Raw genomic sequence first — 127612 nt, 5'->3', positions numbered from 1 at the left:
CTCTTGCCCTGAAGGAATTCAGCTCATCCCATGCAGTGCTTTAGCTCTGAAATCTGTTCAGTAAATTACTCTGGAGGCTGCCTGTTTGAGTTTGGGAGGGTTTATTATTTACCTCAAGAGGTAATTAATTCAAAATTTATCTTGCACCACTTTGCTTTGGTAAGTAACCACTGACTTGCACTGAAACTGAAGCAGACAATTATCAGATTCTTAAATGATGCCCCTTGTTTCGTTTCCCGCAATATTCCAGCATGTGCTGGATTCCTCTTACCCCTTTTTACCTGCAGTTTCATGATACAAGTTTTCCCAATCGTAGGTTTGCATGTAGAGCATAAATCTGTAGCTGTCCAAGTAAAAGTGCTCAGGTTAAACCAGTGCAACCAGAAGATCACATGTAACAATTGTCATCTTGAGCATGTTTTTGACCACTTGTGCAGAAAAACTTCTTACTCAGCATGGAAGGCAAGAGGAGGCCGTCTGGGTAAGTGTGTGTTGTACCTCCTCTTTGATGATGTATTACTTTCTACTTTTCTCCTATTTTCATTCCCTCCCCTCCCCCACAAAAAAAAAAGCATACAATGGAACAAAATGACAGAGCAAATGACAAACAGGATGATGAAAGGTAAGGAATCTTCCTCACCATGAAGAGATATTAAATAGATAAAACTCTCTTTTCTACTCTTCAGCCTTAGAGAGAATTACCCGAGGGAGAGTATGATGGGGGTATTTTAAATCCTGAATGTTAGAGAGACTGTGAGTAGAGAGCAGTGATTCACTGTTTCTTGTAGTATTTTAGAGAGGTTCCACACAATAAAATTTGCTGACTACCAGAAGGGAAGTAGTCAATACCCAACCATAAAACCTAAAATTAAACTTGCAAGACTCATTACTGAAGGATGACATGCATACCATACCAAAAAACAGAAGAGAAATTCATGGAGGAAAATTCAATTGCAGTCATCTGTTTTGTATCAACAGCTGGTTCAGCTGGACTAGGAAAAGCCAGTAGGATTCAGGAGAAGAATCAAGCTATTTATCTTCTCTTTCCTTTCCTTTCCCAACTCCACTCCAGGGCACTGCCAGAGTGCAGACCCAGAACCGACCCAGAAGAGCCACTCTAAGCCCTAACAATTGTACAAAGAGCCACCAGCCCCGGGCTTGGAATTGGTAATTTAAAGTACAAATACCGTAATGTGCCTTACTGATTTTGTTTCTCTTGGAGTAAAAGAGGAATGAAAGTTTTCATTTTTCAGCACGCTAGGCCTCTAGCAGCTGATTCACCTGCACCTGACATCTGCCTAAACCTCCTGCTGAGGACTTGTTTGGAATGGTAGCAGGATCCAATAGCCTTTTCCTGGTGCATATCCTGTGAAGGCATATGAGCTGGGCAGAATGAGGTAAAGCATCCGGAGTGAGGAACTGGGGGCCAAGGTAAAAGATACTGTTGATGATTTTATTTACCTTATAAACATGCTCCATTTATTCTCTGCTGTTCATACCAAAAGGTTAAAATAATATTTCTTAGGCTCTCAAGTGTCTCCTTCACTGATGTATTTTTTCTTATGTTTCTAATGGCACCAGAATGATCATGACAAGAAAGAAACATAAGTACCTAATTCTTTAAAAGTAATAGCTCATGGGAACGTGGCTGGGCTCTGTTTCCATTTCTTGGCAGGACACCTGGATTTCAGTGCAGCAAGCTGCACTGTGCCCCGCAGGGACTGGTCCCCAGTATTGTCAAGCCTGTGAAACCAAGGTAGGAGTATGATCTGGCTAATTGTTCAGAATAAAAAAAGCCTTTGTCTTTGGGGACAAAATAATGTTGCTATATCAGGAGGTTGGCTTATAGGTGCCATCCAATGCCCACATCTCATGACACAGCTGTGCCACAGACCATCTCATCTGTAGTGTGCTTTCCACAGTCTTCTGGAGATGGGATTCCTGGTCTCCTGTTGTCAGGATTTTGAAACACTCTCTCCCAGTAGGAGGAAAGGAAAGATTTGGACCCACCCTCAAAGAGCTGGAGAGACTTGTAATGGCTTTATGGATATCAGCACCTGCCCATGCATCAGACACTCAGCATCTTTCTTCTGTCCAGCATTTAGCAAAGGCACCACCTGATTCCTTAATATCCCAGGCAATCCTAATGCATCAGAGTGTGCAGTACAGCACAGGGACTCTGAGGGCTCCTTTGCACCTTTGCAAGGGGACTTCTTCCATCAGACTGTAATGGCAAACACAACATTGCCATGCTGCACAGGAGATGTGCTCATGTATCTCATGTCTTCCAGGACATCGGTAGCAAAAGGCTTAGCAGAGCATGTTCACTTCACCTGAACTCCTCCCAGATCCCAACTCAGGTGAACTTGAGTAACAAGGTCCAAAAAAAGGCCCTTTACAGACAGTATCGTGTTGGTCACCAAAGATTTTCTGAACACAAGTGTGACAGAGAAGTGCAGTTCTTACTGCTGATTGAGGGTGCTGGTTATGGGAAGAGCTTGGTTTGTCAGCAGTGATTGTCACCACAGCACGCTGTGCACTGAGTCCTAACCCAGCTGCAGGAAGCAACCCAGAGGGGTACATGCCTGAAGCTGTTTTGTTACTAAATTTTTATTAACCTGGCTGGCACCTTAAAAAAGATGAATATCAGAGGCAGAACCCACCTCTTGTTTGTGTGTAGCCAGGCTACATGTGAGCAGTTCAATACCTGCTTTCTCTAGCTGAGGGTTTTTTCTTGAACTAGTTGGGTATTTAAACACATTTTCTGAGAAGTTCACGTTCTGTTATCAGTGCAAATGTTTGTGTGCACACCTCCTGCAACAGTTGGGGCACTCATTTATTACTCTTTCCTCAGCTCTGGTCATTTCTCTACCCTGCAACCCTGCCCTCCGAACAGGGCCACCCATAAGAGCTTCTGTCCGAGCTATTGGTACACTGCTGCTTGGATTTTCCTTTCCAATTTGGCTCTCAAAATGAAGGTGCCAGGGAAATATTTCACCCCCAGGAAACTTCAGTTTCCTCAGAAACTGCGTTTGTCATCCATAACATCGCTCTGAATGGTAAATGTGAGGCCAGCAATTAAAAAAAAATCCATGCAGCATTTTGGCATTGCCTGTAGTTCACATCTGGGACTGTCAGCTGTGGCAATATGTATTTCCCCAGTCTTCTCAAGAAGTTCTGGGGAGTTCTATTCTCTAGCAAAATGTTTGTTTTCAAAGCATGATTGCAACATCTGTACATGAGCCCACAAACACACACAGACACACGATATGGTTTTGTTCATATCTAAATTTTGTATAGATTTTATAATATATTTTAAACATACATGTACAACACAGTATTTTATACAGTATTTTTTATAGTATGTAATAGATATTGATATATGTAAATTGTAGATATTTTATTAGTATGTCTATGGTTTTGTATTATATGATACAAAAAATTTTATGTATGTGTGATTCCTCAGATAAGATCACAAGGATGAAGTGTTACAAGGTGGAAAGCAGAATGCAGGGTATATGTGCCTGGAAGGAATCACAGCAGCCAGACCCACAGTCAAAACCTGAGAAAGCACCTCCCAGAGCCTTGGGGTCAGGGAGACTGATTTGTTACACTCTCCTGGAGTCCAAATTAAGCAAACAGGTGGCATTCTGGGCTGTCTCCCTGATGGGCACCAGCAGCTGCAGTCTATACCCCCAGCTTTTGAGAACCTCAGTCCTGGTCTGCTGCAGGACGCCAAGGAGGAGCACAACCATTCCTTCACAATACCTCATGTTTGGAGATCAGCAAGTAAATGTATTGAGAAAAACGGAAGTTAAACTACAGAAGTTTTCCAAAGCCCATGCTTCCTCTATTTACTTCATGTCAAATGCTGCTGCACCAGAATTTCTGCATCCCAAGAACCTACAGAGTAGGGCAGGAAACCTATAAGGTGTGGCAGCAGCTTCTCTTTGTGCCCCTGACCTGAGCTGTGAGCTCTGGGCTTCCCTTCTGCGACTGCTGTGAGCTGCTTTTGGTCCCTCATTGCAGAGTGGCCTGGAGGGGCTCCCAGAGAGGGGGAATGCAGCAGGCTCCCTCATGAGCATGTGTCTCCAGCAGCCTGTGGCAGGGGATGCTGCCAGCCCCTGGGCCACCTGAGACCTTCTCCCTGGTCCCCAGACATTCATTCTGAGGGAGTCTTTTTCATCTGGTGAAGGTATGAAGTTAAAAGCAAATCAGCTGCCCAGAGAAGGAGGGCACTTGGCTGCTGAACAAAGAACTGCTGTCAGACGCTGTCCAAGATTCCTCAAAGGGGCAACAAAAGTGCAGCTTTATTCCCACAGGATGTGAACCTCAGCTCCTTGGTGGCTCCTGGCAGGAGGGCTCACTTTGGTCCAGCTCAGACCAGCCCTGCCCACCCCTCTGGAGCAGTGTGGTTCTCATGAAGGGAGCTGTGCAGTTAGTGGTGGAGAGCTGAAGAAGAGGAGCTTCCTGCCTGGTGAGTCCCCAATTCTGGCTGGACACGGGGCTTGTTCTGCTGCTGCCACCCCGGCCGTGGGGAACCTGCTGCTTCTCACTGAGTGGTGGGTCAGGAAAGAGAGTGAAATCTGTGCTTTAAAGAAAAGCAGGCAGATCAAGAGGGTGCCCCTGCAGGTTAAAAGGCACCTGCTTGTGGTAAGATTTGCACAAAGCCTGAATAAATATTTAGAAAGATCTTAATTTAATGACCTGCGAACACACAGTTCTATAATTTATACTTCATTTCTTTGGGGTTCTTGCTTCATAACTTTTTGGTAAATGTAAGTTAATTCTCGTTTTTTCTTGGTACAATCTCCCATGTATCTGCACTTTCAAGGGCTACTTTTATCTTCCTTATATAGTTCTTGATTAACTGGTAACACTGTGTGAATCGTATCACTAAAAAAAAAAAAAAAAGCCAAAACCCCAAACAAATAAAAGAAAAACCCAGAAAAAATGCATACCTGCATTTTGCAATTTTTATAAAAATATTACAGTAGTAACTGACCAGGTATTTTCCAAATTCTAGTAAAGTCAGCCCTTATGGCACCAATGAATCACACTGCTAAAATGAGGAACATAAATAGCCTTCAGTATCAATACAATCATTAACAGCAGAGAATTATCAAATTGGGTGTGGTCTGGGTTTAGCTTTCTCTTTTCTTCTTTCTCCTACATCCTTTTTCCCTTTACTGTAGCTCCTTTCATTTCCTTTACTTCACTTGCTGGACAAAAAATGCTGAAAACATGCCACCTTCTGTTCTTTTCAGCTATTGCACAGCCCAAAGAAAATTTATAACCCCTGGAAACTTGTGTAAAATGTGTGCCCATCTGTGCACAGCTACAGGCAGGCACACACACACATTCATGTAAACCTACATGTGCACACATCTCTGAACCCCCTCTGAGCTATCCAAATCTCTTTTCTCACAGCCTTTTCTTTAGTTACAAGGTTTGCACTCCAGCTGTTAGAATACATGTGCTCACTAAAGGGTTTTCAAGGAAACCAGAAATTAGGCCAGTTCTGACCACTGCCACTGAAAAGTAAAGGGAGATGAGGAAAGTAAGACTTCACCCAGTCTCTTTAATGACTGCAATGAATGAAGATCTCTATCTGCTTTTTTAAATTCTTATTTTTATCTCCTTTACCTCCAGGTATACACCCACATGTGCATATTTCCCTTCAGAGCTGCTCAGGGAAAATCTCCCTCCTCTCATTTCACTGATGCAGGAATGCTGAACAGCTTTGGCTAGAGCACCCTGGGCATCCTCAATTGCACACCATAGCAAAAAAATGGTGATATGGGGGGGATGGAAACACAGCTCCAGCCCCACAGTTATTCTTTTGTTCTTCTTGACTTGCAACACTAATTTTTGTATGGCTGATCATTCCTTTTCCCAAAAAAAAAACTCAAAAAAAACCCCAACAAAAAACACAAGGGAATTTCTTAAGTCATAACTCTTCCACAAGTTCATCCCATCCACTTAGTCTTGTGTTATTTCAAATGCAGCTCAGTATTATGGGTATAAGCAGATTATTCCTTTGGATAGATTTTTCTACCCATGTTTCTTCTATTGCCATTTAAGGAGTCTCCATAACTAAAGATAAACTTGGGCTTTGGCAAGGCCAGGCTGACTCTCCAGATTCCAAGGTATGAGAAATGCTTTATTTTCTTTTCTCTAATCACTAAGGAGTATGCTTCTTCCTAAGCAGCTAGGGCTGTGTTCTGAGGTCCTAGATTGTTTTCACTCTGGACTCTGCAGTGGAAAAGCAGGAGATAATTCTGTGTTAGGTGACAGAGGGGAAGAGTAGCCTCTGTGGGTGAGGGCAGGGGGATGCACAGAGCCACATAAATGGTGTTTGTGGGCCACCTTTGCTGGCAGGTGGGGAGGTAGTCAGAGCACCTCTCTCAAGGCTGCAGAAAAGGGAGGAATGTCTATTGCTTTATTTAATTTGTATGAGGACTGTTTTCCTAAGTGCATAGCTGCATTCTTCTGTATCCACCTTATACCTATTATCTTGCTTTTATGGTGTTGCACTGCTCCATGTAATGGATTCTGCCTGTCTGACTCCTTAGAGAGGGCACTTTCAGATATCTCAGTTACAGACAGGGTTATTTATTCTTTAAGAGCATGGTAAATATAATTAGCGCAGTCTTTACTTCTGCTGTAACTCCCAGAAGGGCTATCTGCAGACTGTAAAGAGGAATAAGTAGTAAAATAAATATCCTCAGAAAGATTTTTTTTTTCCTGTTTTCTTAACCTCAGAGATATATGTTATGCCAGAGAAGCCAAAGACCCTCTCTGCCTATTCTTTTTTGCCAGAAAGTTATTAGCATTCCTAAAGAGCTGGTCTTTTATGACAATACCTTAAGGCACTTTAATTCCTATTAGAAGTGAAGGTGGTCCTCTGCCTGCTGTGAAATAGAGGCATCTTAAAGATGGTTTAAAGTAATCTTTTACCCTCCCTTCTAGTTATAAGTGGAATTTAGCTGGAGTAGGGAATAGGGGCCCCATGTTTTCAAGGCATCTGTTTTCCCAGATAAGCTCTTGACTCTCAGGGAGTGGGAAGAGTGTGCTGCAGTAAATCAGAAACTCCATAAGGTGTTCAGTGGGGTCAAACTTCTGAGTGCACCAATCACCCCAGAAAGGACACAAATGAGATAAGCCTTGTACTTGGCAGCAAACCGAGGTGGCCGGCACAAACCTTTTCATCTTGCCTTGCACGGTCTAACACCATGAGGCCGATGTGCCTGGGCAGAGCAAGGTGTTCATGACTGGCCCTGACCTGTGCTGCCAACTGAGAGCACTGACCTTGTAAAAACCCTGAAAATTTGATTTGAACAGCACTGCTTTTGCTGGTTCGTTTCTTTGCAAAATGATAGATCAAGCAAGCTGGATAAAAACCTGTATCTAGACAAGGTGGTTTCAGAGACAGGTGAGTAAAGGTTGTGAATCCAAGAGGTGGGCAACTCTCAGTATTCCAAAGTGAATCCCACCAGAGGTGTCTCAAAAGATACCATTTGATTCTGAAGTGCCAGTGGGTTCCCTGGGACTTGTTTGGGGAGTATTATTCTATTTTCTCTCTCTTTTTTTTTTTTTTTTTTAACATACAAATGTTTAAGCACTACTTGCAATGAACAAGGATGGAAATTCCCCTTTCAGTAACTCGAATTGCTTTTTAAAACCCACTGGGCTGTGTTGACCGTCACAGGGCTCAGATCCACAGCCCGTGTAGGAGCATCCTGCGCTGTGGAGAACCAGGAGGACATGGTAATCCGGAGCTGCCTCCCCGTTTCTCCACGTACCAGTCTGGGAGGGGGAAACCTGGGGTCTCAGAAAGCAGGGCTGGCAATTGCCCAGTCCTTCACGAAAGCTGCTCCGTGGTGCAGAGCGCAGCTGCCGCTGGATGGCACCAGGACTCCGTGCGTGTGTGCGCGCTCCCCTCCATCCTCCCTGAGCCGTGCCGTCCATCGCTGGGATAAGGGATGCTCTGCAAACAGGCACAGCAAGACTCTGGGAGCGAGGTGATGGGGGAAATTACAGATGGGAAAGCTGTGCTTGATGCTGTCACGGCTAATATTTTTAAAGGGGCAAATGATCTTTTATGGTGTGTAACCGAGATGGGAATGTTCTGCAGAGTACTTTATGTTCCTATCCAAACAAGCTGCTGTTTCCAACTGATCGCATGGAGAATAATCACAGGTGTGGATAAAGGGAAAAGCTTTTTTTTTTTTTTTTAAACTATGTTGCTACAAATCTTCCTTCTTGCTGCTTCAGGCTACAGTAACAGTGGTATATAAATGCTGCAGGCTGTGCAGATTGTGGCTGCAAGATTCCATGTCCTAAAGTACATTGACATCCCAAATGTGAGCCAGGTCAGAGGCATTAATGCTGCCACTGTGAGTCAACACTTTTTGATCCCTCAGAAATATCTGCCATAAGTTTGCATGCAGCAATGTAGAAGTTAATACTCTTCTCCACAGCCACTGGAGCTGGGCTTGCTGCCTAAATGTGCATCTGCAATGTACTTACTGAAGCCAAAAAGCTTTGCAGAAGTCATCAAAGAAAAGAGAGCTGTTTGGAAATTTAGGGAACCATTACATTGTGTTGTAATTCTTAATGATCTCTGATGACTGCATCTTTATTTATTTATCTATCCATGCTCAGGCAGAAGTGTAAAAGCCCTTGAAATAGGAGCCAGCTCCAGATATAAAGAAACTGCTGCTGGTGAGGCCATGCTGATTTTTGCCTTTTTCTTTTGTGTGTTCTCTGTAGTTTTTCCACGCATATATTTGTAGCTTATTATATTAGTGGCTGGTTTTCCCAGTAGTTTTCCATGCCCTTTCCCTAGGCAGAAAGACAAAACACATTCCAAGGGCACCCATCCTGTCTCGGTTCTCACAAGAACCAAGGCCAAAAAACAGCTCTTCGAGACACATTTTCATCAACAAAGTGCAGCTACTGCCAAGGGGGGGCTCCAGAAAAGAAGGGGGAATTGATGAAAAAGGCATCACTGGTGGCAGCAAGGAATGAGAAAAGCCTGCAAGGCAGAACACTGCAGCCCAAGGCTGAGCTGCTTCTAAGGGCCAGCCTTGGCAGCCCCAAGCTGGCTGTCACCTTGAGGAGGAACCTGCTTCCCCATTTAGGTGAGAGAGGCCAGTGGGCTCCAGGTGCAGGGCTAAATGGTGTCCAAGCCCAGGAACAGCAGAAACAGCCAGGGAATTGGATCACTGATCTCAGCTTCTACCTGAGTCTTAGAGTTCCACAGGCACTTCTCTTTCAAAGCTGCCCTTTTTTCCTTCACTGATCCAGAAACAGACCCCACAGTCCCACCCAGTGCAGGGAGAAGAAGGCAGCTACGAGGGATGCCCAGATGTGGATGGCACCAGCTGCCAGAGCTCTCTGTGCTCCCACCCTGAAGAAGGGCGAGCAGAGGTACAGCCCAGCCTTGCTTTCACAGCAGGGCTGAGGGCTGCACAGCCTCTGAATCCTGCTGGGACTGAAACAGAGAGGTGCAGATGTGTTTTTAGACCACATCCTGGTGTGACTGAAAATTCGTCTTCCTCATTCAGAGGCCAGGTAAAAATCAAGGATGAACAGTCTGGAAATGTATCCTGGGTCATAAATACATATCTGTGTGTTTTAACCCCGGGCAACAACCAAGCACCAGACAAATGCTCACTCATTGCCCTTGCATCAGGATGGGGAGAGAACTGTAAGAGTGAAAATGGGACAGTGGGAGCACAAAGACCATCATTCCAAATGTCCTTGGCTTCCTCCCTTCTTTTCTCAGCTGTCATGGTATGGTCTGGAATATCCCTCTGGTCAGTGGGGTCAGCTGTCCTGGCCATGTCCCTGGCCATGTCCCCTGGCAGCTCCTGGTGCACCCACAGCCTGCTGTAGGGGAGAACCAGAAAAGGCCTTGGCTCTGTGTCAGCAGTGCTCAGCAGTTACAAAACATCCACGTTATCACCGCTGCTTTCAGGTCAAGTCCAAAACACAGCCCCACAACAGCTACTCTGAAAAAATTTACTCTGCCCCAGCCAAAACCAGCACAAAGTAGCGAGACATGTAGTCACATATTAGCAAGAGCAGATCCATGTGCCTTCCAAGATGTGTTGACTAAATGCTTGAAAACATCCTTTTTGTTCACGTTTTTTATAGCTTCACCTTTTTTTTTTTCCTCTGGGTACGATGTAAAGTCAACTGTATAATCTGGGCAGGGTGTGTCTGACCCAAGTACCATCAGCAGGGCGTTGGGGACATCCAGTCAGTCCCCTTTGGAAGACATTAATATTCTCTTCTGCATCTGAGCCACTGAGAGGGCAGCAGAGCTGACATCCTTTGCATTATTTTGCTGGAGGTGGTTTTCTGCAAAACTGGGTTTGTGAGGGAAGATTCCTCCTGTGATTGCTGTGTCCAGGCTGGGGACAGTACCTGTGTCTCCCAGGACAAAGAGGCACATTGTTCATCCAAAGAGCTGCCTAAAAAGCTGAGTGTCACAAAGAGCCCGAGCTCTGTGGCTGAATTTCTGAGAAAGAAGAGATCAGCATACATTCCCTGAACAACTGTCCCACTCAGCTGCTACAAATGTCATCCAGACTTTTCCCCCCTCCATCAGGATAGCAGATGTTAGGCCTGCCACATAGGAAGGTGCTGCAGCTCCTGAGTAGCTTCTCCTTTACAATGAAAACAAAATTCTCCTGACCCTTATATCCTGTCCCCTTTCCTCCTTTCTCTTTGTGTTTCATCCTTGAACATTAAAACCAAGGGATCAAAAAAAGTAGGGCAGCTTCCCATCTGCCAGTGGAGCTGACCTAAACTTGCCTGAGTGCGATGGAGGTGGGAGCTGAGCCTTCTCCCAGCTTGGGGGAGGAGATGCTTTTCCCTTTCTGGTATCCCATGTTCCTCTGAGTTACTGGCTGAAATGGATGTTTTATATTTAATTTTCAGATCAGAACGGGGCAGGCTGCCAGTGGCAGGTGGGCATAAGGGTAGCTGTGGTTGTACATGGTTTGGGATTTATTTTCTCCTTTGCTGTGCCTGTAAAACAGTTTCTGCAATTGTTTGAAACCTTAGAGTGTCTCCATGCAGCAAGTCAGGAAATCCAAGGAATGAGGGTCAGTTAGTTCTCAAAAATTTTCCTGCAAGAGACTGCCTTTACTTGTTTTCACAATATGCCTCCAAATCTACAGGACTGGATATGCAACCTTTGTTTTCACTCTTCTCAGTTACTTAAAATTTTACCTTTTCCACTGATATGCTCAAGATACCTTTTGCTTCTTTAGACTTATTCTTACCTTTTGCTCCCTTGAAAAGGAGAAGAAAATGACTCCCTAGAGAGACAATTGTGCTCATTAAAGTCCAGAAGAATGCAGAAGTTGGGAAAGATCAAATTATTTGAAATACATTAATTTTTCTGTGTAATTTACAGTTGGTAACTGGAAGGAAGAATTTGGGTTTCTTTGGGGTTTATCATTAAATTGAATGGGAAAAAAAAAAAAGAAAACCACAAAGAACAAGGCTCTAGGCAGAGTATCAGGATGTTTGAGTACAAGAGCAGTACTCCAAATATTCTGTATTATTTAGGGCAAGTTATTTTATTCCTCATTTGCAGCAGCTCTGTGCTTTCTCCTGGGGTGAGTCACTTGCATGCTCAGGTATCTCCTCTCCTCCTGGCCAGTCCATTGGTTTCTTAAAGGTGCCAAAAGCACTGAGATCCTTGAAAACATGGTTTACCAAGACAACAGGATGCATTATTACAATGTGGTGAAATGTTATGTCAGTGATATTATGCATTTATTGCTTGAACTAAAATAATCCCCATAGATCACTTTTGCAAGATAAGAATTTTACAGAATCAGTGCTGATTTTGTGTGTTTTTTTCAAAAATCCTTATTTTTTTTTTTCAACACAACATTCAGAAAATCACAGAATTTAGAGAATGAGAGAGAAGGGAAGAAGAAACCCATGAGAAAGAACTAAGGCTTAATCCCTCTGAAATGCAGACTTGTCAGTGAGAGCAGAAAATGACAGGGAAATTCTGGTTTTCCTCCTCTAAATATATGATTTTTTTCAGTAGATACACTTAGAAGCACTAAATGCAGAACTTTTAAAGAATTTTTTAATGGCAAAAGCAGCTACAGCTTTTTCATTTCATTACCTTGATTATAGTAAGAAAAAAAAAGTATGGTTTTAATTTACAATTCCAATTTGTATTGACACTAAAGAGAAGCTATCCTGCTGTTAAGAGGAACTTTTCCAATTAGACCCACACTTCATGGTCTGCTGTTGAAAAAAGGATTTCAAAATCTAATTTTCTGAAATGTCAGAAGTGAAATATTGCCTTTTGTGTTTGTCACAAGTCCCTGTAGCTCGGCAGAGAGGATGTGACTGCAGGGCTCACTGGTGAAATGGGTTTTGTGCAGCTGCCCTTTGTACCCCTCTGCCAGGCAGAGGTGAAAGAGCCCTGGATGAAAGTGAAAGGAGAGTTTGGTCTCGTTAGTGTTTAGGCTGATTAAGGGGAAAAAGGCTTTGGGAAGCTCTTCGTGCCAGAGAACAAAAACTGCTGCTCTTGCTCAAAACCCTGTGAAATCCCACCAAGTTCAAACGAAGGTACTGAAAGGAGAGGCAGCACATACCCAAAACAAAGCAATTCTGTCTGCCCAGGTTTGGGGCTCATGCACACATCAATCCCAGGCTGTGCTTTCCACAGTCCACATGGACCAGCTGAAGGATCAATAGGTGAAAAGTGGCTGATGAGTAAACAGGAAAGGACTTTGCCTTTAGAAAAAGAAAAGACATTTAAGTTATTTTAGAGGGAATTTCCTGTGCTCTCTCTCTCATGTGTGTGCTGGAGACCTTCAACCAAGATTGTTTTATTTTATTTAGTTTCATTTTGTTACATTTTAGTGTGGCTTTGGAATGGAATTTTTTACATTATACCACTAATGACTATGTGAAGAATCTAGACACTAGAAAACCAATGATTATTTTATACAAACCCAGAGACAGACCAATTAAGCATAGGGAATTTTAATTCTCATTATACAGGTGGTTATGCATAAGCTGGCTCTTTTGTGTTTGCGAGATACAGTGAGAAAAAATTATTTAATTGAAGTAACTGGTTTATATTTTGATTAAAAAAGCTTTATTAAGAGTCAGAACACCTTAAATTCAAGTATAAAATAGTTTTGCTGCATATTGCTATGGACAGCTGTTGTGTATTCACATATATTTATTCATACTTCACTTAAGGAAGCAAAAGTGCACAAATCCAATTAAAGACAAGTGAAAGTAAAATAATAGCTTTTCTGAGGTTCCCTTTAGCAAGTGATCTGTGAAAATGTCTAGCTGTGAGTTCATACATGGCTGTTTGCATTGCTGTGCAAACAGACCTCAGTCCCTGACAAACAAGCCAGCCTGGACAATGGAAATCCCATCTCCTCCCCTCCGATAAAGATGGGCACAGAGCAAGATTTTGGTGTGACCTCACACTGCAGAGTGCCTTTCCTGTGACTTCAGGAGTAGGAAATCCCTGCTGGTTTTATTTCACTCTTCTGGAAATTGTTGGCTTTTCAGCTGGGAGAAATCCCTAATGTCTTTCTCAAGGAATGGGCACTGACCTTGCAGATGTTATTTCTTTTCTTATTCTGTATTTGTCTGGAGAAAAGCAAAGAGCCCGCTCACAGTTGTCTCCTGTCCCGTTTTAGTGACTGGGATTGCTCAGTGATTGCATCAGCTCCAACCCTGGGTGGCAGCAGTGCAAGATGGAGAGATGGAGCAGCAGAACAGTCTCTGAAGAGGGCAGGAGCCTTAGCACGCTCCACAGCCAGTACTGCTCTTAATTAACTCTCCCCATTATCTCTGCAAGAGGGAGAATCCTTATTTTACCAGCTGCAGGTTTAACAAGACTCCTCTGCTCCCCAGGGAGAGCCCAAGCCCAGCTCCCAAAAGGACTTTTTCTTCCACATGTCTTTACCTTGAACACAGACCAGCTTTATGGTGGAAATCTCTACTCTTCCTCGTCATCTCTCTTGGGTTTGGGAGGCCAGAAGCCCTGAGGAAAATTATTCTGGCATGGAAATAAATCAGTTTTGTGAGTGCATGACTGCAGAGGGAATTAGTGGGTGGGGAAGGAGGGCAGAGAGAAAATAACTTTGTTCTTAGTGGTTCCAAGCCTGAACTCTTATAAACATCTCCCAAAGAGCATGGATTTGACCCTGAGGATCCACATGTACTTTTCCTCAAGTTTTTTCTCCCTCCTGACAGCTGAAGTGAGACTGAAAACCAGAAGAGGTGAAGGAAGCTGTCTCTTGGGGAACAAAAAAAGCCAAAAAACTATGCCTAGAGTAGGCAAAATGTAGCTTTTCCTGCCATGAGCTTGAAGCCAGCTACTGCTGCCCGCCCTTTCTGTGACAGAGAGTGCTTTCTGTCTCATTTTGTCTCAGAGGGAGTTACCAACTTGTAACACACTAAGTGTAAAATAGTAAACCGGTTTGTAGTCAGCTTCATCTCTTTCCCTAACTCCTTGCCTTGAAAAGCAAGGCAGGAGATGTCACCTGGGCAAGTGCTGAGGTGAGGGAAGGTCCCCTGACTGTGGGCAGAGAGCCTTTGCTGTGAGCATGAATTCACCCTGCAAATAAGGGAGTGCTGGTTTATGGCATCCATTGCTAATGATTAAAGACACAGACTTAGCTGTGGTGTGCTAAAGGGCAGTTCATCACCAGAGCTGGGAGCAGCCATGTGATTTCTGGGAAATCAGATGGGCATGTTTCCATTTTCATGGGTCAACAAAATTGCATTTGGGAGACAACGATCCAGTAAAGGTTTGCAAAAATGAGACCTGATGATGGTTTCAGTTCTTTCCTTTACCTTTGATCAAAACTGATTCTTGTACAGACAGTTATTCTTCAGATGGGTTTTTTTTCCTCCTGCTTATCAGCATCCTACTTTTTAAGATGTGCTTCATGCAGTCTGGAATGCCTTCAGCTGATGATTAATCTTACATGCTTATGGTAAGATGAGACTAATGGCCCTCTGGGAAAGTCCAGTGTCTTGGGCATAAAGTAAAGTTGGGCTGAGTGGCTCAGAGAGAAGCATCAATTTCATTTCCAATGAAGTTAAAGCAGGTGAATGCCTCCAAGCACCACAGACTGAGACTGAGCTGTACAGGTGGATTTCCAGCACAGTTCCTTTGATGCTGTCTAAAGAGAAGGAACTTTCTCTCACCTTTGCTGGACCACAGAGATGCCTGGAGTTAAATAAAGGCTCAGAGTAGGAACCTGTCACCTGCATTTGTCCCCATTTAGAATTACTCTACAGCCACTCTTCAAGCCACAGTGTCTTGTTTGATTTTGGGATGCCTTTGCAGTGTTTGTGAAAACTTCTCTCTGCACTTGACTTTAAGTTACTATCATGTGAAAACATTGCAGCTGGGAAGAGGACGGATGAGCAATAAAATATAAAATTGTGACTTAGTCCAGAATGTTTCTCCCTAGGGTATCACTGGGTGCACCAGCAGCATGTCCATCACTATTGCTTGCACAGTTTTGCAAGTTATTAATAAATAACCAGGATAGACAACATCATTTGCTGCAGTGTGCTGTCAGCCCATTTCCTACAGCCAGCACCTGGATTGATGGTGGCTCTTTGGTCCTTCTGTTTTGCAGATGTTGTAGAGTTTTCCAATGGAAAGGCTGGTGTTGTTGGTGAGCTTTTGTTTGCTGCTGTCCAATACACAACAAGCACCATCGTAAGTATATTCTATTACAAATTCTTCAATCCTAACAAATCCCTTGAAAGTGAAGGTCGGAAATAGTCTCTCTCTTCCAATGAAGAATCAAAAAAGCCAGGTTCTTGGACCGCTGAAAATTTGTGTAACCTAAAATAGGTAAGAAGTAAAAAGCTTAAAACTACCCTTTTAAGGAAGAAATCTTCTCTCAGGAACCAATAATTAAAAATGTGCGACTAAAGCACATTGTTCGCTCTCTTATTGCTTTTTGTTCATTCATTGTTTGTGACATTTATTGGATTGAAAAATCTTGGCGGGGAAAACCCTCTGTAATTGATTTATACATTGCAGAAAACAGAGGTTTATCTTCTAGGAGACCTTCAGTATTCTATATTTATCCTCTATTTCAGTGGAGATTTACGTATAAGCCAGGCCTTGTATCACCTTTTACTAGAGCCAACAGATTCTGAGTGAATGAAATTAAATACCAGCTTTATTCCCTGATTTCTATACCACACCTTTCACTTTATGCATTTAAGAGAGAAGCGTTTTTTTTTTTTAAATAAAACAGTTAGTTCAGCCAACCCATTCTGATAATATAAAATCATTCACCTTTCATTTTAGAAATGTTCTGCAGAATGATCATTTTCCAAAAGCACCTGTCTTGAGCAAAGAACTGTTCTTTGTCCATGAGACATCATAGGTGAAGAGACAGGACTTGGCTCTTCACACAGTTCTCTGATTTTTGTAAAATTGTTTTGTGTGAAATAGACTTGAAAAAAATGAGAGCAAGGATAATGATCTACATTTTAAAGGTCATGAAATCAATTACTAAGAAGGAACAGAATAGGTCAAGAATGAAGGAAAATAGTAAAGAGGAAAAAAAAATCCCAACCGATTTAGCCTCGAAATCAGCCCTTCCCAGGGATGCGGTCTTACCTTCTGTGATCTCTCATTTCCAACATTTCACAGTAATATTACAAGGGAGATCAGCTACTTGTAACTCCATACATATGGTTATACAGGAAATCTATACCTCCTCACACATTAAAGCTTATACTGGCATAATGTGGGTGCTAGCACATGAAGATACATACCTTGGTGGCATTAATTGTGTATTTTTTAATATGTATTCATTGTCTTTCAGTGCATGGCCTCGTTCTGTTTCAGAAATTTGAGTTTATAGAGCTTTCTCTGAGTTGCACCAGGTTATAAATTGCATTGGTAGTCCCTGGGACATATTGCAGGCTTTTTCTCGTCTATGTATAGTGATTGATGTTTTACAGGACTTAAATGAGAAAGTTCAGAATTTGGAGATCAGTCAAAGAAAATTATTTTCTTTTAACCTCTACCCTGACTAACAAGGACAATGGATTAGGTGATCTCCACGAGTCCCCCGCTCAGCTATTTTGTGAGAGCCTGTTTTATCTTTAAAATTCATATTGTTTGGACATTCATTGAACATAGTGGACAATCTGTTTATCTGTTGTTTTAGATTTCTTATTACTGCCCCAAATGTGGTGCGTTTGGGCACATACGAGACAATAACAGTTCAAGTCCACGGGGCACAGAGCCCTGTGCAAGTTTCTGCATTCTTCAAAGATGAGACAAAAAATCAGCTCATATCAGAGAAGATCTACTTTAACCTTAATCAAAATAATGGCTACCAAGAGGTGAAAAAAATAATGGTGAGTCTGCCATCACAGTGATTTAATTTTTTTTATTTGGTGATAAAAAGCTCATAATCTCTACTTGGAATAGGCTGGAACCGAGACTGCACTGATCCCAAGAGACACTGACAAAACCAATTCCAGTGACAGCAGCACCCTGTTCATGCATTTAAGTTGGTTCACCCAACCAGCTAATAAAACAAGGCTAATGTAATTTCAGTGGAGATTGTGAATATTCTTTTGTGCCCGTATAACAAGCTCAAGTTTTTGTCATATGGTGATAAATGAAATTTAATTTAAACACATTTAATTGTTTTATCACTGTTGGGTTTTCTGCCTCACTTAAACTAAGCATTCAGGCCTTTGGGTTACTACTGGCCATTTTACAATACAGGAGAAACCTTTGAAAATGCGTGGTCTCTCAGACCAAAGTCTGTGTTCTTCCTGCAGATTTTTAAGTTGATTAATTCTTTAGGTGCTATGTTGCATCATTTGCTCCTGGCACTCTTTGAAGTCTGGCAGGATTTATTTCAGTAGCACTACTTTGGGCTACTTGGTTGGGAAAAAAAACTCGCAGCAATATTCGGTTTGGCTCTGGTTAGTTACTCCCAAAGCTAACAGCTGAGCTTTCAGATCAGGTTCCTGCCAAGGGTGATGTTTAGAACCAACACATTAAATTGCATGAAATAAAGCAGCAATCTCATAACCAAGATTTTAACATAAATAGCGATTACAGGAAATGTGGTAAATGGAAATCAATAGGCATGTAGGCTGAATTCTCCCACCTGGAGTTATTGACACTGGGCAGAAGAAAGTGTATTTCTGTGGTGGAAAATGGATGGTTAGAAAGTATTTCTACTTAAGAAGAAATATTCACCTAGTAAGAAAGATGTAGCACCCAGTAAGAAAGATAAAATTGTGAATCTTATGTTGAATGGTGCTAACAAGATTATTTAAGCACTTCAGCTATGTGGTCCCAAAGTTACCAGGCTCATCTCTGACTCTGTGGGGTTTTCCCTTTTATCCTCTTCAGGTCAAGCCAGGGAGTCTGCAGCAGAGCCTGTTCAAGAAGAGCAATCTGCCATATGTCCTGCTGGTCACTGAGAGCAAGGAGCTCCCTGTGGCTGCCAAGAGCGCTCGCATCCTCCTGTCCTCCAAGAAAGGCTACATTTTTATCCAGACAGATAAGCCCATATACACACCAAGCTCCCAAGGTTAAAATACAAACGCTTCTTTTCAGGTGTTGAATATGGATGTTGAATATGAAAGGGCAGGATTAGAAAAAGTAATAACGAGCCAGTTGTTCTGGCAGCCAGGGCTTCTGCAGGGTCTGCTCTACACATTGCAGCAACCCTGTGGAAATGCCTCCAGAGACAGTCACTTTTGAGGGAGACAGACAAAATCTGCTCCTTTTTGTTCAAAAAGGTTAATGATGATTTTCCTTTGGAAAAAAAATCCACGGGAAACTGCCAAAAACTGAACACCTACTGCTTCTGCTTGTAACACCGGCAATGTTACCTTTGCTCTTTATGACCCCTCCTGCTTTGTTCCTTACCAATTTAATTTACAAAAGAGGGAAGTAGAAACAGGGTTTGAGTTTGGTTTCAGGCCTTTTGTATTCCTTCCTGCAGAAGGAATACAAAAGCGAATGAAGTTCCCTGAGTAATTTTCAGAATTTTCTTCAAAAATTAATCCAGTCGTGTAACACACGAAGGCTACGGAAGAATGCAATTTTTTTTTTAATCTCTCAGATTTCTTTTCACTAAAAGAAAGTGTTTATCTTAAATTTGGTAAATCAGTCTACCAATTGCAATGATATGTATCTAGGAAGGCCAGAAAGAAATTTGTGAACATATTTATTCTTCTTGTTGAACAGTCAGATACAGGATCTTCATTCTGGACAATGCTATGAGGCCGACAGATGACACGGTTACTGTTGCTGTGCTAGTAAGTATGCAAAAACTCTGTTGATGAGTGCTTCTTCAGCACAGGAGCTATGGAAATCTCTTACAAAACATCCAAGAGCACAACAATAAGTGGGACTCCTCCCCAGAAATCTGTATTCGCACATAGTGAGATTTCTGTAGTTATTTTTGGCCCATATCAGAAGCATGGAGACAAGTGACATGTGAATAATACAGTAGGAAAGCAAGCACAGCATTTTCTCTTCCACAGCACTAGGATATGACCTTGAGCTTTTGGATGTAAATGTTTGACACCTGGTGCATAATTTCCTGTTTGCTTCTTCTGTCTCAACAGAATTCCAGGGGAATGGTGGTTAAAAAGTCAGACCAGAAAATCAACGCAGTGTTTGGTGAACACTTTGCTATACCTGACATTGCTGAGTATGTTGCTGCTCTGCCTTCTGCATCTAAACCTGGAGATTAAGATTTCTAACTGCTGAATTTCTTGAATTACCTTTCAAAATTGTCTTTCTTTCACCATGGGGCACATATGGAGCCTATGATCGGTATCTTTTCACCTTTAAGCACCTCATCTTGGAGAGATGAGTCCAGAATTTACTGCTAATATGCTGAAATTAGCAACATGTATCCTGGTAAAGAACCATTAAACTGCTCAAATATCTGCTCAGACATATGGCTGCATTCAAGGGAGCACTTCTAAGAGGGCTAGTCTGCAAAGTGTCATTTATTATATCTGATTTCAAACAGCCAAGCCTTTACTTAAGGTCTTCTGACATGCTGGGTTGATTTTGATATCTCAGTGAAGATAAGCTATAGGAAATATTTGATGAGTTCTCTGTTTCTGCAGACTTTTCAAAGGTAGTGGTTTGCAAATATGTTATCTATCTCACACTTCCTCATACTTGTTTTGAGTGTTTCCTAAGACATTTGGAAATAAGTTGCTGGTTCCTCCCAGTAAAAAGAAAACCATCAATTATTTAATTAATTAATTAGGGATGAGATCAAAGCAAGGCAATTCAGTGATCATTTATATGATGGCATCATAAAATATCTGAGGAATTGTAATTAACTATTTTCTGCTGACTCTGGACTTTAGGCCTGGAACTTGGAAAATCAAAGCCTGGTTTCATCAACATGAAATGTCTAATGTTTCCACTGAATTTGAAGTTAAAAGATACGGTGAGATATTATAAAATTTGCATTATAAATATAAGGAGTTATCACAATGTGTTAAAATACAGTGATTAAATCTGGCTGTAGTTAGATGCTAAGGACAACTTTCATGGTGTTTCAGTGCATCATTGCTATCTCTGATTCACAGAAGAAAAGCTCTGGGTTTGTGTGCCTTCCACTTATATTTAAAGAAAGAAACACCTCTTTTTTAATACAGATTACAGATTTAGTAACTTTTTAAGCACTTCTTAAACATTTTATCACAAAACATTGGATGGGCTCTCCTGCCACAGGAAAAAAAATGAGATGAGCTCCATTTTGAAGTCATTTCAATTCTTGCTTAGTTTTGCAGTGAGACTGGGATGGAAAAAAGAGCAAAAAAAACCCTGCCCATTTTGTCTCGGTCAAATTCAATCTGGGAGTTTATTAGGGTTATTCCTATCCTCAAAGAACCTTTTTTATGGAAAATAACGGCCCTTTGGATAAAGTAAAAATGTAACAATTTGGGATAAGAAGTGGTTTGATTTATTTACCCTGAAATTACACCTTCTTGTAAAATTAATGTGGGTTTGTTGTTTCATTGTTTTGGTTCTTTTTCTTCCAAAGACAAAAGAAAACCTTGAGATTGTCTGAAAATCTCATTTTAATAAAACCTATTTTGCCTTAACTAGTGGAGATAGCAGAATAGTGGAGACTACTGCCTCCTCTCCAAACAGCTGCAAGCAGGAGCAAATCACCCTGATACACCTGCAGGAGCAAATAGGTTGGCTTTGTAGGGGCAAATTCAGAGTGACACAACTGATGCTGAGGAGCTCATATCCACTCTCTACCCAATTCAGGGTGGGTTTAGTTCAGCCTGCTTCTAGTCCAGGGCACTTCCTGCCTAGGAGCAGACAGAGTTTATCTGATTTTTCTTTAAAATAAATAAATTTTGTGTGCTTGAAGACTGCTCCACTATGTGAAGCAGAGCAGAATAAGTGAAAATGACCAGTAGATTTGTTTCAGAAGAGCACTGCTAATTCCAAATAAAACATCCCCTCAGTGCAGCTGCATTGTCTCAGTGTGCATTGCCACGACAGGAGTTTAAGGTATGTTTGAAACTCACACATCATGACCTTTTTTCTTCTCTTTTTCATGCAGAACTTCCAAGTTTTGAAGTCAAACTCATCCCACTTCATCCATACTACCACATCTGGAATGAAAGCTTTGTGTTTGATATCGAGGCAAAGTAGGTGTGCTCAGAGCCGGGCTGGTTAAAAGACAGATAAGCAGATATGAGTTTTGTGACTTTTACCTTTTTCTTGTCGTAAAGAGCTAATTAGCTTCTGGCTTTCCTCAGATCTGATCAATCTTATATACTCTCTGTTTCCACCACTGACTTGGGACATCAGTGCCAAGTGCTGCCTGGGTCCAGGTCATGATGATCAGGCTGCAACAAGATTTTCTGAATATATCAGTTTTCTAGCATAGATGGCTATTTAGGATTCTCCTCTGTGTTCCTGTGCAAGGGTCCAGGCAAACTAATCACCTGGTTTTCTGTGTATTTTTATTTTAAATATTTAGAAATGTTCTAAAGCCTCCACTGTGCTATGTAACATAATTCAAGTAGAGCTGGATTCAAGTTTGAGTATGGAAATTTATCAAAGCACAGTGAAGTCTGAAAGTAATAAGCTAGTGCTTGTTTGAGAGTATTGATTTATGCAGGAAGGCTTCCAGGTAGATGAATACAAATAATTAGAGTTTCCATGACCATCACTACAGCATCACATGTCCATTGCTTAACAGCAGTGCACTGGCCTGGATGTTCCTTGGCTACAGAGCTCTCAGACTGGCCAGACCACGGGGCAGGGCTCAAAGGAAAATGAATTACACCTGGTCCCACACCAAATTAGAATGGCATCAAACACAGAGCAACTTAGGAAGGAGGACAATGAAAATTTAATCCATCAAAATATTTTTTGGCTGTTGAATTTTCAGGTTTCATAAGAGTAGAAATGCCAAGAAACCGCCTGTTAGGAGAATGACTAAATTAGAACTTGATACCTTTGGGGTTTTTTTCTTTTTCTGAAGAGGAATAAATGTTATGAAATGAGAACAGGTAGGTGGAAGCAGCTGGCCTTCTTTCATAGTTGGGAGAAATCTACTCCGTTTCAGAAGAGTGAGAACTGTTAGACTACTGCCTGCTGTCCTTGGCTGTGCTGGTCCTTCCGTTCCCCAGCACACCTTGAGAGAGCAGACAGAGCCTGTATCCACCTCCTTGTGCTTGCCTGAACAAACTCAGCTCTTCATACCTCCTTTAATTTTTTTTTGGTTCTATTGAATAATTACTCGCTTTAATCATGATCACTTGGTACTGTGATATGAAGTGATTTCAAATCACTGGCTTCAGTATTTTAATTCTTTCTAAATTTTTCTCTGTGCTATTGCAGCACTCTGTTTTGAGTTTATGAACTTCATATAAATTTGACTCCTCATTAAAATCATAATTATTTAAGAAGAAAAATTGATGTTCAGTAACTGGATACCATTCCTTTCCTTATTGAAAAAGTCCTGGTGGTGCCGCACAGGCCTGCATGACTTTCATCAAAATCAGCGTATGGAATTCCTGATAATTTAACTTATTCCTCTAAACTGGCCATGCATGTAAAGAAGTTACTTGGTGTAATCGACTATTGTTTCCCATTTATTAACTCTGGCATTTAATGCAGTTTTCATTAGAGCTGTCTCTCCGTTGGCTTTATTGGTATAGATCAGTGCAGCTGATCAGGTCAGTTTGAAAGAGGCTTGTTTAAATAAAAATAAGCCTGAGGTGAAGCAGGATTTCCACAAGCAAAAGACAGCACCATGGCCATGACAGGTCTCATGTGGCACATTGCACACTGTCCTGCTGGAAGAAGCCATGTGCCAGGGCTTCCTTGAGTACAGAGCCAGGTGCAACAACGGGCCCCATCTTCTCTCCCCATGACCTTTAGTAAATGTTCAGGGGTGTTCTGGCCAGATGCTGATCTGGGGAATATTTCACTCACAAGAGGACTTCTCTGCCATACTGCCTAACTCTGTAGGAGTGATGTGGGGCAGAGGATGTCCACTCTGCCCAGTACTGGTGTTAGAATATCAGCAGGGAGGGTCTTCCTGCTGTGTGTCTTTAGAGGCACCAAGTATTTCATATCAGTGCCTGAAATGGTTCTCTGATCCCTTATTTTCTATGCTCTGCTCATGAGGTGTCTTGTACAAAGGAATGAGCTGTTTATCCAAGCTGAATGGGATGGGGGTTGTAAGACCTCTCTGTGCAACTTAAGTTCTCATAAATTTGTTAAAAAAAAAAAAAAGAAAAATTGACTCTAGTGCAAGTTTTACCAGACGATGTCTCCTCATGTGATTATGCCAATGTGACTTATGCTATAAATATCTTTGCATTTGAAATCCCCAGTTGGCACAAAGATCAGTAAAAGATTCGTGTTTGAAATGAGAGAGTGGGACTAAATTTTGTTTTCAAGCTATTAGTTATAAATGGGGCGCCTTAAAATATACCAATATTTTTTCAGCATAAAATGATTAGTCTGCCTTAAGCTTACTTTTTATTAAAATAATGATTCCTCTCCTCACTTTTCTTTCTTCCAAAGACATTCTTATGGGAAAGAGATTCAAGGTGCTGCATATGTGCGATTTGGCATAATTGATGAAAATGAGAACAAAATATTTATTCCAGGCCTGGAGCAACAGCTATCAGTAAGTATTGAGTGGAACTATTGATTTATCCTACCTAAGCTGAATATTGTCAACAATTCTGGAAATTTACAAGTCCATAATACTGTAGCTGTGATATAAAGAACACTTTATCTCTAATGGCCACAAACCAGTAAGGCTTTCCTTTTTTGTTTCCTTTTTTTTTCCCCTCCCACTTCTGTTTTAGATCCAAAATGGAAAAGGAAGAGTTACTTTAAATACACCACTTTTGGAAGAGAAATTGAGAAAGAGTATTTCCACCCTGGAAGGGTTTCATTTATATGTTGCTGTTACCACTGTAGAAACTGCAAGTGAGTACAGTATGGCTTGGCTGATACAGCCTGGAAGATTCCCATTGATCTTTCTCTGGTGTAACCTGTAATGTGGGGAATCTGGTCTCACTGGGTCCATCTTTGTTGTAAAGCTTGCTCATGCTGTAGGGAATTAGCTAGAAGAATCTTGGATGGAAAGTGGCTGCTCAAGCTCCAAGTTGCAGATGACATTAGGTAACTTCAACTCTCTCCAGTAGCTGGAAATGAAAACAAAATCTTTCAGAAGATTAGATATCCAAGGTATGCAGGTCCATAGTTAGTAGACCCATAGTAACACATACTGTTTGATATTAACAGGTGGTGAGATGAGGGAAGAGGAACTCAGCAGTGTGAAGTTTGTGAGATCTCCTTATGCTCTAGATCTGTCTAACACCAAAAAGTATTTTGTGCCTGGAGCCCCCTTCTCTGTTATGGTATGTATTGTCCTGACTGTATCTGTCTGCCTCCACAGCAGTGCATTTATACCTGCCCTCTTTCCTTGTCGGATCCCCTGTGAGCTCTGTGGGACAGAGACCTTCAAGAACAGGTGCAACACAGAGCTACTGTTTGTGCGTCTGGTTTGTCCCATTTCTGTGTGCTCAGCACCTGAACACCCAGAAAATGCTGGTTTTCTGCTCTAGAAGTCGATGTGCACTGTTGCCCTACAAAGTTTTATAAAACATAGCAGTCTCTTCCTCTCTTCCATACCAAAAGATTGAAATAAGAATATTGTAATAAAATAATCCTACATCAAATTAAAATTCTGAGAAGTAAAATGGGGTATTGCCTTTTAAAATAAATGTATTTAAGTTTATGTGGCTTGCAACTTCACACCTTCAAGTTTTTTGAGAGTTTTCTACAAAGGTTGAAGTCAAAATATTACCTTATAATAGTTAATGACAGATATCTCTGGGACCTGCTAGACCAAATAGATGCTAAGTGAAAATCTGAGGCATATTGTAGTCTGTACTCATAGGTTTTTACCTAAACTAAAGTCCAGACTGAGTCAATTGCTATCCCCTTTTCTCGAAGCTCAAATTTTTGAATGCTGGTATGTACAGTTTAATTTTTTTTTCTCAGTTCATAAAAATTATAGTTATAAATTAAAATTTCTTCTTGTTTGTGTTCATTTTTTAAACATAGGATTTCCTTTAAATAACAGAACTTTTTTTTTTTTTCAATAGGTAACTGCCACTTTGGTTGATGGTACTCCTGCTGCCTTCCTATTTATCACTGCCACTCTTACCTTGCCTGGAAAACCCCCAGTGAAGAAGACTGCCTTCTGTAACAGAGAGGGTCTGGTCTCCATTACTTTCAACATCCCCAAAGATGCTCAAATGCTTGAAATAAAGGTAAAGAAAATGCAAACATCCACATTTAAAAGTATCCCGCTGAGAATTGCTCATAAGACAATTATAAACAACTGTGAAGATGATCACTTTTCATTGAATTAGCACAGAGGGTGATTTCTTATGTGACATGCAGATCCTTGTCCAGATTGTGTAAGATTTGTTAGAGCAGGGGCCTGAGGGATGTCTCAAGTGAAGGACCCTCCTGTAGTGTCATCAGAGCCTTGGGAGTACATACATTGGTTATAGTGATACCTTTTTGGGTTTTGGATGTGCATTTGCCTGGAATGAAGGACAGAAATGGGACTGTAAGGAATATCACCATACAAAGTGATGGAAAACTATGAGAAGAAAGTGAAAGAAAAGGTCCTGAGCAATGCAGAGAGTCAACTACATCTGCCCACTCAGAGGGTTCAATTGTGTGCACAATATAAAATGGGGAAAAAAACTTGTCTGAGTACAAAACCACTTTATGATTTTTGACCCATTGATTCTCATTTAGAAAGGTGGGGTGAAATACCAAATGCAAGTACAGCAAGAGGCAGAATGGGGTAGGAGAATAAAGTAGTTAAAATCCTGGGGTTTGATGCCACGTTCTGCTAATGAGGGCTCAGCAATTTTTCCTCTTACTTCACAGCATTTTCCAAATAACCTGGCACAATATGAATTATTGGTGACACCATACACTGTCTCCTGTGGGAAGCTTTACTCACTCTGTCCTTTCCTTCCCTGCCAGGTAAAGGCTGAAGAGGGTAAAGAAAGATTAGAAACACCTGAAGCCAGCATCAGAGCTGAAAGATACCAGTCTGCTTCCTCAAACTACCTCAGCATCAGCATCCCACACACTGTTGTGGCACCTGGAGATACCTTACCCATCACCTTGAACGATATTCATCAGCCTGGCAGTGGGAACATTGGCTATTTCTATTATATGGTAAACAGAAAAGTATGGTATCAGTAATTGCTTTCAGAAATTATGCAACCTGGAACATTTACCTAGTTATTGATAGAAGGGACAACCAAGAGGGTCCAGTTCTGGCACTCCTGACCCATCAAGACAGGCTGAGGGAACTGGGCTTGTTCAGCTGGGTGAAGAGCCTAAGAGAGAGTTAATAGCAACCTTAAACTACTTGAAGAGGAATTAGGGCAGAGTGGAGACAAGATGTCCTAGGTGGTGCCACACAATCTAACAAGGGACCAAGGTTAAGAATTATGGCCTGGAAGATTCATTATGGAAAAATCTATTCGCTAGTGATGAGTGCAATATTGGAAGGGGTTCCCCAGGGAGTTGAGAGATTTTCCAGCCTGAGAAAAATTCAACACTCAATAAAAGAAAACCCTCACCAGTCTCACCTAGTCTTACCCTGGTATGTAATATGTTAATATGTGTCATCTTAGAGCAAGCAGCTGGACTAGAGATCTCCATAGGTCCTTTTCAGCAATTATTTCTATGATTCTGCTGGGTTTTATACATTTGCAGTTATTTTTAGGGTATGTAACATGCAGAGTATCTATTTTGCTGAATGGGACAAATCTGTTTGTGGGTACATGCCAGGAGTGAATCTGTTGAATTGAAAATGTGTTTAATCCCCTTCTCACTCTCTTTGCCCTAATTTCCCCTGGCAGCCTAAATCTCACAGGACGATAAGTGCTAAGATATCAGTTCCCATTTATTTTTAAAAGGACTCTGATAAATTGGAATAATAGTATCCCTAGGAGTTAGGTTTAGGTTTGGGGTTTTGTTTTCAATGGATGATGTATCACAGGGCTGGAATTGGTGCTGCCAGTCTTTGGGAAGGTGTAGTGCTGGGCAGGCAGGAGGTGTGGGAGGGATGGTGTCAGACACCGCTGGAGCTCAGCAGTGAGGGTCTCTCCAAAGCTTTGGTCATCTTAACAAGGGTAGTGAGAATTTCAGGCCAGGCTGTAGCATGCCCTTGTTTCTTCCTGAGACCCTGTATGTTTAGGAAAGCTTCATGTATTTTGTTTGTGGAAGAGCACTCTTGCTCCTGCCACTGTGCCTGTTTTTTATTCCTCTGACCACCCATGAATATAGTTAACATAATGTAGGAAGGAAGGAGTTAAATAGTGAAGGATGGACTGAAATCAGTTCAAGATGACTCTGTGGGACTTTATCCTTAAACCTCCTGCTCCAACTCTTTCACACCATCTGAAAGATTCAGTACTGATTACAGATTCAATAATGCTGGTATCTTCCTAGGTGTGATGACCAGTCATTGTAGAAGACAAATTTTAGTGTACTGTCAGGATACCCCTCCTACAGTTGTAAGAGTGAGTGGAGGGTGACAGCTTTGTGTTCAAACCTGGGCCACAAGACCAGTGTAGAAGAGATCCACCACCACAGTGTGCAGGTCTCCTCCAGGCTACTGGTAATCAAAACTGGTAATCCCATTAGAAGAGAACATATTTTAAACAGAAATTGCCTCAGGAAAAGAAAAAACAAGCAGTAAAATTATGAAACATAATTCTCTTTCTGGAGCATGGTCACAGTATTTGATTTCTTTCTGTTTCTGCCTTGCAGGTTGTGGTGAAGGGACAAGCTGAGCTTCTGGGAAGGGTCCCATCCTCAAACAAAGTAATCAACCTTAAAATCACCGAGAAGATGGTGCCTGCCTTTCGGTTTTTAGCCTACTACTTCATTGAGAACAAGGGCCAGCAAGAGATCGTCGCTGATTCTGTGTGGGTGGACGTGGTGGATGTCTGCGAAGGAAAGGTGCTTTCAAAGCCCACAGCTTCTGCTGTTGCATTCCAACTTTTTTTTTAATGGGGTAGTGGCAGAGCAAGTGCAGACCTGGGATTATAAAGTGAGATGTCATTTTTATTGAAAAGGAGTCGTCAGGAGTCGTGCCAAAAGGTAGAGCTTGGAAAGGCTCTCAGGTTGTGCCTCAAAGAGATGAAAAATAGTTTCTTACAGGAAAAATCACCCCCTGTGAGTGTCTGTATTTTAGAAATCCACAAGAAAACACTGAGAGAGTTATTGAGGGGGATGAATCTCTTTGTAACTTTCTCTTTTTGTAGTGATGTGGGTTGCACAAAAGAAAGTGAAACCATTTATTGGGAAAAAGTTATAAATTTGAAGTAATTTTTCAAGCTTTTTTATTTCTGATAAAAGTAATTTTCTGAGTTTTGGTAGCACTTTAAAAGCTTTTAAAAAGAACAGTTTACATTAAAAAATGAAGTGTAGACAAAATGGGAGGCCCTCTAAGCCTTTCTTTCATCTTCCTTCTCGTCTTCCTCCTCCTCCTTTTGGGACCATCAAGTAAAATGAAAAATAGCAAGACACAGGAATTTCTCCCAATAACATGAAACTAAATTGATGAAAATTGTCAGCTGTCTAAAATTATTTTTTCCACTAAAAAGATTTGTTTTGGAAAAGGAATATGATAGTCCATTGGAGGGGGGGGGAAATTTTTATGAAAAAATCATCCATCTCCAAGAGACAAACCAATCCTTCTTTTATACAAGGACAAAATTCAGTAACATTCACAGGCATTCCCAGTAATAATTCCCTATTATTTCATAATCACCATTGCTACGTCCTCTTTAAACCACAGAAGTGTGTACGTCAGAACCAGATCTCTGTTTGCTCAGTTATGCTAAAAATTTCAAGTGTGTGATAGAAAGCAGGAAATATTATTACAGACTGGTTTAATTTGGTCAATTTTGTACATTATCATGTAATGACAAAGACATTGTGCTCATATCTTTCATGGTAATTTTTTTCCACTGGAAAATAACAAATTTATATTTAAGACCCCAGTTCCACAAACCCCTAACACAAACTTTTAATTTCCCTTGGTGCTTAAATGCCATTGAAAGCCAACATTCAAAATTCTGCAGGACACATCTTTCAGCTCCCCATGATTTCCTTCACTGCACCTACGTGTTCCAAAATGCAGGATCACAGGCATAAACTCCAAAAAACAGGAACATCTCCCAGCCTCTGAGTGCTGACAGTCACAGCTGACAGTATTTCTGGCCGAAAGAGTCCTTACTTTTTATTAATAAATATCATAATTTGTTTCAATCCTTTTTATTTAGATTAAAGTGAGAACAGAACAAGACACCTATGAACCAACAGACCAGGTCAATTTACAGATTGAAACAGACCACGCAGGAAAAGTTGCCTTAGCTGTGGTTGATAAGGCAGTTTTTATTCTGAATAAGAAAAATAAGCTTACAGCCAAAAAGGTAAGATATTTGTAAGAAAATACCACAGCAAGCAAAGTCAAGCAAATTTTTCCATTACTAATGAGAGGATCAAAGTATAATTAATGGCTATTAATTGCCTAGACAACACTTTGCTAAATTTGAAAATGCCATTTCTTTCGCAATTTAGGATCTATTTAAGATAAATTGCATGGTTAAGATGAATGGTATATTTAAGATGGGGCTTTCCACCCTGTGGCAGACAAGTTTGTAAATTTAAAAAAGCATGGCTTGAAAGCACTCCCTGACTAAAACATCCCTCAGCTTTCATCTGCTTCCAAATGCAGCTTGCACCACCAGTTCCTCTTGTTCCTGCGAATCAAAGGCTCCAAGAATTGTTCTGATATATGTACAAACCCTTTACAAGCAGGTACAGTCCATCTGTGCCAATTTATTTGGCAGGTATTTCATGCTATGAATTCCTATGATCTTGGCTGTTCTGTGGGCGGTGGCGCAAATAGCGTTCAAGTTTTTACTGATGTTGGTCTGGCTTTCATATCAGACACCATTCAATCCAGCATTCGGGAAGGTAAGCGCAACCTGCCCTCCAGAAATTTGTGTGAGACCACTAGAGATCTGGGGAGACTGATGGCTTAAAAATTCAGAAACATTTTTACTCTTATGCTGTAAAATCTCCTTTGCCTTTGGGTTTTTCTTCTTCTGTTCTTCCAGCAGTTGCTGGCAGCTCGAATTTCTCAGATGGTGGGTGCTTGTCCTTTGATGGCCACCTCAGCTGGGGCAGGCAGTAGTTGGCTAGGCTGGAAGATCTGTGGGACCCTCCCTCAGATTGTGGGTCTTCTGTCAATGAGATGGGTCCTAAGACAGGTCTTCATGAATGATGTGAATGATCAGGCTGTTCCTGTCATATCATCGTGACCAAACACTTCTGTTCTGCCTTCCCAGGATATAAATGCCTCCAGGGCACCAGAAGGCAGAAGAGATCTTTGGATTTTAAGAAAAGAATGTCAGGAATTGGTATGTCTGCTCCTCTGGGTGGCCTGAAAATCTTAGCAGGGGGAGGCAGAGGGATGTGTCTGGGATCTAGGGGGCAAGAAGTGATGGTATAGTGAAGGAGGCCAAGATACTCTCAGTTCCAGCTCTTGCATTACGTGACATAACTTGGCACAAATGTGTGTGCTATGCTGCATGATGGATCATTCCTCAGCACAGCCCAAAAAACAAAACCAAATAATGCCTATAAATGGAAACTAGTTCGCCTCTTTATAATCCCAAATGCAAAGCAGTTCAAGTAGATAATGTGTCATGTCATCAGTCACAACTTGAGGTTTTCAAAATCATTTGTATGGTCAGAAGATGTTTTATAAATCATGTTTTTTCTTAACATTCTGCTTTGAAGCTGTGACAACTTCGATACTTTGTGCTTCAATTAAGAGAAGAGTTAGTATACCATTTGGTATAAAATGTCAATTTGTGCAAATTTTTTTCATTTTCTTGCCAGAAGACATGAAGGGTTGAATTGGATTCTTCCTTTCTTTTGAAAGCAGACTCCATTCAAGAAAGAGAACACTGAAATTGCTATTTCTATTTAGAATTCCAGCCTGCAAAGAGGATTCAACTTTTAATTCAGTGAAGAGAGGGCTTTGAACAGAATGTCTAGGATGCCATAGAGGCTCTGCTTTCCTCCTTTGATTGTGGACTGTTTTTAGGATGGACTGTTTTCAGGGTCCCAGGCTGTTGCACTAGAAACTGATGTTAATGGCAAAGAATGACAGGAGTGAGCACAATGAACACCTTTACACTGATTTCTTCTTACACAGCACTAATTCTGGGCTTTAATTCTATTGCAGCCAGCAGATACCAAAACACTGCTCTACTAAAATGCTGCCAAGATGGAATGAAATTAAATCCCATGAGGTTTTCTTGTGCAAAAAGGCTGTCAAAGGTGTCTGGCTCCCGGGAGTGCAGGGACGCGTTCCAGGACTGCTGTGAGAAAGCCACAGCCCTCCGGAAGCTGGCGAGGCAGAGGAACAGAGTGGGCTTGGCACGACGTGAGGAGCAGGGGCACGCAGCTCTGCCGCTTTCACCCTGCTTGTGGTGGCTGGGGAGGGCCAAGGGGCATTTTAGTGCTGTGGGGCTGCGGAGGAAGGTTTCACATCGGCATTTCAGAGAGTCCCGGTACAGTGCAGCAGCCACGCAGCATTGCCTCTGCACACCTCTACACTGGGGAGGTGGGAGTGGGATGGGGAAACTTCTTGGGGTGAAAAAAGGCAGGAATCACCTCAGCCACTGCTGGCCTCTCCAGCCTTACAGAGGAACCGATGGCCCCTGCCCACCCCCAGAGATGCCACAGACAGCAGAGAGGGAACGGGGTGGTCGTCTGCATTTAGGGCTCTAAGTGGTCTCAGATTTATGACTCTTTAATTAGTGGTGCTACTATGACATTACCAAAAAAAAAAAATTACTTGGCATCTAAAATGATCCCATTCTGAGTGTAATTTCTGCTCCCATTTCTCACAGATTTCCCCTGTCTGTCACAAGAATGGGACACCGGGAACAATCTTTGCTAGCCTCACTGCAGGGGTCTGATCTCTCATTTGGTAGCATTTAGTTATTGAAGTTGGGAAGAGGAGCTCTCTCTTTGTTCAGTGACATGCTACAGTCATTGCTTCTCTTTTTTCAAGATTCTTGTTTAATTCACAAGATGAAACACAAATGAAACGTTTCCATTCAGAGCATTTATTGTGCTTTTACAATTTCCAAGGTAGTGTAAGGTCAGCAGCTGAAGACTTCCAAAAAGAAACCTCGCTCCTGTTTTACAGAATACAGTGAACACGAAGAACTGTTTGATGAAACCTCTATCAGCTTGCGCAGTTATTTTCCTGAGAGCTGGTGGTGGAGTTTTGAAGAAGTGGAAGGCCCTGGAAAGCACAGGTACTGTGTTGCCTGACTAGCTGAATATGTTTAAATTTGTGCTCTCAAATGTATACAACTATCAGCTTTATGTAGTATCTGATGCAGAGGACCTCAGAATATTTGCAAGTACTTTTTCTCCAGAACTGAGGGAATATGTTTTTCACTTTAAATACTCAAACTTCATCAAATGACAATGTTTACATTTTATACATGCATTCTAATACATTTTGTTTTGTGTTTCTAGTGTAAAAAACTTCGCTCCTGACTCTATAACTACCTGGGAAGTTCAGGCAATAAGTATATCTCCTGAAAAAGGTATAAGTGTTGAGTATTTTTTGTTTGTTTATTTCTTTATATGGATGAATAGAGAATGTGTAATTTTTAAAAGAGATTTAGAATGTTATGCTGACAGAATAAAACAGTCTGTACTGAAAAAACACAGTGTTTTGATCATAGTAGCTACTTCTCTCTTTTATGCCATGTTAAAGCCCAACTAGAAGTTAAGGTATAGATTTATATTTACAAAAATAACAGGAAGTAGGGGCTCAAGGATGATGAATCTTACAATCAAAATTGTCTTTATTCTTTCCACTCTTTAAACCACCTGATTTTTGCTTCCACGTGGCCAGGAAGCCACATGAGAGGTAGCAGTAGTAACATCACTTTTCTTTGAATAATTCTGGGGCCAGGTTCTGGCCTCTCAAAGCATGAACATCTGTGGTCTCTAGGGCAGAGAAGAACACCAGGAAACCAGCAAAGGATGAGCCAAGGGCTGGACACCAGAGAGCCCAGGTTCCCAGGTGCTACCCTCTGGGAGCTCCTAGGAGTTGATGAGGACTGCACAGGATGGACAAAGGGTCTATATTGTACTGCCTGCTCCGCTTTGAAAGGGGAGGAAGATGGCCACATTTCATTCACAAAACATACAAACATTCTGCCAAGTTTTAGTTAGGAAAAACCAGTGACTCCAGAGGGCAAACTAGAGATAGGCCTGTAGTGCAGATGAGTTTAAATGAATTCTGAGTATGCCTGTTTTCCTCAGCCTGCTCGTGACCTCAGGAGAGCCCAGGCACTGACTTTTGATTAGACATTTAGCTTTCTATCAGCTGATGTTAAGTGTGTAATTCTCAATTCGGTGTGTTTTCCTTACCCCAGGGTTCTGTGTGGCTGACCCCCACACCTTTGCAGTTTTCAAAGACTTTTTTGTGTCCCTGAGATTACCGTACTCAGTCAGACGACACGAGCAACTGGAAATAAAAGCTGTGGTTTACAACTACCTGCCCAACGATCTCCAGGTAGTGTTATCAACAACTGCTGCACCTTGCAAGCCAAGCTAGCTAGATCTGTAGTTTTGTAATAATTTAATGGGAATGTCCTGGCTGCCCTTCCGTGTCTCCCTACAGCCCATAATGCTCCTATCTTGAAAGCTTCCCCAAGGACAGAATCCAGTTCTACTTGCTGATCAAACTTCCTGTATAAAGCAGATTTTATTCACCATGTTACATAGCCATATCCTTTGTTTTTGGGTACTTCTTCCCCTTCCTTGGAGCAATCTGTTCCCTTTTTGCTGCCTGCTGATCTGGACAATACCCAGCTGCTGACGCTGACACTTGCTGACACTTCACAAGGTACACAAGATAGAGAGGTAAATGAGTATGAGTGCACCATCCAGTGTCAGGCACAAAACTCATTGAGCATACAACACAGAGCCACTTTTACTCTTCATGTGACTCCTGTGGAGTCCTGGCCACAGTTGTCACTAGGCTCGGGGCCTCCACTGTCCTAAGGCTGATACTCTTTTTATTCACTTCTTCCCATCTCCCAACCAGCTGTTCAACCAGCATCCTCTGAGCTGCATTGAATTGTGTAGAGCTGGGATGTATAAAAATGCAGTATCCTTCTTACTTCCCTGTGGCTCAGGGATAGGGCAAAACTCCGTTTCAGGTTGAGTGTAAGGAAGAAATGTTAGCTGATTTACCTACAGAGCCCTGATCAGTATAGCTGAATATTAGCAGACCACGGGGTCACAGAACAATTCACAGTGGAGGGGGCATCCAGAGGTGTTTTCCCTGTGCACCAGGACTGCTCTTGGGCATTGCCTTGTCCCCACAGGTGACAGTGAAGATGGAGGCAGTGAAGGGGCTGTGCACCGCGGAGACAACAGCGAAGGCAGTGCAGCTGCCACTGCTGGCCAAGGGGAACTCAGCAACACCTGCCTTCTTCTCAGTGGTCCCTCTGACTGTGGGGGAAATCCCAATCACCATCATTGCCTTCGACCGGGGTTCTGGGCACAGTGATAGCATCAGGAAGAACCTCAGAGTGGTGGTATGTGTGTTGTGGTATGTGTGTTGTGGTATGTGTGCCCTGACTGAGGGCAGGCACTTCACAAATTGCCCTCAAATGCGACATTCACTGTGTGTGGAGCTGTCGTGGAGGGGGTGAGGTGGTACAAACACCAGGCTGGAAGCAATTCAGGAAATCCGTTTTTCAGCAAGGACTGAGGGACAAAAATTAAGCCTCTTTGTCTATTGTATATGGAAAGGTTTGTTCCCTACGGCAAAAAAATCCTTTATCTGTAACACAGCAACAAATTCTTAAGCAGGTGCCTGTCTTAGGATCTTTAACTTCTCCCTGCTTCATCAACCTGTATGAAAATTCTTTTCTCCTTGTGAAGCCAAGATTGAAGATGTCCATCTACCAAACTTTTAAGAAGGAAATGCTCTCTGATAGTAATAAAGTTAAACACTATTTTATTCCATCTGGTCAATGGATGAATCTTTACTCTTAACAATTGCATAGGTAAAAACATATGCAAAACATACTAACAGAGATGCTGTTCAAAATTATAAAAAGGTGGAACCTTTTAGAAAAAATTAATTTTCAAGTGCCAACACAGACTCATTACAATACCTAATTCATCCATGGAGGGCTTTTTTCCATCCACACAGAAGGTGCAAAATATGAATCCTTGCCCCACTGGTGTCAGGTATTACCATGTAGGTAAGGATAAGGCACAGGATGCTGGAAACCTGCTGTTAAAGGCTATAACTTTCATAGATACAGACACAGTCTCAGAGTGCACTGTTACACCAAAACACTAGAAGTAACTATAAAAATTACTTTATTAAAACTGAAACTGTAGGAAGAGGGATGTGAGGAATCAGAAGGAAAGCATGTTTAAGTCTTACACCCAAGATGTACTCAGAATTTCATGGATTTCATGCATGAGAGGTTTACTTAAATGAGTCTCTCTGTGAACTTGATGGGTCACAAAGCTGAGAAAAAACTTTGAAGTTTAATTTTTGGGATTTGGATTTGGTTTAAGGAATTTCATCCAGGGAATTTTTTCAATAGTAACACAAAAAATTCAGCAAAGTTTATTTGTATTTCAGGTGGGAAACTGAAATTCTGATTTAAAGGTTGAGTTTTACCTAGAGAGAAATCTCCCTTCAAAATCACTTATTTGTGCCACCTGCAGGCCTAGTGCTTGGGTGGAGCTCACAAGTTTCTTGCAGCTTAATTTCAGGTGTGAGTGCTTGCAAATCTTTTGACTTTTCTCTCTCTAACTGTGCAGGCTGAAGGTGTTTTACAGAGAGAAGAAGAGACCATTTGCATTAACAGTGACTGTAAGTTACCCAAAATAATTACATACAGAGGAGGTTTGGAGTAAGACTGAACAGTGAATTTATGAAATACTCCTTAATGCACAGGTGTTCCTTTGGTTAACCAGAAATCTCTCCATCCAAAAGACTTGTGAAAGAAAAAAACCCAAAGAATTCTAAATTTTTATAATTTATTTCTTTGTCTTTTGTTTTTAAAGGTACCATTCTTTATATATTAACAAGGTATCCATTAATTCACTAATGTGTCTTAAAAGGTATTAAAAAAAAGGGTTTTTTGGAAGTGCAAAATATTGCTAAAGATTGAAAATTAAATCACTAAAAGAAAAATAAGTATGTTTTTTCTAAAATTACAGTATGTTTATTTTTTAAAAGTCTGGATGTAGATGTCTATTTATTATTTATTTACAGTGAAGTCTCATACAGTGGACCTGAACAGACCATCTAATATGGTACCGGGTTCTGAGAGCCACGTGCTAGTTAGCCTGAAAGGTAAATGTAATTTTTTTGTCAACAACTTCTCCGTAGGTGACAAGGGACAGGCCCCTCTGTGCTGCCCATTCCTGTATGGCAAATCTCCATTCTCTCCTGGTTTTTCTGTTGTGACTCAAATGGTCTGTGCTACATGACCAGGTCATAAAACAAAACATCCCCAGGGTTTAGCCAGTACCTCTTCCTCTTTCTAATTGCTCCTTCTTATTTTTAGTGAGTATAATAACTTTATGAGCTCCATCCTTCCTCACTGAGCCTGGACTAACATTATGGGAAAGCCAGACATGAGGGGGAAGAGCTCGTCTTCTCTAAAAATTTCATGCAGGGCTGTAAGAAATCTGCTTTGGATTCCAGAAGTAAGGATGCCAGACTCTCATGTATAGGTTCTGGAGAGTTCTGTATTTCCAAAGAGGAGATATGTTCATATATTAATTTAATCTAATTATATAGTTATTAATTATCTGATTATATTATTTAATTATCTAATTATATAGTTATATTAATTTAAACTAATTATATAGTTGTGTGCATATATATATATTCATGCATACATATTTTAAAACATCTATAAGCAATTCTTTTTGTAGTGATAAATACTTCAGCCCCCCCCCCCCAAAAAAATGTTAAGTAATATATTTGTGACACAAAGGATATTGGCTTCCATTTCAAATCCCTGTTCTAAAGTAAATGGATCATTGAATTCTTAAAGTTAAAAAATTGCAGAGAGGGGAAAAAAAACCCACATAAAATGTTTGTCATGAATAATGCACAATCTTTTTATCCCTCTGTGGGAGGATCAGGGCTGGTTTGACAAGACTTTTCCAGCCCAAACCTGATAGACAAGTCTTTCCCCCTTCTGCTTCTTCCCTGCCTCCAGTAGCCTGAGGACTCTTTCTTCTTCATGTTCCTTCCCTGTGCCAGCCTTCTTTCTCCAGCATTCCTGGGGCCTGGCCCCTCATCCTTGCCCTGCTCCAAAGAGCTTTATGAAGTCTCAGATAGCTAAGAACAGCGTTGAGCAGTGAGGAGCATTGGGCCATGCTGGAATATCAGCCTGTAGTTAGGATCCCCTTTCTTCATACTGCAGCAATCCGTTTTAAATAAAATACATACTACAGCTTGTATTTTTTACAACAGGGAACATTATGGACCAGGCTGTTGAAAACTGTCTGAGTCTCAGCGGAGTTGAGAGGCTGATTCGGGTGCCCACAGGCTGTGCAGAGCAAACAATGGTGACAATGGCCCCTGCAGTCTATGCCATTGAGTACCTGGATGCCAGCGAGCAGTGGGTGAGCTTGAACCCCCAACGGAAGCAGGAAGCCATCAGTATGATTGAAAAAGGTAGGCAGGGAAAAACAAAAGGCAAACCAACCAGAGGCCAAAGGATGGGATCCTTGTTATCTGTTTGCACTGCACACTGGCTGCAGCTGCCTCCTGAAGGAGTGCCCACTGTCTTAGCACTACCAGCATCTGGCACTGGATGGTATTGACATTGACAGTCCATTCTCTCTCTTGCCTAATTTAGAAGTAGAAAGTAAAATCTGAACTGATCAATGAAAATTCTCTTCAGACTAAATGGATAGCAAAAGCCAGTTGTTCATTGCCTCCAAATGTTCAAAATCAACCAAGATAAATCACATCCTAAAAAGGCTTATTCTCCCCGTGGTTCACAGACACTGCTTAGGATAGCCAGCTGGGATGTAGACATCTCTGTCTGTGGCTGTCAAGAGGAGTATAAAGGAAATTCCCAGTGCTAATCATGATATTGACACCTTCCCTTGCCCACGCCTGTGTTCATCATTACATAAGCTAGAAGGACTTCAGCAGCCTTGGGCCAAAGCAGGGGTGGAGTTTCCTTAGGGAGAGGACACCTGCAAGTCTGCTTCTGGAAGACTCCACTCAAAGATGTGATCCAAAGCTGGTATTAAATGTACAGCAAAGTCAGGACCACAGTATGTGGAAATGTTCCAGCTCACAGGAATTAACACAGGGAATTGTTGGTATTGGATCAGGTACAGCTGATCTTTCTAAATATAGCGGTGTGCTTATGGCATAAAGCAATATGATGTACTTGTCACTGTGATCTTCAGATATGACAAGCACATTTCATCAATGATAAACAAGTGTATAAAAAGAGATTAAAAACATGCTGGCAATTTCTGCATGGAGATCTTTGCCTATTTATCAAGCCTGCCAAAAGTCACATGGGATCCTGCTAATAAGTATTTAGTATTATCAGCAACATTATGCTTTTATTTATTCTTACTGAAGTTCATCAATGTAAAAAAGTTCATCAGTTGTGTGGCTATGATACAAACTTGGTCAAAATTATAACAGTCAAGATCTGAAGCCACAAGTCATGATTTTTCTGTGTCTGACCCAATAAAAGATGTTTTGTATACTTTTTGATTCAGTGCACCATAAAATCAACAGCTTGAAAAGTTGTCAATAATGGAAAATAATTTCCCAGTATTCACTACACATACAGTGTTTTGTAACCATAGGTATCTGCAGTTTTCAGATTATTTGCTTGGCTCAATTAAGTCAAACAAGACAGAGGACCTTCTAAGCCTAGTGATTTTTCTGTGTCAAATTCTGCTGACCCAGTCATTTCCTCCTTAATGCCCCAGTGAACACCTCTATGAACTCATCCACCAGTCAATACAAAACATGTCCATTATAATACCAGTGATGTAGGAAAATGCCCAATAAAGATGGGTGTTTCTGAACAGTTACGTGCTCTCCTGTTCATGCAGGTTACACGAGACTGCTTGAGTTTCAGAAGGAGGATGGGTCCTATGGAGCATTTAAAACCACCCCCAGCAGTGTATGGTAAGTGATTTTCTTTTCCTGGGGTTTTATTTTTGGGATTTTATTTTTAGGGGTTTATTTGGTTGGGATTTTTTTTCAAATTGTCTCTTATCATTTAATGCATCAGAAGTTTTTCTTTGGTGATGAATTTTGAAAATCTGGTGGTTTCCTACGTACTTTTGCAATGAATAATCAGCCACCAAATTCTCTGAGCATATTAAGTCCTTGGTGAAAGAGATTTATACTGAGCCACTGATTATTTTGCATTTGTCACAAAGTAGAAATACTCAAGCTGATGTTGAACAATAACTCACTAGGTTGCAGCGAGTTCACTGTATTGAATATGAGCCTGTGCATAAAATTAAAATGTCTTTCTTCCTGTCATTGTAGTCTTCTATAAATACCTGTCAGCACAAGTTTGGAAAATTTTCTTTTGTGCAGGTTAACTGCATTCATTGTGAAAGTGCTCACAAGGAGCAGAGAATACTTCGGTATACAAGACAGTCACATAACCAACTCGATTTCCTACTTGGTGGATCAACAGCAGGCAGATGGTTCATTCCATGACCACCACCCTGTAATGGACAGGAAAATGCAGGTAGGCCATCCATAGTTAGAATAATTTGTTGTGCATTTAGGGTTATTAGGGATTGAAAGGAACGCTGTGAGTTGTTGAATAACAAGAAATGTATCTAAAGAGAATAAATCTGTAATGTAAGTACAAAATCTGCAATGTAAAACTAATTTGTCAAGATGTCTGTTATGTCAGGTGCATAGCTAGCACTTCACCACCTTTATCTTTTTATACAGTCTTAGATACGTTTTTGGCCTATGGGGCACTTAAAAATTAAAAAAAAATTAATAATTATTTTGAGGGTCATATATTTGGTAAAAGCCTTTTATTGCTTAAGGCAATAGAGTGTAGAATTGTAACTTTGTTTTGAAGGGGCATCCAGAGCTCATCTGGTCCAAATTCTGCTCAGAACAGTTCTAGTTAGATCAGACTGTGCAGAACCATGTCCAGCTGTGTCACAAGCACGTCCCAGTCTGTCTGGGTAACCTGTTTCAGTATTTCACCATGCCCATGGTGAAAAAAGAAAATGTTAACACTTAATCACAATTTCCAATTGCATATCTTGGTCTACACATCCTCTATAACTGTCCAGAAACTCAAAATTGTTATACTGTCCATTAATTAATCTAGGAAAGTAATGTGCATCTTCCAAAACTCATTGAAAATGCAGTGTAATTACCATATATATATGAAAAAACAGGCATTAATATTTTTAATGAACTGTGTCACATAACTAATGGGGCTTTCACACTCTGGCATCAAAGCTAGTTTCACAGGTGATAAAACAATATTGGGGAAAAAGAAACAAGTAGCTCAAGGACTGGTCAAAGGGTTTTGGGTTTTTTGACCTGTGTTCAAGCTGAGATAATCTTCTATTGTACTTCAAGAAGTTTCAGGGGAAAAATTTTAATGAGTCCCCAGTGCTTACTTTATCAAGAGGGATAAGAAATGATCCAGTACTGGTGTATAAATACCTTTACAGGAGTGTTCTGTCTGCAAGGTAGAGGGCTCTTTAGTGTGTAGAGAGTAACACAGAAATGAAAACAATCCCACCCTCCTAGTGACTGAAAATTGAAACTATGAATGTTTCAATGAGAAATTATAGATTTTTAGCTATAAGATAAATAACTAAATATTTGATTATCAACTGGTTCCACGTGGTGTGTTCTTGATCTCTTACACTGTTCAATGCAACCTTTAATGCTGCCACCACAGGAGATATACTTTAGATGGACACATATTATTGAAAAAAATTTAAGGCAACAGCTACATGGTACACAGTCAGAGGGTTTGCAGAGAAGATCCTTGACTTTATGGAAAGTAATTTTCTAGATTTAATCATGAAGACATGCATGCACATTTAACTTTTCCATTTCATCTTTCAGGGTGGCATTGGGTCAGCAGAAGACGATTTGGCTATGACAGCCTTTGTAACCATAGCATTGCAATCAACCCTTCGTGTCTTCCCATCTCCTGATGTGGTAGGAAGCCTGGCTCCTTAAGCCTGCAGTCTAGTGCCCTGTGGCATGTCCACCCTACCATCTCTTGGAGAACTGCAAATGGGGTTTAAAATCTGCTTACATCTGTGGTGGGTAGGAAAAGATGTTGTAGCCTAGTATGCAACAAGGGGTTTTAAACTACGCACTCCATCGTCAATGGCTGTAATCTCTAAGCAAATATTATTATAATTGTCTTAAAAATTACTAGAGGGAAGTATTCTAATTTCCAAGTACTAGTTTCCTAGTGCAGTTAGCAGGTCTCAGTGATCTGTACAAATGGATCTATTCTGTTCCCACAGGCACAGGTGATTACAAGAGCAGTGGCTTACATGAAGAATCGATTTTCAAGAAATACTGACTGCTATTCTATTGTCATCACTGCTTATGCTCTGACACTTGTACAGTCTGATAGTGAAGAAGCTCAGTTTGGGAAAGACAAATTAAGGGACTGTTCTTCCTTTGATGAAGGTACTGGTAACCATTCTTAAAAATCCCTTTAAATTCTGTAGTATGTTTCCTAATGGAAACAGACTAACATGAACAAAACAAATTAAAGTAGATGAAGAAACGTTAATTTAATACAACTGTGTATGTATATATAATAATTTAAATTGCATAATTAAATGTTTTAATATTTTACATTTTAATATATAATTTTAATAATTAATATTACTACAAAGTGACGGCTAGGGAAGCCTGGATCATAACCTTCTCTGTTTTTTAAACTGAAACAAAACTACAGTAAATATTCATTTATGTTTTCTGCTTCCCTTGGAAAGAAAAAAAAAGGTCCAAGCCAAATGAGAAAGAAGAAACTTCATATGAAAAAATAGCAACATACAGGAGTAGTCCAGACTGGAATTGTGGTTGAGAGGGAGGGTGTCTCTTCCAGCCCACCTGCTTCCAAAGCCCCCCACCCGTTCTGGGTGCTTTGTCCCAGCTCCAGATGGGTGTCCCCACTGACTCCCACAGGATGTGGCAGTGGTGACTCCTGTCAGTCAGCCATGTGGCTGCATCACCATCCTGGTGATCCCTCCCAATGTATTTGGTAAATACAGTACTGTTCAACAGCCCCAGTTTAAGCATAGGGAGTAGGCTTCTCCTTAATCAAGGCTGGATTTGTGGCCATAATTAATACTCTTATGTCTGAGGGACCACCAGGCACAATGCTACCACTCCATCAGATGGACATCGCTGTACAATGGGATCATTAGATCCATGGGTGGGAGAAATCAAAATCGAAAATTATCGAAAATTGTTTGGTTTCTTTTCCATTATCTTTTTTTTCTGGCTGATCTGTTGCTCTCACAGCAGCATCTGTGTCGTGGGGTTCCACAGTGCCACGACAAGACGTATCCACTGTGTAGAACAATAATGATTTTTGGCAGAAGTCTCTGCCAAGGTGATTCAGGACTGAGTTATTCTTGCAGCAAAGCAGCAGCGCTACTGGGGAAATGGGAACAACGCCGTCTCAGTGGAAACCACTGCCTATGCCCTGCTCCACACCTTGCTCCTGGACAACATGGAATATGCCAGGCCCATTGCCACGTGGCTGACAGAGAGAAGGAACTACGGCGGAGGATACTGCTCTACACAGGTGCCTGACCACCACTTCAGGAGGAGTCTGAAGGGGAGGGAAGGAAGTAAAAGCCTCCTAGAAACTTTTTCATTTAGATTTGAACAGTGAATTTTCAACTTCTTTGGTGTATGAAGCAGTAATGATTTTGGATTGTATATTAGCAATGGGCAAAAATAAAATAGTTAAAAGCCAGCAAAGAAAATTCTTTGTCCTCATGAAGAAGTAGGATAATCTAAGGTCAGGACTCCAATATGTTTACAATTTAGTGCTATAAGAAGAAGCTGGGAAATTAAATTAATAATCTGTGCAAGTAGGAACCGATAAATGCAGGAGATTTCAAAGCAGCAAAAAGCATAAAACTGGATTCAAGGTGACTGATAATGTCATCTCACATGTTGTTGAAATAACTTGGCATAACTGCCAGTATTTTTGCTTTTCTTTCTCACCTAGGACACAGTGGTGGCCTTAGAAGCTCTGTCAGCATACAGCATACGGACACTGGACACTGCTTCCACTGACCTGACTGTCAGACTGGGAACACCTGGAAGGCAAAATTACTACAGGATTGTTCTGACTGATGCCCATGAAGAATTTCAGAAGCAGCTAGAGGTATACAACCATTGGTTGCTACAAAGGTTTTTTTCCCCTCAAGAAGGAGAAATCAAATCCGCTGGCCTAGGTTTTGTCACGTTAAGCAACCATGATGCAGCTGATTTATTATACCTTTAAATAATTTGATCTGTAAGACAACAGAATCTTTTAAAAGTTAAAAAAGCCCAAAGCCATCAGGTGCTTAACAGCACATTTTAGAGGTGCTCTCCTGCCTCTAAAGACTTTGGTGGCATGAATCTCACCCAAAAGTGAAGAGCTGCCAGGAACCTAAGTCCTTCTAGGGAATGAGGAGGAAGGGGAATATTCTAATCTTCACTGTGCCTGGAACTGTGAAAATGTGAAATCCAGGATACAAAGGAGGGAGTAAAGTTGGTAAAATACATCTACTGGGCCCTAAAACATCAGAGTGAGATTCATCAGCTCAGTACATTTAAAATCTTGAGACATGAGGTCTCATAATCCCTTCCATAGCTGAAAGTTTTCTCTACCCAGGGTTAGAGTGTAAAGGCATAGAAGACTGTCAAGATGTCAGGAAAACAATAGACCAAATTCCAAGCACAAACTAAATATATTTTCTTTTCCCTTGGTTTGCAGTTTGAACTTGGGAGGAAACTTGAAGTATCTGTGAATGGCAAAGGAAACGGGACAATGAGTGTAAGCTATAAATTCAGAGTCCAGCTGGATTTCTTTAATCTCTTTATTAAACCTTGAAATGACTGCAACCTTTGTGTTCCTACCTCCAAAACTCTAAAATGTGGAGCCTAAAGCCTGCCCTTATGGACTGTCAATTTTTCCTGTCTTTAACTTTATTAAGTCCATAAAATGTCAAGTGGTGATAGAGGTGGCTGGAATTTGAAAGACCTCTTTGTGTTTGGGAATGGAGAGTTATGTCAAAGGAGTTCCACCCCATTTGTGACTTGCACATGGGACCTGCTATATCTGTGACAGTCCTCTGTGACCAGTCTGTGCCACTGGGGGACTGGCCATTCTCTCCATACTCCCATGCCCCATCACCATGTGTTGGAGTCCTGGATGGGTAAATTCCTTGTCATTTAAATGATATTTTTAGCGGCTTGCTGTTTGTGTGTTCATCTTAGATATTAAAAATGTACTGGTCACCCGAGCTGAAGAACAACACCTGCAATGACTTGATTTTGACAGTGGAAGTGGAAGGGAGCCTTAAGTACACTGGTGAGTGAAAGGGCAGGGGCTGGGTCTCAAAGGTAACACCTTTGGCCAGCTGATACTTCATGGCTTTCCAGCCTTGGAAAGTGGGAACAAATGAGTGGAACAAGGAAAAAGAGAAGTCCCTGAAATATACCCTGTCATTGTTTCATTTAGTTTATTATTCTTATTTTTAAATAGTATAACAACTACGAGTGACTGTAGGTGCAGCAGGTACTTAGCAGTTACACAGATACCATTAGAAATTCTTCTTGAGAAAGGGGAGGTGAACTCCCTTCAGAGAGGGGAAAGCCCTGCTCAGTTCCCTGGCTAATCAGGGACCTGGCTTGTGGGCTTAAAATTCTTTGAGGCAGATTGTCATAGGTCTTTCATGTAATCAAGAATGTGTTTTGCATCTCCTGAAGTGTGTAGTCATCATCACCTCTGCCTATGTTTGTTTCTGTTTGAATTGTTAACTTTTGGAGGGAGGGATTGTCCTTTAAATATTTATGCATAGTCTAAACCCCATTCTTAGCTAGGTTTGTTAGCTATTCTTACTGTAGTTATTCCTGGGATTCTAACTCTGAATGAATTGGAAACACTGAGACAGTGTGGAGTGAACTGTTATAAAACTCACAGTGATGGCCTGACTGCCCACTGGAATTTATCATTAAGCCAAAAAGGAGCCAAACTGCAGGCAAACCTGTTAGTGGCTGACCCTGTCTCACACCTCCAGAAGCTGAATACTCTGAAGAAGACTATGATTATGGGGACTTGACTACAGGAGAAAACAGCACTTTTGAGACACTGTCTAAAATGGATTGGTTTGATATCCGCACCAGAAGAAAAAGGGATCTGACCACTTCCAGCAAAACAGAATCCTTGCAATACAAAGTCTGTGTCAGGTAGGTCTGCAAGATCAGCTCCTCGTTTGCTTGTAATTCTCCTTTGTTACTCTCTTCATATCCACAAACTCAGCATCCAGCCTAGTCATCCCAGAGTCTGCATACTCTGTGAGTGTGTGTCCTCTCTCCCACGTCAGGAGAAAAGGTTTCCAAACAGTGGATGAGATTTATTTACATGGTTTACATAGACTTCAGTTGTCCACTGTAGATTCCTCCCCATCAAACTCTGGGGAGACTCTAAAGCACTTGGCAGGCTAAAAATTTGAAATAAATATTTTATTTAAAAAGGCAAGTACAGCTGGAATGCAGTAGTAGCATATTTGCAGAGTTTCATCACTTTCTGGAGATATGCTGCTACTTCCTTTGTGGTGACACTCTGGCCTCATTAAAAAAAAAAAGGATGGCTAACACTATCTAGGAGAGAAGGGGAGACAGATGGGATATTCTGTTGTGACAAGAAGTTGGCAAGGGCAGAGGTCAGAAAAAATAAACCCTCCTATGCAGCATAACACTGAAACAGCTGTCCTTTTCCCATTTACAGTCTGGCATTGGTCTTAGAAGCACAAATTTGTGCCTCTCCTATCTATTCTAGAGAGGAGCAGGATGGAAGAAGCAGGTTTTGCTCCCCGGTAGAATTTTGGTTTTCCACTGACTTTCATCAAAGCCTTGAAGACTGTGGTTTGATCTCCTCTTTTAAACAGTGGCATGAACAACAGCAGGGGAGAACTGAAGTCACCCTAATTCCCAATGTTCACTCTCCCTCATTAAGCATGCATTCAGTGAATTGTTTACTGGCCAAAGCATCATCTTCCCCATTAATTTCTATGTGACATTTATCAGCTACCAGATCCACTGTTCTGCTGAGTGCTCAGCTGAGGCTTAGACAGTAATGTGAAATTTCTTGTGGTTAAGACACGGGAGAAAACTGAAGGCAAGATTGACATCACCATCCTTCATGGGAAAGGGAGAGTGCCAAAATAAAAGTTCTGAAGTTCCACCAAGTGTATGTAGAATATCTCATGTCAAGGCACCCAATGTGAGTGCAGGACCACTTCATTTTCCAGCAATGACATCACTTCCTGATTTTTGAGATGGTGAAAGCTGAGAGATTGGAAATCCAATACATATATTTAGTGGATAGTTACAGCAATAACGATTTTTGCCTTGGACAGCAAAGGTGATATAAATTTGACTTAGACTGTGAAAAACTTGGATAAATTCATTTCTTATCTCCACTTTGTAAGTAATAGAGAGCAGATACTTTGTCAGTGCTGCTTACCTCCCTGGCTTCAACAATGCTTTTAAGGTGGTAGGAACTGTCATTTACAGGTGATTTTTTCTGCCTATCAGCTCCAAGGAAAGCCTGTATGAAGATCTCAGGCAAGGCACCTGGGTTTTGGATGACCATTTCACTAGTCTAGATGACTCATTTTACCTCCTGACTCTTAATGAATTAGGCAGCTAATTTTCAAATTAAAATCCACTTGGGAAAGTTAAATGGAGCAGGAAGTTTTGCTTCACATTTAGCAAGCCTGGAAAGCCAGACTCTTCAAAGCAACTGTTCAGTGCAGCTGTTCACTGCTGACCATGTCCCTTATAAAGGTCCACAGGTCCCAAAGTACCAAAGATGTCCCTGGTTGATCTCACTCTGCTGAGTGGGTTGGAGCCTGACACAAAGGAGCTCGAACAGGTTAGAAACACACTTTTCTATGCAACATTTTGTAGAGCCTTTAGAAATTTTTTCTTTCAAAATCTTTCCAAAAATCTACAGAAGAGACATGGGAAAACAGATGACAGACAGATAGATAGATAGATTTTTCACTATTCTCCTTCTAATAAAAATATTTGCTGAATATATACAAGAAATACAAAGCTTGTGGTGAGCAGAGTTCAGATTTTTTAGTCCCTTGTAAAAGAAATTAGGACGAGGCTTAGCAGGACAGTAATGTGCCCTTATCATATCCTGCTGTCCTGTGACATGCCAGGATAGGGCATCCTGTGCTTGCAGAGCAGAAGGCAAGTAATCCTTCAGTGGTGCTTGGTGGCAGGGCACAATGACAAGGAGATGGGGCACAGTGCTCTGAAAACGTGGCTTCAGAGTTTGCGGTTCTGGAGCCAGCTTGGTTGAGGGAAGTTTGCTCAGTTTTGTGCTTATAGGGACAGTCTCCTTTAGGGAGGAAGAAAGAGGGCTGAACAAAGCAAACTGGAATATGGAAGGTGGCAGCAAAAATATTCCTGTTCTGCTAAGGGTTTGTCCTGATTTGTTTGTTTCTTTTTTTCCTGCAGTTGGTGACAGCTTCAGACAGGTACATCCAGCACTTTGAGTACAAGGAAGGGAAGGTTTTGCTCTACTTTGGTGAGGTAAGCAAACCCAATGATTTCCTAATCCCTGCCACTTCAGAGAGCATATAGACTTTTTAAAAATAGAATCATTGCATTTTTCACTTTCTGTTCCCTTTCTGTCATTTTTGTCATTTATTATTATTGAACAGCTCAGTGGAAAGAACAGAGGAAGGGAAGAAGGGAAACACACACCTTCATCTTCCACCATTTCTATGTCCAAGGAGATGTAGTTCATATTCAAGATTTGGCCTTTGGCCCAAGAAAAAAAGAGAAATCCTCTCCCTCTCTAGCCAGAAGGAAGGCTTTTCATACATGATAACAAAAGTGTTAACTGGTGGTCCTGTAAATTCCACATGGACATCTTGCATGTCAAGACCAAATCCAGATAGTGATTAACCAATGTAAACATCAGAACCCCTAGTCTCTGTGTATATTTTCCAATATTTTGGATAATGACTCCACCCTACATCCACTTGAATTGCTTCACCTCTGCAGCCAAAGCAGATATCAGTATTAACTCATCTATGCCATCAGAACAAGTGTTCAATAGCTAGCACAGGCACAAACGTTGAGGCATTGACTGAGGAGAGAGAGTTTTCTCATCAAAACTGTTCTTCCTTTTTCCTCCAGCTCCCAAGTGGACCAGACCCAGATTGTGTATCATTTGGGGCAAAGCAAATCAATCCCATGGGCTTGGTTCAGCCAGCAAATGCCATCCTTTATGATTTTTACAACCCTGGTAAGGGCACAGAAAAATCATACATAACTGCTTGACAGACTCTCAAAAAGCCCCTCCTGTCTATAGAAAGCTGATTTTGATGCAGTGTGTGAAACCACGTAATTTTGTTTATTGGTTAAAAAAACAGCTTTGCATAACTGTTTTCCAGTTGCTTCAGGTAATCTAAACAGAGATCTTCTCAGGAATGACCTAGGATTGCAAGTGGACTGAAAATGTGAACTTTTACACTCATGAATTTTTAAATCAGATTTACTGAGTTCCTGTTTCTCATGGCGCTTTTAAGCATATTTCTCCCACATTTTTGTTTTGACAGGCTGTGTCTTTATACATCTAAAATAGACCATGTTGGAGGTTTGACTTTTATAGTGTGCTTGCCAGGGAAAGCAGTCTTGTTCCTCATTCAAAGAAAGGTTAAATACAAATCATCCCCATTTGCCTAAGTTATGCAAACAATATTTGAAAATTAGGTCAAATCTCTACTTTGCCTTAACAGAGGGAGCCAAGACAGTTTACACTGGGTTTAAACCACTAACTTTTGCTTGATCCTATATTCTCCTTCTGAAACAGTGCAGTGTTCACTGCTGTTCTATGGTATAAAGAGGCTTTTAAGATGGATGGTTTCAGAGGGAAGAAAAAAAAGGGGGGGACACAGGGAGGGAAGAGTAAAACTTAAAAAAAAACAAATAGAAACAAATAAAAAACCCCAACAACAACAAAATGCCCAAACAAAAATTATCCAAGCTGAACAAAAATAACCTCAGGCTCTTGCCCAGCTGAAAGACAACACTGTACTGCAGGTGCCTAAGCTGCAGGTCTTTGGGAACTGTGGATGTGCATCTGATCCCTCAGTGCTCTGCTTTCTCTGGACCAGGGAAAAGCCAGGCTGCAAACATAGTTTGTGCTGTACTGTACAGGCTTTTCCACCTGAGCCCTCCCATAGAAGCTGCTTTGTTCCTTGCCCACAGACAGGAGCTGCAGTGTGTTCTACAGCGCTCCCAAGCACAGTGCCATGCTTTCCAAGCTGTGCCACGCCGACGTCTGCCAGTGCGCAGAAGGTAAGGAATGACTGCGTGAGCTGGTCTGAAAAAGATAGCTACTGCTAGGAGCACTTTACATGGGTATTGTTAAGCCCAGAAAGGACCATTAGAATTGTCCTAATGTGTAATACAGGACACATTCATCCTCTAGGATGTTCAGTATCAAACTGATTTTTTTCTCATTTATCCTGGATTTTTTGATAGCTAAATGCAGTAAATATATATATGTATACATGTGCACGTGTCTGTAAAAACCCTCTATCACACCACTAAGGAAGTTGTTCTGCAATTTTATTCTCTGTTGTATTGTTGTGTGAATATGGATGTGCAAAACTACATCTGTCTACATATCCATGCCTATTGTGGTGTATCACTTATTTTCCACCCTCCAGGTCCCTGCCCAAGACAAAAATCAACTTTCAGCAAATCATTAACACAAACCACGCGTGTTAGCTTTGTCTGCTACCAACCTACGGCAGATTATGGTAAGGCATGAAAGACAGCTGTGTATTTCAGCATCATTCATTTTAATAAGTATAAACTTATTAAACTTAAACTGTGCCCAGACCTCTCCTGAATTCAGTAGGGTTTCCATATGTGACCAAGAGGCCAAGGAAGAATAAACAAAGGCATGTGCAGTTGTAGTCATCAGGGCAGAGAAGTGGGAAGTGAAGGCCTCAGAAAGATGCAGCAGGATGCTGGGGGAAGGAGGGGTGGACATTATGTCACAGGGTTTAGAAAAAACCCATGGTGCAGTTATCACAGTCCGCTACATCCCTCATGTTACAGGATGTAAAAGAAGAATAGGGTTTCCATGGCATGTCACAGTTCAGTAGCTCCTTCTGCAGAGCTAGATTAATATTTTCCCTTTGTTAATTCACCTTTCTGGCCTCTTCTTTGGATGCAAAGTTAGAAACACTACTGAAAGAAAACTGGTTGTGCACCACTGGTAACTTAGATGCTAACAGAAAGAAGGACAGGAAAGAAGGAAAACCTAACCACAGAGGAGCTTCCTTGAAAACATACAAAGAAAGGAATACAAATCTAGGGTCTCTTGATTAATAATTCCATGGTTTGTGAGTAGATGGTGCACTGGCCTCTGTTCAGACACTTGGTAGATGCACACCTATTATTCAGTCTTTGGATGCAATTTCATGTTGCCATCTGGCATCACAGAGTTGTTGTCTGTTGCAGCATACGAGGTGGAGATCCTCAGCAGTACAAACAAGAATGTTTTTGATTACTATGAGGGCAAAATCCACAAGATCCTTAAAGCATGTAAGTATCAAAATGTTTTACTCCTTTCATTCACCTGTAGAAAAACTAGGTTGACTAAATGTTAGCCAGCATGAGCCATGCAGATGCCTTCTTCTGCCATGGAAAAGTGGGGTCAGATATTTCTACAGCAGGCTTTCAAGAAGGCTTATTTATTGCAAGGCTTGTTTGGTGCAGCTGCCTCACTGTGCAGTTAAGCCCCAGGGTAGTTTTTTTGGTTCACATTGTGCAATCCCAGAGCACATGAGCTTCAAACATTTCAGATGAAAACAAACCAGAAGACACATTCCAGACTCATTGAGTCCATGGTTACAAACTGGAGGAAGTCTAAGATAAAACCCTCCAAACACATGCATAGTGTGGATATTATGTCTTCTGCATCAACTATTTTATTTCATAGACTGTTGACAGATCTTTTTTTTTTTCTTGTGTGGACATAGCCACTGACCTCTCTTCTGATACTAAATGAAGATTTGAAGTGCTTTTTACTCAACTAATTATTGAACAATTTCAACCCTTGTGGAACAGGGTAAGAATTGTCCACAGTGACTTGCCTGAGGTCAATAAAGACAGGAAAACTTCTGGAACTTCAATTTAATAACTGTGCTAAAGAAACAGAAAGGCTTCTTTGTTGTTAGGTGCAGTGTAAAGGTTTGCACAGCTCTCAGACAATGTCCTTTTGCAAGCCTGCCATCCCAGCTGCCCCCATGTGAACTTAATCAGCAGCATCAGAGAGCACTGATACTCTTCAGAGTAATTTCTGGGGAAGCTGTCAGGTGACACACCAGACTTCAGCTGCCGTGGTGTCATGTGGTCACCAGTTTTGAGTTTGGCAGCCAGAGATTGCCTTTAAAAGGGAACTTCAAAGGGTTTGAAATCTTCCCTCTCTGGAACAGAATGATTAACTCACTCCATCAATCTTTGCCCAGGGGCCTGGCAGTGTCACACAGTACTTTATGGCACACAACTTGTGATCTGTGCACAGTGCTCAGTAAAATAAGGTCCATGCTTCCTGAGAGAGAATCTTTGCCCAGGGTCCAGAGAGAGCATCTGACATACCCAGGGCTTTCCATATGGGAAGAAATGATAACATACCTGGTGGTCCAAATACTGGCTGTAGGAGATTATGATATCCCAATGGAAAGTTTTATTAATCTCTTGAGAATACCTACAGCATTTAAAGGCTTTAGGGCTCTGGGTCCAAATGCACTCACAACTTGCAGGAAAGCAGTGGAAAGATTTTGGGTTTTGGTGGCTGAGAGAAATATCCTTTGAATGTGAAGCTGATGGGAAAGGATGTCCTCTAGTCCCACATACTTGATAATTCTTTTTGGTTTGTGCTGTCAGATGCAGCTTCTGAGTATCAAGAAACTTTCAGCAGCTTTGGGAAAGGCTGGCAGGAGGCACAAAGACATGAGGATGAAGAAGAAGCTAGGTGTTGCACCCAAATCAGCCTGTGACTGAACTAGTGTTATTATCTCTTGTATTCTCTGCAGCTCTTCTGAGTGAGGTTGGCTCTGTTGCCATCACAAATTTAGATGAGAATTAGTAGGGTAAAATCTCATTCTCTGGACCCTGTCATTATTTTCTTAGCAACCTTTGACATAAAGGGTTGGTTCAGAGAACAGATGGAAACTCTTATTTGTGTTTGGGAGTCAGCAAAAGAGAATACTGCAGGTCTGTGCCTCTCAGATTACTTTGGTTATTGATAGATTTAGCATACGTGTTTTGGATGGCTAATATTTGTGCTGCCCTAGGAGCCCTCCAGGAGTCCTTTATGGGAGTCCTTTATAGCCCATACAAAGCAGCACAGAATCTTTCATTTTCCTCTTCTTTCCCCCTGCTCCCCTTTTTTAAACATTATTTCCCATTACAGATTCTAAAACTATAAGTGATTGTTTACCTTAAATTCCACTTGGATGCTTTGAAACATTAAATTTCAACTTTTTTTTTACTTGGAGATTTAAAATTGGAAATTACATAATAACTACTCAAGGTAATGACTCAAATGCTTATGACCCCACTGTCTGAATTGTATTAGGCCATTTGTGAAGCATATGAACCGAGAAACACCTTGGTAATTTAAGCCAAATGAGGCATAACATCATCATTTTCTCAAGTAGTTCTTACCCATCTCTGCATTCCGTGAACAAAATGAAAATTCAGGACCCCATGTAGCATAGGAACAGCAAAAAGATCTTGGGTTATATGAGAAAACCTACAGGACTTATATTGTCTCTAAAAATGCAGATGTATAAGTAACACATATTAAACTGATGCAGGTTTTACCTAGGTGGTAGATAAGGTTCTTAAAGGTAGGTTTCACAGATTAGCAGTCTCTGCCAAATTCTCTGAATCTAATTAATGTTAGAATATTCTACCTCAGTTTTGTTCTACTTTTAGGATTTTGATGACTAGTCTTTCCATACTGATAAAAATACTCTATATTGGAGCAGATGATGCACAAGATTCTGTTAACTGATAAAGAGACCATAGTGTAATTTACATGTAATTTAAACTGATTTAATATTGAATTTTTACAGGAAATTTCAAATTATAGTTAGAAAGAGAGTAAGGAATTAGAATATTGCTGTTATTTCCTTTTCTTTTTTCCAAATGGATTGTGAAACTGTTGTTCTAGTTAAACAACATAGTGTCCTCATGACCTGAGATTGGTCAGATGAATAAGCATCTTTCCAGCTCTCATGTCATTGCAGTGTCTGAGCAGCCATCTCATCTGCCTTGGATGCCCACTTCTGCAGTGGGCAGTGCAATTCTGAATTAATAAACTTCAGAGCCAGAATCCTGACCCGAATCTTCTAAGTTACTTTAATATGGAGATCACCAGGTGATTGTCCTGTGTATCAGATTCAGAGGGAAGAGCATAAAGGCTGCATTAGCAAACTTCAGGTCAGGTGTACTAAGGAGAGTGAGATTTTAGTACTGTCTGCTGCATTGTTGAGCCTCAAAATGTTTTAATTTAGTTTGCCAGCTTTTAAGACCACCCTGAACGTGAACATTCTGAAATGGAAGACAGCATGTTTTCTATTTTCCTTGGCTTTTCCTTCAGTCTCTGAGACTTAAGCAAACTTCATAATCTCTGAAAGGTCTTAAGGTCTATAGGAAAACCTCTCCTTCAATAATTACTGCAAACACCAAGACAACCAGTTAAGGCAAAAGTGGCTTGCTTTCTGTCAGGTCACGCTAAGGGAAATGTATCCTAACATAGCAGGGCCATTTATTCACTGGTCAAGCCCAATTCCCAAGGGAAATATCACCTTGGCTTAGCAGTGGGGCAAATGACCACAGGGGTTTGTGTCCTGTGGGCTGCAGCTCCTCTGTCAGTTAGAAAAGTTCTTGAGGTTTTCTCTTCTTGTGCCACAGCTGCGGATGAAAGCATCCAAGTGGGTGAGCACCGGCAGTTCCTATCCCGCTCCATGTGCCAGTTAAACATTGTCCCTGGCAAACGCTACCTCCTCATGGGGAGAGATGGGCAAACTGTGGATTGCAACAACAAGTAAGTGCTCAGGGGTCTCAGGGCAGCAGCAGCGGCTATCATGGACCACAAACCCAGGGGATACTCAGAACACCTCCAGAAAGTAAGGGCAGCGCCAAATTTCTCAGGGAATGATCTGCTGGATTTACTAAAATGCAAAGTGTTCCACTCCATAGGCAAAAGCAGAGCTCTGGGGAAGAGCTGAGCAACCCAAATCCATTGGCTCATGGATCTGTGGTTCCCAGACTTCTCAGGATCAAATCTGGCCCTGGTTCCCCTGGGTTAAAAACTCACAGCTGGAAAAGGACAATGGGGAAAGTTACCAGTCCATCTACTGCAGATGCCTCAAACAGCTCCTGTGTTTGCAGAAGAGACGTGTGGGAGCACAACTAAGAGCAGCTCCCAAGGTTGCTGTTACACCATGCATGCGAGTAGCATATTCTTGTCATTTCTCATTGTCACACTTTAATGAAAAAAAAGGAATTTATCTGAGTGGGAATTTCATATGACCCGATCAAATATTCAGGGAGGAAGGCATCATAAAAGTTTCATTTCCCTGCACAGAACTGGACAAAGGTAATGCCTCTGAAAGCTTCTAGGGAGGAGATCTCCATCAAGGTGTGAGCACCACTTCCTAAAACCTTAAAAAGTCCCATTCCCATCTCTATTACACCACCTAGATCAGTGGCTTGCTTCAAAATAAGCCTTATAGAGACTGGGGTGTCCCAGCAGAGGTTTAAACTCCATCTTCTCCAGTTCAGCCATGAAATACTGGAAGTTACACAGCTTCTCATGGGTATACTCTGTTGGAACTAAACTTCCCCTCACTGTCCCACTGTTGTGCACTGGGGCCTTTTGTGTCATTCTGGAAACTCTAAGAGAAAGTTAGCCCAAGCTTACCTGACACACTCAAAACACAAGTACAGCCAGGTCTGTCCCAGCTTGGCGCTGACACATCCCAGACTTTGTTCAAAGCTCAGTGAGCCTGCTGGTAAAGGCAAGTTTCTTGGCTAGTCTAACTCTTGATTTGAGATGCCTCTCTGAAGGGATGCAGCAGCTCAGGGATTACACTTTCCCATTGCTCCATGTCAGGAATTATGACTAACCTTCTTTACCTGTCCCATTTTCACTCAGGATGCAATACTTACTTGATGCACAAGCCTGGGTGGAGAAAATTCCAGAGGGCAGCGAGTGCCGCAGCACTCTGCGCCGGCAGAGCTGCGCTCACCTGCAGGACTTCCTGAGCACCTCTGACAGCCTGTGCCATGTCTGAACAATGGCCCTGACCCCCCACATCCCTCTGGGACTGCAGCTCACCTTCTGCCAGAATTCTTCCTGCGAAGTCTGTGCATCCCAGTGGCACCTGAAACATGGCAGGGCTGCTTCCATCGCTGTTTCTCTGACTGGGGTGTGAAACATCCTCTTGTGGGTATGTGTGTGGGTAATACAATAAAAATGCAGTTCCTCTACTAGTTACTGTGCTTATTGTACCTGACACTGGGAAACAGAGAGCAGGAGTTTGTGTCTCCTTGAGCTATTCTACAACAGTGCAATTATCCTGCAGAAAGTTAAAAAAAAAACCACATTGTGCATTGCCTGAATAATTTCTGCCTGGGAAAAAAAATAAAAAAAATAAAAAAAAAAAAAAAAAAAAAGACATTTTCATGGGTCAAAAAGAAAACTGGGTGTTCATGGGCTTACCTGTGTTACACTGCTGCTGAAAGAGAAGAGATACCAACTCATGCTTCAACACATCAGCTGGTTTCTGGCTGTAATTGTGAGTCCTGCTGACCCCATGCCTGGATTCCATACACTTCTAAAGCTGGAACTAGGAGTGGTACACTGACCATGCCCTGTGCTGGACTCATGAGCCTTCCACAGGCTTGTTGGGCTGGTAGGTCACTGAGGGCACAGAGTGCTTTTAATTGCACCCTCTAGCCACATGTTTTTCAAGCTATTCTTTTTCTTGAGTTTAACTCAAAACTGCTCTTTTCTTGGGATAAGAAAAGGTCTGTCGAAAATGTTTCGGTAACACTAATAAGCAGATGACTTTCAAGCGCAGGTTTTGCTTCTTTAGCTTGCCAGCAAAAAGGCATTTGTCAGTCATGTCTGAAGCAGAGAAGAACTGTGTAGGTCACCATCCTCAGCTGCTCGTACCACTATCTGTGCCAGCAAACATTTGCCACCTGGACTGCTTGTGCTACACTGCAGTAAAAATAAGAAAGGCCTGTGTCAATGGTATGATAATTAGTAGGTCATGCTGAGCTGGTTAATTTGGAGTCAAATGACCTACTGATAGAAAGAGCAACAGTGATGTCATGTGGCCAAGACATTACACTCCAGCAGCACCTACCAAAACAGCTCCATCACCAGAAATTTCAGATTCCCAGAAGAGAGTTCATTGCTTTGTGCCTGAACTGACAACTGAACAGCTGCAAACTCAAACTTAGCATCAGCAGGACCTGGATATCAGCAACATCTTCCTCTCAGCTGCCAAGTGTTGCATGGATGGAGGGTAGGGAAGGCTTATTTCAGGAAAACATCAATGTCTGCTTCATGACATATGTAAAGGAAGATAAGAAACCTACTGAAGGTGTAAGACAGACACTTAAATTGACAGAGGACCTTGAGGTTTGCCCCAGCTTTCACATTTATGAAACGTGATTTTAATGCCTGGTCACACATTCTCTTTATTACACAGCTTATATAAATGTCAGTGATATGGCAAAATACAGCTGAGGTCAGTAAAGCAAGTACTAATTTCTATGAATATAAGATGAAGAATAGGTTGTTGCACTGACATACCCATTATCCAGTAATTCTGCTAATATTTATAAAAGAATACCTCTAAGGTTAAGAGCCAAATTCTTCCTTTCCACTCCCCAAGGCTTGAGTTAAATAATGTCTGACCCTTCTGCTGTGTGGAGTATATCAACAGCTCAGAGGTTCTTGCCTGGCAAACAAATCACCAAATAATTGCAACACTCAAGAATCTGTAAACTGTGGTCAAAGCATCATTAAAATTATATATTAGAGCTAACATACATTTTACATATTTTCTTCCATTTTACTTGCAGGTGAGTCTAAGCTGGAACTTCTAAGTGTCTGAACTTTGCAAATGCAGTCTCAATTTGGGAGCTGTGCGTGACTAATAAAGTTATTTTGGGGGCAGAGGACCCAAACATGCTTCTACTTTAACTCTGCCAATTTGCTTCCTAGGAAAACCTTTCAGTATCTCTGGCCTAGGAGCTGGCATAGAACAGTCTCTACCCCCCAGTACGTTTCTGCCCCAAACTTCCAAACATATTCATAGGGAGAGGGAAGACAATGGTGGAGTTATTCTGTGCTGCCACAGCTGTTAATGTTTGCAGGTAACGCAGTGGCAGACCTGCTGGAGACTCAGCCAGCACCATGGAGGCCCTCTGGAGAGCTTTGGAAGCATTCCTTTCTCCTTCAGCTGCCACAACCTGCAAAGGAACAGAAATGGAAATAGCGTGGAAATATTGCCCACAGTGGTGAAAATCCAGCTTTATAATGAAGAGAAAACAAACTCTTCATGGATTCCTGGAACCATAGGACAAGAGGAAATGGCCTTCAAGTTGCCCCAGAGGAGGTTCCCATTAGTTATTAGGAAAAAAATTAGGTTGGCAAGCATTGGAAGAGGATGCCCAGGGAAGTGGTGAAGTCACTAACCCTGGGGTCATTTAAAGGGTACATAGATGTGGTGCTTAGGGACATGGTTTAGTGGTGGACTTAGCAGTGTTGGGTTTAAGGGTTGGATTTGCTGATCTGAGAGGTCTTGTCCATCCTAAACAATTCTGTGGCGCTATGACACGGATATGAAAGCCTGGAGGTGGACAGTCATGGGTCTCACCTTAGCTTTTTTCTCTTGAGCAGCCTCTGCTTCAGCTGCCATTGCCCTCTGCATGGCCATGGGGATCCGGATGTCTTTGATCTCCACACGAGCCACTGTGACTCCCCACTGCTCCGTGGCACTGCCGAGGGTAGCCTTGGGGACAAACAACACACCAGGAAAGCACAGTGCTGGCAGAGGGAAAGCCACGTGGAGTACCCTGCTTGGACAGAAGGACAGGGCAAGCCTGCCCAGCTGAAAGAGGGATGCTCCAGGGGCACCAGCACCCAGCACGAGGTGTGCACAGTGGGTACCACTCCTGCTGGTCAACACCAGGGTAGCCTTTGTGGCTTCTCTCCTGCCTCCTCAGTTACACCCCCCATCCTTTCCTTAGGTGGCAGTTACTGAGCTTCTCCCTTTTACAAAGAAATGCTACAGAAAATTCCTTAAGCAGCACAGCACAGTAAAAGTACTCTAAGGGTGAGACACCAGCCAGCCCTGCAGCACGGGCAAACCCATCTGTGCTCCGGCTCCTGGGCACTCCTGCAATCCACAGCACCACCATGACCCTGTCTCTGCGTGGCCACTCTCCTGCTACAGAGGGTACAGTCTCTCTTTGGTCTGACTACGCCTTGTCTCTGACTGAAATTAGTAAATTGGGTATTGGATTTTTCCTCTGCTCTCTCCCTGGCTGCCAAATCAAAAAAAAGAAACTAGAGGCATTTAAAGCATACAGCGACTCAATTTTGTGCTCTCAGTTGTAATGACAGGAGATACAATTCTTGCCTCAATCAAGGGTCTGCTCCATACAGAGCTTCCCCTGAGCAGATCTCTTTCTCCATGTTTGCAGCTGCCTCTGTGCAAGGCCTAAGCTGATTTTTTAAAATCACTGGATAATTTCAGAATTTTAATTGCTTTTTGATAGAGATAACTCTGCTACAAGAGGTGGGGGAATACCTTTAGAATAACTCTTCCTGACTCTAAGCAATGAGATGTATAACTGAAAAAAAAAAAAAACCCATAAAGGGATATTTTGTTTTCCTTGTTGAAGAAAAAGAGAGATTATTTCTAATTTGCTACTCCCCAGAAGACATCTCCATGCTTATGAATTTTGAGTGCCAGATTTACCTGGATACTGTGTGCAATCTCCTCACGACCTGCCAGCAGCTGAGCCAAGCTCTGTGTACCCAGAACGTTTCTCAGGGCTGTCTGTGCCAGAAGCAAGGTGGCAGAGTGGACATCAGTGACGTTGGCAATGGCACTGACAGCGCTGTGGATCCTGTAGTGCACCACCCCATCCACCTGGGCAGTAACAGCATCCCTGGTGAGAATCTGCATTTGAGAAATGCACACAGTCACAGAAAGATCCAACAACACATCCTTTCCCTAGAAAGGGAATTTTATATTTTTTTTAACCCTTAGTGAGTAAAAGGCATTGATAATTCAAACAAACTAAGAATTTCTCTTGTTTTATTTGTCATTCCCCCAAGAAATTAAAGAAATTACTTCAAGAGAGCTGTCCAGCATCAACAAAGTTTAAACTGGGGAAAATGCTTTACATACCCTCTAAATAACTGCTTCAATTGTAAGTGAATTTCATAATTTGAATTAATTTCTTTTGCAATAGTAAAAGATGGCTATCCTCTTCCTTTCTTGTAGAAAGGTCCATTGATGAGCTTATACATTTCATGCAGCTTGGAAGATCTGTGCTACTTCCCCTGAACAATGTGTTTGTAAGAAACACCAGCAAATTAAAACAAAAATAAAAAGTGCATAGAATTGTGAGAAGAAACTGAAAGAAATATTTAAGCATTCATAGAAGAGTTGTCATTTTTACCAGACAAGCTTCTTGTGCCTCAGAAAGCAGCTGGCCTCAGTGGAGAACTGGTGATGCTCCACTATCACTTCCCTCCTCAGCATCTTTTGCCTGCAAGGGGATGCTCCACAAAAACCCTGCCAAATGCTGAGGAAGCCTGGCCAATAGCTGCTAAGCCTTATACAATACAAGTTCTGCAACCATCTTCCTTCCAGCCTCACATTTTGGGGGAGCCATTTTTCATTTCACACCACACACCCCTGCACTCTGTACTCCGAGAAAAGGCTCTTTCTGTTTACAAAAAGATAACAGTCCAAAAAACATCTCCTGGGGAACACAGTAGGAAATTCTGGGGGCCCAAAGGGTCTTGGAGCTGCCTCTTCTCCCTCTGGTCTTTGTTTAATGACAGGGACAGCAGTGTCAACTCCATAAGCAGAAGAATTTTTCTGCCATGGGGCTGAAGCCACACAGGACCAAAACTTGATCAGAACAGGATTGCTCAACAACTTATCCTTCAGATTAAATTTTTCAGTCAAAATTTGCCAGCAAAATGCCTTAAGATATATCCTGCTTGGAGGTATCTTGCTTCCTCCATCCATCCCTGCTTGGACCTGAGTTTTGTGGAAGGTTGGCTGATAACTCCTGTTAATTTAATGGGATTTGTTAGCCATGGTTAATTTGTCTTTCCAGACATATTTAGAAGGCTCTTTTGAATAGTGAGCTACATGGCAGATCCAATTTTATTAGGACATGAATTTGCAACTGGGAATTTTGTAGCCCACTCCTCTCTTGTCCTCCCTGTCTCACATTCACACTTGCAACTCCTTTCCCTTATTTTTGAAATCACAGTTCTGAACACCAGCTTGACCTGCAATGATGCATCTGCAGATTTTCATTAGGAGAATGGTTTGGGTTGGAAGGGACCTTAAAATATTACTCACTTCCAACCTGCCTTCCCTTGGCACAGACCCCTTCCCCTAGACCAAATTATTCAGAGCCCCCTCCAACCTGGTCTTGAACACTCCCAGGGATGGGGTACCCATAACTTCTTTGAGCAAGAAGTTGTGTTGTAAGCAGCTTGAAATGCAGAAGATACAGCAGAAAAGCTAAGTTCCATATGGTAGCTAAACTCCATACAGTAGCTCAGTGTAGCAAAATTACAAAATGTGCATTACTTTTGAATGTGCTACGAATCTGCTGCATCTTTCATTCCTGTCTTAGATGGCCCCTAGAGAAGTTACCTCTTGTGGAGGAATCTTACAGGTAACCGTCCTCAGATCAACCTTGATAAATGTATCTGTACATGGAAGTACAAGGATCATCCCTGAAAAATAAAAATTATTAGATGACACACCTCTGCAAGTAAAGTCCAGATCCAGGTATCCTAGAGAAAATAAAGAGATGGAAATACCCACAGGATTTGGAATAACACCCTGCTTATCACTGCTGCTGTGCTTTCTGCTTACAAGACATGACAATAGTGATGCTTTGCATTTTCAAATAACAGAGGGAAGTGCAGATATCTGCAAATAATGTGAACTCATTAGAGCTTAACTACCTAGGACTCTTGTCTGGAAATGGGCAGCTTAAAGCTCTTGTTTGAAGTCTGCCATGAGACTTTTGGCAAAAATTCCTTCCATGCCTTAAATTTTCCCTTTTTAGATCCCAAGCCATGTATGGTTCAGTATGTCTCCTCAGGAAAGACATCACCCAGGTGATTCCTGTACCACATGAGGAACATTTTCCCAAGATGTGACAAATCCTGTGAAGGAGTTTCCACTCTCCTTCACTGGACAGGGAGACTGGACAAAACTTCCAATCTGCTACTGTAACCTCAGCACCTTGCTTTGGCACCCAGAGCCACACAGAAGAGCCCATACCAGGCCTAGCTGCTCTTTGGACCACATGACTACCATTCAAGAGGAAGGACAGTACCTGAAAAGGACTTTTCCCTGTTATTTCAACTTCCAGTTGTCCCTTTTCATTGCCCAGAGGTGGTGACTGCACCAATGCAAACTCCTCACGTAGCTGGGTTTGGTTTGTGATTTGTAAGCTGGTCCTAGGGAACAGCCTTGGGGTAGCTGCTGAGTGTCCCTGCCCTGACACATTTACCATTTTCAGGGCAGAGGACAGCTAAGGAGCTGGCAGCAACAAGCTGTGTGTTGGAAGTGAGGTGCAGGGAAAGAGTCCACAGTTACCCAAAAAAGTGTTCAGCTCTACTCATGGCAGAGCTGAGCACTGCATTTAAACCTCCCTGCAGTCCCCTGGCACTGTGTGCAGCATGAACTCATCTTTCTGTTGTCCACATTGCTCAGCAGCCAAGTCACACCAGGTATCGAGGTACTCAAACCTCTGTGCTATAATAGGAGGGTGGCTGTATCTTCTCTTGAGAAAAATAAACAGTCTGCAGGTAAAGGAACTGCAGCAGAGAGGAGCTTCTCATTCCCCTCTGTGCTATGAAGAAGGGTTCCGTGGAACCTCGCAATTCTCTGTGTGGTCTGAGTGCCTTGTAATAACATAAACAAACCCAGAGGACTTTAACAGAGAAAAACTGCATGCATTCACCTGGTCCCTTTGCTTTCTTAGACAGAATACGTCCCAGACGAAACACAACAGCACGCTCATATTCTCTGACAACCTAGGAAAATATTTTACATTTAGAATTTTACAACTAATTGTATTTTCACTCCCCGGTCCTTAAATCTTTGGCACCCATATTAAATGTGAAGAAAGTACAAATAATATAGGAAGTAACAAAGCTGCAAATCACTTTCTTCACGTCTTCTACTTGACTCATGATTTGCTGGAAACACTCAGCCCCTGCCCATGGAAACAGGTTACAAAACACATCACATATGAAAGAATTAACAGTGATCTAAAAAGGACACCCCAGAGCTCTCTCGACATCAGCAGCACACTCAGAGGAGTTGTAGGCAAAGGGACGCTCACCTCAGGTAATCTAAACCACTTCACTTAGTGTATCATGACTACTCTGAACTCCTGAACTATCCTGAACTCTTCTTTCACTGTTTTGGTGCCTTTGGGACTTAGCAATCAATTCTTGGCATCCCACTGATGTTTAACTGGAAGTTTAACTGATGATGAATGTTGAGACTGGAAGAAATTAAGTGAGGAAGTTGTGGCAACACAGAACCTTTGTGAAAGAGCCTGTGTGGATCTCATTTCCAGAGCACATCTTTGCTACAAACCTGTATGATTCCCAAAATGTGAATGTGAGGTGCCTTGTCTTAACTAAATCAGTAAAAAAGTAACAACAATGGTAATAAAGCACTCCTAATGTGCCTCAAATCCTGAGAGCTTACCTTGATACATGCCCAGATGGAAATAGGAAAGGTAATAAGCACCAGGAGGAATGAAAGTGAAACCAGGATCCAGCCGCAGACACCAATTCCTTCCCGCCTGTCAGCTGCAAAAAATATAAGGAAGAAGAGCAATTAATGCAAAATTTGAGAAGTCCTCCCAGGGATGAACATCTAGCCCAGGGCAATCATATGGGACCACAAAGTCTACAGAAACTCACTCCCTCTTCCTGCCTCCCATCACCTAACCAAACATTCAGCTTTATGGCCCGTCAGCACAGAAAATTAAAAAAGGCTCAGAAAATACATTTTTGCAACAGGAAAAAAGAGGAAAATGAAAGATAGTGGCTGTGGAGGAAAAATAAATGAATGGGTGAAACCATGAGTATGAAACTGTTGGGTGGGGCAAAGGGTTTAGTTTGTGTGAAACAGGAAACAAGGTAAATGAGGGGGTCTTGCTTTCTTTAGATGGACATTTTTAGGAATATTAATGGACCAGTACATCCACTGGACTGTTCAGCAGAACTTCAGAATTAGTGCTTGTCAAAATACATGCCCATGCATTTTAAGCAGTTGTCTCAGTGCATTCAGCTCATCTCGTCCCAAAATTTTGTTCTAATGAAATAAAACTAATATAAAACTAATTTCATTATTTTAGTGCCTGAAGGGAAGGCAGTAGCAAAGTAAGTTATTTCAAAGGTGTAGGGCAGGACTGGAAATTTCTGATACCAAATAAAACTCACGTGCAGACAGAAATTAGAAACAGGAAACAATTCAATTTATACTTTTTAAGGAAAAAACCAGCTTGTCAGGACTCTGAAACAGCACTAGGCTCCCTGATCTGTAAGGCAGGAGCTGGCATTCCAGCAGAGCAGGACTGACAGGTTTGTCAGAACACTCCCAGCAGCCCCAGGGAAGGAGGACACACAGCACAGCCCTCCTGAAGCCCCTGCCCCTCCTGGGTCCCTGCGCATGGCCGGGCTGTGCCTGCTGCGCTGGCGGCTGCACACCTGTGACAGGTGACAGGTGACATCCAGCCCTTGGCTTTGCCCATTCTGCTTGTGAGGCCCCTGATGCAGATTGCATCACTCACATGTGAGTATTTCCATGCAGAAGGACCCGGGTTCAGTTCTCCTTGAGAGCTGGGCACAGAGCTGGTGCCCCCGGAGCCCAGCTTTCCTCCTCACCCTCCCCAAAAACCCAGCAATTTTAAATCCCTGGTTGTTTTATGAGGCATCATCAGGCACTTTGCAATCAGTGGCAAAATTGATTTGAGGAGCTTCCCTAAGCAAATTACTGTGCAAAGCTTAAGGCCATCTGTATAAAAACAGATTATTAGGATTTAGTGTGAAAATCCTTAAGCCTTTTACTGTTATCTGTTCTCCACACAGTGGACTTCACATTACACTAGTGGTGTGGCAGGCTACAACAGGTACACAAAGTACCAGCAGTGAGGAGTCTTAATCAGTGGAAAGAGATCAAGAAAAGTCACAGAATTTGTATCATTCATAATTCTTATTCTGAAATATGAGCAAATTAATCATGAAGGAATGTTTTCTTCAGTAGAACTCAACGTTTTTACTCTCTCTTAATTTCACATAAATGACCAGCTTACAGAAAATATCTGAAAATCTTTTGCTCCAGTGACAAATTTGGTTATGAATAATCTCCTCAAAAGCAATTTTGGGTTGTAGCATCATCTACCATCATCCACCTGAGCCCACTGTGAAGATGCCTGATGAGAATAACACAATCCACAGACAAGGGAATAGATGGGAAAAAATGCCAGCACTCAGCAGACTGATACTCAAGCAGCTGAGAAGAGTTAGGGGTCAAGATATCACCCCTAACCACCATGGGCAAAAAGCATGCATCCAAAACTTGACAAATTACAATTGAATCCTTCTCCACAAGAACTGTCCTAGAGATCCTAATCCCAGCTAATAATGTAGGTTACAATTAGAAAAGGAGAACAGGAAAATATGTCTTTGAATGAAACTCCTAGCTCCCCCAAACGACCACAGGTCTTCTCTGAATACCCCAAAGTTCAAATCATTTAACCACACAACAAATTAAAGACTCTAGAAAATAAAACACAATCCCATGTACCACTGACTTGGGTTTGTCATTCCTGTATATGGATTATAATAGTCATAACCACCAAAAACCTCACTTGACTCTTTAGTTCAGAGCGAATCAGGAGCTGCAAATGCACCACAAAATGTGAGAGCTCATCACTGAGCAGTTGTGGAAAAACTCCAGGGTGATGGAATAAGATTCACCTCATTTTTTCCTAATTATTCATAAGAGTACATCACAAACAGACATAGTAAACAAACTCATTATATGGGTTTAGCACTTAGAAAGGAGATTAAAAACTCAGGGTGGGCAAAAATCTCCCAGGCCTCCTGCAGCAACAAAAAGATGGAGCAGATTCAGCCTCTTTTAACCACCATGATTAACCATAACTACTTTAACCTTTCTGCTTTCTCCTTAGGGCTGAAAAATTCTTCTGTCTTCCCTACCTAGATCCTATTTTCCTCTCTCCACTCCATCTCTCCATACAGAAGTGTATCAATAGCTGAATCAGTCTTTTTCATGCATGGGGTCATGCTGGCAGAAGGCAGCTGCTGATGCATCCTGGCAGGGCAGCATGAAGCAACTTGCTCTGTCACTTACAGTGGCAGATTCTGAGTTTTCATCTACAGTCTGTGTCAGACATCAAACATAAAACAAATGTACTTTTTTTGTTTGGTTAGTTCTGCTCCTTTTTAATATTATTGAGAAAAAACCCACTCACAGACACAAAACAAGGCTTACCAATTAGATGTTCTGTGTTCATTTTCTTGGGTCTCTCTGTCTGGGGATCCATCCCCTTAGAGGGAAGCTCTGACCCCCTCACAGATGAGACAGCAGCAAACCTTGAAACTGCAGGGCTCATGCAAGATGCTGAAGAGGGAGGCAGGATGAGAGAAGGAGAAATCCCCTGTACTGGAGTCTCCCGGGAGTTAGTTACCCTGGTGAGGAGAGGATGTTCCCAAACACCAAGTCTTGTGTCTCTGATGTAGCTGATGGTATTCTGTGGCTGTCCTCTGTCTGGGGGGCACTTGGCCCAGCTGTCTTAGGCCCCACAAAATACAAGCTGGAAATAATTTCTATGAATCCGTCACCAGAGATTAAAACACCCACGAAAAAGCCAGGAAGATAAAGCGAGTCCTGTGAGCAGCAGCTGTAAGAAAATGAGGCTCAGGGGAGATCTCAACCCTCTCTACACCTGCCTGAAAGGATGTTGTAGCAAAGTGAGGATTGGTCTCTTCCATCAAGAAACAAGCAACAGTATAAGAAAAAAAGGCCTCAGGGTGTGACAGGGGAAGCTTAGATTAAATATGAGAAAAAACTTACTTCACCAAAAGAGTTGCCAAACACTGGAACAGGCTACCCAGAAAAGTGGTAGAGTCCCCTCCCTGGTGGCATTTAAAGCACATGTAGCTGTGGCACTTTAGGATGCGGTTTAGCAGTGGGCTTGGCAGTGCTGGGTTAATGGTTGAACTCAATCCTAAGCGGTCTTTTCCAACCTATGATGCTAGAAAGGCAGAAGGAAGAGATTGCGTGTGCTCCTCTGCTGTTTTGGGGCTCAGCTGTTGTTCAGGTTTCAAACACCAGCATAAGGAATAAGCAAAACCTCAGGTGAGGTCTTCAAACTGTGTAGAATAGGTCACCGCGCCCTTCTTCACACTGTCCATCGGTACAGTTGATCTGGATAACATCAAAACCATGGCAGAAGCATTTCTGTTCCCAAGCCTTAAAAATTGTCCCCCAAGTAAGAGTATTTTTCACAAAATATTTTGACAATAAAACTAAGCACAGCATTTCAGACTAAGCCATTTCTGAAGGCAGTAGCAGCAGAGGGCAACCCTCTCAAAGAACAAGGCTGTTGCTTGTTATTTTAATAAAATATGAGAGGGTTTTTTAAATATGTAATTTATGAGTTTGATATATAGCTGCATTAATTACAGGGCTGGTTTTTGTGGGTATCTGTTATCTAGAATATCTGTGAAGATCTGGCTCCAGCTTCATTTCACCCAAGACCTCCTTCCTGCCAGTAATCACCTTGGCCCCAGACAGGTCATTGAAAGCTGATTGTTCCCCAGAGAATCCTTCTTCAGTCTCACAGAGAGGAAACTACACCCCTGAACTGACATTTTAAATCCCACTGAAAGCCATAAGCACAGCCTGAAAAGTCGGGATTGACATGCTTATTGCAATATGCTCCCAAAAATGTGACAATATTCATTTTAGGCCATTTGTAGCATTTTCATCATTATTTGACTTCTCAACACTGAGCTGTATGATTACATCTCTTCAGGAGAGATGCTTACTAGCAGGGTAGCATTTGTGAACAGTAACAAGAGAAATGTGGTTTAATTGTTTCAGAACCAAAAACATAATACAGAAAACTATCCCAACAGGTTTTTTTTTTAAATTTTAGAGCAAAACTAAAGTTATTGAAAATAGCTTAATTCTGAACCATTCGAATGCCACAATTTAAACAGCTGTAACAGACATAATTGCTCCCTGTTTATTGACAACTCCCTGAGGTGACTGTAAATATAGGTAAGTAAAGCAGATGGTGTTTTGTGTTTGTGTTCAGGAACATCACAATATTAGGGTTTTTTTCATTTTAACGTAAGCTGCCCTTTTTTCCTCTTTTCAAAATTTTGAAATCAAAGCCAGGGCAATCTAAACGCTTTCTCCTTGGGGCTATGCTGGGGCATGCGGATAACTCATGTCCCAGATTACTACAGACCACTCAGAGATTAAAACACATGAGAGCTCTGGGGCAAAGCAGTTTACAAGCTGCAAGTTCACTGGTGCTGAACAGCTTGGTGCACTCCTGTGACACAGGGCACGCCTCAAAGACTGAGCTCAAAGCTGCTTCAGCAGAATTTACTGACTTGGAAGCCACATCAGATGATTGTGCTTCGGGCTGCTCGCAGTTCACCTGTTTCTGCAGTTTTATATTTGTGACATAGCTAAGCCTTCAACATCTATTCCAAAAGCAGCACAAGGGCTCAGGTCAGGCATGATCAGGTGCTTACCTGTAAGCACATCATTCTCCAACATTTCTCTGCACCAATGGCTACATTTACAAATGGCACCCGTCCTTTACAATGTCAACTTTCTCCCACTTACCTCCTCTTCCAGTTGTAGAGACTTAATCCACAGCCATTTGTAAACAGTGCCAGTCCCAAAAATGCAAAAAAAGAATTGTCAGGCAGTCCCCACATGAGATTTGCAAACAAAGTTGTAAGTTTAAATTTGTCTTTTTCTGACATTCTTAGGCCCATACTACTTTCTTTCCCATGCACTGGGCTTTGGCCAGTCCCTATAGATTTCTCAGCTTAGTCTTTTCCTGACCCCAAGTTCTGCTTTCTTGCTTCAGGCTCAGCATTCCCTTTCCCCAGGTCAAAATTAAGAGGACAGGACAGGACAGGACAGAGCAGTACTGTCCTTTTGCTTGTAGGAACACCCCTTGTTGCTGCTCCTCCTCATTAAAATGGCATCAGTTTTCAACAGCTGAAGGTCTGGAGATGACAGAAGGCTCCCCTTGGGCCACTAGAGTAAATATGAGAGACAGACAAAGGTATTGCTCCTCTATCAATAACGGAAGGCAAGTCACAACAGTCAGAACATTCATACCATGGCAAGTTTCCCTTCAGGACCAGGCAAACTCTCAGCACTCATTTGCAAACCAGAGGAAAAGGACAGAAAATTATTCTGTTTCTCTTCTATTCACTGCCACTGCAATTAAAGCACTTGAAACAAACATTGAAACTTGTTTGCAAACACAATCTCAGCATGTTCTTAGTTGTTGCAAAAAAGGTTTTATTTCAAGGAATGCTTCACCACACCGTATCTCTGCAGGCCATCAGTACGCACGAAATAGAGCAGTAATAGGCAACTTGAACAGTGAAAAAAATCAGTTAGTCCAGAATTAAAGTCATACAGCAAGAGCCCTTTCCTGGCACAGGCTCAGTTTAAGGTGGTTTGCCTCAGGAGCAGACATTTCCTTGGCTGTCTAAAAACGGTGCTCAAGTAAGCATGAAGGAACTCAGGACAAATCATTCCCTTCAGAAATTCCAAGGCTGGGTCACAGCAGTTTGCTGCAATGCAGAACACACTATTCCTGAAGAGGAAAAAAAATTAATAAAAACCAATTTTACATCAGGAGAAATATTTTAAAAATTGAGTTTTAATCCTAACCAGTGGAGAGTTCCTTTACAAAATCCAGCTCAGTAGGATTGAGTAAGAATCAGACAGCCCATTCCAGACATAAGTAAACACTTAACCTTGTCTAACACTGATGGGAGCATCAAACACTATTCTCTGGTAAAGTGGCTGGACAACACCCAGTTACTCCATTGCTTCAGAATAAGAGCATTTAACACAGTGGATTTCTCTACTTCTCACCTGCTTTTTTGGAGAAACTAGGCTTGAGTCTCTTCAGCATCTCTGAGTCTTCCACTGCTCAGACAGGAACCCCATATCTCATGACCATTCAAGGGATATTTTTAGAAACAGAGGCAGAAAGTGTTTACTTTCTGACAAAACAGTATTACTTGCTTTTGACTACAGGGTGACATGAATTAGTTCAAACTTTGATTGCTTGATGGGGAAACTAGGATTAAAATAGGATGTCAGACTCAGCACCTCAGTAAGGTTACAAAACACTTACTGACTTGGAACTGGTTTACATTCCATTTCCCATTCCAGGGGAGAAAAGCCAATTTGCTCTTGATAAGATACCTGTATCTTTATTTTCTCCAACTCATCTGCAAATCTACAAAGAACAAGTTATGGAAAGAACGACAAGCAGAGTGAAATTAAAGATGGTAGAGACCTCTTCCACAGACTTCTTAAGTCAAGATATTAATATCCAAGATATCAATTTTAGGAGCAGTTCAGAGTGGAGAATCATGAGAATTTAGCAGGTTTTACAAAATAAAAAAATGCAAGAACACAATTCTTTTTTTAGATTTAACGTAATATGTAAGTTTGATTATTAAAATGTAAAAAAATTTAAATCTACATCTACAAATTAAACAGGATATTTCTAATGTCACTTCTTAGGAAGTAAATTTTATAATTTTGGACAGAATTCTGCATCAAACAGAAACAGCACAAAGCAAGATCAAGATCAGTAGAAGTATCTTAGTAAAAACAAGTTTATTCATTCATATTTTAGGTAAATATGGAAATAGTCAGCAAAGCCTTTTTGCCATGACTGTAAACTTTTTATTTTAAAAAATTATGTTAAAAACCAATACAGTAATTTCCATTAATGTTCTAAAAAAGTTTGTTCACATCTTGAAAGAAAATACATTAGCAACATCTCCCAGCATCATCAATCTTTAAAAAAGTAAAACTCTAGGTGCAGAACATTTCTACAGTGTAGTATCTCTACATTTTAATTTAGTCACATGATTGAATATCATTCATCTCTATTGTCTTTAGACCATGATCAAGAGCATACCTTAAATAGAAGATATTCAATGATGTGTTACACATTGCCACAGATACTAACATTATTAGAAGAGTGCACAACTCAATTTCACTAACAAAGCAAGACCTTTCTATATGCTGCATTGTAACAGTTAATTTAGCTATATGCCTTTAAAATCATGTACGTTTTCCAAGGAAAAATACTAAAAAAATCCATGGTCCAAATTCTGCTCCCACTTATATTCACAAGATAAGATAAGCACCATCAAGTTGTAGTTTATAGCTGAAAAGCATAGAGAACCAGTTTGTTTGTGAGCATAAGGGAGAGAAGAATTTGCCCCATGTCTGTAAACATTCACATTAAGTCTGCAGTCAAAAGTGCCAGATAGGCAGCCTATCCGCAGTACAATTATTTCATTCATTCAGAGGGGTGCTGAAGGCAAGGAGAATATTATGGAACCTTATTTTAGAGGCAAGTTAAAATGTTTTTATGTACTTCGGAAAGACATATTCTCAGCTAGCTAAACCATACTCCAGTAAAACATAATCCACTTCTACCAAATACAGTACAGCATCATTTCCTATCTTTCTTGTTCAGACAAAGGAGTACTCAATTCAGCAGCAAGCCCATGACAGTATTTTGAAGCATAAGAAAAACCCCCACACACCTCTGACCTACCCTCCCCTTAACACACTGCTGATGCTAACAGGAGGTCCTCATACATAGGAAGAAAACATCTGAAAAAAACCATAAACTGACCTTGATTCGTAAACACACAAGAAGTGTGCTTCTAGACAAAAGGTCGTCTACAGCTTTAATTGTCTAGTTTCAGTCTAGATCTCAGTCTATATTAACCACATATACCATACAAAACATAACAGGATAGGTGCTTATTCACACTATTAAGTATACTTGGTCTCCCTACTCAGCATGACAGTCAATTGCCCTATTTACACAAACATCTGTTTGAATGTTCCCGATCCTGTAAGACACCAAACATTGAACTCTGAAATTAAAGGAGAGTCAAGGATGCTCAGCAATTCACAGGATCAGACCCTGAATCAAATTGAATGCAATTCACAAATTAAGTTTGACATCTGACACAGCCTTCTGGAAACATTTTGCCCTCATGTTTTCCCTTTCTTTCCCCAGCTCAGACCATGCTCACACTATCGCAGAGACAGCTTTCAAAGTGAATAGGATCAGGCTCTGTCAAGCAAACACTGCAGTCTTTAGAAATGCCTGGTATTTACTGCCATCCACTCTGGGGCAGACTTGTCTGCAATGAAAATGGTGTTCCTGGTGTTGATGGATAGTTAGCAAAACCTTCAGGCTGAGCTGTATAGTTCTCCAGAGCAGAAGCAGAATGTGCCTTTAAGGAAGATAAGAAGTTAGGAAACAGCACTGATAAATTCAAGGAAACAAAAATCTAAATTAAGCAAAATTTCAGCCACAGTACCAGTCCTGCTCAAGCTAAAACAAACTGATTATATTCTGAAGTGTGCAAAGAATAGAGATAAGCAAGGCATCTATACAAAGATGTTAAATCTGTAGCGCAACTATTGCTCTGAAGTACCAGAGAATGAAAAAAGCAGTTGGATTAAGGGGGAAAACAGAGAGGTGTTAATGGCACCAGCTGATTTGGAAGGCACAGCTTAGTCAGGAGCTGTAATATTTTAGTGACTCAACTTTCCTTCTCTTCATTGCTTAGATAAATAACTGTTAATTTTAGTGACTGGATCTTATAAATCAGAATAATTACATTCCCTCAATGCAATCTGCACACATTTCTACAGAACAAAATGTAGCTGCAAAAGCATGGTCTAGATGAAGTGACCTGCTTCCTCCAATCCCCTGATATTCAGATGATATCTGACAACATGCTGCACTCTGAACAGTACTTAGACACATGCTCCATTTCAACAACTGATGTGTCACAGAAGAGAGAAAACATTAAGTCAAGACACTCAGCTCTCTCTTCTAATATTATGTAGAGAAGGTCAAATTTCTTACAAGAGTCTGTACAGAGGCTGTTTTTTAACAAAATACAAACTAAACCTAGAAACAGTCTGATGATAGTTTCAGTTAACTTATGTAGTTTGGTGGGTAAAACAAGCTGTTTCATGGACAAGAGATGATGAAAGTACACATTACCCAAAGCCACTTTAAGCTTATATTACAATTCTATCTGTGGGAACTATTAAGAGAAAGGCACAACCACAACAGACACAATTTCAAGACAATCTGATTACATGTGCAGAGGCACATAACTCATAACAAACGGTCCATAGAAATCTGTAAGTTACTCAAATGTCAGACTGGAACTGAGCAAAAATTTTGCAATGGTATGGTCAGCTCATTAGATTTAACAAACCCAGCAAAAAAATTAATTTGCATTATCTTTTCTTTTATTTCTCCCCATTTTACAAACAGTTTTAGATAATGCTTTAATCTCATTTATGAAGCATTGTACATGGGCCTTGAGTAAGAAGTTAGTACAAGTTGTTTTTTATCATCATCCCTTAAATCAGTTCTCACACAATTTAGGGGTTTTAATTATTTACTGACTTAAACTAATCCCAAGGAGTGAACAGGCAAGTAGGTGCTCAAGAGATCACTGGAAGCAGAACAGTACTAACAAATAGGCACATTACCTGTAGTAGTGCTGACTGTGCAGCTGCACTGTGCTGCAATTCCTGTAAGGAAGATTGTGCGGCACTTTGGGGAAAGCCAGGGATACCAGGGAGAGATAAAAGACCAGGAAAAACTGCATTTCCTGGAGTCTGTAGTCCAGAAGTCAAGCTGAAAGAATGTAAAAATGAGGCTATTATTAGGAACATCTGCACCATGTTTTATTCTGTTTCCCTCTCTACAAGCTTATGTCTATATAAACTACAAAAGCAGTTCTTTTTCTAAATCTCATAAAGGCCAGAATTTCTAAACCAAATTCCAGTCTTTACCCACCTAAAAATCATTCATACATACAAAAACCAAGATTGTCTGGAACATACCTAAGGGGACTCAAAATGTTTTGTACCTCATCTGTGCTGACAGTTTGCACACAAAAAAAAAACACCTTAAAGACAAGAATATATGCTGAGGACTTCCTTAAAATATCTAAGATATTGTCTGCTATTACCTGTGTGTGTTAATGGATGCCCACGTGGAATCCATTCTTGTAAAAGCCTAGGAGGTGCCAAGTATCCTCATCTGGGAAATAAAATCACTGAGCACCTCACTGGATTAGACTGTTGTAACAGGGACTATTGAGGCCAACCTATTTAGTCACTACCCTATCAGCTTCTGAAGACAAGTGAAAATCTAGTAGTGAACTGACTTTTAAAATTATCTGCAATTAGTAATTATGAGTGAAAATATTGTCTACACACCTAAAATAAAATCAGTGTTTTGCTGAAGAGGAAAACTCCAAAAACAGTAACATACCCAGCCTGTGCCACAAGTGCAGAGTTGAAGTTTGAGCTAAAGGCCGAGGCAAACCCTGGCAGGACCGGAGCTGGAGATGGGGCTGTGGCAGCTGCCGGCAACGGTGCAACTGCTGCTACTGCAGAAGATGCCTGGAGGCCAGGGAAAGAAGGGAGAGCAGGAGTGACAGAGGGTGTGTTAGAGACAGGAAAACCAGGGAAGGATGGGTTTGATGATCCCAGAGGTCCCTGGGCAACAGAAAAAAGGGAAGGGACAGCACTGGACAAGTTAAGCGAGAAGGGTGGAGCGGAGACTGTTGCGGAGGCGGCGAGTCCTGAGAGCACGGCGGCGGTGGAACTCACAAGGGGGGCGGGCACGGCTGAAGCGCTCGTAGCCGGAGTGGCCAACAGAGACCCCGGGAGAGTGACGGGCGGGGTCAGTGCTGGGTTACCAGTAAAAGCAAAGTTACTGGTTAGAGATGTGAAAGGAGGAAGTCCATTGAACACGGGGGCAATGGGAGCAGAGGAGCCGTGTGGGGTGAGGGAAATGGAAGCCAGAGAACTGGAGTTGTTCAGAGGAGCACCCAAAGAGGAGAGCCCTGTCAGCGCTGGGTTCAGGGAACTGGGCAAGCTGACGGGCACAGAAGCTGCTGAGGTGTACGCACGCCCGAGCCCTGACAATCCTAGAGTGCCATGAGAAGGGCTGGCCGAATGAGAAGGACCTTTGAAGGCCGACAGGGTAGGACTCATGGGTTCTGTTTTGACCAGAACTGGGATACTTGTGGCAGCTGGGGCTGATGAGAGCTGCTGATCGGGATTAGTAGGACTTGTGCCATGCAAGAGGGAGGCTGATGAGCCACAGTTGACTGGCATAATCGATGGCGAAGTGGTTAAAGGTGACTGTGCAGGCAATGTGGGAGGAGTGGAACTAGAATTGGCTACAGATGGGGATGGAAGACCTGGAAAAATAGCCAGCCCAGGTGTGGAGGAACGCTGTGTGTTGGGGGTGGCTGATGGAGTGTAACATTTGTTGACAGAGGAAGTGGGAGGATCAGAGCTCTGATTAGCAAGAGCAGATAAAGAAGCAAGCTCACTTGTCACAGCAGAAGGTAAAGCAGATGAATTGATTAATGAAGTGTCATTTGATGTCAGAAATCCCTTCAAGACAGACAAAATTGGGTTAGGCAAGCTAAGCGAGCCAGGAATGGTGGTGGCAGGAGAATTAGCAATTGTAGATGGAACAGGACTAGAAATCCCTTGGGCATTGGGCGGCAAGGACAAAGGGAGGCCAGCAAAGACTGATGACAATGGAGCAGGATTATTAGCAGAAGCAACTGAAGAGGTTGCAGAGAAAGGGAGGCCAGCAAATGGTGTAGCAGCAGATGCGAAAGCTTCACTGGATGCAGGCGTGGCACATGGAGTGGAAGAACTTTGCGGAGCAGGCATAGCAGCAGGGATAGAAGCCAGCCCAGAAAAAACCGAGGGGATAGGGGTAGAGGTTGCACTGTGAACAGATGTGACAGGAACACCAGGCAATGAAAGGGATTTGATGACAGTAGGGGTTGGGGTAGATGGCTGAGATGTATGGATGGAAGAGGAGACCTGTCCTGGGAAAACAGGAAGGACAGGGGTAGACATGTTCATCCCAGAGATGAGTGGAGTTGCAGGTGCTAATGGATGGCTTATTGCCTTGACAGGTGATGGGGTAGGGACTGGAGTAGCAGCAGGTGTTGAAGGATTAGAACCATGAGGAGTAAAGAGCTGATTCGCTTGTGCAGAAAAAGCTGCAAAGAAACAAAACCAGTAAGAATACTTGAAACTGTCAGAAATGCTTGAAATCAACATAAAAACATTTTATACAGCATTTAAAAATATGATACACAGGCAATAGCTAACACACAATGTCTACATACAAACAATGAACAGCAGGGCCTCTGAAACAAACTAAAAAGGTACACACAAACACATCACACACATCATACACCACGTGGGCTAACACTCCTTTTTAAAACACTCCGTGATATCTGCTACCTCCTCATGATCTCATGCAAAACAGTTAGAAACTCAAATACACTCTGTAAGAACATCTAAGTGATACAGGTAAACACCCTCCCTCTGGTCCCTAACATTTGGCAGTACCCAAACCAGATCTAATATTCCATCAGCATTAGATCACCTGGGCTCCTCTGCATCCACTCTCACTGAAGGTCAGAATTTCCTTCAGAACCAGTTAATTCAATGTATCATGATTTCAGAGAAGTTTAGTCAACAACTGAAGAAAGCTGATTTCAGGTGCTGGTAGTTTTCTTTCCTTCAAAATCAGGTCATTCTCTTCACTGTGCTTCCTTCATATTTTGATTCTAAGAAGGTACACTTTGAAATTCATGTATCACACTACAGTATTAAACTAACATTGGTGCTTGACTTTAGCAACAAGTATTCCTAGGAATCTTTAGTCAGGTGTCTGTAATAAAGGCAAGCACCTGCCACTTAAAGTACCAGCTTGTGTCAATCCTACAAAGTAAGTTAGAGACATCAGTCAAGCTGCAAGAAAACAGGCAGGCACACTGTGAATGTGGAGGTTAATGGAAAGAAGCTGCATTTATGAACACTGGCATGTCATGACTCTCGATATGCCTGCCTCTAGTTTCCTGTGGAACATGAATATGTTAATAAATCATTCTTCTCAAACAACCCTTGTGCTTTATTTTACTTTTGGAATAATCTGTTCAAATGCAAGCAAGACACTCATCCAACCAGTCAAACTCACCACCCAAAACTCTCTAGCAGGCTACATGTCTCTCTTGCCTGATTTCTATATATAATTCTACACACAAATCCAGAAAATTATTCTTTAAAATCTTGGACCTAAGTTGATGTGACAAACTCCAATTTTGTGTATTGACAAACTCCAATTTTGTGAAACTGTAAAATGAGTAGATCTAAAAAAAACCTATTTCCTTTGGCATACTCTTTCCAAATAAAATCCCAGACTGCCCAGCTCTGGATTCTGCTCTTTTCTCATTCTATTTCCAAGCTGAAGACTCCCCTAAAGATCACAGTTATTTAATCCTGACAGCCAAGGTAGTCACGAATGAAATACAGCTGTACTAGAACTCAGAACTGAACTTTTCTTCCTAAGAGAATATTTAATTCCTTACACTGTATTCATTTAGCGGCATGAACTAACTTTGTAAAAAATACATGCACACTTAAAGAGGGGTATACAAGAATGAAGTGATTCTTCCAAACACTTCTGTAGAACCATCCCTGGACACAGAGAAGGAAAGACAAAACACAACTTTTGTTTTTTTTTGGTCCCTAGGAATATTTACAGTAGCTAAACTTATCACAGTCATTTTATCTATTTACAGTATTTGTTAATATGACTGACTCAATGGTCAGTAAATTCTCGGTTTGTCAAATCTAATAACGTCATCAAAGCCTTTTTATAAGCAGTTCCTAATGGAATTTATTACTGTGCTTTTACTAAGTGTACAAAGCACCACACAAATAAAAACAATTTAAAAATGCACAACTGTCTTGTTAAAAAGAACAGGATCTTACAGGGTAAGACAAAAGTACAGGCAGACATAGTTGGATCTAACACTCTGGGATAAGACATTCAAAAATAGCTCTAAATGTCTCTTGCATTCCTATCTTCTTATTGCAACTGATCTATGAAATTAAAATGTCAATGAGTTCTCCAACAGATGTACAGAATTTTAAAAATTGCCAAGATTTACTGAAGTATTTAAGTCCATGAACATTGCAAAGGGTATTTTGATTTAGTTTTTATCATTATTTCTCACATATTTATATAATCAAGAGCATAAAAAACTTTGATAAGCTAACACAAAAGAATGAATTTTAATGTTTCAATGCTTCTAAGTACAAATGTCTGATGATTTTTTTCTCCACTCTCAAGAGATTCTATTCCACAAACTTAGTGACTGCATACTTAGAAGCTTATGAAGATCCCACTAAACAAATTGTTAACATTTTCTGAACAAGTAACAAAAATACAATAAACACAGAAATCCCCCTGTGGATTTGCAATTTACCTTGATTTTGGGAAGGTTTTGCCTGGCTGGAAAGGTCCTCATTTTCTAAACAGAGAACAGCAGCTTGTTATTGAAAGGCAAATGAAACTCCAGCAGTAAATGATCCACTCCCAGCAACAACCAGGAAAAACAGCATGAATATTTTTAAAGGTATGCATGCTTTACCTGATACCACTTGATTAGCAGTGTATGGTGGAGGAGCTGGTAAGCCTGGAGCTATGACATTGGCCATTGGAACTAAGCCAGCATTGTTGTAAGCACCTAAAATAACAAAGGCAATACACATCCCTGTTGTGAGAACAACCTGTATCTAGATGAACCAGTAAGTATCTTCGCCTTTTAAAAAATATTTTCAAGACTCTAAGACATTCCTTCATCAAAAAGCTAGACCAGTTAACTATCCAGGCTGGATGTTGGCTTTTGTAAACGTCTGCCTGAAGGGCATGCATTGTGATCTGAATTTTACTAAGGGCAATTCTCTTAAGAGAGCCTGAAAAAGTCAGGTTTCAATTCCTTTCAATTCCATTTTGCCTGAAAAAACTAAAAGGGGAGGAGTGATACAGTGTCAGCAGCATCACCGGCTCCTTTCCTATCCTTAATTTAAAGGCTGTTGCAACTCCTTCTTCAGCATTAAAGGCAGACAAACAAAGAAGCCAAATACAGATCAGTAACCATAACCCTTAAACACTAGAAAATTCTGAGAAAAAAAACTCCTTCTCAAATACTTAATCTAGTATTATTCAATATTTCTTTAAATGTTAAGAAATTCAAGCAGGTTAGCAAAGTATTTTATTATAAAATTCTTACAGCAATTAACATATTAAATATACCTTTTTTCCTCTGTTATTTTTTGGAGCAACTGAAACTGTTGTATTGCTGTGGTACATGGTTCTGATGAAACACATCTGAATTTAAATTGCAGGAACACACACATTTCACAGTGGCCCTGAATTAATAGTTTAAGAGCATAAGAACTTGGGCTTCGTTGGAAACGGTAGCCCTTGAACAATACTGAAAGTGCACCAATTTGTCATATAGAAGTCCTTTCTGATTTCATACTTTCAGAGTAATTCCACCTGATCTTAAGATTTCTTGCACAAGAAAATCAGAAAAGCAACGAACAGTCACTGCATCACTCAGGAAGGAAATGGTCAAGAAGCAGAAAACAATTCATCATTCTAACCACAGTGAAAACAATCACATTCAATAGTTTCAGGTCAGCATCTGCAATCTCATTAAACACAAACATACACATATGTATAATTTCACCAGTTATGAGTTCTGTTGTCACAAGAGCTTTCTTAAAAACACATGTTGCAGCCTAGTAAGGCCCTGAAATCTCAAATGCTCCTTTGTATACTAAAACTGTACTAATATTTCTATCCTGCCACAGGCCAAATTTTGTGCTTTAAGGTACTTTGAATAGGATTTATTCAATACAAATTTGAGTTAGTCTGCAAGTTTCTTACACAGTTTCTTCAGAACAAGTAATTTCCTGGGCATAAATAATCAATCAGTCTTATTTTAGCCACTAGTAGTGCCCATTTTTCTAAAATGGCTATAAAAAGACTTGCAGACATCAAGTTGATTAGATGACTCAGCCTTCAGCTAGGAGTTCTGCTTCACTTTCTTATCAACTCCCTGAAAAACTCCCTGAAATCCCCAATATCAGTGAAAAGCAAGCACCCTAACCAGAGCACTCCTTGTTTTGCAGTATTCAAGATTAGAAAAGGCTTTCAGCTACCTGCCAGACCTTCATCTGACTACTTTAAGTAGTCTAAGCTTTCCTAAAAAGAAAGGGCAATTGCCTTGCCCCCTTCCAAAAATGTCTTGAGTCTAACACTTGATGCAGCAGAGCAAAGAGAGAAGCTTATGAATAAAGGCTCAGTCTTACTTAAGGCACTAAGAAATAGTGCCATTGCTAGAAATAGAGCAATGGCAGGAAAAAGCAATCACTATTTCCCTTCTGACACTGAAACCTACTTTTCTTTTAGGGAACTGTTTACTCTCCATGATGATGGACAGAAGGTAAAGCTGAAGGCAAATGAGAAACAGATGACAGCCCTTCAGCAAGTTCCTACATGGTTCCACCCAATTCAGGGCCATGGCTGACCATATCCCAAGTTGGGTTCTACAGGAAGAAGTCAGACTTGTCAAGCCAAAGCCCAAACCTTGGCCAAATGTTACAACAAAACCAAAGCCCTCGTCTTGTCTAACATGCACAATGCCTCCCACAAATGAAATATTTTGTCATCAGAACAGGATTGTGAATTTTTCTTATGGACATTGGAAAAAGAAGTAAATGTATTCCTCTTTTTATCAGTTCTGCTGTCATGAAAGAAAAGGTAGAAACCAGTCAGGGAGCAGAAGCCAATTTCAGATATCACCATGGTCAGAGAAATCAACACTTGACACACTGCTTAAAAGGCAAATGCATGAACAATAGCATCAAGCTAGAACACATAGAAACCTTACTTGGAGCAATAGTTGCATGTGGCCGACACGGTGGGATGGGGTATGGAACTGGTTTGTGTGGATTGTACGTTGATGGAGCCTACATAAACAAAAAACAAATGGATAAAGCAATAGTGAAAGCATTAGGTAATGTTTCTCAGACAAAAAGCTAACATTCTACTACTACAGACAGGCATTCTTTTCTACAAATATAGGTGATATTAATTTTTTTCATAATATCCATACTGACTGCAAGTATTTCACTCTTTCTGAAAATCACTAGTATACCTTTAGATTTTAATAGAAAACTGAGCAGAAGTGGAAAAGGGAGCCTCTTTCTGCCTTGCAGTTCTCATACTCTGCAGTCTTAGACTGACTTCTCATTTTAGAGGTTTAGCACATTTAAAACTAGCAAATATTTCTGAAAGTACCTACGTTTTTAAAATAACACAGCTTTGTGGGAAGCATCTCATAATAGAAGTGATAATAAAACATTTGGACAATACTTCAAAGTAGTAACAGGTTCACTGAAAGTTCGTCCCATATGCTCAAAAATTTTGAAATACAGATCAGCTGTGTTAAGAAACAAGAACCTCTTTCTAAGGCACTGCTGTAATTCAAGTTCCAAAGATGGAGGCATTTTCTGTGTTCATGTATGCAATCCTCAGAGAGCAGCTCATGATGGACTACCAAAAATGCTTTTAGTTTTCTCTTCTGCTAATGTAATTTAAATTTTGTCTTCAAATGCACATACATTGTATCCAATAGAGAATCTTCCCCCTCTACAGATAAAAACTAGAGCTCATTTTCAAGTTAAATAAACACATACTAGTCATATTCATTACAAAAGTTTAGCTTAAATTAAATTGCTACTCTACAGTCTTCTTGCAACATAACAGCATTTTATAACAAAGCCTTGTTGAATTGGCTGGTAGCTGTTTTGGGGATTTTTAAAGTGTCATTTATTTATTAATTTTTAGACATACTGGTTTGGATGGTCCAAGTATACGGGCTGCTATTCCTTTTCCTTCATTAGTACATTCTTCTGTGTCCTTTTTGATAGGGGTTCCCTGAAACAAAAGAAAATTAAATCAAGCATTAATTTAGAAGCAAACCTTGCTGTACAATTGCGCCTTTTTTTTTTTTTTTTTCTGAACTATGTTTGAGTTTTTGAACATTCTGGAAGTAACCATATTTGTCAGGGAAAAATACCAACTCAACTAACTGTTTTAGGTTTGTAAAGAAATGAGTAAGAGCATTCCAATAGTTTGGTTTGTAACACTGAGCTTTTGTAAAGAGAGGCATTTTAAACAATGCGTGTTGATGGTGGAATTCTGCATTTTGACTTGTGGATGTGATAACATTAATTTAATTTTGCTGTCCCTTAGGTATCCACAGAAAATGCTTAACATGCTTAAGAGCCACACTAAGACTTGAAGTAGTACTGTAGTGACCATATTAAGTCGCTTTATCAACCTGCCAGCAAGTCTCTTGACGCCTCTCCTGATTCTCTGCCAAATACTGCTGGAGTTGACAATGTTTTCCTGATATGAACAATGTCTTATTTATGACATTGTTCAGGTAATCTTGCCCTGAAGCACCACAGAAAGAATGGGCAAATAAAAATAACGCAAGTTCCCTGTAAATGTGGAATGGGGTAAAACAAGCAAACAAACAAACCAACCCAACAAACACACTTTGGTTTTTCGACGTATAAGAATTCCGGGTTTGGTTATACTACAATAAATCTTAAATCAAGGTTCATTTGTGAAAAGCAAAAGCATAGGATCATGCTTACTGGAAAAATTCCATTTATGCGGCTTGGTTTGCCCTTGGGATAAGGATTGCCAGGAATCATGCCACAGGATGATATCATAGCATGAGGAGCCTTACAACCTGTTTTTGAGGCCTGTAAAATAATCAAGAAAGAACATTATTTGCTGTCAAATTCAATGCTCTAAAGAGATATTTAGACTGCTTCATGATATTTAGACTGCATGAATCAACCTACACAGAACAAGTGAAGTCTGTCTCAAGTCTTATTTCAAATAATCCAAATATTGTGTAAACTTCTGTCAAAGTCCCCCTCTCCTTACACTGAACTTGGGCTTAGGCACTTAGTGTTCTCTAAAACAAACACAAACTGTTTCCTCCAGCATTGGTTCCAATTCTGTGTCTCTTTTTCCTAATGCCTGACAAAAACTTCTCCTTTTGTTGCACATGCTCTTATCTTTTTGCAATTGCTTGTTTCAGCTTGTCTTACACCAGCAGCTCCCAGAAATCCTGATGCTAAACCCTGACCCCACAAGGACACAACGCTAACAGAACCCAGGATACCAGTTTATCTTGATTACCTGTTCGAGAATTCGTCTGCATCTTTTTTTCTCTGACATATTAATTCTGAATAGATCTTCAATCAGGCGATAATTCTGAGCATCAACAATGTTGCTGTAAAGACAATGACAGACAATTACTGCCATTCCATTTGCATAAGCTGAAAATGCTGAAAAGTTAGCCACCCACAGTTAGCCACTACCCAAAAGCACATTAAAAAACCATAACTAGTTCAGATCATAATATTACTATTATTAAAGTAAAAATCCTAGGCTTAAATATGGCCTTCATACCTGTAAGTAAAATGTGATATTAGAACTAAATATCGATACAGAATAATGGATGATGATGGCTAAACTTTATTTCAAGACTAAATACGTAGAATAATTTTGCATCACAACAGTGATGCCTTGAGACTTAAAGCATCAATAATTCACTAGAAAGCTTTAATTACTACTAACACACAATTCCTAGCACAGCAGAAAAACAGCAGCTACTCAATTTGCCACTGTTTCTTGTCAGTCTGGTGGAAAACCAAGTTTTCATCTAATTTAATTTAGAATGAAGAAGATAATTCCTGGTAAATCTCTCTAAGTTCTGCAGAGCTAGTGAAAGCCTTCATATAGTTCCAAAAGGTACTCCTCCTCTCTCTTCTTCCCCAAATAACACTAGACACACCAGAGAACAAAATATGTGACTACAAGGAGACCAATGCCTGCTTCTACCCACCTTATTCAAAATTCTGACCAATTTTTTACCAGCACGTCTCTGTCAAATATTACCCGTGCCATCCAAACTACTGGAAATACAATACAGCACCAAAAAGGAGGACTCCTCAAAGGAGGATATTAGACAGAAATGAAATCAGCAGAACATTGAATGAAACCATGAAAAACACCTCAAAGAATAGTATTAAAATGCGAATGAGCTTTCAACTTTGTTCACTATTCCTGATTAATGAAGAAAGCAGCACATAGATTTGGGTTAGGATTTGGAATCATGACTGCCTTACTTTGCTGTAGTACTGTAGAAATTCAACAGCTAAGGAAGTTATTGTGCTTTCCCCCCACATCAGCTGAAGTGTAGGGATCGAACAGTCCAAGAGCTCCAGCCTCATTAAGAGAAGGTAACAGGTTAGTCTTGTGTGACACTAACTAACTTTCCTTTGGCTACTCTGTTTCGGTTTGGTCTGAAATAGACTAGGAGCACTGACACGGCTTCCTTAAGCTCAACTCCTAAAGCAAAACCATGTCTGTATCCTCACTCTTATGTTTTATGCATATTTGTACCATGAAATTACATGCCCCAGGAAGTTCAAGCAAGTAGTAGTACAGCATTCACAGGGAAGACAGATATGCTTAAAGCAAAAAATCCCTAAACCACCAAAAAAAGAGCAATACTTTATAAAATAAACCCCCTGAACCAAGCAAAAGAGTTTCAGTTAAAATATGTGTAATAGATCCTTTGAAGCAGCTCTGTTCACTAGGAAAACCCCAACATTCTCTGTAAATAAAAATTTAGAATATCTATTTTTTTATAGACAGTAGATTTGTCAGCTTAAGAGATCCATTTACTTAACTCATCTCTACACATGTAATATTTAAAGGACTTCTCAAAAAAGGGTATATTCCCAGAATTTCTTAGTCTCAAGTCTTCCAGATTTCAGTGAGCAGAGAAACAAGCTTAAGGCCCTCACTGTTCTCTACATTTGAAGAGCACAGTAAAAACACCACCGAAAGTGCCAGTTTTCCAGCAGGCAGAAGCTCACACAGCAGCAAGAACTATGGAATTTTCCACAATCATAGAATCATTGGCTGGAAGGACCTTAAATATCATCTAGCTCCAGCACCCCTCCAGGTGAGCAGAGGCACCTTTTACCAGACCAGGTTGCTCAGAGCCCCATCCAGCCTGGCCTTGAACATTTCCAGGGATGGAAACCTCTCCGGGCAACCTCTGCCAATGCCTCACCATCCTCACAGCAAAGAATTTTTTCCTAATATCTGCTTTAAATCTACTCTTTTTCAGTGTGAAGCCATTCCCCTTGTCCTGTCACTACACTCCAGCTTTCTTGCAGGCTCCCTTCAAGTACCATAAGGCTGCAATTAGGTCACCCCAACTCATTCCAGGCTGAACAAACCCAATTCTCTCAGTCTTATATCTACTTCTAATTATTCTTTTAAACAGCTCCATCAGTAATAAATTTCTGCTTTACCTTAACCAGGCACAGTGCTTCCTTCTAGGAGAAAAGTCTTCCTTCTACAGTTTTATATCCTCAAACATGAGCTGAACCAATATAAGTTAAGGAACACAGCAGAAGAGATACTTACGAAGCTAAGATTTCAAGGGCAATAAGTTTATCTTTACTGAAGGTGAAGCAGTTGAGAATATTAACCATTTTTGATGCTGGAACTGCCACTATTTTCTGTTAAGAAAGAAAGAAAAAAGTGTGTATAAAATAAAACAGCACAAGTGTCTTAAATTCAGAATACAATTCAGTAACAGCTTCATGTGGTATATTTCAGTAAACTTTTAATAGCCTCTCCCTTCCATTGGGAAGAAGACTCTATATGCTAAATTATGAACAAACACCTCCAAAAAGCACTCACCAAAAGCAAAGAAATCAGGAGAGTTCACAAGAGTTAGAAAGGGTTACATCTCCTTCTGTGATACACAGGAAAGTAAAAGTCACTTTAGTCAGAAAAGATACTCCAATTAGAAGTATGAAATTTCATAGCTTGGTACCACTGAAGGAGATGAAGAAGAAGCTTTGAAGATTTTGAAGAGTACCTTGACTCATCAGTTGAAAAGTAGGTGTCATAACATTAAGAGAGCAAATTTATTCCACAACATCATGTCACAAGTACTTACATGTTGTAAAGCCTTTATTGCCTTAAGCTGTGGTTCTGCCCAGGAGAAGTATCTCAGTAATTCAACAACCTGCAACAGTAAGGCCTCCCATTAATCTCTCAGATATATTTAAAATGTATGCTAACAGCATCAATATGACTTGCCAACTTTTGTAGCACATTGGTATACTGCTACAAAACATCTGCCTGTGATGGCTGATTGTCGGTACCTGCCAGCATCTAATCTTCTATTTATTTCTAAGTAAGCATCTAAAAATTCTATTTTATGAGATGAAGATTTTCCATGGAAAAACTTAAAACACTTTTTGACATATATTTGCATCTATTAATAACAATAACACTGTATTAGAATAAGTTTAAAAAAAAATCAAGTATCTCTGAAAAAGCTTAACAAGTATGAGGATCCCAAATAGCATACTCTCAAATACACACCAAAAAAAGCCAGAAGGAAAAGAAAGAGGAAGAAGAAAATCTACATATTATCATGTTATACACTATCTCTATTTAGACAACACACGCAAAACAATTCTAAATTCCATTGCAATACATTTATACAACTTTCCAGACGCAAAAAGAATGAAAATGTAGTGATTTTGATGACAAAGCAACTTGGAACTCTTTTTAATAGTGTCATACTGATATAATAACAAGCAATTAAATCTCGTCAATAAATATGAAAAGCTAATATGATCAGCCTCAGTATGACTGAAGACAATCACTGTGTATTACTGAATACACAAAAACAATAGGCCCCATTAAACCCATAAAAGTGCTGACTTTACCTGTTCACTGGAAAAGTATCCATGAACGTATTCAATAGCTTTTAATTTGTACTCAGTCAATACAGCCTAAGAGATATAAAAAAGAAAAGATGCTTAATTAGTGACACAAAAATTATAATTATAGCACAGCCATCTGCTAATCTATTAATCTAAAATGTGCCCCTACAAAGTGACATTTGTATCAATGACATTGCAGCATTTTGAAGTAACAGTGTACTTCTTAGGTAACTGAAAACGGTGAAAAGCAGGAGATGTGATTTAATTCTTCTGTTAAAAAAATACTCATTTTTTTATTTACTTGATTTTGCTTTTTCATTGTTGCTTATAACTGTGCTGAGAGAACATCATCACTCTTCTTTTTGCTCCAATGATTTACATCAACTTAATGTTAAACAACATAACACAGTTGATTCTTCAGGCAATCGCTTTGTATGGCCCCTGTAAACTGACTGAATGTAATAGTGTAAAGTATTTTACTTCAGTGAATTTATGAAGAAATTGGATAATGAGTCTATACAGACAGAATTAAATACACAGCAAAGCTTGGTCCAGAGATGGATACTGTCTTATCATTATCCTTATGCATTCCAAATTTAACAGGCAGTCATACCAAACAAACAAAGCATCGTACTTTAATGCAGCACCGGCCTTTTGACTTAGTAGCAACACAGTTGTGTTGATAACCGCGTGAGCTAACAGCCAGCACTCCCTCCCTCCCCTGCACCCAGCCCTCTGTGACAGGTACAAGATGTAAGGAAGACAGCTAACAGCTGAAATCCTGCCCCAAGCCAGTGAAAACACCTTTCTTCCATAGTTTCCAAGTCCCCCCTCTAATGCTAGATCTCATGTATTCTCAAACCACCTTTAGCTTTACCCACACACCCACTTCTATTTCCCTCCCAACAACCTTCTTCCTTTCTGTACCTCATTAAGAGACAAACTACCAGACACACTGAAGTCGCAGGGGGCAGAAAGATTTTCTGCCTTTATGCTCATTTTTTCTTCTATTCCTTCCTCCTCTTCATGTGTTTTGGAAAAAAACACAGTATGTCTTTTTTTAAACCAAAATAAATGTTACTTTTCCTTCTTAAATCAACAACTGAATGACTTTATAACAAGAGTACAAACAGAAAGCACTGTTATGCATATTTATGCAAGGAACAAACAAACAAACCCCCCAAAATTTATTTTGTTAGTACTTGCAAATACATACAGGGAAAAAGAGAAGTAAGCTACACATGAAGACATTTAAATAATTGTTCCTGCTAACTGTAGGACTGAAAATGGAACATGCCAACACAACAAACTTGTAAATCACATAATAAAGAAGGTTCTACCACAGAGCTAGAAATGAAGCTTAAACAAAAACATAGCAGTAAAGACACAAAACCAGCATTTGGATAATTACACCACAACAGAACAACTATTATTAACACAGCACAGCACTGATCCTTAGATCAACAGCGAGTTGGGATACAGCAATACAAGCAGATAGCATAGAGGAAACGTAAGTGCCTAAAATCACATGCCTAAACCCTTTTGTCTAAAGTCTTTAGTAATCACAGAGCGTGTTCAGAAGGACTGCACTGCAGTAATATAATTGAAACATTACTCCCTCCCACCATCAATCATCAGAGAAAGTATTCACGTGCTAGTTTTCCTTGACTTTTTTTGGTGGTTCCCAGATTTTCCACACAAATTCATAAGTTGGGAGGAAAGTCTACACCCTGAGATATCTTAGACAGTCATGGTTTTAGCAGCTTTATGAAAGAGACCTTAGGACCACGACCTTATGCAAAAACGTAGTTGTGATAAGAAGGACATCCCTGGGGCTTCTGTTGAGCAGTTTTATACCTCAATATGGTTTTATACCTCGATATGGTGCAAAATAATAATACTGCAATTGCAGTCATCACTGCCTCATGTCGAAGAGAAAATGAACTGAAACTCAACTCCAGAACCTGAGTCCAAATAAAGGAAATTTACCTCTCCTAGACAACCCAACACAACAAAAAATTCTACTTAATACAAAAATGCTATGCATCGGTGTTGCACCACGAGGAAATCTCATTTGAAACAAGCTCTTTACGGTCAGACCAAGACACCTTCAGGAGGCACACTGTTCTACTGTGACACTTAAATAACCTCTGCTTAACTGCAACAAAATACATCATCACAGGTTTCTGCTTCCCAGGCAAAACAAGAAACATTAATCTCAAAGGTTCTGGTTTATCCTCTCCTTTTCTCCTTCCAGCATTCAGGGAAGTGCCAACCACTAACCTCAAGCTTTCCTCTTAAAGTCAGTGCCCCGTGCAGAGAAATCAGAGTCCTGTCAGACACGAGGAAGCCCAGGTATGTACCTCTGCTCCCCACAACCTCCAGTGTTTTGTTCTGAGAGTTTTTAAACAGCAGATGAAGAAGCACAGCCCAGAGCAATCATCGAAACGCAGGACTGACATCCCAGTGGAAGAAGGTGTGCACACAGTCACTCCTGAGCTGTGGCAGACGTGATTTCCAAAAAGGACAACAGAATGCAGCTCAGAAATCAGTGTTCTCACGTCCTATTTGTGCATGGTACCTCCTAAACCAGTGTATAAAAGCTGGGTACTCCTCACTGTTTCCAGACAGGCCAAGCAACCACAGCCCTTTCCACCCCAAAAAGACATGCTTGGCTACTTTGGTTTCCTCCCTCATCTTTCTTGAAAGTAAAAAATTTGCAGTAACTTTATCCAAGTGCTTATTTCCAATGAGGGCTCAAGATCATCCAGACCCAACCACCCCTGCTATGAGCAGGGACACCTCCCACTAGTCCAGGTTGCCCAAGGCCTTATCTAACGTGGCCTTGAACACTGCCAGGATTGGGGCATCCCTGGGCAACCTGTTCCACTGCCTCGCCACCTCCACAGTAAAGAATCTCTTGTTAATATCTATGCTAAATGTCCCCCTCCTTTCGATCTGTAGCCATAACTCCTCGTGCTACAGTCCATCACCAAATGATTAAACTAACACACAAAACGAGAATTTACCTTCCTAATTTCATCCAGCACGGTTTCAAATGATTTCTTATCCATCTTGATTATTGCCGACACTTAAACGTGGAGGAAACAATACTAGTGATAAAAAAAAAAATCCTAAATGTCTTTAAGCGTACAAGAAAAAAAGAATTTAAAAAAATAAATAAATAAAAAACGCCGGGCAGGTAAGGCGGCCGGGGTTGTCCTCGGCCCCGGGGATGGAGCGCTGCCACCCCTGCAGTGGCGGACACGGAGACAAAGGCGCCCTCCGGGAGCCGCCCGGTGCTCCCGCTCCCCGCGCGTCCCGCGGGCGCTCCGGCGGGCGCAGGGGTCGCGGCGGCGGCAGGAAGGGAAAGGCAGGGAAGGGACGGGAAGAGAAGGGAAGGGCGGCAGCGGCGGCCGCCCCGCTCAGCACGCGGCGCCGCGGCCCGGCCGGCCGGGGGCGGCCCCGCAGAGCATCGTTCGCGGCGCCGCCGCCCTGCGATCCCGGCGGGCAGAGCCGGGGCGGACGCGGGCGGCCCCCGGGGCAGGCGGGCCAGGTGAGGAAGGCGGCCCAGGAGCGGCGTGAACCCAGAGACAGCGCACCCCCTCCGCCGGTCCCACCTCCCTGCCGTCGCGCCCTTATGGCATCACGGCGCCGAGCGAAGGCCCTTTCCGCGCTGGGCGACGACAGCGATGCCTGCGCAGGAGCTGCGGGAACTCAGGACGGACTCGCCCCTCGCCCAGTTCCCGGCGCCCCGCCGGAGCGCTGAGCGCTACCCCGGGGCACCACCGCGCCCGACCCGCGCCGCCCCCGCGCCGCCGCCCCCGGTCCCTGGCCCGGCACGGCGCGGGGAGCAGCGGCCGCCGGGGCGATGTGGGAGGGGCGGTGCCCACGTGGCTGCCATGGCAACCGGCCCGGCCCCCGGGAGGCGGGAGCGGCGGCGGGGCCGGGACTGCCATGGCCGGGACGCTGCTAGCGCTGCTGGCCCTGCTCGGCGGCTCCCAGGTGCGCGGCGGCCGCCCGGGGCTTCGTGCCAGGGCCTCCGGTTAGCGTGGGCAGCGGGGAGGGCCCGGCGGGGCCGCTGCGAGGGGCGCGCCCGGGGCGGGGGCCACCCGTGGGGCGCGGGGTGCGGGCGGCGCCCCGGGACCCGTCCGCTCTCGGTGCCTCCCGCGCCGCCCGTGGCTCGTGGGTTCCGGGCGGACACTGCGGCACTGGGCGGCTTCGCAGCCCCGCCGAGGCAGTGCCTGCACGGGGCGGCCCCTTCCTGGGGTTCCAGGCGGCGTGCTGCTCCCCCGCGAGGAAAAGGGAGTTTATGGGTGACTGACTTCCCGCTGGATACTGGCTGGTGTTCTCCTCGCTTGATTGCTCACGGTTTTCCTTCGTGATAGCCCGGCCTGTCTTCCGCAGCTCTGTGTCATCGGTGTGTCCCCTGGTCCCGGCAGGGCGAGGAACAGAAGTGTCAGGTGGCCCTGGGCCTTCAGGGTCCTCCGCCTTACTACTTATCTCTGTGCTGTACTCTGTTTCACTGCTTAGCTTCCCCTCTTATGCTGGAAAAATAGAACAAGAAGGTGGAGGATTATCTTTTTCTGTTACTGTTTAAAATGTATACGTTGACCCGAATCTGACTGTTCCTGGAATTTTACACTTCTCCATTTGCAAGGTGTCGTTTTCATTCTTGACCTGTATTTTTTTGTTTTTCTTATTTTCACATCCTGAAGTGGCTACTGAATCGGGTGCATATGGAACCTTCTGTACTATCTTCCTCATTTTGGAGAGTGATTTACAGATATTAACAGCAGCTCTGGTGTAAGAAATTTCAGAGTGTGTGTTTTGCCTTCTAATTCCAGAGTTCCCCAGTCCAAAGGACTCGATTAGCTAGTTTTCAGATTGTGGAAGCTTTCCCACTTGCAGTCCAAACCCCTGGCTGCAAGCCTGCTTCTATTTATCTGTGTTGTTAATTTAAATGGAGTAAATGAATTTATGATGCTTTTACTTTCAGTTGCTGTTTTCTTTGATCCCACCCTCATGGAATTTAACTACTATATATTTATTTTGTTTTAAAATTCTCAGGTTTTAAAAGCAAAGAACTTCTCTCATTGGAAGGGAGAGCAACAGATGTACAAGCTGGACATAGGGTGGCCTAAAGCTCCAGAATACTTCACTGGCCAAACATTTTGTGTTGCTGTTGACTCTCTCCATGGCTTGGTCTATGTAGGACAAGTGAGTGGAAATACCATATTTCTCTCTGTGTTGTTTTTGCAGGTTTTTTGCCTTTAAAGCATCTGGTTAAGATTAGGATATCTATGTGTATGTTTATTTACATATTTATATATGTATGAATAATTATTGTATCAAACTCAGAGAAAATATAAACAGAGATGTCTCTGCTGTATCTATTTTTGAAAGCAGTCCTGGCACTACATTACATTTCTGTGGTATGAATGCATGATCCAACTTAAGTGAGTTACAGCAGCTTGGTCTCTCAGGTGTAAGATAAAATGTTGATTCTGGAGCAACTGAATCTTCCATTCTTTGAGGCTTTGTCCCATGAAATCAAAACCACACAGCTCTTTCAGCCAGTTAGAGTAATTGGAGGTAAATTATTTCCTCTACCCAGGTCCATGCGTGAGTATCTCTAGGCCATGGAAAAGACCAGTTTGTTGGAGTTGCAGTTTTTCACACAGTTGCAGTTTTTCACACCCATTACATTGGGCACGCTTTTCAGCAGGAGCACAAAATCACAGTTCAAGCTGAAGACCAGGATAGCTGCAGGCAGTTGGCTGCTCTGAAAGCTGGACTCTCTCTGATGTAAGGTGACAGTCTAGACTGACTGGAAGGTTTTTCATACTAAATTTAGACCCATATCTCTTTTTCCTTTTCTAGCTGGAAAAAGAGCTCCAGCAGACAATCATGTCAGGAGATTGTTTCAATTCATGAAACATTGCAAAAACTTCACAAAGAGGAATTTTAAACTATAAGATTACTTAATATGTTTTCTACAGAACTTTTTTTTACCTTTTCAGCGGGGAGACAATGTGCCAAAGGTACTTGTATTCTCAGAAGAAGGCTATTTTCTTCACTCCTGGAATGATACAGTTGAAATGCCTCATGGTATCTTTGTATGGAACACTGAAACAGGAAGTTCAGTGTGGATCACAGATGTTGGAACAGGTATGCATCGTGATGATATGAGAAATATTCTGTGGGGAAGAAAATGTAATATTGCTTTAAACAGCTGTCTTATTTAAGTCTCTCAAGCAATACTGAGATAGATTTGTGCTTTACTTGCCATGAACCAACTTCCCATGTGCAGCACAAAATAGTCTGAAGTTTCATGAGTTGTGCTGTGTGTCTGCTTATAGCTGCTGAGCTTGGTCAGCACTCCTCCCTACCACCAGAAGTATCAGGAAAAAAGCCTGATAGACTTACATTTAGCCTGGCTAGACCTAGGTTTAGTGATCCTAATACAGTGAATGAATAGTGTCACAGCTTGTGGATTTACTAACCCACTGTCATATAGAATTTTAGAATTTATTATAGAATTTTGTCTGTTAGATGTATTAATATCACTTACTTTTGAGTATCAGATCTTTAATCTTTGCAGTCAGTTTTATTACTTACATTTTGTTTTGTTAAGATGTTTTTGCACTTTCTTTTTTCCTTGATTCAGGGAAATACGGACATACAGTGAAACAATATAGCCCTTTGGGTAAACTTATGCAGGTCTTGGGCACACCTGGTAATGCTGGTTCAAGTTTGATTCCCCTGCAATTTGATCAACCAGCAGATATCTTTGTGGAGGAAACTGGAGAAATCTATGTTGTTGATGGAGACGGAGGAATGAACAACAGATTGCTCAAACTATCAGATGGTATGGAAAAAGGAACTCTTGCAGTAGTTGGCCACTGAAAACAGGATTTTAAATAACATGGCTTGGGAATATTTTTAGGCAAGTACTAGGCAGAACTGTCATTTAACTTTAGTTTGAAGACCTTATTGAATCAGAACCTGTTTTACTGCTTGCTACTTCAGGAGAAATCTCCTAATCATTCATGAGAAGAGGCTGAATGACTTTGTTCAGTGTCCTGGTTACCCCAATACATTCAGTCTCCAAGAAAAAAAGCTAAGGGGGATTCTTATTGCTGTCTTAAGTCAGTAAAAGGAGGCTATAGAGAAGACAGAGGCACATTTTTTTTTGAGATATACAATGAAGAGTGAGAAACACAAAGCAAAAGATTCAAGAGGGGTGAATTTTTGTCAGAAAACATTCAGAGTAAGGGTGGTTGGACAGTGAATGATAGGGTGGTCCAAAGATGGTTTGCACTCTCCATTCCTGTAGATGCTCAAAAGCTGATGAGTTAAGGGCAACTTGATCTAAGTTGAGAGTTGGGTTTTTTTATCAAGGCTAGTCCTGCTTTGAGGAGCAGGTTCGACCAGGCAGTGTCTGGAGGACTTTTATACTTAAATTGTTCTGTGATTCTAATTAGCTCGCTCATACTCCTCAGTTAGGGCAGTGACTAAAGAGTCTGCACATGTCCACAGGTGGAATAAGTGGAGGAGCTACTTTTTCTCCATTTTCTTATCAAAAAGCAGATACTTTCCTAAGGCCTGATTTGGGAAATGGTAAATTGTTAAAAGTGAAAACTTTCAGGTGATGAGAGTTAAAAATCAATTTAGGAAATAAATGAATAGCATAATCAGCCAACTTCTTTTTTTTTTTCCTTTTTGTATTTTTTTTTTAATTCAATGTTTTACAGACCCTTGGATTATGGCTCTTGTGTATTAGTTATGTATTTTTGTAACCATAATCATGAAACCACTAATAACGATCTAGTCATCACTGTAGTAGTCATGTTTTCTCTCAGATTTATGTATTGGGAGTACTGTGTTTAAACAGTTTAGAAATCTCACCTTTTACAAATTGCCCAAAGTATCTCTGCAAGAGGATGACTTAAAAACTGGTTTATTTGGGTTTTTTTCTCACTGTGATTTTCTTTCTTTTATTTTTCATGGTGCTTGCTGTTTAGACTACAAAGAGTTATGGCTGACTGGAACAAATGGGAGTGGTATTGGTCAGTTCAAGATTCCTCACAGTGTAACAGTGGATGCTTTTGGACGGGTAAAGAATTGAGGAATTTTTTTAATTTCATCTTTCAACAGACTTGTTTATATGTATTTGAACAAAACAAAACAAAACATATTTCTTTTTTGTTTGAACTGTTGTGATCTGTGTCACTTTATGAGGTTACAGTTTTTGAGCTGAAGTTTCATAGTGCAGGTTCTATGGAAGCAGCTGACTTCAACATTAACAGCAGGATCCTGACCACTTACACTGTCAATGTCCATGCAACAACAGATTGTTCCTCCTGCAGTTTGTAGCAGGTTGCCATTGTGAGACTATAGGAGAAGCATGTTCTGTAATAAATCAAAGCACTTCTGTTTCTTCATGTAGAAGCAGCAGTCTGCTCGCACCATCCTGATCTTGACTAACAGCTCTTCTCCCACGGGAAAGTGCATACCAAAGGATCGAGTCCAGCCATAAATATCTGTGCTTTGATGTAAAATCCAGAAAACTGGGCTCTGAATGTGTGGGATGAATGATAAGAGCTAGAAACATCAGCTCTGCTCTTTTTGGTTTTTTGTGGTCACTTTCTCTCTCCTGCTGTCTGGCTGTGTAGTTGATCCTAAAACTTGTTCACAGAAGAAACTTAGAAATACTCAAGTGTTTTTGTTAAAGACAATCCTGCTAGATGACAAAGTGGTGGTCTGTTACCCTCAGTTGCTATACTTCAAGGGGCTTTAATTTCATATTTTGAAACTCCAAATAAGCTTTAGGTGATAGGGAGGCTCTAGCTATGTTGTGAACATTACTCTTTTATATGCAGCTCAAGGCATTCCAAGAGTCTGCTTCTGCCAGGTGTTAATTGTAGTCTTTTAGTCCTAGAGAGGAATTATGCAGTCACTTCTTAATCTGTTTCAGGAAAAATAAGATTGCTTCGCTAGAACACCACTGGTTGAAGCTAATTCTGCTGATACTGTCTGAATCAGAATAACAAGTGTGTATTGTTACACATCCCAGTTAGATGGTGACAGTGAGGGGGCAACAGTCCCCCTTTTCCAGGGCTCCGCAGAATCCCAGCTACCAGTGGAGGTGCAGCACGGAACAAAAGGACAGCAGCAGCATGGTCCTGGGGAGGCACTGGGTTACTTTATTTGATGTGACACTCCCCGAGTCTCGGGTCCCAGGCCATGAGCTGGGGGCAAACAACAGCTTATAAAGGGGGGCAAGTTTCAAGGGAGCATACAATGTAAGAACTGTGGGTGGAACACAAGGCAGGGAATACAAGGGAGGAAAACTGCTTGGGACAGGAGGGGTTAACAACTGGATGTGGGAGGAAGGGGTTTGAAACTTGGCAAAAAAGTAGCTAAGTAGCACAGAGATAAAGGACACCTGGCTCAATTGAATAACAAAGGCAGGTCTGTGTCACTCTAAAATCAGGGGGAGAGAAAAACCCAAAAGGACAAATCAAACAATAACCTGCAAAATAAAAACACACTACAACAGTATATAAAAATCAATTCTCTGCCAAAACTGGCAAAGTGGGAGAAAAAAAAGGAGGAGCATGGTCACTTTATGCTGCAGGATAACTGTGAGTTTATTCATTCAAAGACAGTGACTGGGATAAGCTATGATTTTACTGCCAACATAGTGTGGATCATCAGTTTAGTTTGAGAATTAATTGTTAATTCATAAGAAATCTAAGAGAACGCTTTAATAATGCTTCATTTAAACACAGTGATGAAAGATCTAAGGTTATGTTTATGGCTCCCTTTTTGGTGATACCCCAGAAAAGTCATGAAGTTTACTTACCAGACTGATGACTTGTCAACAGCTAAAACTTCAACGATTGTTGTACAAAAAATGCCTTCATTGGAGCTGTCTAGTGGTATTGCTAGCTTGCAATGTTTGTGAACCCATTTAACACAGGGTGGGACAGAGACAAAACCGGTTAGACAAAACCAGCTAAACATACTTTAAGTGTTTAAATGGCTAAATATTTGTAGCAGTATTAGGCATGTCAGGAGTGTTTGCAGATCATGATCATGAAATGAGACTACGATTGGAAAAAAAATGCAGGTGACAGACCTTTAGACAGATCTTCAGAATTTAATAGGTGGAAATATGTCCTCCTTGTGGGGATAAAAATCCTACCAAATATATAGCCACAAAAAAAGAAGAAAAGGTACTGATTTCTCTGTTAAAGTAGTGTAAAATAATTTGTGTATGTTAACTACAGGTCAGTTTTGGTTTATATCTGGCAGTCAGATCTGTTGGTTTAGTTTTGAATGGGAAGGTATACATTCTTCCAGGGTACAGTCTTCCATTTTTACTACAGGGAACTTTGCTCTTGTAAGAAACAAAAACATTTAATTTGTTCTCTTTGTTGACAGCCATGATTTTTCTTTTTGATAGGTATGGGTTGCAGACAGAGGCAACAAGAGAATCCAAGTTTTTGATAAAGTCACAGGAGAATGGCTTGGGTCTTGGAACGGCTGTTTTTCAGAAGATGGACCCTATTCTGTCAGGTATTGTTGAACAGTTCTAGGAGCACATAATTATGTAAATAGGGTGTACTCTTACTGGTGAATTAAAATGTTGATATTTAATGCCTGCTGACAAGGAGTTAACCAGTGAAATAAGGTGCTGGGTGTCCTAACGTGTGCAAAGATCCACACAGTTGCATCTTGACAGGGAAATCCTGGCTTTATAGCAAGCCCTGCGGATTTGAGTGCAGGATTGGGAGCTTCACTTTAAAGTTGTTATGTTATTAGTCTTACTCCGTTGCAGCTTTTACAGGAAGAAAGGCTTTCTTGAACAAGTTTTCTGTAGCATGTGTCTCAATGAGCAGCCATATAAAGAGCAAGGCTTACAACTTAATTCCCAATGTTACATTGCATTTTATTTTGGTCATAGCCTTCAAAACTATGGTTGTTAAAGAGGTTTTGTTTCTGTTAAAATGAGGTGCCATTTGGAGTTCATGGTTCAAAAATATGTTTCTCTTTCACAGGTTTACTGCCGATTACAAATACCTGATTGTAGCTCAGCTGAATATCAACCGGTTGGCAATCTTGGCAGCACCTCCAGTTGGCTCCATTGGGGACTGTGCCATAGTCCACAGTGTCCAGCTGGCTGATGAAACCAAACCACACCTTGTGGATGTAAACATGAGGAGTGGAGCAGTCTATGTTGCAGAGATTGGAGCCCAGCAAGTACAAAAATATGTACCCTTAAGCTGATGGCTTCCCACAACTGCTGTGGCACAAGCTGTGTGACATTTAAGACCTATGACCACATTTCCTTAAGTTCTTTATGGATTGTGTTTCCTTAGACAAGCACAGAACTGCACAAGTGCTCCCAGAACTGTAGAACTATGACTCTCTCCTAGCTGTTCTGGAGTTCTGGAGAAATACTTGGTGTTGAGCTGTTACTTGTTTTAATAATTATATGGTGGCTTTCACTTTTGTTCCAATTGTAAAATGATAAGCATTTTAATTTTATTATGTAAAACTTAACAAACACAACTGTTCATCTTAAATGTATAGAGTCAACTTGGGGCTCTGCTTAGCCTGTGTTTGTTGTTAAATGGTCAGAAATGTCTGGAAGAAGTTCTAGAAATTATTTCCTGAGAGAAAAGCACTTCATTTCAATGTTTCTTCACTTTGTTTTCTGAATGGTTGTGCTGATACTGTCCAACAGAGAATATAAGAACGTGTCACAGTGTTAAATTAGATGTTGCTGGATATTGGTGTCAGTACTGGCATCTGCCTTAGGTGGTTAATGACATTAAGTATTGAAATCTGTTTTCAGCTCTAGCTAAAGCCATAAAGTCTGTAATAAGCTTGAGCTAAATTGATATTAGACACTTCAAACTAAATTAAAAGTATCTGCACAGCAGCCAACTACTGATTCTTAACTAAATTAGTTCTTAACCTTATTTGATTTATATCAGCGTGAGTTTTCAGTTCCATAAGATTTCATAGTGGAACATATTGAGGTTCAAGTCGTGTAAGTTCCTCAAGAAAAACAAATTGCAATTTGCTAGGAAAGTCTTAATCAGCAGTAGGGACTGGGAGACATATGATTTTCTTCCGATTTAATTGAAGCTCTGTCAGTTAAAAGCAAAGCATCTGTTTTAATTTATTTCCAGAACTCAGACTTCATCAGCTTCATTAATGTGTAGAGTGAAGTTTCTTACACTATATTATAGCAGATGTCTCTAAGCTCTGTCCTAAAAAGTCCTGCCTCTCCATTCCCAGAACAAAGTGATTCTTCTTTCTTTGCATGTGCTACAAGATTTTAAGTTCACTTTATAGCATAGAGGGAACCAGGTATTGGAAAAATGGGATGGGGAAGATGGCATGGTAGAAATAAGACTGTGGATAACTGATTACCGTGGTAAAATTGTGGATCCACATTCCGTATTTTCTAGCTCTTTAAAACATTTGAGAGGATTTTCGCTTTTTCCACACACTTATTCTACTGTGTGGATTATTTTAATGCTAATTACCAGCTAAGAGAGGTCATTTTTTTCAACTTTCTTAGAAAGGGAATATGAAAATGGAATTGTACTGATGGGAAATACCTACTTCAGTGAATATTGTCAAAAGCAAATGCTACGTAATTTGGTAGGTTTCAATCTATGACCACAAAGTTGTGAGTCAGCAGATGGAAAAGGTGTTCAGAAAAGTCAGATCCATACTTTCTCTGAAAAGTAACTCAGCTATGGAGCCTGACTGCCTGATTTCAGCACTATTTGAGATTAATGCACTAAATGTGAAAGCTTTGTTGTTGGCTACATCCACAACAATAAGACCAGATCCCACCTGGGGCTCCCCTCACTCAAACCTTAGCAGGAGAACTTCAAGGTTATACACTAGCAAATATGGTCCATCATTCATGTGGTCTTGAATGGGAGCTAGTAAGCAATATTTATTTACTGAAAAAGTAGCAGTACTTCCTCTAGACCAATGTGAATATGTCCACACAGTGTGTCGTGTGGCTTTTCTAACTAGTTTTTGACTAGCTCAGGGATCTCTGCTCTGTGTGCAATTTAGCTATTTCTACACAAGGTGGGTTTATTTTAAAAAATTTAACTATAAAATCGTGATTTGAACATATTTTGGTGTGTAGGGGGTCCAGGCATACCCATCTTTCTTCACTACATCCTCTCCTTATTTATTTTTCCTTTGTCACATCCATTTGAAAATAGAACTCCAAGCTCTCGGGGAACATGTTTTTGTGTTCAATAAAGCAACATAGTGCAATTTTGGATGTTGACAAATAACTTACTTGTACAAGTTTCTGCTTGCTGTATGGATCTGCTCTCAGCTCTTTTTCATGAGCTTTTGGCTCCAAGAAATGGGGAGCACCCATCCAGTTTTTTGTGGCTTTACTGAAATAGGCCAAGGTGCCAAAATGTGCCTTGCCACTAGGCATTTGGGTATCTGTGATAACAAGGGTCAAGGGATGCTTATTATTAATAATTATGAGATGCTTAGACTCTATTTTGTCTCTGTGTTTATGACTAGGCTGCGAAAATTATTTTGTGCACTAACTTGCTAATTCTCTGAATGTTTTCTTATGTATCACCTTGAAACCAATTTCTGAAGAAACTCATAGCAGGAGAATTTGATAAAATAAATTGAGAGATTCGCATTATTAAACTCTTGGGTGTTTTATTTCTGTACTAATATTAATACATTCCATTGTAATGGGTTACTGTTCTAAATACAGGGCCCTCAGCACTTAAATAAGGTATTTAATAATTTCTGTTAGCAACATTTAAGTGTAATCTAAAATTCCATGATATCTTTATACATCACTATTTCTGTGGCCAATCTCTTTTGCATTCTAATTTATGTATCAACACAGAGACATAAATATCTTTTATATGTTTCCCTCTGAGTAATTAGTAAAATGGAATGATGAGTTACATAAGTGCCAAGTTAAAAAAAAAAGCATTTAAACTGTATACCCTTATGATGCTAATCAGGAAATTAAAGCAAAATAACTAGCAAAACACTCCTTCTACCAAATCAGGTTTTATTTTCAGAAAAGATTTACTGAGCAGTCTGTCTGGTTTTCAGAAGACCAAGAAGGATTCTCCATGGACTAGAAATTCTTGCACAAGAAAAAAAGTAACATGCTGCAGTGTTAACTAGATAAGAGAGGGAATCTAAGGTGATTGCTAAAACTGTCCAGAAATCTAATTTTAGGTAATCAATGCCAGCTTTTAGGTGTGAAGAGCAATCGCTGGAGTATTCAACTAATGGAAATAAAAATACCCTCTATTTTAATGTCTCCAATTTTGCAGGGTTTTTTTCTTTCTTTTCTTTTTTTTTTTTTTTTAAGTACCCAGGCTGTTAGCTGGATGTGTTTCCAGGAGGAAAAGACCAGATCACATAGTCCTCTCTCTGCACAGAATCACAATGGTTTAGGCTGGAAAAGGCCTTCAAGATCGCCTGGTTCCAACCCCACTGGCATGGACAGGGAGCTTTACCCTAGATCAGGTGGCTCAGATCATCCAACCACACCTTCACCTTGAGCACTTCCAGAGATAGGGCATCCACAACTTGATTGGGGAACCTGTGACAGTGCCCCATTATTCGTAATTGTTTTGTGATGCTCAGCAGCTTTTTTTGTGTAGGTCAGAAATTTATTACCAATATTTGGCCAAGACAGAAAAAGCCTGAATCAGGTTTGTGCTATGCAAGATCAGTTCAGTGAGGCTGAGCACCTCAATAAAAGCTGAAGGGGAGGGTACAAAAGTATGTTTGTGGGTCTGTTAGTTGCTGAGAGTTCACTGCCTTACAGAGGTTATTAACCTTTTTGAAGCATTCAGAAGTCACTTATCTCAGTTAGCACTTTCTTAACAATTTGTATCCCGAGAGGAGATCTCAAGCGATCCGTCAGCCAGAAGAGTGTTTGCAGTCACTCAAGTTGCCTGTACCCAACGTAAGAGGGCACCAAACCCCTGCTGATGCTTGGGGCACTCCGTGTGAGGACAGACCTAACAGCTGGCGCTTCCTGAACGTTTTCAGTAAGTCAACAAAGATAATGACTTGCTCCAGACTTCCTTTCTCTTTTCAAAATTGACTGCTTTAAGCATAAGCTGATCATAGAATCACGGTCATTTTGCCCTATTATTACTGGATTTATGTCCATCTTTTATTTCCATGGTTTTCCTAGGGAAAAAAAATCAGTAATTCAGTGTCCAGAGACAACTGGATATTGTGAATTGATTCTTGTAGTCCTTCCATCCTTGGTTTCAATTGAATTAATAGTGATAGATTGCTTTTGAAACATAGTTATTTATAACAGTATAACTGTAGCAGAATAATTATACCAAGAGAGCAATGCCAGTATGTTTCCCTACAGAGGTGACCCTAAGATTAGAGCTAAATTTACTTAATCTCATTCACCACTTTTATTCTTTCTCAGCCTTTGTTTAAAAAAAACAAAGCCCTCCTTTCTCAGCCTTTGTTTAAAAAAAAATCTTGCTCTGGTTTTGTATTACTATTTTATTCCACTCCTTTGGGAGATTGCATCTGCAAAAATTCTATTTTCCAGTAGTTGCCATAAAAAGGTTAGAACACAGGCTTTTCTTCAGGTAAATGATTCAATATAGTTGAATCATTCATTCTTTCAGCGTTCATAAAGCATTAAATCCATGTTGCTTATATGAAATTTTAAAGTAGGAGCATATGAATTGTGCACAGAGGATGATTTGTTACTGCATTAAAGCCAAAGTAACACTGATACAAATGAGCTGTTGAATAGACTATTCTTTATCATAGTATCATATGTTTCAAGTCTTAGGAAACCACATGCAATTGTGTAACTGGATCTGCAAAACAGAGGTGAAAAATACAGTCTCAGCTGTGGAGGAATCTCTTACAAACAAATTAAGACTTGAGAAATCTCTTTAATCTCTTGAAGAGTCTGTATACTTAAATTTTTCCTAGCAGTCAATAAATATTAGGAAGGGAATGCTTTATATTTAATCTGTTTAATTTGTTTTGCTTTATATTTAATCTGATTAATTTGTTTTCAACACCCTGGGTTCTGTTTTCAGGTAGCTTAGAGATTTAATATGGCTTTTTTTTTTTCCTTATCACCCATGGAATCATTTACAGATGATGACTGAGTCATCTCTTCCTCTGCTCCTTATCTAAACCTTATAGTTCAGAAAACTTGACTTGCAATGGAAAACTGATAAGACTTTAATTTCAAAATGTTTTTGTAGCACTTTTTAATAAAAACAAACAAATGCAAAAGAATGTTTACTGGGCTACAGGAAGTCTGATTATTAGATTGCAAGCACTAAACCTATCTGCATGCTGTACAGAAGTAATGCTATCCCCCACATGATTTGATGAGGCTGAATTTATTCCTGCTACTATCTCTCAGTACAGTACTGTCTCTGACAGTTGTCAGAGTATTTGGGTGACTACATAGTCAAGGTGTAAAGGTGTACAAATAGACCAGAATGAATACAGAGTTTTTTAATCACTCTTTGCTGCTGAATTTCAAATTTTTATGCTGTTAACATTTTTTGACAGTCTTAATCGGAAGATCTGGCTGAATTTGTCACTAAATGTCTAATTGAAGCAATCTGATAAGTTACTAGCAGGTGGTTAGTTCATTAAGGTTATTAAGTATTTTCAGGAGATTTCTGAGATACTAACCTGTGCTTAGAACTTCATTAGTATCACAGGAGAGGAAAAAATGGCAAATATGGTTCAAAGAAAGAAAAAATCTACCACACACACAAACAAACAAACAAAAAAAACCCCACCACACCTGTGTGTGAGATTTTTGTAGAAGTTCAAAAGAATTGATGAGTGTACCTTGCCAATTGACATAAACCATAATGAAAGAGTATTGTATTGGATATACAACCATGAAATCTATTACAAGTCTTTGGAAGAAACTCTAAGCATGTATGTCAGGATGATCTGGCTAATAAACGTTGCTTAAATCTTAAAAGGGCTTTTAGCAATGTCTCATGCCAAGTGTCCAATTGTGTGAAATGAAAAAGAAGGGCTAATTGTGGAAGACTAATTAAAATATTATAAATGAAGTTAAAAACTGGTTCTGTGCTGGTCAATCTATTGATAAATGTTCTGGAAATTAATTTAGAGAGTCTGGGACAGAACTTACTAACAATACTAAGCAACTCAGGCTTGAGAGTAAAGACAAAAGCTGCAAAGAGTTGCACAATATCATGAGATTGAATGGGAAAAAAAAATAGCAAAAGAAATATAACACTGATAAATATAAAATCAGGTACAATTAGTAAAAAAAAGTTCAATTTTATACACTGGGATAGCTTTAATATATACTGCCATTCAGGAAATTATTCCAGCTCATAAAAGATGATTCTATGAAAATATCAGCTTCCAAACTCAGCAGCAGTCAGGAAACAAAGAGAATATGAACAGTGCTAGGAAAGTACCAGCTGATCAAACAGGAAGCTTTGCAATGCAGTTATGTGAATTCCTAGTGCATGCTCATTTGGAACAGTACAGGCAATTCTGCCTCTTCTTCCCTCTTCTAATCTCAGGAAAGCTAAAGCAGAAATAGAAATAGTAGAGCAGGGGAAGAAAAGTCTGTTAAAAATCCTTGGCTGTATGCAGCTGCTGTGTAGGGTATTGTCAGCATTTCATCACTAAAGACCTCTGCATGAACATGCCTTTCCCCTATAGCTGCTAGAAAGAAATCATACTAGAGGCTTGTGCTTCTGTATAAACACACAAATTTGTGCTTGTGTATAAATCTTAAAGTGGAAAAAAGTCTTTAATCAATTAAGGAAGAGACCTGGATGTCAGGGGGAAGGAGAGGGAAGGGATTCTCAGTAGCAAAGTCCACATTAGCTGTGTAATAAGGCTTGCCCCATCTGACTTTATGCCCAGTCTAATTTCAGAGCTTTTAGTAATGAAAACTAGAAAATTGTTATAAGAGCAGGAGATTTAATTATAACTAAGGATTGCCATGATTTGCATCCAAGCTGTTGCCTTAACAAGGCTTTGTGATGGGCGATACTACCAGATGAAAGCAGAAAGAAAGTTTGAATCATATTTAAGACAATAAACTGAACATATTTAAGACAATAAGCTGAAGGAGTTAAAAATATTTGGGATGCCTTTAGAGGTGGTACCTTGCACTTAATTTGAAAATGCTTGCCAGTGTTCTAACAGGGATGCATGGTGCAGCAGACAGTTCCTGATTTTCATTTTGCCCAATCTCCTTGTCATAGATGTCCTTCTTTCTCGTAGACAGTTGAGTCAGGAAGAAATACAGGCCACAAAAAATATTTAGCAAGCATCTTTTATTAATTAAACTATTATTATTAATAGATTCAATTCACTATTTTCTTTATAGTTAAGTCTGATGGTCTGACCCATGAAGATGTACCTCCAGAGCTCACCCAGCTGCAAAGGACTGCCACAGACAGCTCCCACCATGTACTTACCTTCTCTCTGGTCTGGCCTGCTGCTTTCCAGTCACAATTTCTCCATCCTCACACAGATGTTGGCAGTGCACAAGTCTTCTTCGCTGCACACAACTCCCCAGCAGTACACAGGAGGGGAGGACGGATTGCACACCAGGAAGCCCTGACAGTACTCGAGTGGCTTATGTTAAAAAAGTCTCTTTTTTTTTTAACCAAGCATTGCAAAGAAAGGCACAGCTTACCTAAAAAGGCAGATTTGCTGACACTCTAGGAGAGTCCACCTCCAAAGCAGAGCTGGCCACCAGGAGCCCACCAGAAGGTTGCCAGGTGCTGTGAAACCCATGCAGCTCTGCAGTGCAACCAGGTAAGGTCTGGTGTGTCCCAGCTGCTTCTCCCTGTGCCCTTCCTGTCCCGCATGGAACCAGAGGGCCCTTCAGTCACCATGGCTGCTCTCTGAGCAGCACCTTCCTTCTCCAACACAGGAAGGAATCACACTCTCAATGTAAAACCTATAATGATCTGCAGACACAACTTTTGCAAGGAGAAATATTATCTCTTGTTAGTGCATTTGTGGCAGTTTAAAAGCCTTTGGGTATGCAAGGCCTTATGTAACTTCCTTTTTTTTATCAACTTTCTCACTAGGTATAATAAAGGATATCACCTTCCCCAGCAAATTTCAATTTGCTCAAGATGCTGTAGCAAATTTCAGATTGCACAGATTGCATACTGTATGTATCCTTAACACAAACACACAGACTCAGGTACACAGATAATATATCAGGAGAGGTGTGCAGCAGATGCAGTATATATAATCTAACATTCATACATACGTATGCTATTTTAATTTCATTTTTATTGATCTAGTCCGGGTCCAAGGCATGCTGGGAGAGGACAGTGGTAGCAAATGCTTCTATAAGGAAACTGCCTAAGTCACCCAGCATCAGCTATAGTTCCCTGCTGTGCTTGCTCTGAACAGAGACAGTCCCTGCCCTTGAGGCCTCCCCCAAGGAAATGGGCTGGTATTAAAGAAAAGCAATATATAATTCAGTAAGACAATCTGAAACTTCCATCCTTTCAAAAGGAGGTCTGGTTTGGTGTGAGGGATCCATTAGACCAGCTCAGGTGTCCCAAGGAATGCTATTGTGCCAATCTAACTCACTGCAATAATTGCGGTGTATATTTGAATGGATTTTATTACAACCTTAATTCTCAATCCTTTGCTTGGGAGAAATTTTAGCTAGGATAAGAAAGGAATAATAGCTGCTTGACCCAAAATTTTTATCAGAGAAGAAACATTTGCAGTTTGATCTAAAAATCTCAAACCCTGTGTAATTTCAGAAGAAAAAGGAACAGCACTCGGCACTACACAATACATGAGATAAAAGCCTGCATGTTGCCAAGAGGGCATGAAATAAGAACACTGCAGAAAATGAAGCAGTGGGAAAATTAATAGAGAGGAAATTATGAGCACCTTCTAAAAAGTTTTATTATAAACATACCTCTTAGCCCATGGAAGAACTTCTTTTTCACTGCAATGTGGTTAGAGGTGAATCCAAGTAAACAAAACTTAAGTGGAACACAGTGGCATTTAATGGAAGTACAAGTCAATGACACAGGCTGGAAATGTATTCTTTTTGTTAGACAAAGATTTGTGTGGTTCCTGGTGCTAGCAGGAACCACATTTAAAGAGCTAGCACCAGGATACAGCTATCCCTAGGATAGCACTCTCGAATCTGAAGTGTAAATTAGACTCCAAATCAGGAATGCCAATTGGTAACATTTAAATAAACACCAGCAGGCTGAGTGACTGATAACCCTGCTGCCCATCCCTCGCTAGCCCGTGCCTCCTCACTCAGGGTGAGTGACAAAACCGGGTACATCCTCTGAAGCGAAATAATTAAATGGGCTGAATCCTGCGCAGCTGGGTGTTCAAAATGCAAATACTGCTGCTTTTTGAAATTCAGCAGAGAATTTATTAGCCTTTTATACAGATAATCAGATACAGTGGGGGAGGGATGAATGGTAAAATTGAAGCAATGCTGGCAACTCAGAAACTGTAGGACAAATGGGATTGGGTTGCTTCATTCCTGTTCTGGGGTAAGACTATTTTAGCTGCTGCAGTTGGTTTAATTGGCTGGCCTTAGTTTTTTAAGCGGGTGAAAGCAAACCTGAAGCCTTGCGTTGGTCCCTTATTTTTTGTTTTCTCGCTTGCTCTGCAAAGAAAGGGAATGAAACAAAAGGGGAAGCTGACCACTCCTCCTCCAGCCTGGAGACGTCTCCAGGTGCCCATCAAGGGGTGCTTTGCAGCAACGCCCTCACCCACAGACCACCCGGAGGGGATAGAAGGGAATAGAGAACAGAACCAGCCCTGAACACTTCTCCATTTTTTCTGCAGATGTTTTACTTGGAGTCCAGTCTTAGACTCCAGCCTCTGGTGTCCTGTTCCTCTTCTTCAACAAGGCTCTTGGGGAAACTCCCAGGACTGCAGTGGGCTTATCAAAATACAAGCTGAATGATCAATAAAGCAAGTCATGTCACCCAGCCAAATTCTTCCAACATTCGCCTTTATTAGACATTGTTTTTCTTTTACTTTTGACCTCTGAAGTTAAACTATTCAGGCTGAAGTCACCCATGCACTGGATTTCTTTATCTTCGGCTTAAATCAGTGCCTCCTAAGAAAGTATATTGTTTTCCACTTATTCATAAGAATTTTAAAGCAGGCAAAGCTCTAATACCTTCCTACTAAATATGGCTTTAAATTAAGCAAAGGTCATGTCCTCTGCATGAGATATTTCCACTTGTTATTCCTGTGGAAAATATGTGGATAAATGGCTATGCAGTGGGAGATGCCCAAGGAATGGGAAGCTGGAGGAGGACCACCCAGGAGAGAACACTGAATAAGACAGGAGCCCCTGGGGAGAAAATAAATTGGTGATCATGTCAGTAAAGATTGTAGCCATGATGCATGTGGGGAAAGGGCAGATTCAAAGTTGCACAGATGGCATTAACTCTGACACTTCCTAGGTTTTTGCCTGCTTGAGTTAGTGGATTTAACAAGGTATTAAATGTGCATATGTACACGTACAGTATTGTTTTCTGACAATGTGCCTTTGACCGTGTAAACCTGTTTGCAATTGACAATACCTTGACACACAATGCCAGTGATCCCTAAGACACAGCTGAGGAGAATGTAAAATTACAGTGTGAAGTGGGCTTTCAGTGTTGCTGAGAAAGAAAATAATCTGTGTCACCAGAGGTGGGCTGCTGTTCTGGATCTTACTCTCTCTTTACAGTTTTCCTTACAGCTGTGTCCAATGGTGTTTACAGTGTATGAGTCTAAGTGGAGGGGAGAAAACTGTTTGCCAGAAGCCTCAAGAATGCACAACAAAACATTCTTCTTGGTTTGTCAGTTACTTGTTTTTCTTTCTTCTGTAATTAGCTCTTTTACTCCTTCTTAGCTTTAAATTTTATTTAGCTGACCTTGCCTGTACACAGATCCACAAATAGAACAAGTCACTCTCCCTTCTCAAAGTGTAAGATTCAAAAATTAGTTTTTAATGGAAGATGCTTTCAATCTTTTTAAAAGAAAGAGTAATTTGGGTTACAACAAGGACTATTAAACAATTTCCTGTGCTGAGCTACAATAGATGTTTTCATCTCTACACTTCTTCTCATTGCTCACTAGTATTCTTACTGCTTATATATTTTGATGGGTTTTAATGTGCTTAAAATGCTTCTCCAGAGTATTCTCCTAGATTATGGTGAGCAGAGTTGTTATATGGTTGGTCCTTTCCAAGCATCTTATTACTTTATCAATTAAGATTTTTCTTGCTAAAATTTGCAAATCAAATCACTTTTAATTTAAAGGGGAATGATTTGATGGTAGCGTCTGCTGGGTTTTAGCTAAAGTAAATCAAAACACATGCAGCTGAAATTGTCTTGAAAGCAGAAAGGCAGTTCCACTGTGAATCTGTGGGGGTGGAGGTGATGAATTCCACTGTGAAAGAAAATGAAAACCAGATGGCACTTGCCAAACACCAACACAGGGCAGTTATGCATAGTGGAGGCACAGCCACATAGCACTTACACAAACCTGTTACCTAGATCCTCACCAGGCTGCTGAGCGGAGTGAAGCTCGAGGTGTCTGGTGACATCGGGGTTTTGTGAGATGAAGACAAAGCAGCAGCTCAGGCTGAATGAGCCCAGGCTGCAGATAAGGTGAGAGACGGGCAGTTTGCCAGGACCTCCCCAGCACTGGTGACTTTGCCCCGAACCCCTGCACTGTTTGGAACCCCCACCAGTGCCCACAGGGCAGGGAGCTGCTGCCTGCTCTGATAATGGGGAATGAGGGGCGGTTGAAGGCTGGGCTTGAACAGAGTATTTTTTCCCTTATACAACAGCTCAGGCATCACTTTGGTGGCCACAAATAGTTTTAAACTCACAACTTCAGCTGCATTATGAATCTTAGCTTGATGTAGGTGGAACTCAGATTTTATATAGGAGGAGATAAAACTTGTAGGAAAGGTTAAAACACTGACTGCACTGCAACCAGAAATAAAATTGTCACTGACAGCTACAGCAAAAACAGGATTTTCCCCTTCGCAAATAGATCACATATTTTGTTGTTGCTAATATGACCCCACTCACTAGGACCAGAGGAAACAGAAGATACAAGCTGGTGATGAGGGATTGACATCAGAATTGGGATGGTTCTGCTCCTCCAAAGCATCCGCAGTTTACTAGCTGGGGAGTGCAGCTGTAAGTGAACAGAAGCTTTTTGCTCAGCGAATTATTGCTTATTGAAAGTTGCTGTTTGAATTTCTTTGCAACTTTAAAGTAGATTTTCCAATCAGCAGATGAGTCATTCCCCTAATCCTCTTTATTTTGCCAACAGACAAGCAAGAAGACTCAGCTGATATACACCTTGGCATATTGCCATTTTATGATTCAGCCTACTATCTAACTGTTTGTTGTTCTGCTTTGTTTCAGTGAAAATGATGGATTATAATAATTATTTTGCATGTTGCACTTCTTTTTTTGTCCTTAGATCCAGAAAGGGGTTTGGACCCATTTTCCTGCAGGTCAACCACAGCAGAGGCATGCCATTTTTATTTAGAGATACCTAGGTTAATTTCTATTACCAACATCTCTTATTAGCAACATTAAAGAGGAAAATCGATTCCCAAGAAAATCCTTCTGGTCACTTTACCATCAGTAAAAGGTTATGGCACTGCAGAGTTAAAGCCTCATCATCTCTGCATGATTATTGTTGCTGAGTTTGTTCCAGTTAAAATGCCTCGTGAAATGATCACATGTGTGCTTTATGAGTGAATTCAGCAATTTATAGAAGATTCCCTTTGGCTAGAATTTTCCAGCCAGCAGCTGAGATGCAGTAACTGACAGCATGCCTGGAGCAAAAGAAGGAACAAATTTTAACTGGAGATCCTAACAGCTTGTTTAGGTACACATTTTTAGGGTTTCTGCCATGCTGTGGCACCATGCACGGAGCTCAAGGTGAAAGCAGTGGTTTTGATCCATTAACACTGAAAAACTGACCTTTCCTTCAGCTTGGATGAATGTTACATGTCACAATATAAAAAGCTTCTCTGTGGGACAGTTTCCAGATAAGATTTCTCATCCACCACATTGGGAAGGCAAGGATCCAACAGATCTATTAGCTGTTTTTCTTGCAATTCTACCTGCAAGCTGACCTGGGATGTGCAGCTTCTAACCATGGCCCTGATTTACACATGCCTAATGCTCTCCATGGGAAAAAAAATTTTGCTCTCTTCCCTAAACAGCTGGAGCAGGGTCTGAACTCCTGTACCTCATGTTGAAAGGCTGGATGGCAAAGACTGTGTCGACTCTATTAAAAATAACAAAAAAGAGGGTTTGGTCCCTATCCCTGAATGACATGGACCGTCTCACATCCCCACAGCCCAGAACATATTCCTCTTGTAGCTTTTCCACCCCATCCTCTCTCTGGATGTCCTCTGGCACCCTGTTGGTGCCCCTTCAGCAACAGGATTATAATTTAGAGGGCTGGGGAACGTCACCTCATTTTCTTTTTGTGAAATAATCTAGGGTTTGCTCTGCAACTTTGAACTTCAGGAACCTGTAAGTGGATATTTTATTCACATCAGTGTGGCACGAGGACATACCTCAATGATGGAGGGTCAGGTTCACTCATGGTGCCTTCTGGCAAGAGTTGCTGAGAAAAAATTCTCCCCAGAAGCACTTCTGGGCTCTTTCTTGGAAAACATTCATTAAACTGGTCTGGTCAGCCCTTGAGCAAACTAAAAATTCAGCAGAGAAGAGTTGGGGACCAGTGCTCAGCCCCACCCCCTGCCCCACATCTGTTTAGCTGTACTAACATACCAGGAGTCAGCACCTTATTCCACCAAAATGATATTACCAAATCAGCAGAAAAGGAATTACATGAGTCAAATTCACATTGCACACACTCTCTCCCTTCCAGGGAGCAAACATTCCCATCAAATAGTTCAATCCAGATATGAAATATATATTTAAATTTGGCAGAGAAGGAATCTTAAGTGTTTCAAGTCAAACTGCATCCTGGGACTTCTCCCAGGAAAGTCAGCTTGTGCCCCACTCCCACTCAAGGTCCCATCCAGAATTATGGTTTCATCTTATGCAAAACACCCAAAGTTTTTGGCAGAATATTTGAAAATTAATTCTGCAGCACAATCATAAGAATTTCTCTTTTTTAAATGAGATTTTCTGCCTGGTTAATAAACAAATTGTTTTTAAATGAAAGCTGCCTCTGAGTTTGTTCTCCTGCTGGATTCCAGCCCAGCTGACTAAGAAGGAAACTCCAGAGAAGTTCTTTTCTCTCAGACAATGATCCTGCAGTGAAGTGATGTGTAATGTATGTTTATTTATTTATTTATTTATTTGCTTGCTTACTGAATTGCCATAGTTAATCTCTGTTGCATTGCTGCCTGCTGTCTCTCCCCATTGGTTTAAAAGAAATTTTGCACCTTGGGTTGTTTTTTTGCTCACAGTACTTTAACCACCCAGATCTCTTGGTGGTGGTGTGTCCTGTCTTCTAGCCCTGGGGATGCTTTTCTGTCATAATCATCCTTTATCTATCTTAGGGTTAACCCTTGCAGTTCATTCCTAGAGGTGAGGGAATGGACAGAAAAATGGAGCCAACAATGAATGAAAACTGCAGGGCTACACACCCCAGCAGGGTAAAATGCTTAACTTAACCAGCACTGCTTTAGACAATCATAGTTTATTCCCAGTTACCTTGCTGGCCACAATCTCTACAGATCATTGCTGTGCTCTGTAGTCACAGGCTTCTCAGACAAAGAGTTATACATTTTAATTTATCTGTGAGGCAACCAGCACAGCAGCAGTGCTTCTGAACGTAGACGATAATTCATTCTAGCACTGTGCTGTGCTGTGTTAATATGAAAATGCAGGGCTGATTTTGTTTATTTGTTTTGTGTAAGGAGATTGATGCTAAATTTACGCCTGCAAATCCAACAGGATCATTGTGGTTTAAGATAATTGCATAGCTTAGCATAGTTGTAAAACTGCAGTTGATTCTGGCACCGGGAGCCTGCCTTTGATGTGTCTCAGGTTCATCTCCTGGAACGGAGTGCCAGTTTGTCCCACGATCCATCATTTATTTATTTAAATCTAAAATAATCAAGATCGGTTCCCAAGGCCCTATGGAACTGCCATAATAAATTATGCAAAAATGCTGTCAAGTTAAGCCTCGGCAGTTCAGCCAACTATCTACCTCCACTGTCAGCTGGAATGCATGTCTCTGCCTCCTCTGAAAACCCTCTTACATAAATGCCTTTTGCAGTGTGCCTGGAAAGTCAGCAAATTTGGTATCTTTAAAAGAAACCAGAAAAGAAAAATTTCCACAACCATCAAATGTAACACTTTGCAAGTGCTGTGCTTTTCCCAGTTACTGGGAACTTCTGAGGAAAGGCCATTTCTTGGTGTTGCAGACCCAGTCCACAGACGACTTTACTGTGCACACAAAACTGAGTGTGTCAGAGGACGAGACACTCTCAATCCAAACACAGAGAGTAAGGAAAACTGCAAGGGATGACCACAGACACATTCTCTCTGCTTTCCCAGGAAAACACCCCAAACTCCGGGAGGACTCTGAAGCGCTGATCACAGCTCCTGAGATAGCAGTATCTTATCTCTGCATTGGGTCTGTGTGGCAAGGTTTAGCTGGGAGGTGCTACTCAGGTGGGGGCTGTGAGAAGCTGCCAGGCGCTTCCCCACGTCCCACAGAGCCGATCCTAGCCGGCTCCAAGACGGACCCGCTGCTGGCCAAGGCCAAGGCCATCAGATAGTGCCTGTGGAATAACAGAGTTAAGAAAGGAAAAAAAAACACAGCAACTTCAGCTGGAGAGAGGAGTGAGAATATGTGAGAGAAACAGCCCTGCAGATGCCAAGGTCAGTGGAGAAGGAGGGGGAGGAGGTGCTCCAGGTCCCAGAGCTGAGATTCCCCCAAGACCCATGATGAAGACCATGGTGAGGTAGCTGTGGCCCTGCAGCCCACGGAGGCTCAGAGGTGGAGCAGCTATCCCCCTGCAGCCTATAGAGGTGTGTGATGAACTCTCTCCAGCTCCCAGAGTTCTTCCTGCACTGCTGGGGGGAAGAAGGCAGAGAGTTCAGGAGGGAAATTAAACCCAGGAAGAAGGGAGGGGTGGGGGGAAGTTGTTGTAAGATTTGGTTCTATTTCTCGTTATCCTACGCAGATTTAATTGGAAATAAACTGAACAAATTTCCCCAAGTCGAGCCTTTTTTGCCTGCGATGGTTCTTGGTATTGGTAACATAATCATCTTCATCTCAACCTTTTTAAAAATATTTTCTCTCCCCTGCCCAGCTCAGTAGGAGAGTGACTGAGCAGTTTTGGTGGGCACCTGGCACCCAGCCAGGGTTAAGCCACCCCATACTCCCAAGTATTCTGTCTGGATTCCAGTTGCTGAGCTGCATGAGGCATGTTTACCAGCACCTAACCCTGAGAGAGCCATCACACGGATCACGTTGTCAGTGTTTGTGCCCAAGAGGAAAGGCGCTGCGTGTCTCGAGACACATATTATGGAAACAGGCTAAGAGGAATGCTAGCAAAAGAAGAAGAAAATTATAAATAAAGTAGTCTTAAAATAGTGAAAATATTTAAACTATTATTTTTACTATAGAAGCTCTAAACTCTCACTTTTTTTCCCTAAAGCCTGTGTCCCTGGTATCTCCTGAATAACTTCCCAGTATATCCTATTTCTTCTTACTCTTGTCAGTACTGTGGCAAAAAGGTCAACTGTCACAAAATACCATTAAATTCCTTTAGCCTCCAAAATGCTTGGCTGCATCTAGTCTGCCTGTTGGCATTCCTGTGCTCATGAATTGTCTGGAAAAATGCTTGTGGGCCCATTCTAAAACCACGGCAAGAACTTTTTGCAAAAATGTGACACAATTTTGGCAATTTCAGTTGCATGAAGCACCTTCTGCAATCAATAGAGATCAACAGACCGTGCCCAGCCAAGGATGCTGCCCATCCAAAAAAGCTTTTGACTCAGGGGACTCAGATTTACAGGTGCATCTCAGCCTGTTGTACATGTGCATCTTTGGTCTCCACAATGTCCGTGCCTTGGGATGGATTCCATGAAAAGTACAGGCTGACTATAGGCCCACTACTAAGTGGAAATAAAGCATCTTTTTGAAATCTGGTTCCTAAACACAAACAAGGGAAGCGTAATGGAAACCTGAGTGAATGGAGGCTAGACTTTAGCTAGATCATGAAGTCCCATTTTTCCAGATCTCATCTCTTTGACCTTACAATACCAAATAGAGCCAAATACAAACACTTTCAATTATAGAGCTAAGTAAAAACACTTTCAATTATAAAGGAGTTATACTCTCTTTGAAAATCATCCTTAGCCAAGGCCACATCCCAAATGTGTTCTGTTTTTCAATGTTTCAGTAAAGAAGCAGTCTCATGGGAATGCTAAACACTCTGGGACCAATATCAAATATTGTGTGATATTGGAAGGTCACTTACCCTCCTCAGTGTTTTCTGAATGAGACTACTTAGAATGGGGAAAAGTAAAAGGCTGTATGATCACTTGTAGACATCCTATTAACTGAGGCTGAATATTGAGTTTTCTAACATGGCATTGCTGAAGTCTTTAAAACAACTCAGCTTTCAAAACTTGCAAGACCACTAAAAGATGAGGGAGCACAATCCAGGAACTGAAGTGGAAGAGTCTGTAATTAGTGTTGATGCAACTACCAGCATGCATATTTAAATCATACACGTACATGCTGTATGCTGCACTGAAGTCATGTTTAAGCTTCTTTTCTTATTGAAAGGCAATGACTGGCCTGCCTTTTGCACAGGTGAATGCAATTTAGATATGTTCATAGGTAAAGCAGACACAGCAGCTGGAGCATTAATTAAACGTTTGCCTAACTACGTAAACAGACAGTGATATATCTTCATAGCATCTGGCAGTTTAACCATTCACTAGTCATCCTATAATTAGCATGCTGATGAATTTAATAGAATACTGTTCTAATGTAGTGCCAGATGGTCCTTCTGACTTACAAGGGGAATGACAATCTCTGTCATGTTTACTTCAAGGGTAGCAGAACAGCCAAAAAGATCTTTCTTAGACTAAACACTAGTGATAGAAGAGGCTACATTTGCTCACTCAGAAAACTTTTCAAGGTTCAGGAACTTCACATGAAAAGTATGCTTGACTTCCCTTATTTTTTCTGCTCTTTGGTAAAGACATTATCTTGCTTGCTGTGTTTGCAGATGAACTTCATGTAAGACAAATAAGCACCAATCCCAAGGTGCTGTGGAACAGGAGGAGGTGGAGGATATTGAGTAGTGCTCAGAGAGGTCTGCTCTGCAGAAAGGCCTGTGAGATGATCCCTGGCCACCTCAGTGGAGCTTTAAGTTAGTCCAAACATTACACAAGTTAGTCTTCACTGTAGCTCCATTCACTGGAGAAATTACATTTACAAAACAACTAGTGAAATGGCAAGGACAATAAAATGAGGAATGTCCATAGAAGAGAAACTAAAAGACAGAGATGGTGACATACTTGCTGTCAACAAGTAAAGACAATTATTATGTAGACAGCAGAGAATTTCAATAACCTTCAGTATCATTCTGGAGTTTATAACAGACTTCAGTGGAATTAGTAGTCAGACTACAGCAATCTTATTATAAAAGAATGTCTTGTAACTAAGAACCCCTGAGAGAAGATACCATGTGTGACAGATAAATCTCAGTGGTTCTTTCATTCTGAAGCTGGATGCAGCCTGCAAGGCCAAAGTCTCCTGCATGACAACTATTGATCATGTTCCAGCTGAGCTCCAGCTAACATTCTGAACATTAAAACTTGTTGACTGGTTTTTATTCAGCCTATCTGTACAATCCTCTTAAATAACAAATTATACTGCCAAAATGTCAGTGAAGGGACTCTGTATAGACTGCTACCTCATCAGCATAAACCACATGTTCCACACTAATGCCCTAAACTCCCTGCTACAGAGAACAATTGCTTTAACTTCAGGATCTTCCAAACTGTTTCTAGACTGATGGAGATCTCAAACTACTTTCATGGGCTCCTGCAGCGATTCTGACCTAAAGACCATTGCACAGTGAGGATTGGTGATCCAGGTAACAGTGACTCTGTGAGGGCACAAGGCCATGCTGTGCTGCACACCAACAGCATCACCTTCAGGCCTGTGCCATGCTGCACTTCTGCCTCGGTGCAGGGCAGATACCTTGGTGGGGTGATGATAACAGTGGAGCAGCTCCCACTCCACACCAGTGATTACACACCTGTCTGGCCTTGCCTTTATCTCACAGCCTACCAAAATGTTCTCATGTGAACATCCTCTGTGTTTGACAGTAGAAATGATGAATGGAGTTGTTTTCTTGTAAGAAAATCCTATAAAAGCTTGAATTACCAGAACAGACCAATCCTTCCATCTGATGGGATCTGTAGGGTGTGCTGCTACTCTCCACTGCCCCACGACGCAGAGTTCCCAGCATCTAAAGGGAAACGTAAGTTTAACTCTACAGTTTTCCTTCTTTATGCTGTTAGCTTTTTAAAGTCTTATTTTAAATTATGCTTTAAAGAATCCAGGTGCCTTTCTTACTGGGATTGTAACCCCGGTGTGCAAGCCCCTTCTTGCAGCCGCCAGGTTCCAGTCAGAAACGCTTCTCTGGAGAAAGGATCCTGAGGGAGGGGGAGCCCGGCAGGGTGCGTGGGTGACTGCCCAGGCTGCAGCAGCGGACGGGCTGCAAGGCGAGTCGCCCCGGTGGCTCCCGCGGCGGCCAAGGAGAGCAAGAAGGGGCTGTCTGGACGCGTCCCCCGGCCGAAGTACTGGGATGTCCCAGCAGGGATGGGCCAGGAGAAGGGAAAGCCGGGGGCGCTTGCCCTGCGTTTGTTTGCTGGTGTGCGAAGTGCGGCCGTCCAGCGCAGCCGGCGGGCAGCAAGCGGGGCGGCCCAGCCCAGCCCAGCCCGGGCACCGCGGCGGCTCCGGGGCGAAGAGGATGCGGAGGGGTCCGGCCGCTGGTGACAGCCCGGGCGAGGGCTGCCCCCGCCCTCCGCTCCGCGAAGATGCTCCCGGTCCTCCACCGCCTCTGCCCCCGGCCGGGTCGGGCCGGAGCGAGCCCCGACCGCTCGGTACGCGGCGAAGGGACCGGGGCTCACAGGCTCCGCTCCTGGTACCCTGGGGATGGGGCAGGGTACGCGAAGGGTTATTGCTGTGCCAGGCGGCGGGACAGGGGGAACCCCCGTGCGTGGAACCCCACCCCGCTGCCCCAAGAATGAGCCGACAAATACGAACGTGTTGGGTGGGGCTGGCACGGCCGTAGGCAAGGATGTCATGCTGGACAGCGTCAAACGCTTTGCCTAAATCCAGGCGGACGATGCCTGTTGCTCTGCCCCACGCACCAACGCTGTAGCCCCGGCAGGAGAGGTCACCAAATTTGTCAGGGCATGATTTGTCCCTAGTAAAACCATGGCAGCTGTTACCAATCACCTCTTTGTTTTACATATGCCTTAGGATAATTTCGAGGAGAATCTGCTCCGTGATCTTGCCTGGCACAGAGGTGAAACTGACTGGTCTGTAGTCCCCTGGGTTTTTGGCTTTCTCGTTTTCAAAAATGGGGGTTATATTTCCCTTTTCCTAGTCACTGGTGTCTTGGTTTCAGACAATTTAAAGGAGAACACTCTGGAATGATTTGTCTTGCTTTAAAGGAGACTATATATGAACATATCTGAATTGCATTCACCTTTGGGAAAGCTGGGCCAGTTGTCACTTTCAGGCTAGTTTGTGATAACTTCCAAGATCCCAGGGCAATTTGCATTTCCTATTTGAGCTCGTTGTGTAATGAGGGCAATCCACATACTCCAGGTAGCATTAGTGGTGTGACATATTGCAGGGACCTTTAAACATCCAGCCCAGCACTGATAGTCAGGGTGTCAGAAGAAGCTGTGCTGCAGTGCCAATCACTTCTGAGGCAGCTTGAACCCCTTCACAGGCTGCAAGAATCTCTTCTGCAGCTGGAGTACTGCTGGCTCAGATCCTCTATAAACCTGACTCCACAATCCTCAAAAGAGGTCATCCTCAAGTTTCTCCAGGTACCTTCTGGCAGCAGCTCCAGGCTGTGGTGTACAGCATTTTATTCACATCTTGTCCTGCCTGGCCCAGGGGCTGTTTGAGTAATTTCTTGTTTGATCTGTTTAATGGCTTGCTGTTGATCAAGGCCACACTTTAAAAAGTTTTTCCTTCTGTGTCTCAAGGTAGAGAGGGCTTACAATCCGGTTGTATTCTGAGATGTGCATCCTCCAAAAACCCACAGCACCGAGGAAAGCCTGTGTTTTTTTCTTTCTGGTCAGTGAGGACATGGCAGCCATCTTATTAATCACCTCTGCTGGAATCTGTTGACAGCTATCTTGCCACTTCACTCCTAGGAACTGAATTTCCTGGGCAGGTCCCTTGACCTTATTTTGTTTAATGACAAAAACAGCTTTCAGGAGAATCTGAATTATTTTCTCCCCTTTCTCAGAAACATCTTCTGCTGTGTTGCCCTATACAACGAGGTCGTTGATAGTGTTCTGGAACTTCACCCTTTTCAGTGCAGTCTGGAGCCTCGTAGTCCTGGGGGGTTGGCAGCAGCCCTGTGCAACACCTTTGTCAGGCAGCTGGAGGGGGATAGCAACCCCTCGGGCTGCTCCTGCCTCTGCTGCGCCTCCTGCAGCAGCTCCTGCACCGCCTGAGCCTCCACCCAGGGCAGGTCCAGGGCAGCCCTGGCCAAGTGGGGTCTGTGCTGTCTCCTCTTTATCTTCTAACATTCTTGTTTAGTAGCAATTTCTGCATGCCTTCCTCTTCTGCTAAAGGTCTAAAAGGTTTAACAGAGTCTTCTCTGTTAAAAGTTCAGTCACAGCGTCTTTCTACTAGAAGTTCAAAGTCACAGTAGAAATTAAATTAATCCTTTTAGTATTATAGTGCCCGTCTCAATCCACCACAGTGTGGCTAGGGCATGGCTGTACACTTGTGTCCTGAGTCATGCAAGTTTGAGCCACATCAGTGTCATACATGTTGCTATGTCTGGACTCTTAGTGGTTTGGTCATTCGAAAAAAGGGGCTCTGTCACAGCCAGGTCTCTCAAGCACAGGATTCCTTACTCCATGGTCTTCCAAGAGCCTTCCTACAGCTGTAGATCTTCTGGTCAGAGGTATCTTTCCTTCACACTTGTTAAGAGCCGAGTCCAGAGGCTGAGAGGTTTGAACCCCACATCATGTGACAGGGATGTCAAATGCCTTGTTTCAGTACCATCCAAAATTGTACCGTCACTTGCAGTGTCAGAGACTGGGATCAACAATATAGACTTGTCGGGCTGTTGGGTGAGGCCTTTTGTCAGATTGTGAAGACCTTCTAAGGACAAAAACCCAGTGGTTATTTCTAATTCCAATTCCTACACTGGCTGTGAGGGTCCTGACTCCCCATCATCATCCACTGCACAAAAGGATTCGGGCCTGTATTTCCTCCTCTTGACACAGGTGACTGCTATTAGCTTAGGCTCCCTTCTGGTTTTACTGCAGCCTGAGTGATTGGGGGGTCTGCTGATTTTTTCTTCCCCTCTGGCTATACCTGCTGCTCTAGGGTATGGAGCAGTGTGCAATAAGCCTTAGCCAGGGCCCAGCACAGTGCAATGAGCTGCTTCTTTTTGCAGTTTTCATTGCAACTTTCTTTCAGATATTTCTCTTTCTCAGCTGGGGTCTAAATTTATTCAAGGGGAAAATTCCAAATTATGGGGACAGAGTATTCAGGGTGTGGACTACATCCTTCCACACGTCACACCACTCAGGATTTTCCACCACAGGGGCAGGCCTCCCTGGAAGTCCCAGCCATGATTCTAAACGTGCTGTAGGCCAGAGGAGAGTTAACAGAATTAACAAAAATATGTCATCTTTAACATCCAGAGGGAAGTGAATTTTCTCTAAAGGTGACTGTCAGACCTGAAGGGGGAAAGGGAGGTAAAAGGCTGGGAAAAATAATTTCCTACTGGTTTCCCAACAGGGTAGGTGTGATTAATAATAAACCCTCAAAGTAGCAGCTGAGACCAGGAAAGGCAAACAGCAATAATACACAACAAACAGCAATAATCCCAAATAATTCTAATTGCCTCTGATATTACTTTTGTATAAGCTGTTATCGTAGATTGTATCAACACAGCAATCGTGGTTTGTGTCCTTGATCCAAAAAAGATCCACATCTTGGGCAAAATGACCGATGTATATGGAGAAGTATACGTACCTAGGTGCCACAGGCAGCATGGTGACCAGTGAGTTCTGAACCCAATACAAAATGAACCCAGGACAAAATTGTTATTTTTTCAATTTGTCTCTCATGTCCCTGAAGTTGGGAGGCAAATTTTCTTGGTTTGAGACAATTTTAGGAGAAAAACTCTGCAATGGGTCGCTTCCATTGATGCCTTAGAATTTTAGCTTACATATTTTCATGTATTTGTAATCCTCTAGTAGTTCTTTAGTGTATAGCTCTAAACTCCATATACAGTGCTAGCTAATGTCTTCACATTTTGGTCAGACAAAACAATTCCTCTCTAGGTCTAGGAATCAAGGACACCTTACTGTCTCAGGCCCCGAGAAGTTTAAACAAAAGTGAGTTGGGGTGGAGCAAAATGGGGGTAAAATGCCTTCATTACCTGAAGCTGTAATTTTAAGATTAAACCCCAATATGCAAATGGATCAAACTTATAAAAGTGTGAAAATTCATGAATCATCATCCATTTTGGATGTTGCCTCTGGGGGTGCTTCATCTGCCCAAAATATACCAACTTTTATTCTCTAAATTTTGTCTGGCCTCTGTTTTAGGTCGCTCTGAAATGTTGACACCAGCCCAGGGGCAGGCAGTGTGCCTCGGACTGACCTGCTAAATGGACCTCAGCAAGCCAGAGAAAGCATGAATTAGATAAGAGAAAATAAACCACCTTGAAAATCACAGCTGAAGAATCCTGACTCCTTCTTCAAGTGCCAGGCTGGGAAAAGAGACTTTCTAGCACATCTCAGGGTAATCCTGACCAGCAGAGATTCGGAGACCTGGCCGGCCAGAGCGCCTCCTACTGGCGGGACTGCAACATTGCAACATTTCCTTCCAGTTGGCTGTAAAGGAAAATCCAGGTCAAGGAAGACGGCTCCTGCACAGCGAGCAGAACATCCATCGACTCCTGAACGCCATGGGGCTCATGACACTCTTACTAAAGTGCAGCAACAGGATAATACAGTACGTATTACTGCTTCAGAGGGTGTTCCAGCCTGGATGCTTTCAACATCAGGGACTGCTGGGTTGTCCAGACAGGAACGGTCAGTTTCAATATCAAAGAGTGCTGCCAGATTTCTTTTACAGTATCTAGATATGGCTCGGGAATCTTGTCCGGAGTTGTTGGCTCATCCACAGATTTTTCAGTCAATGCAAGGCAGTCATGATTTTTCTTCAACAGCAAATACTCCTCTTTCATTTATGAATGTTGGGTCTTCATCTTCCCAGAATTTGCAAGCAGCACAGGAATTTCAAATCTCTGTTCCCCATCCAGGATCAGGGAACAGGGGGTGCAGATGCCACTGATGCCGGTGAGTCCCAAGATGGAAGAGGCTGCAACATGGCAGCAGCCACAACAGCCACTTTACAAGCAAGTGCCCATGGAGACACAGGTACCCACAGCACAAACAATTCCAATGATAGATTGGGCAGATATCAGGATGAAATTAGCAAAAGAAAGAAATTTATTACATGGCACAGGAGACATCCTGATTCCAGTGAATTATGATGCACAGGGCCAAAACCCAAGATGGGAACGAATAAATCATGAAGTAGCCAAAGATCTAGCAAAGGCCATCAGAGATAATGGACTGGGATCTTCATATTTGAAACAGTTTTTAAAAGACACTTTCAACATATATGACTTAACACGATATGATCTCAGATGTCTTGTGTCATTGATCCTTACAGACACACAAGTCCTCGTGTGGGACATGAGATAGAAAAGAGCTCTTGGTGAGCTAAGAGCCAGATATCAGAGCGGAAAAAATGTGAACCTCACCATGGCACAGTTGGCAGATGATCCTCCTGAGGACAACCCCGTGCAGCAAGCGGCAAGTCTTCCACAAGAGGTCTTGAGTGACATCAAAAAAGCAGCGCGAAAGGCAATTCTACAAATTGCGCCAGCAGGAGTTAAAGACACCATTTACACAGACATCAGGCAAGGTCCTTCAGAATCTTTCTCTTCATTCACAGATTGTCTCACACAAGCAGTGGATTGACAAGTGGCTGCTGAGGCGGCGAAACCACATCTACTCAAGAGCCTTGCATTTGACAATGCCAGCCAGGAGTGCAAACGAGTCATCACTGCAATGACAAATCAACCCTCTCTGACAGAGATGGTGGAAGTGTGCAGCAAGGTGGGAACTCCTCAACACATTGCATCCATCGTGGAGGAACAGCTGGAGGGACAATTGGAGGGATGGTTGGAGGAACGGATAGAGAAAATGTTTGAAGTGCAAAATGAAAGATTGGAAAAGTTTTTTGCAAACTTCTAAAAGATCAGCAATTCTCCTAGAGGACAATGTAACAAATGTGGGGCATTTGGACACTTAAAGAGAAACTGCCCACAAATGCCAAGGACTGAAAAGCCATTGGGCGTTTGTCCAAGGTGCAGGAGAGGAAAACACCTCGCAAGTGAATGCTGCTGTCAGACAGATGTGGACAGAAGACCTCTACCACATCCAGGAAACTCAAAAAAGAGTGAGCATTGCCAGCGCGTGACAACACATTATGGCGATGACACAAGACCAGATAGAAAAATCATCGGGGAACATCAAGTAGACCCCCTCAGCAAAGCAATCTGTGGAATCCCCAGTGACCCAGAGTTGCTGCAACCAGGTGCACAGTGTACCCTAGAAGCCTCCAAACTGATGTGCTTCATGGATGAGAGCCACGCCGTGATACCCACTGGTGTCACTGGAACTTCACACAAGAGACAAGACTTTTTAATAATCAGTAAGGACAGAAGCAGTATCCTTGGACTTGTCATTTACCCCTCAATCATCTCAGGCAAATCGGAACAAAGAGCTGACAGTTCTAGCCAAAGCTCTTCACCCACCACTGACTGTTCCAGAAAACACCTTGGTAGCCAAAGCTATCGCTTTGCCACCACATGCAGCAGAACAAGTCATGCCAGTGTTTGATCAGGGAGGATTTCCCTCTGGAGAACATGTAGAAGTACACGCTTCCTGGATAAAACACATAGGTCGGAATCAACCCACCGTCACCTGTCAATTGATCTGTGGCAAAAAGTCCATCACCATCAGAGGGATACTCGACACAGGGGCTGACATCACAGTCATATTGTACATCTTTTGGCCCCAGGAACGGAAGTTGGTTGCTCCCTTGGGCTCTCTCACTGGCACAGGGGGGACTTCCCTGTGTCTGCAGAGTGAGAACACAGTTGTTGTCGCAGGACCAGGAGAAAAAACAGCAATCATTCGTCCTTTTGTTGTTCTAAATCCCATCACTGTATGGGGAAGGGACCTTTTAGCACAATGGGCCACGAAATTGGAAGTGGATTTTTAGTGGGGGTCACTGCAGCACTCACCACTCTGAAACTGACTTGGAAAACAGACAATCCTGTCTGGGTGGATCTGTGGCCCCTTGAATTAAAGAAATTGAGTGCTTTGAAGAGCCTGGTCCAAGAACAGCTGCAAAAGGGACACATCAAACCAACGAACAGCTCATGGAATTCTCCAGTGTTCATCATTCAGAAGAAAACCTCAGGCTCATGGAGACTGCTGCATGATCTCAGAAAAATCAGCGAGGTCATCGAGGCCATGGGACCACTTCAACTGTGACTTCCTTCACTCTCAATGATTCCCAGAGATTGGCTGCTTGTGATCAGTGGTCTCAAGGACTGTTTCTTCAGCGTTCCACTTCATCCAGATGATGCTCCTTGACTTGCTTTCTCTGTCCCAAGCATCAACAGGGAGGAGCCTCTGCAAAAGTACTATTGGGTTGTTCTTCCACAGGGCCTCAAAAACTTGCTGACTATCTGCCAGTGGTACATGGTGCAAGCTTTGTCTCCAGCATGGAAAAAACACCCGGGGGCAAAAATCATTTGTTACATGATTTGCTCATCACACCAACAACACAACTGGAACTATAAGAAGCTCGTGACTGTGTGATTGCAGAAGTGCAAAAAGCAGGACTGGAAATCAGAATTTCAAAAATTCAGGAGATCATACCATGGAAATACCTGGGGTGGAAGATCTCGGAGTGAACAATTAGACCCCAGAAAATGGAAGTCAGCTCAAAAGTCAGCAATTTGTATGACCTGCAACAGCTTCTAGGAGAAATCAGCTGGATGAGACTAATCTTGGGGATCACAAATGAAGATATCCTATTATTGCACGACCTTTTGAGAGGGGAAAATAACATTAAATCTCACAGAACTCTCACACCTGAAGCACAAAAAGAACTTGAGAAAGTTACAGAGATCATTCAGCAGAAACAGGCATGCCATTTTGTGGAATCACTACCCTTCCAGTTGGCAGTGTTGGGAGAAAAAGTACAGTTTCATGGCCTGATTTTTCAATGGGATTCGTCTCAAAGAGACCCTCTCTTAATCATAGAGTGGATTATTTTATCCTACAGGTCTCCAAAGATGATCCTCATAGACCTGGAGATGGCATCTCAAATTATTATAAAAGCAAGGACAAGGTTGCTGACAATGTCAGGCAAAGATTTTACAACAATTTACTTACCACTGAAAAAACAATATTTTGATTGGGCAGTGCAGAAATAAAAAAATTTCTTAATTGCATTGTTAGGGTATCCCAGCGTTTGCACAATTCATTTTCCAAGCCATAGGTTGCTGAAAGCAAAAATAAGTTTTAGAGAAAAGCCAAAAATAAGTGAGGAATGATGGGATGACGTTATTTACTGATGGCTCAGGGAAGACTCACAAATCAATGAGTCACGGCAAAATTCGGTTACAGGAGAGTGGGACTCAGACATAAAGATAGTGCAAGGTTCACCACAAACTGTGGAGTTGGCAGCAGTGGTCAGAGTTTTTCAATTGTTCCAGCAACCCCTCCATTTGATCACAGATTCAGCATGCATGGCAAATGTAGTCAAACGATTGGAAGGATCACTTTTAAAAGACAAACAATGACATTTTATATTCATACATAGCATGTATGAGAACATTGCTGGAAAACAGGAAACACAAATATTTTGTTGCCCACTTCAGAGCACATTCTTCTTTTCCAGGATTTCTAGTGGAAGGGAATGCCCATGCAGACAAATTAACCATGTCCATTTCACAAACTTTCTCAGACATTTTCAAGCAGGCAAGATTGAGTCATGCATTTTTTCATCAAAATGCACAGGCACTGATGGAATCCTTTCGCATCTCGAAAAGCCAAGCAAGGGAAATCATTAGTGCTTGTCCAGACTGTCAGCTTGTGCAGCCACCTGCATCCACAGAAGCAGTCAATCCGAGAGGATTGCAGAGTCTCTAGTTGTGGCAAGCTGATGCCACAAAATACCCAATACGGACTTTTCTAACCAATTACATAATACCACCCAAACCCATGCAGAAGAAGGACCAGCCACTGCCCTAAAACCCCCATCTTATCTTTATATATATTACTATATTCCAAAACCCTAAACTCTAAGTTTTCTATCACCTGACATTACATGCTTCGACTTAAACTACACACCCATAATCCCAGTTCTATCATTCAATTTTAGAAGCCTTCTCCATGGCCTCAGGTCCAATGTAGTGTACTCTTGAGGATCTGTGCCTTTCAAAACAGAACCAGCGGAGACACAAGGATATCCTTTGCCCCAGGTTATTAGTGGAAATGGACCTTCACTATTTTCCGTTTCTGGAATTCTGACCAAAACTAAAGGATTTTCCTTTAATTTTTCCTGTGTGAAGCTGGAAAAATGTCA

At 41.5% G+C, this 127612-nt stretch overlaps 4 protein-coding genes across 4 annotated transcripts; 2 read left to right on the top strand and 2 right to left on the bottom strand.

Moving 5' to 3' along the window:
- Positions 1 to 15686: 15686 nt before the first annotated feature.
- LOC311166310 (complement C4-A-like) lies at positions 15687 to 56559 on the top strand. The gene is made up of 41 exons (XM_084226209.1): positions 15687 to 15754; positions 17229 to 17421; positions 18437 to 18617; positions 19280 to 19350; positions 19663 to 19748; positions 20425 to 20507; positions 21642 to 21729; positions 24125 to 24230; positions 24415 to 24538; positions 24857 to 24972; positions 25723 to 25890; positions 26624 to 26821; positions 28427 to 28618; positions 29947 to 30096; positions 30517 to 30643; positions 31018 to 31089; positions 31923 to 32123; positions 32895 to 33006; positions 33233 to 33303; positions 34144 to 34283; positions 35101 to 35313; positions 36563 to 36614; positions 37020 to 37100; positions 38235 to 38438; positions 39854 to 39929; positions 40350 to 40506; positions 41868 to 41963; positions 42281 to 42449; positions 43412 to 43578; positions 44011 to 44169; positions 44767 to 44826; positions 45270 to 45363; positions 46073 to 46241; positions 47844 to 47931; positions 48528 to 48602; positions 49215 to 49323; positions 50289 to 50378; positions 50753 to 50845; positions 51555 to 51638; positions 55020 to 55152; positions 56266 to 56559. The coding sequence occupies exons 1-41, from the start codon at positions 15690 to 15692 to the stop codon at positions 56402 to 56404; spliced, it is 5052 nt and encodes a 1683-aa protein (XP_084082335.1). The 5' UTR covers positions 15687 to 15689; the 3' UTR covers positions 56405 to 56559.
- A 1838-nt stretch (positions 56560 to 58397) lies between these two features.
- On the bottom strand, positions 58398 to 66992 carry STOML3 (stomatin like 3; the record flags this gene model as incomplete). The annotated part of the gene is made up of 7 exons (XM_084226397.1): positions 58398 to 58598; positions 59006 to 59140; positions 60113 to 60316; positions 62042 to 62124; positions 63366 to 63438; positions 64124 to 64227; positions 66941 to 66992. 7 exons carry the CDS (start codon positions 66990 to 66992, stop codon positions 58398 to 58400), a joined length of 852 nt encoding a protein of 283 aa, XP_084082523.1.
- A 4414-nt stretch (positions 66993 to 71406) lies between these two features.
- PROSER1 (proline and serine rich 1) lies at positions 71407 to 91182 on the bottom strand. The gene is made up of 13 exons (XM_084227072.1): positions 90574 to 91182; positions 87548 to 87613; positions 86767 to 86835; positions 86226 to 86320; positions 83919 to 84012; positions 83363 to 83473; positions 82551 to 82634; positions 81586 to 81664; positions 79276 to 79371; positions 79111 to 79155; positions 75069 to 76830; positions 74279 to 74426; positions 71407 to 72996 (listed from the first exon to the last, which is right to left on the bottom strand). Exons 1-13 carry the CDS (start codon positions 90616 to 90618, stop codon positions 72874 to 72876), a joined length of 2817 nt encoding a protein of 938 aa, XP_084083198.1. The 5' UTR covers positions 90619 to 91182; the 3' UTR covers positions 71407 to 72873.
- A 311-nt stretch (positions 91183 to 91493) lies between these two features.
- NHLRC3 (NHL repeat containing 3) lies at positions 91494 to 101402 on the top strand. Its single transcript, XM_084227093.1, has 7 exons — positions 91494 to 91549; positions 92615 to 92764; positions 93568 to 93715; positions 94215 to 94415; positions 95572 to 95663; positions 98019 to 98131; positions 98614 to 101402. Exons 1-7 carry the CDS (start codon positions 91502 to 91504, stop codon positions 98840 to 98842), a joined length of 981 nt encoding a protein of 326 aa, XP_084083219.1. The 5' UTR covers positions 91494 to 91501; the 3' UTR covers positions 98843 to 101402.
- The last annotated feature ends 26210 nt before the right edge of the window (positions 101403 to 127612 follow it).

Source organism: Fringilla coelebs (genome assembly GCF_963513975.1).
Source record: "Fringilla coelebs genome assembly, chromosome: 2".
Taxonomy (NCBI): domain Eukaryota; kingdom Metazoa; phylum Chordata; class Aves; order Passeriformes; family Fringillidae; genus Fringilla; species Fringilla coelebs.
The sequence above is the reverse complement of the archived record's forward strand: the minus strand, read 5'-3'. Positions and strand labels throughout refer to the sequence as shown.

Coding starts and splice junctions, on each gene's coding strand:
- NHLRC3 (XM_084227093.1), top strand. CDS start 91,502: ATGGCCGGGACGCTGCTAGCGCTGCTGGCCCTGCTCGGCGGCTCCCAG. Junction 92,765..93,567: donor GCTTGGTCTATGTAGGACAA/GTGAGTGGAAAT, acceptor TTACCTTTTCAG/CGGGGAGACAATGTGCCAAA. Junction 94,416..95,571: donor ATTGCTCAAACTATCAGATG/GTATGGAAAAAG, acceptor CTTGCTGTTTAG/ACTACAAAGAGTTATGGCTG.
- PROSER1 (XM_084227072.1), bottom strand. CDS start 90,618: ATGGATAAGAAATCATTTGAAACCGTGCTGGATGAAATTAGGAAG. Junction 79,372..81,585: donor ACATGCAACTATTGCTCCAA/GTAAGGTTTCTA, acceptor TTGTTATTTTAG/GTGCTTACAACAATGCTGGC. Junction 72,997..74,278: donor CACAGTCAGCACTACTACAG/GTAATGTGCCTA, acceptor TCTTCCTTAAAG/GCACATTCTGCTTCTGCTCT.
- LOC311166310 (XM_084226209.1), top strand. CDS start 15,690: ATGGAAAGGCTGGTGTTGTTGGTGAGCTTTTGTTTGCTGCTGTCCAAT. Junction 30,644..31,017: donor TCAATCCAGCATTCGGGAAG/GTAAGCGCAACC, acceptor CTGCCTTCCCAG/GATATAAATGCCTCCAGGGC. Junction 37,101..38,234: donor CGTGCTAGTTAGCCTGAAAG/GTAAATGTAATT, acceptor TTTTTACAACAG/GGAACATTATGGACCAGGCT.